Raw genomic sequence first — 144,179 nt, 5'->3', positions numbered from 1 at the left:
GTGCCCTTGCAATCCAAGTATAAGGCTTCTCTGCGTAAAGAGTTCCATCCTTCTAGAGTACTTTGAGAAAGAGGGAGCTTACCCAATGTTTTCTACTGAGCTATCTGCTGGGCAGATGTTCCTTCACATTATGTGTTCTTTATTGCCACTCTTCTGACCACGATTCATATTACATATTTGATGGTCACAGCCTCAAACACCTGGACTCAAGCCTCCCTTAATAGAAAGCTGCTTTCCACATGTGGTCAGTAATAAAGGGATAAATGTGGAAGTTAGCCACACTTCCCTTTACTGTCCTTACTTCTAGGGTCCAAAATGCTACTATATGGGAGGGGTGGCATCATTATACAAAATGTTCCTTAAGAGTTGTGTATAACTAAAAGGACGTTGTGCTGGGGGACAGGGATTTTTATTTTGCCTACATGTTTTTCAGGGAAGAGAATGTTCTATGAATATCTTACATTTCTTCAAAGTCAGGTCCTCTGAACAAAGATATTTACAGCCAAATTGAGAACACTTGTATGAGGAGATATTCCAAGATAGTAAACCTTAGAGATGTTTCCCTCTCTGGAGATGTTTCAAGGTAGTATAGATAAAAGCCTACATGTCCTTCACCCAAAGAAGGGCAGCTTAAATTTCAGAGTAAAGATAATACTTTTGTTTCTCTGGATAGTATGATGTGTAGGTCACTTGCGGCTCTATATAAGACCAGAGTTTCCTATTTGTGGGGTTTCTTTCCAATAATGTACCCCACTGTGCATATAGGTGCCATTTGGCCTTCACTGCATAGCTCTGTGGCGGATATTACTCTAACCTGCTGATTTTGCTAAGAGTAATAAAAGATTTTTGCCTCTGACCCAGAGATCTCATATTTTATGTATGTGTGTGTATACATATATATCTATGTATTTATATATATGTTTATTTATCTGTGGGTATGCATATCAATCTGTTAAATTTATATATTGTGTATATATGTGTTTGGACATCACAGATTTGGGGTACATTTGTCACATCCAAATGAGGATGTCTGATAGGTCAGAAGAGAAGCTGAATTGGAGATGCATATTTGAGAATTATCCAGGCGTGTGCAGTAGTTGAAGTCAAGGGCATCCAATGAGTCTAGCTGACTTAGGCAACTGATGTGAGGTCACATTGCCTCCTTAGGCAAAAAAAAGCATTAGGTGAAAACTGTGGCCAGCTAACTTGCTGGCTTGGAAGTAAGACAAAATCTCTGACTGTTCACCAATTCTCAGTTAACAATTTTGTATGTAGATCCCCTCCAAGCAAATCTACTCCCCAGCTAGAAGGAGTATCCTGGCCTAGAATCCATCCCATCCTTCCCTCAGGAAACAGTGGGGATAGGGACTTTTAGGATACTTCAGAAAGCTTTTTTTGCACTCGAAGTCCAGGACTATTTGTGGTGTTTCCTATAGGATGAAATACAGACTGTCTCCTCACTATGCAAGGTCATCCAATAGGTTGTCACTGAATCAAGTGCATCATATTCTTGCAGGTAGATAAGGTCCTAGGACAATCATTAATTATCAGAGACAGAAATTTCTGAATCTTACTGAGGAGGAGACACTCTTTCTAATGGCAGCACTAATTTTGCACAACTGACTCTTCCTCTAGCAACCTTAGCACTCGACATCTACCTGCAGAGCAGACTTCAGCAGCCCTTTGTTCCTTTTCCAGTTCCAGACCATGCCTCAGGGCCTGCAGATGCCAAAGAAAGGACCACTCCTCAGGCGCCACCACATCATGGCAACATCTCAGCAGCTCAAAGACCTGGCAGCTGTGTGTGTGCTTATACAGAGAAGCTTCAGCAGCTTTGAAATTAGTGTGTGCTTGTACAGAAATGGTTTCTAATTACAGCCCGGCTTCCCCTCCCCACCTAGAACATTCTGCAACTCCCAACAATTCTCACTACTCAGAGGTTCAAGCAGTTGAGGGACTTTAAGCTCTATTAACTTTATAGAAAATCTACGTCTGTTTGTGTCTCTTCCTTTTGCTGAGGCTGCTTCACTGAAGTCCCCCCACACTTTCAAAATTTAAAAGGAAGCAATGCTAACAGGAAGGAATGCTTTGTAAGTAGGTCATCGTATTTCTGATCAGGGCACACTTAAAAAAATTTATTTTGTAGAGGCAGGGTCTTGCTGTGTTGCCCAGGCTGATCTCAAACTCCTTGCCTCAAGCGATCCTCCTGCCTTGGCCTCCGAAAATGCTGGGCATGAGCCACTGCCTGGCATCAGGGTCCACTTTTTTTTTTTTTTTTTTTGAGACGGAGTCTCACTCTGTCGCCCAGGCTGGAGTACAGTGGCGTGACCTCAGCTCACTGCAAGCTCAGCCTCCCGGGTTCACGCCATTCTCCTGCCTCAGCCTCTCTGAGTAGCTGGGACTACAGGCGCCCGCCACCACGCCTGGCTAATTTTTTTGTATTTTTAGTAGAGACGGGGTTTCACCGTGGTCTCGATCTCCTGACCTCGTGATCCGCCTGCCTCGGCCTCCCAAAGTGCTGGGATTACAAGCGTGAGCCACCGCGCCCGGGCCAGGGTCCACTTTTGATGCACTCAGATTATTACCTCTCCAATCCCTACCCCCTCACCGCCTCACATCCCCACATATACATAGTTGCTTATCTCCATCTAACAAAGCCAGCCTGCACCGTGCATGAGATAGTGATCTGTATGGAAGATTCCAGGCTTGCCTTTATGGAGACAGCAAGACTGTTCTGATGACCACCTCCATATTTATTTTTCCTCCAGGATGAAATTTACTCTAACCTCCCAGTTGTCTGCCCTGTCATCCACTAATAGAAAAGATTTTGTGTTAATCCTACCTCTTCCGTCCAGGAAGGAAAAAAAGAGCTCATCCCGGCCTGTTGTGCAGTACCACCTGCCCGTTTATCCATGGCCAAGCAATGATGGATCTGTGCTAGGGGGATGAATGGGAATTGTGTTTATTTTATGAGCTGCAGAAAGTTGGCTAGGGAACCCAGCAGGAGGCTTAACTGGAAAAAAATGATTTTATCTTATGCTGTGTATCTGCTGTCAAGAAAAATATATGGCATGATCCTGGCTTGAAATTGGGAAAGAAAATAAAGGAGGATGGACTTTTTTTTTTTTCCAAATACTGGATTTGAGGGATTAACTTCAGATAGGTCTTTTTCTGTTTTGGGGGATGGCCTGCTCAAACCGAGGGCCCTCTGCTCAAACTGGGTGGTGGCAGGAAGGGAGTGTGAGCCATGCAGGGACAGGGGCCTGGCAGAGGGTCCCCAGGTGCTCTGTGACCTGGAGAGAGTCCCACACTATTTGCAACTTTTTGGATGAGGGGAGGGTGCAGCTGTCCTCAAGAATTGAGAGTTTTTCTCATGGCAATATTATGATTTGTTTTCTCTTGGAAGTCACCACACTTATCTTAATGAGAATTTAGCTAAACAATTTAATATGGAACTGCTTAAGAGGATGTTACAAAGAAAAGCTCATTGTTGAAGTCTGTACTTTTAATTTTGATAGATTGATTGATCCATTGATTGGTCACAGTGTCTGAGTTGCTTTCTTGCTAAAGCAATTCCCCTAAGTTTTACTTTGCACAAGGTCCAGATTGACTCAGGTTGTGAGAAGAGGGTTTTGGTGTGGACATTTGAAAAATATCTCACTTGCAATTCCTGGCTGGAAAACTACTGGGAAGGGGGACATAGTGAGAAAAGGATCTTCTTGATGAAAAGAAACAGTGCCAATAGAGTCAAGGCCAGATGGGATTTCGTTCTTAATGTAGTAACTGTATGTCTTGTTTCTCACTCTCTTTACGCCATATGAGAGGAGACAGATACGGCAGAAAAATACAGAGGGCAATGGCAATAGCGTGGGAACACTAGAAAGACAAGTAAAAATCATGCCTTTAAGTTGCTCTTGCAGCCCAAGCAGTGGTCCTTGACCATGACGGAAGAGCTGAGGACCCCTGATAACCCTGGTAGCACCTTTATACAAATTAGAAAATGTCCCCTTTCCTCCAGGAGGTCAGGCAGGGTGAGAGAGGAAGGGCTGAATTTCAGCCTCTCTGCAGCCCCTTGGGAAAACGCCCTTGTGCAGTAAACAGCCTGTAGTCCTGGGAGAGAAGCCCCCAGTGGCTGAGGAAAGACTCATGAACTTGAATGTCTTCCCTGGGATCAGTCTTCCTGGGAGTCCCAGCCCTCCTGGCTGGAACACAGCTCCAGGACTTCTGGGCAACCCAATTAGATGAGGGCAAATATCACAGCCACAGAATATCTTTTTATTTTTTTCTTCAGTAGGAAGCCCTTTCCCCTCAGAGGGAAATTAACTCAAGAGAGAATAAGCCATCCTTCCAGCCCAACAAGCAGCTGCCATCACGGTTTGACATATTTAAACTGAAAATCTGTTTTCAGGGCTCACCCAATGTATATGTCCTTCCATGTGAAAACCTTACAGTTGGTGTTTAAAAAAGAAAGAAAGAAAAGAAAAGCCACATTTGTAGTCCATCTGCCTTTATCCCCTTCCTCCTAGATCCACACCAAGTCTAACTATACAATAATCTATATGAGGGAGTTTCTCTGCTCATTAAGGAATCAGACAATGATAATATCCTATTGCCTGTGCCAGGGTGGGCGCCGGCTGCAAGCTCCTTTGTCTAAATGCCACAAATTGTTACAGTTTTGCTCTGCACTTTGGGTGTTGGCGTCATCACCTTTTAATTGGCCAGACGACTCTGCTGTAACATTCAAAAGGAATAACAACAGTCTCAGCCCCTGTCCAGTTTTCAACATAATTATTTGTCAGAATCATATCAACCTGATGTATGACAAACACATAAAATAGATTCATTGAGGTCTCCAGGAGTCCTCCCTCATTAACTTTGATATTTATAGCCATGGCTTCAATGCTACAATTCCTCCTCCTGTAAAACACTGAGCAAGGATGTCAGATTTCTCTGGCGCTATTAGAGGAGTTGTTTGTTTTCCATGTTGCGAAGAAGAACAGAAGAAACCTAGCCATGGATCCAGGCCCCCGTGAACCCTGATCGGCTCTTCTGCCCATTCCTCTCTTTTTAGGGAAGGGGAAGAGAGCTAAAACTAGATGCTTGCACACAAATCCTACACATTTAATAACTTGCCCAAGGTAACGAGGCAGAACTAATTAGACTGAATTATTCAGAAAGCTGGTTCTGAAATGCAACTTCCTGGGATCAAAGTCTGGCTTTACCACTTCCTAGCTTGGGTAAATTGCTATATTTCCTTTGACTTTGGCTTCTTCATCTTAAGAGAGGGGTAATAATAGTTCCTAACTCATGGGGTTGTTGTGGGGGGTTCAATAAATTAATGTTAAGTTATTAGAATAATCTGTGGCACATAGTAAGTGAAAAATAAGTATAACTTAAAAGTGTGGCTATGATTAATAACATTACCGTGGACCACAGCTAAGCCAAGTTTTCACCTGCAGGTGTATGCCCTAGGCCAGCTGGCTTCACATTGTGTGTTAGGGATCCCTGGGATTGGGTAGAGATGGCTCAGGCTCCCCAGAGATAGAGGTCTCTTAGCTGTGGACAGCGTGGTGGGTAAAAACTCATCAGAAAAGATACCCCCATCCTCTAGCCAGAGCCTTGGCACTTTTATCCATTCAATGTGTTGGAATTCTAGATAAGTTCTCATTTAAAGAACGGGTTCTAAGCTCACAACAAATGGAAAACTGTGGCTCCAGATATTTGTGACCTGTGCAAGTTCCCCAGCTCATTTAAGTGGCCCTGTGAGCACCTGTCCCTGCTGCTTGCCAGGAGTTCCTCATGGAACTGTGACCACGAGGCCCACGGAAGTTGCTTTTACTTCTAAATCTTGGGGACTCGCATGGCTGCAACTTTGATTTCCTGGCATGGCCAAAGGCTAAGCGTGCTTCTAAGGGGTGTAAATGGTTGTGTTGGAAATGTTGTCCAGGACAACCATGAAAACGTGAGCTTTTGTTCCATCAGGATTGACAAAGATGGGCTATTAATAATTACGGGGTCCGATTTCATCGAGGTATTTCTCATGTTGCATTCTTCATGGCTGAGCTTGTTCCAGGAATCCAGGGACCATTGTGTTCTCAGATTGTCCACCTGTCTCCTGGAAACCAAGCGTAAGGCATTTGCAATCAGCTCACATTCCTGGCGAGGGCCTTGTTTGACTCCCACAAAGCCCTTCAGGATTGATTCATTAATTCTGAACAATAATGAGAATGCAATGAAGCTCTGTCCACCGATACCAAACAATCTAAGTAAAACACCAATTTCATCCTGTCATTCATTTCCTCAGAATTTTAGTTTCTCCTCCATACGTGTGTTGGATAAAGCCCAAACCTTCAGCCTGGCTTTCAGGCTGACCTAACCAACTTTCTTTCTCCCTGATCCCCCAAAACAAACTTTCTGATAGGCAAATTGGTTTCATCCCCACCATCCAAATCATCTTTTCGCCATCTTTCCAGAACAGATGCATTTTCTTAAAACCCATCCCTGGCCCCTTTTCGTTTCTGAGACTCCCTTCACTATTGACAACAAAATAATTAGTTCCGTCTTTGATCTACAACTGTGCATCTTACCTGCTTTGCTTATTTGGGCCCTTATTCTGTGATGCCAGTTGCAGCAGTAAATGGATGATGAACTGGACTAAGGGTCTGACAGGGTCTGATTTCATCGAGGTATTTCAAGGAAGATTGGTTGCAGTTACCAAGACAGGATCCCAAAGAGTGGCAGCTGATCCAGGGACATGGAGGGAGGCTAACCCAATAATCCAGACACCAAAATGTAAATCAGAATGCTCAATATGAAGATACACAGACCATTCATATCAGCAGAGTGCCGGGTCCCCTGTCCAGGCTCCTTTCTCCCTGCATCAAAATGTCAGGGAAGCTTAATTGGTCATTAGGAGGTTGAGTAGATGTTTTAGCAAAGAAGGCAAATAGTCCTGTAAACTATGATAAGGGTTACAGTGAGAGCTAGTTACATACTTCTGCTCCCTAGTAGCAATGGAGACCCTAATGACCAAATGCTCCAGTCTCCCAAATTCAGCGTCTCTCTCCAGTGAATAGTCTCATATCAACAATAAAAGTATCTGTCTCTCTGTTTTGACATTTTTCTAAGCCCCCAAGACTTTTTCCCTCCTATGACTCATTAATTTTATTCTTTTATTCAAGAAATATTTGTTGAACATCATCTACTATGCGCCAAGTGCTGGGAATATAAAGGTGAACAATACCCAAGATGCTTTCAAGCCACTGGTTTTACTACGGCTGAGTTTTGCTGTAGATCTAAAAGCCATTCTTTCTAAGGTGATTTTGGTGTATCTGATCTGATCCATTTAGGCCTCAATATTGATATCCAGCATAGCACTATTACCTAACTTTCCTGAGTGAAAATCTTATTGCTTCAACAATATTTTAAGCTCCTAGAAGGCAGAGAACAACACTCTTTCTCATGGATCCCTTGTGGTATCTAGGATAATGTTGTGTACATAATAGCAACTAAATATGTGCCTCTTTATAAGAGACATCATGTTTCTTACCAGCCATAAAAAAGGGAGGCAGTCTTATACGAATTTATTTTGGATTCCCAAACCAGTGGTACATAGGTTAAATCCAGCCAGCAGATATGTTATATTTGGTCTACACAGTGTTTTTGTAATTGAGCCAACATTTTAAACAGCTAGATTTCTTATACACACACGTGAGTGTGTGCACATGCAATAATTCCAAGCTTCTCTGGATTTTCAGCTTTCCTTAAGAAACTGGAAGACCTGCAACTCTTGGCCTTATACCTGATAAGCAAAAGTGCTGGCATGAAACTATGCCTGACCGCTTCAGGGAGCAAGCCTTCCCAGTACACTGCAGTCCCTGTCACTCCGTGTCTCATCACACTTAGCCTGCCTCACTTACATAACAGCCTCATCCTGAGGCACTTGAATCTGTGATCTCTGTTGTACACAAAGCCAGGGATATAGGGAAAGGGGAGAGGAAATATCTTCCTCAACACACTGCAGAAGAACAATTCTGCACTGCTGCTGTGTTTCCTGGCACACTGGAGATGAGGACAGGCTCACAAGCTGTGCAGTGCACCTTGGCCAGGGGCAATGCTTACAGTGAGCCTTCTCTGGAATGTTGGTTATTCCTGCCGGGCAACCTACTGGGGCTCCAAATGGCCTGTCTCCTCTTATCCAAATGATTCCAACCTGCCTCCCAGACCTTTTGCCAACTGCCTCGAACGCCGTCTCAGCAGCTTCTGGCTCATTGCTCGCTGACATGGCCACCTCTGCTCCTGCCAAGGAAATCTGCTGGCCTTTGCTTCCCCTCCCCACCTCCATCTCACTCAGTTCCTCCTCAGGCCACCGGCATGCCTGAGTGGAAAATGGCAGCAAAGAGGAAGGTGAAAAAGGGAGGAAGAACAGGAAGAAGGGAGCCTGAGAGAAAACATTCAGAGGGGGTAGTTTATGTACATTATCCAATTGGATGTCAAGTTCCTGTCGACAAAGATTTTAATTGTGTGTGGGTATGTCTGTGTGTTGTGTGGGTATGTAGGGTGTGTGTGGTAGTTTATGGGGAGAGGGAATAAAAGGAATAGTACAAATATATTCACAACTATTATTCAAACTAGAGGGAAAAACCTATAAAGATAATGAGCTTGTGACACAGGAGGCAACCATGATATACAGGTGGAGCTGTTTCCCTGTCAAGACACCAAATACATATATGTGTGTGTGCATGCCTGTGTATGTAGAAATAAACACACACACGTATGCGTTTCTTTTTTTAGATTATAAGTTATTTGCTTATTATAGAAACTTGAGAAACAGAATATTTAAAAAAGTAAACAAAATGGAATAAAAATCAGAGACCCTCATCACTCAGATATAATTTTTAATCTATTTCTCATTTCTATGTATACTGCATATTATTTTACATGGCTGAGAATTTATATTGAATATTACATTTTACTAGCTTGTTTTTTTCCTTTTAAAATTATATCATACCTCAATGATATTAAAAAATGATATTAATAGTTCCATTACATCCATAGTGTGGATTTTCATAATTTACTTAATCTCCAATGTTTGAGCATTTAGATTGACAGCACTTTTCGACTTTTATAAGTATCGTGCTAGTGAACTATGATCAAGTCATTGCACTCCAGCCTGGGCGAAGGAGTGAGACCCTGTCTCTTAATAAAAGGAAAATAACACACTAATAATAAACACCTTTATGCATCGATCTTTGCATTTAGCATTCTTTCTTTGGGATAGGTTTCTAAAAATGGAATTACTGGACAAAGAGTAAAAGTGCCTTTAAAATTCATGGGGTATGTATTGGTAAATTGCTTTCCTAAAGGTGATACTACTTTATCTTCCCAACATCCTTATATAAAGGTGGACACTAGAAGGATCGCTGAAATTTTCTAGTGGATACACCTAGCTAAGACATCTAACCATCTACAAGAAGGGGTTATTTTATTAAATAATTTATACGTGACAACAGAATATGTCATTTAAGAATAATCAGTCACTAGCTGGAGTTTGCCTATTCCACACCTGCAAATCAGTCTTTCTAAGAGATATATAAGAAACTCCTGGGTTTGTTCTCAGATATAGCTCTAGGGTCTTCACCACTCCCTAATTCCATCTTTGGTTCCAGCACAAACCCATAGCATGCCACACAATTGCTTGTGGAAGAAGTAGCACCCTCTCTGCCACTGCCAAAGATGGCTGCCTGCCCACCATCCTAGTGGCCAGAGCAGGAAGTCCATCACTACCACAGAAGTGCCTTGCAGAGCCTGTGGGGCCCCATTTTATTTCTACTGCCAGTTTCATTACCGAGTCTCTCCCAATCTTCTTCCAATGCGTAATCATTGTTTCCCCTCCTTTCCATACCAAACATCTCTCTCTGAAATGGAAGAGAAGAAATATCCCTTCAAGTATACCATAAGTAAAGCAGTGCTGTCTTGTGCCTTCAGATTTTTTTGTTTGTATTTTTCTTTATTACTGCTGTTATTATATTTTGCTCTGTATCATATAGCCCTTTCTCCTTATAACTTACGGAACTGGTCCAAATGAGGCTGGCTTGGTAGCCAATCTGGCATCCGCTATTGAACCTGCATACCTAAGGAAGTTACTGCTTACCTCAACTCTCCTGCTCCTGCCTGGAGGGAACACTGCCTATCCTGTACACTGCCGGAGGCTGAGTGAGGGGAGGGTGTTTAGAGGTAAACTTCGTTTTCCTCTGGCTTAGGGATTTTAGAGCCAGGGTTCAGTGGTCATCCTCAAAATGCCCAGTCAATTTTCCATGCCGTGAGGCCCCTTGGTATCTGAATGACAGTTTGAAGTTTGCCCACAGGCCCTGTAGACATCCCTGAAGTTTCAACTTGTATAGACTGTAAACCCTTCCTGGAGACTCAGTTATGGACCATTCAATATAAAATATGTAGTGTGGTTTTGAAGTTTAAACCCAATCCCTTCCTCCTAAGAAATAGTAAAACATCTCTTTTCCTGTCTTTTCTTAGGGATTGTCATCCTGATTCTCTATCTTTTGCTAATCCTTTTGTATTTTCATTCAGTTTGTTTCAAATTGGTCATTTCCATTTGTCAATTCCAGGAATTTGTATTATATATAAAATAAATATGTTTATATATATATATATTTTACGTTTACCGTTTTACTATAAAGGATGCTACGAAGATACACATGAAGAGATGCATAGGGCAAGGTACAGGGAAGGGGTGTGGAGCTTCCATGCCTTCCCTGGGTCCGCCACCTGCCAGGAACCTCCACATATTCAGCTATCCAGAAGCTCTAGGAATTTTTATATTAATTGCAAAAAGTTCTCCGTCTCTCTGTCTCCGAGCTTCAGCTATCTGAATTTGGCAACACGTGAAAGGTTTTGATACTTCCTCCTTCACTGGCCAGAAGAGAGCAACTTGAAGGCCGAACACAGTCTGAAAAGAATTCCCTATTGTTTAAAAATCATGGCCCTATGATGAACTCTGAGTCATAACATCAGTCATTTCTCTAGGATGCAGCTCCCTAAAGATTTTACTGTCTAACTGAGCGAATTGTCAGGGAGATGTTCCCTACACTCCAGTCTTAGAAATTCTGGGTCTGGAGTGATGACAGTTCAGCTGATAAGACAAATTGCTGTGATGTCCCTTTTGGGTTTTCAGTTTTCTTTCTTTCTTTTTTTTTTTTAAAGCCCATCCATGAAGGTAACCCATGTAGGTCTCTTTCTTGTTAACTTAAAGACCCTACCTAATAGACTTGAGGATTAAATTAAGTTTATCTGTTTTTAATTTTTTCCTCATGTTATAAGTGTAATTCAGATCTATTACAGGAAATTTTTAAAAATCAGTTAGCAAAAAATAAAATCAATAAAAAATTGCCTGCAATTTACCAAGATAACTTTTTGCATATATTCTGCCAGACATGATATATATATGTGTGTATATATGTATATATGTGTGTATATATATGTGTATATATGTGTGTAGATATGTGTGTGTGTGTATATATATATATTTAAATGAAAATAGGATCCTACAGTTTGGTAATCCTTTTTCTTTTGTGTAAAGAGTAATGTCTGCTTTGGATTGACATTAAACCTGACAATTCTCCAATTTTCCCCATAGTGAATAGATTTTTCTGAAAGTCAGGTAAGAACAAACCAAAAATAAATGCAATAGCTTATAGCATCTCCAGGTTGTGTGCATGTTGCACTTCTCCTCCTCATTTTTCTAGTACTGGTAAATGTAGAGATGAGATGACAGGGAAGAAAGGAAACTATACACTGTCAGGTCATCATGCTACCTTTCTCTACACTGGGTCTTGGCTTATTTATTTTTGACCAAGAAAGGAGCCTCCTCTGGGTAGCCTGACAGGCCTTTTGTAGCTTTGGGATCTTAGGCAGGCACCTGTTAATTATCACATAATAACAGGAAGTGGGTCCTACGGCTGCCTCATATTGGAGTGTCTTGTTTTCACTCAACTGGGTGTGGTTACGACATGGAAGTGATGACCAGAAGCTCCCACCAGAGTGAGGGGTCCACCTTCTTGATCCCCTGACACAAATACTTCACCCACTTTCTCTGTATGTTGGAGTCCAAGGCTTGACAGACTGTTTTTATTAAATATTTCAGTTATTTTACTGAGTGTCCTCTACCATCATTTTAGGTGGTTTATAGAGGTGACCTTGCTACAACCTCCTACTTCGTAATCATCAGAATCCATATTAAAAAATATTTCCGCAGCTGTATTGCATGAGACATAGCTTACACATACTTTAAACACTAATATTTTGGGGTAGTTTAAATTGTGACACTCAGACAAATATAAAACGAATAAATGTTATTCATTTATTCGTTTTATATTTATAAATAAGATTTTATTTATTTAACTCTAGCTAATGAGGAAGCAGTAAGATGTTACAACTGGTTCCAAGAAGAAGCACATATATATATATGCAGGAATGCTGAAATGAATAGGTGAAAAACTGATGAATATCCTCAAGGCAATAATCAATTGCATTTCAGCAGACACAATTCACTGCTTTCCTTTCTATGGATAAGAATATTTTACATGATCCGTTTTCTACAACTTACAGAATTGTAAAATAGCTCAAAGACAATGAAAGTTAGACACGACCCCAGACAAGACACCCAGTCATCCTTTTTACCCATTTAAAAATCTTTCACATTTCTAATTGGAGTTTGTGCGCCCCTGCCTTAGCTGCAAGATTCTTTTCAGTGTAGCTATTTGCCATTAAGCAATATGGACGCTAGCAAGGGAGTAAATAGTACCCAATGGGGAATCTACTGTCATGCAAAAGTTTATGGCTACACCCTCTGGATCACCAACTGATTCCTAAGAGATTGGGAAGAAAGAACAGTAAGCGGCTGGCTTCTTGAGTGAATTCCTTTAATGCCAGTGAAATATCTGAGTAACCAATGGGGTTCCAGATAACACAGAAAATAGAAGTGAAAGTTGTCCTGTCAGATCACCCTGTTCCAAGCACCTCATTTTCATCAGGGTCAGAATCACTTTCAATGGAGTGAAGCTGTGAGGTCAGGTTGCCCTATTAGACTGAGCCAGAGGGTGACTACAGAGTGAAATCAACCAAATTCACACATTTTTTTAAATACACATTTTCTTACAACCTAAACAATTTAAATATTTAAATCATTCCCATCAGCATCAGCTTCACTGGGATTGTTATTAAGACATCTTCCAATTCTACTACTGCCATTAAAATGCATTAAAATAACCTTCAAACAGGACTGCCAATGCTCAATTTAAATCATCTCTTTAAAACTGTGTTTACAGAACTACCCAGAGTAATGCGTGGCCTCTGGAAACCAACGGGGGAAGTGTTATGAAATTTTCTATTGTAAGCAGCAGACCAGCGCTCCAGGGGATTTCCCAGACTGCCTGATAAAATGAGGTCTCCCGGAGAGGAGGTGAAGCCCTCACAAAGTACAGTAGATACTTGTTTTGGCGACAGTCCGGATACTCACCGTTAATAGTTTCTTCTAAGTCAGTTTGATTCTAGCTTGATTGGGAGAAAACACCCTCCCTGTCTACTTTGCCTAAATGAAAGGCATGAAAGAGGTGGGGTAGATGAGAGGCCTTCTATCATTCTCTAAGACCTAGAAATCTAATTTCACCGGAAGACACAGACTTCACAGAAGAGTTGAGCAAGAGCCAGCATGGAAATATTGGACAGCTTCCCGGCAACTCTTGAGTCAGGTCATTATTGTGCAGTTTCATCACTTTGTTTGAAGGGAATTCCCAGGACTTCAGGCGTATTCAGGTTCATATGTTATGCAGAAATGCATTCCAAAATCAAAAATACAGTTACTGTGATTTGGGACTTTCTACCCCTCTACTTCCTGCTATTCACTAATATAATTATGCATGTTTTATAATTAGAGTATGTTAGGATACACATTTGCATCTTGTATGTGGTTGGGAATACATTCTCAAATCTATTTGTGGGCCCAATAAGCCATGTGACCATGGCAAGTTTCCTCATGGCTCTGTATGTCAATGTACTCATCTGTGAGCTAGAGGCAGGGGTACCAGATGGTCTTTCAACTCCCTTTGACTCTACACATACATTTCCATCTCCAAACTAAGTCTGAGTTCCTTTAGAAAAGGTGTCAAGAGATTTGTGCCTGGCCAAGACCTTGGAGGATGATGGTGTTGCACTTCGTCTAGTTATTCAGGTAAAAGTAACGACTACTTATACATTTTTTTAGGGTCTCTCTGCTAGGGTTAAGCTTCATGAAGACAGACATGACATCTTTCTTGCTCAGCACTGTCTCCCCAGTACCTAACACAGTGCCTGGCACACACAAAGCCCTTGGTAATTATATGTTGAATGAATGAAGGTCACCAGGGGCCTGGACTCTTATCTGCTCAACCTAGGTGGTGAAGAAGCCTGGTGAGACTAGGATTGGGAAAGCTTCCCCAGCCGCTCTGACCTTAAAGGCAGCAGAAGACTCCAAATAATGGTGACCACCTTCTGGGCCTTCTTCTGACAGCTGAGGCTGCAGGATCTGCAATGCTCAATCCCTAAACCTTCCTAGCCATGTCCTCACACTCCAGGACTGACAATATCAACACATCCCCTGCAGCTCTATGCTTGCCTGGGCTCTACCTGCAGAGATGCTGGGTGGGACCACGTATAATTGCTTAGGGGATTCCTACATGATTTTGATGCTGCCTCTCACCTCTGCACTTTGAACCAGGCCTGCCAGACCAACTCTGGTTCCATTCACAGTGCTCCACATGCATCGCTGCAGCCCTGGGCACTCTCCTGCCAATCCTGATGCAACTCTGGCAAGTCCAAGTCACTGTAAGGATCACTGCAAGGACGCTCAAGACAAGGGAACAAGTGGGGCCTGGAACCCTGCCCAAATTCCCCTCACTAGCAGTGAGCCCTGCCTGGCATAAAGTTTTGCTCAGCAAAAGGAAAGGCAAACACGGAAGGGTGGGGTTAGAAAAAGCCATAATCCAGATGAGTCACTTGTAATACTTTGCATAAAGGCAGCCCTGCCAGAAGCATCTTTTTTTGGTTTTTCTTTTTTAAAAAATTCTAAATAGTTAAGTGTCTAATATATGCTGATCAGTCAATACATTTTATATAAAAGTGCAGATTTGAGCATTTATGTAAAGTGCAGAGCTTACTCTGTTTACCACTACCATGTGTAAGCAGGGCTGGCCCATTCCCCTTTAGTTACGCTTCAAATTTCCTCTTCCAGGCTCAACTCAGAGAAGGAGAAGCTGCGAGAAAGCTCTGCTTTCCCCTGCATCTTGGGGCAGCCCTGTTTGCCTCGCAGACAGAGAAGAACCGAGCCCTATATGATATTTTCACCTAATATGAAGCTGAACTTTGCTAACAGTATTAAGCTTTCCAGTGTTCCTTATGGTCTCCACTTTTGTTTCACTCTTTTGAAATCTGTGATCTCCACTAGAGATCTCTAAATATAATATTCAGAATTTGGAATATCAGCAATTGGAGGTCACACTAGCATTGCGATTCAATTGGGGCTGGGTGGCAGAGAGAGAGTTCAGTTGTACTTGGGCAGGCTCTCTGCTTGTCTATAGGGCTTTAAAGTTTCCCAGGACTAAACCACTTGATTAGTATATGATTTTTCCATAAACATTGTCCATAGATTATGATCGAAAGTAGTGTGCACTTAAACAAAGACGTGTGAGAATGAACACATTTTCTTTCTTTCCTTTGCTGAGTCTTTCCTTAGGCTCACAATCCTAAGTCTTGGGGAATGTTTGACAATGTCAACATCCATTTTCAAATGTCCAGCAACTTCTACACGTCATCCAGATGGGATGAAAATTAACAAAATGCATCTGTTTTGCAAACTGCTGAATGGAAGATTTGTAATTATGAGATATCTGAAGTTCATGGTTTTTTTTTTTTTAATTTACTAAAAGTCTACAGGGAAAGGAAAACATTGAATTTTAAGTGTGTGTGCATGTTGTCTGTGTATGTGTATGTAAATTGTGCAAAGGATGGGGGAGGGCGAGAGAACCAGTGATGGCAGAAAGTGCTTCCCTTTTAATAATAAGAAACAAATGGAGATGATTTGGTCTGGGAAGCCTCACTGTACTTCTGCAAAGTCATTTGTATATTGGCTAAGTGATTTGCATACTGCTGGGGCTACAGGCTCCCGGAACTGCATTCCCCCAGGCCTGTCTTTTTGCTCCTGCTCCTGCCTTCTTCTTTCCACTAGGACTACGGTAATAATTAAGCTAGCAAGGAAACACAAGAACAAAAGACTCAGTGGCAGGCGCTCAAAGTCACCTCTTACTTTTAACTCCGTAAAGATCTGGGGACAGATCTGCCCTGTCAGCTTCTCAGGAGAAGAGTCAGACATTAATTTCTCTCTTCTAGAAAGGAAACCCATTCCAGGGATTATGAATATTACTCTGTGTCTGGGTCTGAAGTTTAAATCTTTTCAAGCATGCAGTTATTAAGATGCCAAGTTGCCTCACTTAATTACAACCTTTATTATAGTATTGAATACTTTAAATGCACTATTTATCACACCTGAAGAGAAGAGCAGGTCTGCTTTAATGGACCACACTCAGTGGGCCATCTATTGATTATCTTCTCTACTGAATTAATTCCTAGTAATCGCCTAGTGAGCAGTCATTAAAGGAACGTCTTCCTGGGCATACAGGGTTGGGGTGGATGGGGTCTGATGGGCCATTCAGACGGCAGCAGCTTTTGTCCCCCCTTACTGCAATTTCAGCCATGTCCTTATTGAACTCAGTTCTTGAGACCAACATGGTGTCTTCACTGTAGAAAGGCTTTGTTTATAGGGAGCCACCAGACAGAGCAGGACGAACCAATTCCTTCCCTATGAGCGGCTTTTAATCAAGCGAACTGCACTTCCCTTGCTCCCCACTGAAGATCCCTTCTGATGTAAAAACAAGAGACTATTCTGTTGAAGAAAAGTCCAGTTCCAGCAGAAGGATAGTGCTTCGGGAGTTTTCATCATGGAATGGGTGTTACATGACATACACGCTCTCATTTCACTGAATTTAATTCAATCATTGAATGAATTTCTTGGTCAGAATGTAAACTTCCAAGTATGTATGATGAGTCCAGTTTTTAGCTGAGCTACCTGAGGTCCAGAGAGGTTATATATGTTGTCCAAACAAAGTAGGTGGTAGGTGGCAGCCCTGTCCAATTTCAAGGAGGAAACAGATTTAGAAAAGCAGCATGCCGAGTTTCAAGACGGACAAGGAAACGAAATCCAGAGCTGTGATTTTGCCTTTCCCTTGGGGAGGAAAGAGGTTCCTATAGACCCATCATCTCCCAGGTGACCTCGGTTCTCTTGTCCTTTTATAAATCCCATTCAAGAGTCACTTTATAGCACTCAGCAGAGCCTGCTTGTCACAGGCACTTCAGCCTTTTACAAACGAACTGTCTCCTGTAATTTAATTCCACTACAGTGCCCAGCGGCCAGTGTAGAGGTAGATTTACAAAGCCAAATAATGAATAGTCTGGTTGGCTTTCTCTTTTCAGACTTCCCATCCCTGTGCTGGACCCTAGGCCACCTGCTCCCCTCCCTGACCTCCTCTTCCTGAGCCAGGCCACAGAGGGTGGCAGAACAGGGACTGAGATGATTTTAGGCAAACCACCAAGTCAGGGACTCTGGGGTCCCACAGGCGCCACACTCAGCCTAACACAGAAGTTGGTGGAGTCAGATTTGGGCACCCTAGAATGACTCTAAGTTTGTGTTCATGACCTCCAATCTACTTCCATGCATCCTTTTGTTTCCTTGTGATATCTTACAATAGCAACAATAATGATAATTTTTCAAAATACCATTATTAAATGCTTATTGAGAACCAAGCACTATGCTTAATGCCTTACATATATGACTTCATTTAATTCTGACAACAACCTAATGAGTTAGACATGGTTGTCTCATTATTAATGAGGGTCTATGAGTGTCAGCCCTTGCTGTACGTTATAATCACCCAAGGAGTTTTTTAAAATGTGGACTCCCAGGCCTACCCCATAGAGGCTGTTTTAGCTGCACGAGGGTAGAGTCTAAGAATAAATGCAGCTCCCAACAGGGGCTGCATATTGGAAACACCTGGAGAGCTTTAGCAACATACTGATCCCTGATCCCACTCCCACATATTCTGATTTGATTGAGCTGAGATGAGGTTCAGGCACTGGGATTTTTAAAGTTTCCCCAGGTGTGTTTCATGTACGGTCAAGGTGGAGCTCCACTGTACTGGGTTGAATAATTGGCCTAAGATCTACAGACTTCAGGGAGTGAAGCTGGGATTAAGACTGGCCAGCCCCAATTTGTGTGTGATACCTGTCCCTTTCACTCATCATTCCAATACCTATTATTACACCTCTACACCGACGAGTTCTGGTACCATCTGAAACCCCTACACCCCTTTCCTATTTGTAGAAGGGAACCACTATACTCCATGGAAATTATTTAAGGATCCTGGAAGCTGGTGGAAGCATTTTGGAGGTTAGAGGGAGCAGGAGCCTTGCCCACTAAGTTTCCACACCTGCCTTTATGCGTTAACACCAACGCCGTGCATCCTAAGGGTCACTGTGCTCAGTGGCTGCTAGGACCAGAGCAGAGACTATGTGTGCTGCAAGTCCAGGCAAAAACGTCCTCTGAGACCACCCTCCTACTCCTCTCCTCCTGACATGATAGTTGCTCTCACTTTGCAACTTAATTCTCACTCAAGGGGTAAACAATTTTTAAAAAATTCTAATAGAGTGGGCCAGGCGCGGTGGCCCATTTTCGGAGGCCGCAGCAGGCGGATCTTGAGGTCAGGAGATTAAGACCATCCTGGCCAACATGGTGAACCCCGTCTCCACTAAAAATACAAAAAATTAGCCAGGCGTGGTGGCACGCACCTGTAGTCCCAGCTACTCGGGAGGCTGAGGCAGGAGAATTGCTTGAACCTGGGAGGTGAAGGGTGCAGTGAGCCGAGATCGTGCCATTGCACTGCAGCCTGGTGACACAGCGAGACTCCATTAAAAAAAAAAAAAAATTGAATAGCAGTAAACTTAAAAAAAAGTTGAAAAACTCTCATCTCAATGTTTTAACCCTTTGAAGTCTCCCACCCTTAATGTGGATCTCCACTATTGTTTTTGTCCCAAATTTAGCATATAGCACTTGTCACCCTGGCCGTCCTTGGGGCTCTCCCAGCTGGGCATGGGCTGCCAATCCTATTCCAAGGTCTGATGGGATGACAGGTTCTCCGGAAGCCACTGTTTAATGGGAGACCTACACAGTCCCTGCTGCAGGCGGGGTTTCTACCAGGCATTTCTGGGAGTTTCCAGCAACTGTCCTGCATTTCCTTACAAAGGAACTCTGTCCAACCTGTTTTTCTTCTCCCCAGCCCTGTCCTTCTCCGTGCACACCCAGAAGCCCCCAGTAGGGTGGTGGGGGAGGATGAGGTACAGGCACTGGGACTCCCACGCAGTGCCATGGCTAGGTTCTGCTCAGGGCGGGGGCCCTACAGAGATTTTAACGAACACTGCTCTCTTTCAGGTGTTATTCACATCATTCTTTCTCCCTGGGACCCAGAGAGAAGTCAGTGGAGCTCTGGGCTGGGAACAAACCCAGGAGCCAGGAGCTGCCTGTGCCGACTCAGCAAGTTCCCCACCCCTTCTGTTACTAATGACTAAGTAGTCATCAGTCTGGTGACTCTTACTCTCTTTTCCCTTGGGGAAAGTTCTCTTCTGGGAAATGCTTCAGTTCCTCAGACAGACTCATAGGGCCCCACGCCCCAGCCTTTGCCCCCCTCACCCTGTGCCTTGGGTGCACCAATTTGCCCAGGCTCATATTGAATGCAGCTTAGATGTGCCCAGGGCCAGACCCCAGGGACACTTTTTTTTTAATACTTTAAGTTCTGGGGTACATGTGCAGAATGTGCAGGTTTGTTACATAGGTATACACGTGCCATGGCACACTTTTGAAATTGTCCTGTGACTGAGAAAGACCCTGCCTGCATATTGGTTCACTGAGGCTGTATCTTCATGACTCCCAGAAAACTAATAGCTGAGAAGTTTACTGAAAGAAGAAATTAGATAAAACTCAGCACATCAGCTGCATTCTTCCAGTTGCTCATGATGAAAAACCTTGGCATTACCCTTCACTCCTCTCCCCCCCTACATTCCACAGGCCAGCAAAACCTCAGAGTTCACCCTTCAAATCACATCCAGAGTCTGACCATTTCTCACCACCTCCACTGCTTCCAACCTGGTCCAAAACACTGTCTTCTCTTTCAACAGCTTCCAACATCTCCCTTCTTGCTCCACATTTGCTGTGGTCTAATCAATGCGGTAAATTGATGCTGCCAAAATTAGATCGGATCATGTCACTCCTCTGTTTAAAACCCTCCCATCAATGGCTTTCCAACTTGGTGGAGTAAAGTCAAAGTCTTTACAATGAACAATGGCTACAAGGCCCTGTAAGATCTGGCCCTCTGGAACCTCTTTGAACTCCTCTTCTGCTACTCTTCTCTAGCTCATTACATTTCAACCACAGGGCCTCTGCACTGTTCGCCCTGCCCGCAAGGATCCTCCCCAAAGTACATACATGACTCACTGCCTACTGGGCTTTATTCAAATAATTGATCATTGCATTGCATTGAATTCTAAATCCAGGTATTTGACTTTAAGTTTTGTTTCTCATTAATCAGTTAAACCTGTGTAAAAGACAGAGGAAAACCGCCCATAAATCTGCACAGGTAACTCCTCTCCTCCCCCACACTCCTTTATAAGATGTTGTATTTGGGGGCCGGGAGCGGTGGCTCACGCTTGTAATCCCAGCACTTTGAGAGGCCGAGGCGGGCGGATCATGAGGTCAGGAGATCGAGACCACAGTGAAACCCCGTCTCTACTAAAAATACAAAAAAATTAGCTGGGCGTGGTGGCGGGCGCCTGTAGTCCCAGCTACTCCTAGAGGCTGAGGCAGGAGAATGGCGTGAACCCGGGAGGCGGAGCTTGCAGTGAGCCGTGATTGCGCCACTGCACTCCAGCCTGGGCAACAGAGCGAGACTCCATCTCAAAAAAAAAAAAAAAGAAAAAAAAAAGATGTTGTATTTGGCCACATGTAGTTTATATATTATGGCACATAGAAGAAATAAGTCCACTTGATAATAAGAATATCTCAAGGGAATATCTAGATGAACCCTGGGCAAGTTCTGACAACCATTTATGACCAACAAGAACTAACTGAAGTGTGAATTTATTTTGAAAAATGGCTATTAGTAATGAAAATGTCAAGCAAATTCTGACTTTCTATAACTGGAGTAGATGGATTCACCTTTTTACAAAGCTTCAGCATGCAAAACAGGTTCTGATCTTTCACAAGGATAAAAACCTACTCAAGGCTATGGCTGGAAGCCCATGGCAGCAGCAGGAATTTAATGGTTTTTAAATTATGGTTTTGGATGCCTCTAAATTATTCTTAGAACCTGGGTAAGGCCAGCCTGACCACTTGAATGTATTCATTTTCAAGTTAGAATATTTCACAGATTGGCTGCAACATGGAGATACAAAATTCACACACATATGCGAAGTAAAGAATTCTGTGCCATCTCAATTTGTAACTGTCTATATTATATATGGTTAATCTATGATTAAGCAAGTGGAAATTTAGAAAATGCTGGCTCAATGCCAGTTTGAATTATAGACTCCAAGTTAAGACAGAGTTTAAAACTCAAAGTGTCTTGGACCCATCATCCCCACTCATTAGTTGAGTATTTCTGCATATTTCCTCAAAATCTATACTCTAAGTCTTCAGAATCTGGCACCAGAATTTGAATCTATGATGGTTTCCTTTTATGTACCAGCTGAAATTCTTAAAACTAACAGTCTCAATTATAACCTGAGGCAATGAATAAACACTTGACTTCATTTATATTTACATAATGGTACCCTATAGTTAGCCATGTAATTAATCAGTCTTACAGAACTGTACATTCAAAAGGAAGAAAATGGAACAGTTTTCCACATTTGTTTCATACCCTACCTACCACACAGACAATGTCCTCCTTTGATACAGCAGTCATGCTGCCAACAGAGTAGTTTGAGGAGGAAGGCATGCCGTGCTCTTTAGGATAAACTATGTCGAATGAAAGGACCAGCTGCTTGCCTCTGGCTGGGCTGAAGAGAGGGGAAGTTTAAATTGTAAGTATTTTTCTAGCTTCATCTATCTCTCACCTCTTCTTTTTGTTCTTTATTTTTACCTTTTCCCTCTTCCAAATGGGCATAAAAACTGGAAAGACTTGAAATTAGCTGGAAAATCAAAGGTCTTGAAAAGCTGAAACATCAAAAGAAAGGAGATTCTACATGTCAATACTGCCTTTGAGGTTATTTCTAAATTATCTCTATGTCCATCTACTTGCTTTTCTTTCAGATTCAATTAGTACCATCATTTCTATCACCTACCATGTGCTAGGCCCAATGCCAGTCACTGGAGATGTTCCAAAAACTGAGACAGGACCAAGAGACGTATCTTGATGTAGGGATACGCGTGTGAGCAATCATGACATCGTGGTAAATCACCGAAGACACACAAAACTCAAAATCAAATTCCCATAGTTTTAAAAACATTATATAGTAAGAGATAAAGTGGGCATTTCAACCCTCTACTGAGCATTAAACATCCTCAACGGTTCCAGACGTTTTCTTGTGCATATGTATAAATAAAGCCATGTGTTCATGTGTTGGGGGTCCCCAAGATCACTGCCAGATTATCCGATTTGCTAGAAGGACTCAAGGACTCAGCATATAGTTTTACTCCTGGTAAGATTTATTACAGTGAAAGGATATACAGTGAGATCAACAAAGGGAAAAGGTGCGTGGGGCAAAGGCTGGGAGAAACCAGGCACAAGCTTCCAAGAGTCCTTATCCAGTGGATTCGCATGGAACATGTTTAATTCCCCAGGCAAGGAGTCGTGACATGTGTGAAATGTCTACTAGGGAAGCTCCTTAGAAACTCAATATCCAGCATTTTACTGGGGGCTGGTCACACAGGCCGCCTCTAACTGGTATATATCAAAGTTTCAGACTCTGCCACAGGAAAGCAGATGTTCAGCACAAACCACGTGGTTCTATAAACAGTTTGGGTGCAGTGAGCCGCTCTTACCAGTTGGTAATGGCAAGAACTCTCCTAACTTCCAAGTTCCCAGATGCCAGCCAAGAACCTTTCAAAGGATAGCAGTCAGGCCTCCTGTGTTAAATCTTTCTTGCACAATTTATCCGTACATTTTATACGAAATGCCATTTTGCTCTGTCTGCAAATTTTCTTTTAAAGATGACACCGATATCTTTCCATGTTAGTTCATATAGACCTACCTAATTCTTTGCCATAGTTACATAATATTCCATTCATAGGCAATTTAATCATTCTCTCATAGGTAGACATTTGGTTTGTTTCCAATTCTGAAGCTACAAATTATGATACAATGAGCATCATTAGACATATATTCTTCATGTAGTCATGCTTATTGTTTCTGTTACATAGGCTTCTAGAAATGATATTCTTGATGTCATTCAATTTGTAAAGGAAGGCCACTGTATTGAAATTTTAGCTTGTGTAGGCCAGGAACAGTGGCTCATGCCTGTAATTCCAGAACTTTGGGAGGCCAAGGTGGGTGGATTATTTGAAGTCAGGAGTTTGAGACCAGCCCGGCCAACATGGTGAAACCCCATCTTTACTAAAAATACAAAAATTAGCCGGGCATGGTGGTGCGTGCCTGTAATCCCAACTACTCGGGAGGCTGAGGCAGGAGAATCACTTGAGCCGAGGAGGTGGAGGTTGCGGTGAGCCAAGATTGTGCCACTGCACTCCAGTCTGGACAATAGAGTGAGATCCTGTCTTAAAATAAATAAAATAAAATAAAATAAAATAAAAATAAAAAACAAAAATAGAAATTTTAGCATATGTATTAGGTGTAGAGAGAATGTCAGAAAAGAAGGCAGTGAGGAGGCCATTGAAATAATTCGGTGACAGTTGATCAGGGCCAACAGAAAGCTATGGCAACGAGCATGGTGAGAAGCAGAAATAGTGTAGACTTAGAAGGCAATATAATAGCCCCTGATAATGGATGGGAAGAGGAGAGTGAACAAGGAGGAATTAAGGGTGACTCCTAGTTATATCGTCTGGTGGACAGCAGCTAGGTGGAATGCAAGGAGAGCAATTATGAAGCAATTGTAATAATTTAGAGAAGAAATGGCGGGGGCTAAGATTAATTCCTCTTTGCTCACTCTCCTCTTCCTGTCCATCATCAGGGGCTGTTGTATTGCCTCCTAACTAAGTCGACAGCATTTCTGCTTCTCCCCATGGTCCTTGCCACAGCTTAGTTCAGGCTCTGATCAACTGTCACCCAGATTATTTCAATTGTTCATTCATTCACCCATCCATTCATAATATGGAACATCTGTTATGTGTCAGCCACTCTGTTAGCTGCTTATCATTGGTGCAATTTTTTTTTCTTTTTTCTATTCTTCTTGCCAAAAACATAGAAATTTGATGCAATATAGATTCCAAATAACTTCCAACTAATTTGGCCATTAATTAACTTCACTGCTATTCTGTTGTGAATGGCACAAAGTTTAATAAAAGCTGCAGTGAGTGATGGTGCATTAGGTCCCAGATGCTTGAATAATTTGCACACATTTTGGAGTAAAAATATGAGAAGGGAGAGAAAAGAAATCATGAAAGCAAATAAAATCTCTTGTGTCTAGGTTTGAAGACAGACTCCCTCCCACACACCCATTCAAGCAAATGCCCTTAGCAAATGTGAGCAGGTGATCCTCCTCCTTACTTCCACCAAAGAGTCTTCTCTCCTACACAGTTCCAAGTATCACTTGTGTGGGCCTTCAGTGTGATGTGAAAGAGAGAAGCCAGGAAGCAGTTCTCTTTATTTTTATTTTTTTTTAACTGACTTGCTGTGCCCATCACATTTGCCCTCCTTCTTATCCCATGAGCCTGAACTGCAACTTCCCATCATTTGAAGCCCAGAGGCATAAAATTGCAATTTGAATGATAAGGACAGTTTTATTTTTATAGGGTTTTATGTAGTGTTTAATAGAAATTCACGTGCTTTAATGCATTTTATTTCACAACTTGTTTGAGTTTATATTGGAATCTGCCTTCTGATTAAGTTTATTCGACTAGGCAGAGAAGTCCCAATCTGCATTCGTTCCTACCCAATTTATGTAAGGAATGTGATCTCACACATTCTTTACAAATTTCTTTTTCATAATTTCTGAGGCCCCAATGGAATCACTTTTTTCCCCTTCCTACAGACTTAAATTTCTTTATTCTTTTTTTAATTCATGTAAAAAGTCAGGTTACATTCTCCCAAGAAGATATATAAATGGCCAATAAGCACATAAAAGGATGTTCAACATCACTAATCATTAGGGAAATGCAAATCAAAATGACAGTGAGATACCACTTCACACCCATTAGAATAGCTATTATTTAAAAAGCAGAAAATAACACGTGTTGATGAGGATGTGGAGAAATCGGAATCCTTGTGCTTTGCTGGCGGGAATGTAAAATAGCACAGGTGCTATGGAAAGCAGTATGATAGTTTCTCAACAATTAAACCTAGAATTACCATGTGATTCAGCAATTCCACTTTCAGGTAGAATTTTTCTACCCAAAAGAATTGAAATCAGAGACTTGAAAATATAATTGTACATTAATGATCATAGTGTTACCAAACAGAACCTGGATCTGCCTGCCTGGTGCAGTAGAGCCAAACATCCACATGGAGGTTTGCAGCGAGAGGAAGGAGGGCATTCATTTGCAGGGCACCATGCTGGGAGAATTGGGGATGTTTAAGACCTGATCTCCCTCATAGCTTACAAGCAAGGGTTTTTAAAGACAGGGATACATTTCAGAAAAGCAAAAGTCACAGGCAGAATTGTAAATCAATACATGATGGTTCTGTGTTGGTTTGGCCCAGGAAAGCAGGCTATCTTGATGTGAGGGCTTACAGGTCATAGGTAGATTCAGAGATTATTTGATTTTCAATTGGTTAAGCAAACAAACCCTTGTCTAAAACTTTGGGTCAGCAGAAAGGAATGTTGAGGTTTGGCGTGTGGGTGTGACTCTCCAGGCCTGTTCTCTCCAAGGAGAAATTTAGAACAAAAAAATGGCACTCAGAGTTCAGTCCTCAGTGCCCTCTTACCTGAGGTCTATGTGACCGTGCTCGGCGTTTTCCATCTGATGGTCGGGCTTTCTGAAAAACAACTCGGGGACACATGTCAAGATATTATAGTTAGTTTCTATAAGGAACCAAACAGCTTGTGGCTCTCACCTTTTTGGGTGGCTATTGTTTTATTATTAACCTTCGTGCACATCAAGTTTCTCATTCTCTTCACAAGGCTAGCTAGGTCCTTGGAATTTCTCTTGAAGAAACTCAAGATTTTCCTTTATTTCCATCCTTGGGGTTGAGGATGCGGTGGCTGGCAGGGCCCAAAGAGAGGTCCCTGCTCCATCTCAATAGTGGCATTATTCACAATAACCCAAAAGAGGGAAGCAATTATACTGTCCATCGATGAAAGAATAGAGAGACAAAATATGGTATAAATATACAATGGAGTATTATGCAGCCTTAAAAAGGAATGAAATTCTGACACACGCTACAATATGGATGAATCTGGAGGACATTATGCTAAGTGAAATAAGCCAGACACAAAAGGACAAATATTGTATGATGCCACTAAAAGCATGTTCCTAGACTAATTAAATTCATAGAGACAGACAGTGGAATGGTGGTTGTCAGGGGCTAGGGGGAAGGGAAAATGAGGAGTTACTGTATAAATGATGAAGAATTTCAGTTTGGAAATATGTTAAAGTTTTGGGGATGGATGGTGGTGACGGTTGTACAATATGAATGTGCATAACGCTACTGAACTATATACTTAAAATGGTGAAAATAACAAATTCTATGTTATGTATATTTAACAAAAATTTAAAACATAAAGAAAAGTTAAATTATAGTTAGGGCTGCCTGGGCAGGCCTGCACTTTTCTCTACTGATACTTTTTCCTCAAGCTGAGGGCTTTTCTGTCTTTACTGTTTCTCATTACAGCTTCCTCCTCCTGCCCTGTTGCTTTTAGCACCCTGTCTCCTCTTCCCCCTTGACACAGAAAACCTTCTCTAAGGACAAGACTCTGATACAATCAAATGATCCCCTGTAAGTATCTGAGCAAATATGATGGCTATCCCCGGCACATTTTCATTTTAAGGCTTATCTCTAATTGAGAATGTAAGATTGTATTTTCTGGTGAAGATGACCTTCTAGAGCCCCTAAAATCTCTATGCCATGGCCTCTGTGCTTTGCAGAGGACTGATGTATTGGCTATGGATTCATTCAAGAAAATAAAAGTCTCTCTAGGTATTTCAAGCAAGGAGGGATTGAATATAGGGAGTGAAGTTCCCAAGTTGTTATAAGGAAAGGAGGAACACAAATAGGAGTGAGGGTGGTATTGCTGCCTGGAGATCAGGCCTGCAATTTACCTGTTTGATCCCTGTGTGAAGTCACTTGCCCCTGAGCTCATGGGACTCTGCATCCCTGCTGCCTGCTTAGCTGCTTCAGAAGCCAGCCGTCATCAGCCACAGCCTGGAGAATCACGCTGCTGCCACCACCCCCTCTGCAGCAGCTGGCATTAGACCGTCACTGCCCAGGCTGCAGCTGGAATGAGAATCCCTCTACCTGCCTCCTGCTTTCATGCCGTAGGCAGAATCTAAACTGAAACCCTCTAGCAGAGAAGTCTGAGAAATGTAGTTTGCGGGTTTCTAGCCCTTGTGACTGGAGGAGAGTGCAGAAAAATAGGGGTTTATACATGGCAGTTAATTTCCTGTACAAACCTGTGTTGTGTGGCAGTGGAAATGAGCACCTTCTCAGAGATAGTCTGAGCCCTGCATGATGAGTCAGCCTCAGGCTCTAGAAGGATCATAGTTCCCAAGGCAGACAGGCTTGTCTTACCGGCCCTGTAATCTTGGGCAATAACAGCAATAGCCATTTCTCAAGCCCTGCTAGGGAGCCAAGTGCTCTGTGAAGTGCTGTGAACTTTATGCCAACAAGCTTGTGATGTAGGTTTTACGATTTCCATTTTACAGACAAGGAAACTGGAATCAGAGAGAAGAGGTCACATAGCAACTAAGTGGTGGAACTAGGGTTTGAACCAGGGTCTCATCAACTCCTCTGCCATTTAACTCTCTGATATTCAATTTCCAACTCACAAGGGGTGCGATGAGACCCTGGATATCCATCTACAGTTTTATGTTTCTGCTTCCTTATCCCTAAGAGTGTTACACTTACCTCTTTCCACTGGCTTCTGATTTCAGCAAGCACCTCCAACCAGAGCATGCACTGTGTGGTCTCCTTCTCCTCTGTGACTCGGCACTGTCCTCTGCACAGCTCAAGCACCAGACAATACCATCGCCTTCCTGGTCTGATAAATGAACCCAGTCCTGGACTTAAGAAAAGTCATAAGATTCAGAGTTGCTTCTGCCACTGGGCAACTTCCTCGCATGACCACATGTATTCGTTTCCAGTGGCTTCTGTAATAAATTACCATAAACTTAGTGGCTTTAAACAAAGTCAGTGTGATTCTCTCCCAGTTCTGGAGGCCAAAGGTCCAGAATCCACGTGTGAGCAGGGCCACGTTCCCTCCAGAGGCTCTCGGGGAGAATCCTGCCTTGTCTCTTCCAACTTCTGGTGACTCCAGCATTCCTTGGAGGTTCTGCCTCCATCTTCACATCACTGGCTCCTGCTTTGTGTCTGTCTAATATCCCCACACCTTACTCTTCAAAGGCTACCACTGATGGCTCTTAGACCCTTTCCCCAAATAAGATACCATTCACAGCTTTCAGGGATTAGGAGGTGGTCGTGTCTGTGAGGATCCCATTCAGCCCACGCCACCTTCTTGGGACCTAGAAGAAAAGAAAAGTTTTGTGTTTCCTCCCCCTCCAGGAGCACCTCTTTAGATCTGGGTCTTTCCCCTTCATTCTGTAGCTTCTTTCCTTCAGTATCTTCTGGGCAGTGCCCCTGCAAAAATTAGAAACTGAGGCACACACTAAAAAGGTGGTTATTTACCAACGCAGGTGTGTTGTCCTCTTTAGTTGGGCGAAGTTAATGAACTCAGTACAGCATTGTTTCCAATTCAGGCCAGACAACACTTCCAGAAGCTCCCTGATCCCATCTCAGAAATCCCTACATGGTTCTCATCTCGGAGAAACTACCCAAATTAATCTTTCTTCTTTCTGGCACTCTGCTCTGGACAAAAATGCTAGAGAAGCATCTCCAACTAACTTATTTCCCTCTGGCTTCTTCATTCTAGACTCTATTTCACTAAAAAGTGTTTCAGTGTTTTCTCGTCAGTTTCTGAACTGTGTGACGGTCAGCCTGCATGGACCCCCATGTTCAGACTTCCTGTTTCCTTCCTCCCACATCTCCATCCCCAGCTCCCAGTAGCAGGAAGCATTCACCACATTTTCACTTCTTGCTCTTTTCCTAGGCTGTCATTAATAAATGTGTGAAACACAAGCTTTGGGCAACTCAGTGATATTTTCTTGGCCCAGGAAGAACAGGGTGATTACTTTGGTTTCTCATGCAGGATTTGAGAGAAGGGGTTTCCAGTCTGAAACCTCAGTGGCAAAATGACCAGCAGGTTCATCTCTCTGCTGTCTCTGCCCAGAAAAACTAGCCAGAACCACGAGGGTCACCTTTCCCTATACGGGGTCAATTCTATAAGAAATGAGATTTGCAGGCTCTCATACAATGTGGCTCCCAGTCTGAGGCAGGGTTCCTCTGGGCTCCCTTTACCACTTGGTAGATGTTCCCATTCGCTGTGACCTGGAGGCCAGGGCTTTTGATTCTCATCTATCCACATAACTTATATAGACACAGCTCCTGTAAACACCGTTGAAGGCCGAGTGTGGTGGCTCACACCTGTAATCCCAGCACTCTGGGAGGCTGAGGCAGGCAGATCATTTGAGCTCAGGAGTTCAAGACCAGCCTGGACAACATGGTGAAACCTCATCCCTACTAAAAATACAAAAATTAGCCAGGCGTGCTGGTGCACACCTGTAGTCCCAGCTACTTGGGAAGCTGAGGTGAGAGACTCACCTGAGCCCAGAGAGGTTGAAGCCCAAAGAGCTGTAATCACGCCACTGCACTCCAGCCTAAGCAACAGAGCAAGAGCCTGTCTCAAAAAAAAAAATTAAATTATTTTTTAAAACACCGCTGAATAATAGCTTCCATTTGCAGACATTTTCACATATATTTTTATTTGATCCTGGAAACAAACCAGTGAAGCAGTTGGCTGGATCTCACTGATACAGGAGCGGGGCGGTCAGGGAAGAGAAAGGCGGGTCCCTGGCTAGGGCTCCACCCTTGGGCCTGTGCCCGTGGACCTAGGTGAAGACAGGCACTCCTGCTTTCGTGCCCAAATGTTGCATTTTCCAAGACCACCCTGGCCCGCTACACCCCCATTACGTGCCTATAAAAACCCTGAGACCCCAGCGGGCAGACGCACAAGCAGCTGGATGTGGAGAGAAACGCAGCTGCGGAAGAAGGCACAAGTGGCTGGAGGTCAAGAGGAGCGCGGCTGCGTAAGAGCACACAGACAGACACAGACAGACACAGACAGACGCAGGCGGGCCGGCAGGCCATCCACTGGCAGAATGAGCCAGAATTTGGACGGTGCGGTCAGAGAAGACCCCAGGCCGCTGAGCAGCGTGACTCCAGGGGAAAACCACCTTTCTACTCCATCTCCTTTCTGGCTCCCCCGTCTGCTGAGAGCTACTTCCACTCAGTAAAACCTTGTACTCATTCTCCAAGCCCCCGTGTAAGCCGATTCTTCCCATACACCACGGCAAGAAAGCCTGGGATACAGAAAGCCTTCTGTCCTTGTGATAAGGCAGGGGGTCTAATTGAGTTGATAAACATAAGCGGCCTATGGACAGCTAAGCTAAAAGAGCGCCCTGTAACACATGCCCACTGGGGCCTCAGGAGCTGTGAGCATTCAGCCCCAGACCCTGCTGTGGGATCGGAGGCCCACAACTTGCCCGACTGTCTGCTTCCCCTAGGGGTTTTGAGCAGCGGAGCACCAAAGAAGCAACCGCACCCCCATCACATGCCCTGCGAGGGGGATAAGGGAACTCTTCCCATTTCACTACTAACCTCAGTTTACAGATTAAGAAACTGTGGTTGTATGATTTGTACCAAGTCACCAGCCTGTGTGTGGCAGAGCTGAGGCCCCAGTGCAGGAATTCCGGTTACACGGGCAGCTTGCTTTCCGCTCCTGGACTTGTCTTCTTGTTCCCTGTTTTTCTTTCTCTTTTCATTTTCTCTTTACCCCCCAGACTCATTTTCCTACCATGCAATCTTCCTCTCTATTCTAATTCTTTCTGCTATTATCCTATACTGGCTTCATTACTTACTAACTGTGTGATCTTGGGCACATTTCGTTTCTTCTTCTTCTTTTTTTTGAGACGGAGTCTCACTCTGTCCCCCAGGCTGCGGTGCAGTGGCGCGATCTCCGCTCACTGCAAGCTCCACCTCCCGCGTTCATGCCATTCTCCTGCCTCAGCCTCCCGAGTAGCTGGGACTATGGGCGCCCACCACCACGCCCGGCTAATTTTTCGTATTTTTAGTAGAGATGGGGTTTCACCGTGTTAGCCCGGATGGTCTCGATCTCCTGACTTCGTGATCCACCCGTCTCGGCCTCCCAAAGTGCTGGGATTACAGGCGTGAGCCACCGCGCCCGGGATCTTGGGCACATTTCTTAACCTCACTGAGCTTCAGTCTCCTCATCTTAAAACAGGAATAATGCTGGCTTCTTCATAGGGTTGTGGTGGAGGTTTAATAAGATTATATACAGAAGGCCTGGTGCAGTGGCTCATGCCTCTAATCTCAGCACTTTGGCAGGCTGAGGGGAGCAGATCGCTTGAGCTCAACAGTTTGAGACCAGCCTCAGCAACATGGCAAAGCCCCGTTTCTACAAAAAATACAAAAATCAGTGAGGTACGGTGACGCACACCTGTAGTCCCAGCTATTTAAAAGGCTGAGATGGGAGGATAGCTTGAGTCCAGGAGGTAGAGGCTGCAGTGAGCTGAGATTGTGCCACTGCACTCCAGCCTGGGCAATAGAGCCAGACCTTGTCTCAAATATATATATATATATTTTTTAAAGTATATAGAGAGATAAAAAGAATAAGATAGAAATGAGAGAGAGAAAGAGACAGAGTAATTAATAGTCTCTGGTACTTGGTTAACAGTCCGCAGAAATTTTCTTCCTCCAGTTTTTTAGTAGCATGGACTCATGACGATGACTATGCTTTTGTCCTTCATTCACCTGTGTCATCCTTATCATAGAACTGTTGGATTTGATTTATCAGGAGACCCTGGTTGTGCCTCTGTGACTATGAGCCGTGGCCAAATGAGAGAAGCCTGATAGATGTGGTCGGAGTGATTAATAGCAGCCTGTCTCCAGAGCTAAAAGAGTGGCGAGTGAGACGCATTGCCCTGACTCCACTTCTAATTCTGTGTTGTTATATGCGGCTGTTCGGCCAAGCGGAGGCCCCACACCCACAGCACGGTATCTGGCTGCAAACCCTGGATTTCCTGGGTCACCAAGATAGATTCTTTCAGTGGAAAAGAAAATGATCTGGTGCAGTGGTATTTACCCAGAGCAGGGTGTGAGCACAGGGTGCATGTGCAGCTGCGCTTCCATCCCTGACTGATTTAATCACTGGACAAAGTGTAAGCTGGAGAAGGCACAGCAAAGGCGTGTTGGTGCAGGTTTCACCCCTATTCCTGCAATGCCATTATCTGGTGCTCTCCCAGTGAGAAATTCATCAGTAGGACAGGATGCCCAGGAATGTGAGAGTTGAGTCCAGGGAAGTGGTGTCTGTTTTTAGACACTGTAGTTGCTAAGCTTCACCATCTTCTGCAAATAAAATAGCATTACTTTGCAAAGCCAGGTACTTTCCTATTTCTGTTCTGCAGATATCTAAATGCCCTAGCATAAGAAGGATTAGACAGAAAAAAATCTCCGGATATATCACTGTGACTTACTAATGTTAGGATTTTCTTCCCCCAGCAACATGTCTTCAACATTGTCAGAGCATTTACTGATTGCATTCAAGGGAAAAAGCAATGGTGACTATGTCTTCTTTCTCAAGCCAGTTACTAAATTCTTAAACAGAGCTTCCGGGACTGTCATCTGTCAGGAAAGGAGAAATCGAGGTCCTGGTCTGCTGGGCCGCTGGCCCTGATCTCAGCCTAGCAGTGGAATTGGAGAAAACACCACAGTTCCTATTTGAAATTATACAGTTGGATGATGTTTTTCTTGGCTTCAACTATAAAAACTGGTGCCCAGAGCCAATTTTTGGCAAAACTGAGAAGTATGAAGGTTTTTTTCCTTCAAACATTCCCAGCATCCTTCTTTAGCACTTTTTGTCTTGATCCTCCTCCAACTTCCCCAAGACTTCTTTCTTCCTTTACCTCAACCACATGTGAACAGCGAAGGCTCAGAAACATATTGTCTCTATCTGTAAGTGGTTGATAAAATCTGGAGCAGTGCTTCACAACTGGAATGTAGGTATAAGCCTCCTACTTTTTTTGTTTGTTTTTGTTATTTGTTTTTTTGAGATGGAGTCTTGCTCTGTCACCCAGGCTGGAGTGCAGTGGCGTGATCTTGGCTCACTGCAAGCTCTGTCTCCCAGGTTCAAGCTATTCTCCAGCCTCAGCCTCCCAAGTAGCTGGGACTACAGGCACATGCCACCATGCCAAGCTAATGTTTTTTTGTTTTGTATTTTTCATAGAGACGGGGTTTCACCATATTGGTCAGGTTGGTCTTGAACTGGTGACCTCAAGTGATCCACCCACCTCGGCCTCCCAATGTGCTGGGATTACAGGCATGAGTCACCGTGTCTAGCCCCTACATTTTTAAGATGCAAGTTCGGATCCAGGGGTTCTGGAGTGGGGTCTGACTGAAGGTCTGCCTTTCTAACCAGCTCCCAAGTGATGCTGATGTTGCTGGTTTGTGGACCACACTTTGAGTAGCAAAGCTTTAAACCAATCCTAAGGGGAAAAAATGGGAATGGGGAAAGGTCCCTCTGTGGTTTAGGGAAGTGGTGTGTGTGTGTGTGTGTGTGTGTGTGGTGTGACTTTTTATCCTAGTGACTAGTTATATCCTTGTTCTGTCTCTAGATCACACAGTACAATTGGTTTGCTTGATCAAAATTTTAAATTAATTGCTTAGGTTTCAGTTCTCATTGCTGTGATAAATACAAGCGATCACTTTTTAGAAATGTATTTTCCCTTGAAGAGAGACAAATCAAGAGATCTCAGACTTTAAAAGTTTCTTACAAACCTTGTTTTCCTACTCTGTGTTTGGGGGCAGAGGTGAGTAGAGAGGGGTCCCTGGCTAAGGGTGAAAGGAGATGGCCCAGTTGATGACTGAGCTTATGGACTGCTGCCATTCAATGCATCTAGTGAATTGCCAGAAGAAATAATTTGCCTGAGACACTGAAGAGCCTTCAGATGGAACTCATTTTGGAAAGCAGAAAGAATCCAGCCCACAAACCTGATCTAGGACCAAAGCCACAGTCTTCAGTGACACAGATTGGTCCTCATCCCAGCCTGACTGACTCAATTATGCTGTTGCAGGGAGAGAAAAGCTTGTGAGCCAATACAAAAAGTTTATTTTCATGATGATTCTGGCTTTAGTGCCCTTTTAACAGGACGGAATGCATAAAAGAAGGAGGTCAACCTTAGACAGAGCCTCCCCATCTCCACGGCCGTAGCAGGGATACTCACTGCAGAGGGTGGCAGCAGACGTGCCCAGCAAAACAGTAGCAATGCCTGTTGGATTTAGGAGCATAGACTCCACCCTGCATGGGGTCGAGAGGGCAACAAAGGCAGGGAGATGGTGCTGTGTGGGGAGCTGGCCAATTTCATTCATGATTATAGGTGAGAAATTCTCTGGAGCCTTCCAAGAAGATTCGGAAAGAGGTGGCAGTGAAGGGGGATTTCACAGGGACAGAGACCCCATATTCACTACTAGGAATTAAAGCCTAGGGCTATGAATCCAACGTATTCAAAATCCCAGGTGATGTATAAAACCAGAACATAGGCTGAAATCAGTGGTTTGAAGTCTACATATATGCTTCAGTCAGAGCAGCTCCGTTCTTTCTTATGGGACTTCTGCGTATGATTCATTTGCGGAAAGCATTCCTAGGCTAAATATCCTGAGCAGGATGCTCTCAAAAGGTCCGTCCACCGCTAGGACTCTATGACTCTCTTCCTCTGTAAGTAAGGAAGCAATGGGCTTGTCAGAGCCTGGAACCAGGCCAGGAGAGATTGTAGTTAAAGAGGGGATTCTCAGGGTCTGTGTTCAAAGAAGAATTCTGTGGTCAAAGAGGAGATTCCAGAAGTCTGAGCCCTTCATAGATCAGCAGCTCTAAGTGCTGATGAAGTCCAATCCCCAGTAGACACAGAAGCACCCAGGACCATTGTGGCACCATTTCAGACAGGGAGAGAATCTTCAGGACAAGGGCCAAAATCCCTGGAAACAATGGTGATGGGCAAGGCCCCAGACCTTGCAGGCTATTTTAAGCCAGGAATTAAGAAGCTGTGGCTCATACTCCTAGCTTCCCAGTATTCAAATTCAGGCCCCATCACTAGCTGGCTTCAGCAGCTCTGAATGTCCCCAGGGAGAGAGGCCATTTCTAAATTAACCAGGACCCAGATCACAGACCTCGTTCTACTGTGATTGAAATGTTCCAAGTAATGAGATTTTTAATAAATTAGTTGTTCATCATGGAAGAGGTATTATAGATAAATACCATACCTTATTGCTATTCCAATCTGTCTACCAGCCATCTCTTTTAAGGAGAAAAATAGAAGAATTAATGTGGTTCTGAACAGTGATCTGCTTAATGATTTCAAGGTTTTTATCTGGAGAGGATTTCAATAAACTACTTTAAAAGAAGTGGAATGCAAAAAAAAAAAAAAACGTGTGAAGGAATTGTATAATTGCTGAAAGGTTGGTTCTCTAGGGCTAGAAATCAACAAAATGGGTGAATGTTATGGAAAGATTTTTAAGTACTTATTCAGGAGAAACTAAATAGAAAATCAATCAGGAAAATAAAAAATTCATAAATCCAATTGCTTTTAATTGGCTCAGAACATAGTACAGAATTCAAAATGTTTGGCTGTGAACAGCTCAGTCTCTTGAAATTATGGCTCTTATCATAGCAGAGTACATTTGGGTTACACTTTTTTTTCAGTCAAAGAAAACTCATCAAGGCAAGAGCAATCCTACAAATGGCTCAAGCTGAAAAACTCTTCATCTTGACTATTTATGGAGAAATTTCTGCTAAAGATTTACTCAAACCAGGGGAGAACATATTTTCATTTCAAGTCTTTAAACATTGATGAAGCCCCTATCATGTACATAGCACTAGGCTGGGCCCTGTGGAAGGTACACAAACTAATGAGGTATGATTCCCGAGATTTCACAATTTAGAAGGGAAAATGAATGGGCAAGTGCCTAATTAGCCTTAGGTAGGACGAGAAGTAATGCAATCAGCCTTAATAATAGACATATCACCATATAACATGAGAAGAGAGAGGGGACACAGACTATTTCTGACTAAGGGGATCTGAGACGTTTTCTTGGAGGAGGTAAAATCTATTTCAAGGGGTAAGAAGATATTCCACATGGAGAAAAAACTTTGAGCAAATGTTCAGTGGAAACGTGAACTAGGCTTAGGGAATTCAGAATATTTTATAATAACTTAAAATAGTTGGTACAAGGTGAAATGTGACATTTATATTTAGCACTGTAATCTCTGCCTCTCCATCTCCAACTTTTGTGGGCATTTATAATTTGTGTACTACATTTATTTCTCTTGCTGGGATGAAAATATCCCAGTAAACATATACACCCTTAAGTGTTACTGACTCAATAGGTCACCTCTCCCAAGTAGTATTTGCTTTTTACAATCAAAAACATTTTTAAATGTATTAGTTTAAGGTAAAGAAGATTCAAGATATAAAAGTATTCATAATTTAAACAGTAAGGACATCTTTAAGAAGCTGCTGGTCTCCTTTTCTTTATTGTAAGCATTTTCAGCATTTCGAAGCTTGCCCAGTGTTTGTTTTGATAATTACAACAGGGGCATGGGAAAAGAACCACGTTATTTTCTTCTTCTTTTTTCTTTTTCTTTTTAGTTTAAGTTCTGGGATACGTGTGCAGAATGTGCAGGTTCATTACACAGGTATACATGTGCCATGGTGGTTTGCTGCACCTATCAACCCGTCATCTAGGTTTTAAGCCCCGCACGCAATAGGTGTTTGTCCTAATGCCCTCCCTCTCCTTGCCCCCAACCCCTGACAGGCCCCGGTGTGTGATGTTCACCTCCCTGTGTCCATGTGTTCTCATTGTTCAACTCCCACTTATGAGTGAGAACATGTGGTGTTTGGTTTTCTGTTCCTGTGTTAGCTTGCTGAGAATGATGACTTCCAGCTTTATCCATGTCCCTACAAAGGACAGGAACTCATTCTTTGTTATGGCTGCATAGTATTCCATGGCATATATGTGCCACATTTTCTTTATCCAGTCTATCACTGATAGGCATTTGGGTTGGTTCCAAGTCTTTGCTGTTTTAAATAGTGCTGCAATAAACATATGCGTGTATGTGTCTTTATAGTAGAATGATTTATAATTCTTTGGGTATATACCTAGTAATGGGATTGCTGGGTCAAATGGTTTTCCTAAACTATGTTATTTTCTAAGACCTAACCTTTCTCTGGTGGAAGGGTTGCAGTCACCTGTGTAAAGATGATATTTTCAGCCAGGAAGGTTTGCCTAAGAAAACCTCTAGGAGTTACCTTAGTCTTGTGGAAAAAGCACACGTTTTAGAGACAGACAATCCTGGGTTCTAATTCCAGCTCTGCCTCTCAGAGTGTTGAGTCTGGGGCAAGTTGCTTTGCTTCTCAGAGACTAGACCTCCACGTGTGCAGACTGGAAGTGGTCACAGATGACCAAGCCCAGAGTGTGGCACAAAATCCTCTCAACTCACAGCAGGACATGGCAGCTGATATCATCTCTAAGCAAAGCCACCCCCAGCACAGATGTGGTAGAAGAGATTTTCCAGAAGTGCCCACGGCCATAGGCATCCCCCAGAGCAGTTGCAGGTTGAGGCCAGGAGCATGTTCTGCTGCTTGAGTGCAAAAGAGCTCCCATACCCTTCTCCCACTGCCCCTGCTGGCCCCCATGCTCCCTCTTCCTAGCCTGTTTCTCCCAGCTGAACTGCTCATTTTTCAGATCTCCAGGGATAATTACTTCTTCCAGGGGAACTTCTCTCATCCTGCAGAAGTGGGTTCGGTCTTATCTCTTCTTACTCCCATGGCAACTTTTAATTTACTAACATTCAATGTCTGTGTTCCTAGCTAGATTGTAAGATTCACAGGAGTAAGTACCAACTCAATATGGTTTACTGCCTGGCCTGTAGTAGACGGCTTTAAATATCCTTGAGTGAATTAATAAAGGAAAACAGAAATGAAGAAAGAAAGAGAGAGAAAGAGTAAAGGAGGGAAGGAGGGAAGAGGAGAGGAAGGAGGAAGGACTGTGTTAAAATTCATTCCATCATAACCAAATAGACCATCCAAAGAACTGAAGGATGGTGTGTTCACAGTGATGTGGCAGCCGCCAAGGAAGAATCAGAAGTCATTCCCATTAGTATGCTATGATCTTTCTGAAAGAACAAAAAGGCAGCACCAGGGCCCACTCATTCTTATATATGTCAGCTTTGCTTTCAGCGCTATTCTTGCTAAGGTTTAAATGCCAACATCACGACCCCGAGGCCCTAGGAACTCCATACAATAAATTCCTACGAACTGACACTCTTCTACTGTTCAAGAGTGAGCCTCAAAATATCGTTCACCTGCTTTGCAAATCGACCCTCTTTTACTAATTAGGGTAGATGAATATTTTAAAATAGTCTTTCAGGAAAATATAGCAGAGTATTCCATCAGAAAACATTCTGCTTCTGTTTGCAATTCAAAATATTTGATGGGATCTGGGAATACAGAATTTGGATTGTTCTTTTCATTCTTATCTTGACTCCAGATAAGAAGTTCTAGCAAGGGGGAGAGTGAGGTTAGAGAAAGGTGAGGATGAGGTGATAGGAGATTAGCAATGGGATTTAGCATTCAATTCAATGCAAGGAACATCTATTAAGTGCTTATTGGGCTGAGTGGATTAAAATAATTCCATGTGTCAGACACAATGTTAATAATAAAAATGTTTTATGCAATTATGGTGCCAGGTAATAAATGATCTCATTTAATCCTATCAGCTCTGTAGTTGGTATGGCACTACTGTTATCCCAACTTCCAGATGGGAAACCAGACACAGAGATTAATTTCAAAAGCGCAGAAAAAGCCCACAAAACTTCAGAACAATCTAACAAACAAAAAACACCATTTCCAGGGACTCTTACTTATTAAATGGTGAAGGTGAGAATCCAGTGTGGGCATCTGACCCAGCCTGTGTTCTTGGCCACTGCGGGGAGGGGCAGGGCAGATGGAATGGGAGGGCAAGGAGTATGGGTGTGAAAGGAAAGACAGACAGACAGAGAAAGAAGAAGGAGTGAGCAAGGCTAGACAGAAACACGTTGTCTAGTGCTGCAGTCTGATGGTTTGGCACCCTTTAAAACTTTGTTCTTTAAATATTTATCCAACATTTGTTTAAATGAGAGGCTGAGCTCTGCCTGGGAAAAGGGCAGAAGACAAGCTGCACTCATTTGTGCCACTGTTCTAATTTAGCTCCGACCTCAACCATGATGGCCAACTCAGCAAAGCAGAAGGTCTATGGGAAATAGGATCTACCACCTCCAAGTTGTCCCTCTTAACCTACCTCATGCCTCATTCCAGCCACCATCTATTGTTCCTCCAGCATACCCCTTGAGAGTCTCATCCCCTCACCCATCCCCAAGTGTCTTAAGCTTTCCAAAAACATGCAGTAATCTCTGAGAGGAGATATTTCTCTGCTAACAATTTGATGCCAGGGTTACATTTGGTGTTTCTCAGAGAAGCTGCTCCGATGGAATGGCTCCAAGCCTGTTCTTGACCTACTTCTGAGATGAGGACAGGTGAATTGCAGAGGGTCAGGTTCAAAATCACACAGGTCATTGGTAGCCATTGAAGGATTTAAATGGAAGTGATCTGGAGACAGTTCACAGAATCCTGTATGGGGCATGATTGGTAGGTCTGGAGACCTGAGGGCAAGAGAAATGGAAAGAACTGTAGGGAGACCCCCCAGAAACTATTGCTACGGAATAAAAGATGAAATGCTCCTGATTATTGTAAATACAAAATTGCATGCAGGATTGTGTAAAGACAATGCCAGGTTGGACTGCCAGAATGAGCCAACAGTGCATGATGTGCTTCCCCCAGCAGAGAGCCTATGAATGGACGTGCAGTCAAGGAGGTTTCACATCACCAAGATTCCTATCCCAGAAAAGCAGACGTTCATAGCTCTGGGAATGGAATGCGACCCTTGTAGGGAGCCTATAAACAGACGCATCGGGGGGCACCTGTCCATATGGATAAGATAGGGCTATAAACGCCCTCATCTCGCCGCGGCTCTTCTGGGCCTCTTTAGGGTTAAGGCATACTCCCTTCTGAGAATTTCTTGTCTAATCGGTTGTCTAGCTTCACGTCCTGTTTCCATGGATTGTTTGTAACCAGCTTTTGTTGCAATTGTTACTGCTGATTAATATCTTGCTAATCATAGGTTATGGAAAGACTGTGTTTCTCTTCTAAGGCTCTGTTAGAAATTACTGACCCACACACTATATTGTAAATTCTTATCTCTGTATACTGTACTTCTACATACAAATGTACTGTACTTCTACATACAAATGTTATGTTAAAAAATTACTTCATCCCCATGTGACCATCTCACCTCATAATCAAATGGCCCTAAATCCCTCACTAACCTACCCCCACCCTCACTAAACTTAATAATAAATGCTGGTATATCCAGTGCATTGTTGGCACCATGGGACCAGAAGGCGGTGACCCCCCGGACCAGCTTTCACTATCTTGTGTGTGTCTATTATTTCTCAACCTGCCGATCTGCCTAGGAACAAAGAGAGAGCCCCATTGCATTGCAGGCTGCTGGCCAGATCCCACAATAAAGAACAATAGTAGTATCTCCCAATCTCAAGTCTGCATAAGTGCCTGACTCCTTTTTTAAAATAGTAATCATTTTTGTCATGGTCACCACCATCATCATAATTTTCAGGGCTCAGTACAAAATGAAAATGCAGGCCCCCTAAGAATTTCAAGCCAGCAACATCAAGTGGGGGCATTTCTCAGCCCAGGTCACATGCTCATGAAGCCAGTCCTTCTAGGAGTCATATTTTCTCTGTCCTAGAATTTTCTTTCTTTCTTTTTTTGAGACTGAGTCTCACTCTGCCACCCAGGCTGGAGGGCAATGGTGCGATCTCGGCTTACTACAACCTCCAGCTCCCGGGTTCAAGTCCTGCCTCAGCCTCCTGAGTAGCTGGGATTACAGGCATGCACAACCATGCCCAGCTAATTTTTGTATTTTTAGTAGAGACGGGGTTTCACCATGTTGGCCAGGCTGGTCTCGAACTCCTGACCTCAAGTGATCCACCCACCTTGGCCTCCCAAACTGCTGGGATTATAGGCATGAGCCACCGCACCCGGCCAGAATTTTCTATAGTAACTCAGCCACTCTCTGTTTCAATTTCTTGTTTCACTGTTTGTCGACTTTACTCTGCTTTTTTCTGCTTTACAGTTTCTGCTCACTGCCTTCTTTCTGTATGTCACCTGGCCTCTGGCCTTGCTATTGACTGATGATTGTCTCCGAATATCTCATTTTCAGACTCCATATAAAAAAAGAGTCTGATACATTGAAATAGATACTCTAATCTAGTGGAGATCATTTTTCTTGGCAAGAGCTCTAGCAATACTTAATCTCAAGGTCATCACAGACTGACCTTGACGAAGGTGTCCACTCGGCGAGACTGGCGAGGCACCTGGGAAGATGGAGGTCCTGGTAGGGCAGGCGCAATTGTAGGAGCCTCTTCTCCAGTGAAAAATATAGGAGTGAGTCCTCTTCCAGGCTCTAGAGCCATAAAGAACAACAAGAAACGTGCGGGCTGGGTGTGGTGGCTCAGACCTGTCATCCTAAAACTGAGTACCCTATTTTGAAGATTTCTTCTTTCCTTTTCCTTCTGCAGCTCTTTGTATTAACCTTTAAGTAATGCATATGTAATCTCTACCCTCCTTTCTTTCCACCAGGTACTCCCCTGCAAGGACTGCTAGCTTACCTAATTATATGTTTGCTTAGAAGTTCCAGGGACCGAATCTTAAGACAAATGAGGTACATTCAAAATTATCCCCCACCAGGAGACTGCCTCAAGACAATGATTAATTCACAACCTGGTCATGCCCACAATGGTGCCAGCCAGACCACCAGATGGCCTATTGCTCAAGATAAGTCCTCAGAGCAAGTCTTCTAGGTGTCACACCTCCACGCCCCTCCTGCATGCCCTGCGCACCAAAATTTCCCTTCTTAAGACCCTGCTTTCTGCCCAGAAATCTGAAGTGGTTTCTTTAGAGGTGAGTCTGGTCACCTCCCCATTGCTAAGCTCTGGAATAAAATAACTTTCTTTTTATTGAATCTCATCCTTGTCATTTGCTTGCAAAGCTGCAAGCGGCGAGCAGCCAAGCCTGCCCTGCGTAACAATCCTAGCGCTTTGGGAAGCTGAGGAGGGAGGACTGCTTGAGGCCAGGAGTTCAACAGTATTGCTCACCAGACAACAGACAACAGATAACAGAGTGAGACCCTGTCTCTACAAAATATAGAAAAAAAAAATTAGCTGGGCATGGTGGCTCATACCTGTAGTTCTAGCTACCCAGGAGGCTGAGGTGGGAGGATCGCTTGAGTCTGGGAGTAAGAGGCTGTAGTGAGCTATGATCGCACCACTGCACTCCACAAGCCTGGGTGACAGAGAGAGACCCAGTCAAAAAAAAAAAAAAAAAAAAAAGAAAGGAAGGAAGGAAGGAAAAGAAAAAGAAAAGAAACATGGTCTTTCTTCCTGCACTCACAGGGCTTATGCCATTATAGGGGAGAAAGGACGTAACCTAAATCATGCTAGGAGGCATCAGGCAGGACTGAAATAAGAAATAAGAAATGCCGCTCTCTGGTTATCCCCGCCCATGAGGCCATCCCCTCTCCTCCCGTGCTAGATTAGGAAGTCGGACAGCCCGTGCCGCTGCATTCCTGCCCCACCACTTGATTGTGCTGTGCCTTGGGCATGTTCTTTCACTTTTCCGTGCCTCAGTGTTCTCATTTATGCAATATAAAATTTGGATATTAAGACTACAGTCCTGATCTCACAGAGTTTTGTGAGGTTAAATGAGATAATCAGTTCCTAACTCGGTAAATGATTAGACCTAGTGTTTTCTACCATAAGCCATTCTCTCTTCCTTTATTCCTTTCTCCCACTCCTCTTGAATGGGCATATCTTACCTTTTTCCATCCAGAAGGTCAATGCGCCTTCCTGCTCCTGGGATTCTGCTCAGGGTGTTTCTACCACCTAGCATGTCCTCCCTTCTCTCAGCCCCCTGTTTAAGCATGATCTGTCTTCGCAGCTCAATTTAAGTCTCAAGACTTTCATGAAACTTCCCTTGATTGTTTCAACCCACATACAGAGACTCATGGAGCAGGACGGGGTGTTGAAAGCACTGAGATCTCAGGGCATAGCCCCCCCTTTATAGCTCAGGAAATGGAGGCTGACAGCCTCACCTCTCTCTCTCTCCTAATCTCCTGCTTCCATCACTCATCTGTATCACCCATCGTGGCATTTAATCATCCGTTGCCTTGCTTCCTCCTTCTTCCTGTCATAAAAGCTTCTCATCTTAGGCATCAGGCCTCAACTCAAATGACTCTCAACGAAGTCTCCCTCTCCCCAGAATAGATCAATATTACCAGTTATTCTTTCTCATCACTACCTATTTTTCCCCTCAGCAGACTTCATTAAAGGTGATTTAGGAATTACTGCTCTAATTAGTTGCCTAAGCTTTTGTCGTTGTTGTTTAAAAAATCAAACATTTACCAGATGCCTAGGTGCCCATTATGTGTGTGGCAGTGTGCCAACTGTGGGAATTTGATGGTGAACTGGACAGATCTGCTCCCTGCATTCATGGATTTTACATATAGCTATGAAATTAAGAAGTGAGAATGAGCTCTTAAACCTTTTGGGAACTCTCATGGACTAGAAAGAGCTTTAAAAAAAAAAGGCCAGGCACCATGGCTCACACCTGTAATCCCAGCACTTTGGGGGGGCTGAGGCGGGTGGATCATGAGGTCTGGAGATCGAGACCATCCTGGCTAACACGGTGAAACCCCGTCTGTACTAAAAATATAAAAAATTAGCCGGGCGTGGTGGTGAGCGCCTGTAGTCCCAGCTACTTGGGAGGCTGAGGCAGGGGAATGGCATGAGCCCGGGAGGCGGAGCTTGCAGTGAGCAGAGATCATGCCACTGTGCTCCAGCCTGGGTGGCAGAGCTAGACTCTGTCTCAAAAAAAAAAAAAAAAAAAAATAGTACTGGGAATTTCCTCCACAGTAAATTGAAGTAAAGTAGTAAAGTGATTTCTACAGTCAAACATAAGCTGATAGAAATATCAAGTGTTCCATGTAGCATAATAAAGAAAATGAAATACTGTCTTCCTTAGTCTAGGGTCCTTTTTCAAAGGGCAAGAGTTAACATTTGTTTTAGTCTTACTTGTCTACACTGATGTAACACTTTGTTTTTTCCAGTTATTTGTTTCACAAGAAACAACCTAGGTCTTCATTATGAAGGTGGCATGACTGCTGAACACCCAAGCAGTTGTCTTCCTTTGTTAACTAATCTGAGTGCAAACAAAGCCCTTCATTTGAAGGTCAAGAGTTTCTTTTGCCCTTTATTTAAAGGAAGCAACTTCTTGTGAAATGGCACTAAATTATAAGCACCCGGTCCACTTAGTGTGAGACTAGTAATTTTATAGGCTCCAAATTGTCCACTTATGGCGACCTCCACCTTCTGCTAGCCTGTTTGAAAATACCCTCCTTAGAGATTACAATGCATCCTTCAAATGTTATGAGGTTCCAATTGCCTAAAGGGCATTTCTGCTTAGCAATCTCCACAGGCAATTCAATAACATGTCTCAAATAAATTATGATCTTGTTACTCTCTTTTTATTCTTAATATCTGTTAATGAAACCTCCCAACTAGCAATCCGAGACGCACTCTTGAGTCCTTATTCAAATACAAAATCCTGCTGTTTTTACCTAAACATCTCTCACTTCCCAGCCCCTAAACTTCTCAGCCCCTTCCTTGCATCACTCTTTCCCCTCCTGCCATCCCTCCTTCCCCTGCCCTGGCTGAGACTGTATTATTTCCATTACCCTTGAAAGTACTTGAACTGTGGCTTCCTAGTTTTTCTCAAGCCTTCACTCCTGTCTCTCCAATCTCACACTGCCATTGCACCTGAATGATCTGTTCGCAATTCCTATCTTGTCACTTCTCTCTTTAAACCCCTTCAGTGGTTCCAATCGTCACCCAGCAGTTTTTCTCAAGGGAATGGAGCTCTTTTATAATTTGGGGAGGGACAAGAACATCTTGCTTGTGCTGGGCTGTCCATCACACTGAAAGACAGTAAGCTTCCCTGGCTGCAAGGCCACTAAATGCCAACACACAAATTTCCAAAGATGCCCTACGCCGCCTCAGCTGATAATAATCTCTAAAAGTACGTACTTCCTAATATAGCCTGCAAAGCCTTCCAACACCTGGCCCTTATCTCAACTTCCAGCCTTCCTCACTGTTGCCTCACACTGATTCTCTGTGAACAGTGGACTGCTGTGCTGTTCTCCCTGCCTGATGCCTCGTCCAGCCTCCTCCCCCAGATGATGTCTTCTCACGCTTCAAGACTCAGTTCTTGGTCTCCTTGAACAGGCCCCATTTCCTTGTCTCCATGACTGCCCTTCCTCCCCCTACCTGATCACCGATTAGACAAGTGTGTCTCCCAGCTCACGCTAACTTCTAAATGCTTCTAAAGGTTCATGTTAGCTAAACTCATAAGGCATTAATAAATATAAATCTGCATCACTGTTTGTTAATTTTCATGAGAAATTAACATGAGAAACACCCCTCATGTCAAGTGACAATGCCTTGTTTATGGCTGATAGGTCCATGGGTATTTCTGAGGAAAGTGTGGCAGAGGCAGATGCATCTTTCAGGCACGGCATCAAGGAGGCACTTCCTGTCTATATTAGCTTCCTAGGGCTTCCATAACAAATTAAAACAACTCTAATGTATTCTGTACAGTTCCGGAGGCCAGAAGTTTGAAATCAGTGTTCAGCAGGGCTGCGTTTCCTTTAAAGGCTCTAAGGGAGCATCCTCCCTTGCCTCTCCCAGCTTCGCTGGCTCCAGGCGTTCCTTGGTTTGTAGCTCTACAAATCCAGTCTCTGTCTCCATATGACCTTCTTGCCTTCTCTGTGTCTTTTTTTCTTCTGTTTCTTATAAAGACACGTGTCACTGGATTTAGGGCCCACCCTGATGATGATCTCAACTCCAGATCCTTAATTATATCCGAAAGGACCTTTTTTCCAAATAAGGTCACCACCACAGGTTCTGGGGGTTAGGAGGTGGATCTGTCTTTTTTAGGGGGCACTATCCAATCCACTACAATCTCCAAGACATTTGTGGGATCCTCTTCATAGCAGAGCTCTGTTAGACCAGGTGACCTGAATATTGGCTTGAATATTGGGATGGGTAACTGAGAATTAGGCTACCTTGTCACCTGGCAATGATTGGAAATACCTGTGGCCAAGCTCTTTGTCTTTTACTTTAATTTCCCTATACTGGCACAGCTCACTTTCTCTCTGAGTATCCTTCAATGTTAATTTATGGAGAGTCTTTTAAGCCTCTCACTGAATTGAGATGTTGAGGTTGCTACAGAGGAAGCCTAATGGATTTCCTCATCTTCCTGGGGCCAATCTCCCTCATAAGAAAGATGATGATTACTCGTTATAATGAATGGTAAAGAAAAGTGGTGGCTTCAGAAAGGGAGCAAGGTTAGGCTCTGTCAGGCTCAATTTCCTGAGCTGTAAAGGGAGGCCGCACCCTGAGGTCTACATGTTTTCAACACTGGGTACTTCTCTGCAAGTCTCTCTGTGTGAATTGAAACAATCAAGAAAAAATTTCATGAAAGCCTTGGGTCTTAAGCTAAGCCATAGAGTTAGATCAGGCTTCAACAGGGAAGAAAGACAAGGAAAGACAGTCCATCCAGCCTGAACAAACATATGGGGGCAGGAGGGGGAGGGGTATCTAGAGGGAAAGGAATAGAATTCATCTGCTCTAGAAAAGGAGGCAGAACTGGTTTGGGAACAGAGGAGCAGGGTTAGGGTATGAAACAGTAGGAGATAAGGGTGGAAAAAACCACAGATGCGCAGGGCTTAGAGGCCAGTCTGCTGCAAATGTGGAGTCACAGAGCCATTGAAAGAGTTTCCAAATAGGAGAAGAAATAGGAGTTGAGGTTATTAAAGTGGTATTTGTTTCTTCAAAAAAATATTTAAGGCACAAAGAAAAGGTGAGACCAGGAACGAGAAGCCAACTCAAGATACTGTGACAGTTGCCCAGGTGTATGACAGGGTGGGACTTGGAATAAGGTAGTGATAAGGCTAGAAACCTTTATGAGTTGTTGGTTTATTAATTGGTCTCTTTAAAGAGAGAGAAATCTCAACTCGCGAGTTAGGAGGCTGAGGGACACCTAGAAATCGGGACATTTGGGAGTTGAGATTGAATGTGTTGAGCTGTGGTAATGTCAGGACATTCAAATAGAAATGTCCAGCTGTTTGTTAGAGACGGCTCATTGCTGCCCTGTCACTGCCACAGCAGGGTCCTGTCACAGTCTGTCCTGATGGGCTGTCTCTCCATTGTTCCTGGGAAGACAGCCTCCTGTTAACTCCACGAAGGCATTCTCTGTCTTATCTTGAATGTGACCTTTCCCTTAATTTATAATAGTGGCTCCTGAATCTTTTGTTGTGTTAGCATCCATTCTCCACTCTCTAGTCGTTGAAAAAGAGGTACAAGGGGAGGTCAGGGCAGCGTCCATTTATCTATTTGTTCAGCAGATTTTATTGAGTACTTACTTTGTCCCACGCACTATGATAATCATTGGGTATCTAAGAGTCAGTAAAACCAACTTGGCCCCCTTCAAGGTGGGGCAGATAGATGACAAACGAAGGTGAAAAGTGCAAGAAAGGAAAGTGCAGGATACTTAGAGCATAAAGCAAGGAAGCCAAATAACTCTGTTGGGGGGGCTCTTCACTCTGCAGGTGCCTGCATAGGAAGCAGAATTTAAGTGGAGCCCTATGGAGTTATTCAGGGCAGGGCTGCAGGGTGGCAAAACTCCAGGGGGCGCCTCTTACATCATACTCTGTCAATGTGCCCCTGGAGATGTGCAAGAAAATGGCCCAGAATGAGGGCTGGGAAATAAGGTGGGGCATGGCGCAGGGTTGGACTTTTTTGGCCAGAGGAGAATCTTGGAGAACTCATTGCAGCTCAGGTCTTACAGAGACTTCTAAGCTGATCAGAGTTGATACCAACTCATGCTAACTAGACTCGTAAGGCATTAATAAATATAAATCTGCATAGCTGTTTGTGAATTTTCATAAGAAATTAGAGTATATCTGTCATGCAGACCAGAGATTGACAGCTTTGAGGTGCTAAGTCATACTAACTAAACTCCCAACACATGAATATATGCAAGCCAGCATGCTGGCTTGTTAATTTTCTATGAGAAACAGATTCTATCTGTCAAGTAGACCAGAGATTGACAGCCCATCCTCTCCCTGTGTGAGGGTCTCCCTGGGAAGCCCAATTATCCCAGGGTTTCGTGGTGAGCCTGAAATCAGAGGAAAGAGCAGTTATTACACGACCTGAAGATTTACAGACCTCAGGTTCTGCGTCTGATGCATCCGCCGCCTGCTGGGGACAGGCTCAGGGGGCTTGTCAGGGGAAAGGGGCAATGTGGGATCTCTGCCCAAGGGAACCTCTTTGTGCCTCTCTGTGCCAAAGCTTGTTCACTCTCCTGATTCTCATACTCTTGAGACAGAGTAGGAACAAGGCTTGCCTTTGTTACTGGTGGTGAATCTGACTGCTCTGCAGCAAACTTGATCCTTGCCTCCTCAGAGAAAAGAATTTGGCCAAGGGGCAGAAGTAGGTTTAAGGCAGAGGGAGAGACTGAGGCAAGTTTTATAGTAGGAGTGCAAGTTTATTAAAGAGTTTAAGAGCAGGAACCAAAGGAAGTAAAGTACACTTGGAAGAGGGCCAAGTGGGTAACTTGAGGGGTCCAAGTTCCATGTTTGGCCCTGACTGGGGGTTTCATACATTGACATGGTTCCAGGGTTTTCATTTCTCCTCCCTTGATTTTTCCCTTGGGGCGGGCTGTCTGCCTATGCAGAGGCCTGCCAGCACTTGGGAGGTGCCGCACCTGCAGTGTGTTTACTGACATGCCCACTCGAAGTGTTTTTCCCTTAGCAGCTGAGCATTCCTAGAGGAAGGTCATAGACTAGTTAAATTCTGCCATTGTGCCTCTTAGTGCACATGCTTGAGCCCACTTGACCAACTCGTGAGATCTTAGCAGGAAGCTGCTGATTGTGAGCATCAGGTATTTTCTATTGGGAGACTTGTCTTTTCCTGGCACCAACTGCCTGACCATCACCTGATGATCACCTGACATTCCTTGGGGTGGGGGTCTCTCCTGCTCTGCTCATGTCTGCCTACCTACCTAGTCTAACAGCTTCAGGTCATTTCCACTAGAGCATTCTTTCATGCATTCCCACTGATCACAAACCCTACACCATTACCTCACTGACATCATTAGGTTTAACCCTACCTTTTACTTAAAGATTTCTAGGAACTGGCCTTAGGAAATCCAGATATACAAACCAAGGTTGTGTAATGTTTCACCTCAGAAAGGAATGCTGAACAACTTATTTACAGCCTTGTTGCTACTGGTCAGACCATTGGGAGGCCCATTACTCAAGATAACCGTTGAAACCAAATATGCTGACCTGCATACCCTACCCCTCAGTGCTTTGCCCGTCCAAGTCCAGCCTGCATACTCTACTCCTGATGTCAACTCCTGTGTTTTGCCTAATAAAAAAGCCCAATCATCTCTTTTTGGAGAGCCAGAGAATTTTCTCTCTCCTGTGCTGCCACCCTTATGTCCAGACATAAACTCCAGTGAAGTCTTGTCTGAGAAAACTCTTTTGGCTTCATGTCAATTAGTGCACTGAGAGCCCAAGAACCCTCAGTAACACTCTTCTTCTCAATGTGTGAATGCTAACTGGAGCCTGGGATTAAACTATTGACCACACAACTTTATAAAATCAATGTTTGTGTTGATTTTAAGAATCTAAAATTAACAGGGGCACCTCATTGTTCAGGTTCTTGGTGGCACCTTCCTGCTGTCCTCAGTCCTACCCATACTTACAAGCTAATTTGGTATCATGGATTGTCAGCAACAGCTTTATGGTTTTAGGGAATGCTGAATGCAAATCAGTCTGTAACCAGGTAAAACACAGGGTAGCTTTGGCCATTGTGTAAGTCATTTTGCTAGGATTAGAAGTCACACCTACAGACTTCCTGCCCTGCTCTGCTGGTGCTGTGAAGGCCTGACTAAACACTACCCTACTACTGTGGGGGCAGGTGCTAGGCTCTGGCCTGGGCCCTCCTCAATCTGGATACTCAATGTGGTGGCAGAATAACAGCCCCCTAAAGACCTCCACATCTTAATATGAACCTTACATGGCAAAAGGACCTTGCAGATGTCATTAGATTAATCAAGTCTTGAGATGGGGAGATGATTGTGGATTATCTGGACCCAATGTAATCTCAAGCATTTTCATAAGGGAAAGAAGGAGTTAGAAGAATGAAAGAATGAGATGTGAGGGTGGACGTAGAGGTCAGAGGTTTGAAGATGCTATTCTGCTGGCTCTGAGGATGGAAGAAGGGGCCGTGAGCCAAGGAACATGGCAGCCTCCAGAAGCTGGAAAAGGCAAGGATACAGATTTTCCTCTAGAGCCTCCAGAAGAGACACAGCCCTTCTGATGTCTTGATTTTAGGACTTCTGACATACAGAACTGCCAGATAATGAATTTGTGTTGTTTTACCCCCCTCTCAACAATCGGAAATGGATACAGTTGGCTTCTCCTGTCTTGAGGACTTACCTGGCAATGTTCACCTTGCTCTTGAGAGCCCCGTCCCTCCATACACATGATAGTCTGTTGGTGGGAGACAAGTCACCAGAGTTTGTGCAGGGTGGAGAGTTATATTTCTCACAAGCTGTGCAGTGTTAAATGCCCCAGATCATTGCTCCTCATGCATAAGTGGTGGTTCCATGCCCTGGGCCAAAAATACAGTTCCGTTGTCACCGCCTGTGTCTGACACAGCTCTCCTGGGGTGCTGATGAAGATGTAGGCTTCCTTTGAATCTAGTCATTCAGATCAGCTCTACGGGAGTCATATGCAAGATGAGAAATAGATCCAAGATCTTCATCATAATGCAGGTTTTGTATCAAAATGCACAATGAACTGACTGGAACAGGAAACAATTAATCAGGACATTACAGAGCAGTTAAGTATAATTAATTTATACAAAAGAATGTGAGTGTGCGGTTTTAGCTGCTAGAGTGATTTTATTTCCCTGCGAATTTAGTTCAAGATAAACAAACATCAGAATAGTCTTTTCAGGTTTTTCATGACTCATGGGTTATTTCCTCCTTTCTAGTTACCAAAAATATTATTAAACTTATACACTAGCACCACCAAGTTGATCATATTTTAGAAAAAAGCTCCCTGCTCATAGTAAATGGGAAATTAACTCTATCATAGAAGTCACTTTCCACATATGTTAATATCCATGTGAGTGTGTGTGCGTGAGGCAGAAACCTAGCACTTAGTGCAGAATAAAAACTGGAGGGAAATTTTGATTTCTGCCCAAATATCTTAAAATCTAAGCAGAATGCATAAAAAATTATGTTGTGAAAACACCATCTGAGAATGTGACTTAATCTCAAGGGTAAACATTATTGATATTGTGGGGGTTTTCCTTTCCTCTTATCTTTTTTTTCTCTTCTTGGAGCTGGGAGCTCTTTATAAGAAAAGAGGTGAAAAATGTCAGGCAATATGGGTTGGTGATAGTAGCAGCATTATTGGTCTTCTACCAGTTCTCCTGTCATAGTCGGGACACTCAAAAAGCCTAAAAGACATGCCTTGTGAGCAGAGCTTAATGTAGAGGTGGAAAAATTCATCATGTAGGAGTGTTGGAGGGAATATTTTCTTCTCTTTGTGGCTCCAGAGAGCACAGTGTGTTCTGTCAAGCTAGAAAAATAGAATTGGGCTGGTGTGATGGATGATGAGTGTTTGGAAGTGCCAATCCATCAAGGCCACAATAGAAAAGGCAGGGCTCCTGGATGGCGTTCATCAGGCCAGTGTGCTTCTCTCCTCCAATGGATCGCTGTAGGATATTGATTCACTTCCAAGATTAACCTGATCACACATTACAACCAAAGGGCTGTTTGACTACCTATGCCACATAATGTTTTATTATGTAACAAATATAGACATGCTCCAATTTCCGATCTAATTCACAGTGTAATGATTCACAGTTTCTTAAGCCATAATTCTTGTATTTGCAATCAGTCTAGTTTCCAAGAACTTCAGTTTGACGCTCTTCAAGTTCTACCTTCACTATAGGATGTGGTTTTCAAGATGAAAGTTACGACCCACCAATGGGTTTTGAAATAAATTTAGTAGGCCACAAACAGTATTTTTTTTAACAAAGGAATAGAATAGAAAAGAAAGTATTAGGATATATAACACATGGCAAGGATGATAATATGTAAAACTTTGGTTTCAAAGATCATATGTGTGTCTATTTATATATCTATTTCACACCATACATGCTGACCTACGCACCTACATGTTTGTGTGTACTTGGTTGTGATAAAAATTTATTAAATGATGCTAAAAAAAAAGTTTGAAAAAAACAATTCAATCTAAAAATGAGAAAGGAATCTCAATAGACATTTCTCAAAAGAAGACCTACAAATGGTCAACAAGAATATGAAAACATGTTCAACATCTCTATTAGGGAAATGTAAATTAAAATCACATGAAATATCATCCAACTCCCATTAGAATAGCTGCCATCAGAAAGACAAAATAACAACAGCAGCAACAACAAAAAACAATGTTGGTAAGAATATGGAGAAAAGGAAATTCTTATATTCCATTCTTGGTGAGAATGTAAATTAGTACAGCCATTATCGAAAAAAATATGGAGGTTTCTCAAAAACCTAAAAATGTAACTACCATATGATTCAGCAATCCCACTACTTCCCCAAAGGGGAGGAAATCAATATATGGAAAAGACATCTGCACTCCCATGTTTATTCCAGCACTGTTCACAATAGCCAAGGTATGGAGTCAACCTAAATGTCCATCAACAGAAGAATGAATAAAGAAAATGTGGCATGTATACACAATGGAGTACTATTCAGCCATATAAAAGGAATGAAACTGGGTGGGGGCATGGTGGCTCACACCTGTAATACCAGCACTTTGGGAGGCCAAGGTGGGAGGATCACCTGAGGCCAGGAGTTCAAGACCAGCCTGACCAACATGGAGAAACCCCATCTCTACTAAAAATGCATAATTAGCCAGGCGTGGTGGTGCATGCCTGTAATCCCAGCTACTCGGGAGGCTGAGGCTGGAGAATAGCTTGAACCTGGGAGGCAGAGGTTGCGGTGAGCCGAGATCACACCATTGCACTCCAGCCTGGGCGACAAGAGCAAAACTCCATCAAAGAAAAAAAAAAAAGGAATGAAATCCTGAATCCCGTCATTTGTGAAAACATGGATGAGCTTGGAGGACATTATGTTAAGTGAAATAAACCAGGAACAGAAAATAAATACTGCATGTTCTCTCTCATACATTAGAGCTAAAAAAAAGTTGGTGTCTTAGAAACAGAGAGTAGACTAGTGGTTATTAGAGGCTGGGAAGCATAGTGGGGAGAGGTTGGTTAACAGACTTAACAGACACAAAATTACAGATAGATAGGGGAATAAGTTCTAAGTGTTCTATAGAACTGTAGAGTGAATATAGTTAACAATAATTTATTGTATATTGTTAAAAATTTAGAAGAGAGGATTTTGAATGTTCCCAACACAAAGATGAATGTTTGAGGTAATAGATACGTCAATTACCCTGATTTGGTTATTACACATTATATACATGTATTCAAATAGTGCTCTGTATCCCATAATATGTACAGTTATTATATGTCAACTAAAAATAAAAGAAAAAAGTTTGAAGGCTTGCACTGTATGTTTTGAGCCATTCTAATGCCTGAATCACTTACAGAGAGATGCAGAGCGTGATGAAGCTAGTCTGTACTGGGAAAAGAAATGGCTAGAGCCAAAAAAAGAAAGGGACTTATAGAAGCAAACTCACAGTGGCTACTCTGCTCCCTACCATTGCCTCTGACGAGTTGAGGTCCCCAGGAGGTCTCCTCATACACATTGTTCTTCCCTGATTGCCTGTGAGATACGTCTTTCCTTTCTTTCCTATCTGTATACACAGCATGAGTTTCCATAAGCTAGATGGGACATAACATGATTGATTAACTAGGGGACATGTGTAGACCCTCTTATGACCCATACAGAAGTAGAGTGTGTGTGCAGAGAGAAAGGCCTGTTGCGTAAGTGCCACAGCCTCTTTGTTGTGCTAAAAGCAATGGAAATGTCTAAGAAGTATTGTGATGGCCTAAGACATCATTCTTGAGCAAGAGCTAGACGGAATCACATGCCACATTTTTAAGTTTACAATTTCAGTGTTCTAGCTATATACTTAAAACTACAAACAATGCTTTTGTTATAGAGATTTCTGCAGTCCCCATGCCGCTCTTTTTTTTGTTAACTGAAACAAAAGTATGTATAATGCTGTTTTTGTTTAAGGTAAGGTTGCCTGGGAACACCACCCTCACATCACTGCAGAACGCACTGAAATAGAGCCTGCCATCATTTGGGCCAGCCCAATGGAATTGCTCTCTCTTGTAATCATAAGGACCTAAAACTGAACAGGTAACATACCCAACATCTCAGATTCATTATTTTTAATGTATTTTTTTTTGGTAGCTTTAGTATGGGACAGTCACATCAAAGGTGCTTGTTATGACCTAAGCAATCATCATCAATAGCTGATAACATCCAAAGAGAGAGAGAACCAGACATTACACACCTCCTGATTATAGTACAAAAGAATGCAAACTAAGTATGCACAACCTCCAGCTCTAAGTACCAATGCCAAGGAAACACAGGAGAAAAGGAAACATACTAAACAATGTTATTATGGGAATGCCATTAACCAAAGCCAACATGTGGGAGACTACCAGACAAGAAGATTTAGTTCCTTTAACAGCATCAACAACACAGCAAACGGGAAAAAGAGGATGGAGTTTTCATGCCTCAGGGATACTGAGGCAAATAAACTGTCAGTAAAGAAAAGAGAGCAAGGTAGAAAGAGGCTATTTATAGGATAATCAGGAAAATGTAAATACTAAATGAATATCTGATAATATTACGGAATTATTAATATTGGTTTTTAGGGAGCTGTGATGATTCTTAGGGAGGTGTCATGATGCTGTCATAGTTGCTTTTAAAAAGGGCATTCTTTGTCTTTCACAGATCCACACTGAAACGTTTACTGATGAAATGCTCTCTAACATCTGGGATTTCCTTCAAAATTATCCGGGGCAGACAGGGAGTGGGTAGGGGCAGAGGAAATAACACAGGACATAAGTTGAAAATACTGAAGCTGAGTGAAGGGAGTTCATTGTAATACACTCCACACTTCGGTATATGTTTGAAATTTTGCCTAATAAAAAAAATTCAGTGTCTATTTTACAGATGTATTTGTCATTTCAACAAACATATATTGAAATCATGTTGCACATTAGGGATTGGAGACATATACACAAATTAGCATTCCGGCCAGACTGCTTATCATTACTTCTTATTTCCTGTTTGTAAGATGCCATTTGTCTGGGCAAGGTAGCACATGCCTGTAATCCCAGCTCTTTGGGAGGCTGCAGTGGGACCATCACTAGAGGTCAGCACTTGGAGACCAGCCTGGGCAACATAGTGAGACATTATCGCTACAAAAAATAAAAATAAAAAAATTAGCCAGGTGTGGTATCACGTGCCTATAGACCCAGCTACTCAGGAGGCTGAGGTGGGAGGATCTCTTGAGCCCAGGAGTTCAAGGCTGCAGTGAGCTAAGAAGATGCCACTGCACTCCTCCCTGGGTGACAGAGCAAGACCCTGTCTCTATGAAATAATAAAATAAAATAAAATAAAATAAAATGTCATTTAAGACACACAATTATATTAATTGCAGCTTTTGAAGTCTCCCGAAGGTCAACGCTCACTTGGAGTGGGAGAGGGGAAAAAAAGACCACCATATTAAAATTAAACATTGATTTTAAGACACATTCTAATTTCAGACTATCCAAACTATATATCTTGAGATCAAGGAAGAATGGTCATTCTTACTTTCTTTTGGATCTATAGTAAATATCTGGTTGTAAAGTCTGAGGGCATCAAAATATTGTGTTCAGTGTAACTGTGGTTTTGATCCTATAGTTTTTTCTTTTTTTTTTTTTCTTCAGTGTGTCACAATCTAGCTATCAAGTTGAAATAGGTTAATCTGATCTTATCACCAGCAGACGCATCTCAGTCATCTGGAAGAAAGTGCTGTTACAAGAAGTAACTCTGGGTATGCGCTTCAGGAATGCAGTTCTGGAAACCATGTTTGCAGCTGCTTTTTTAAACTGTTTCCCAAGAGTCAAGGAAAATTCAACAATCTGAGACCAAAAAGGTATCTTCGGCACAGTCTTCCTTGGCACAGCCATGGAGAACAGAGCCAGGGCTTTGAGTCAGAGGAAGTGGTTTGAAACCTGCCTGTATTGGTTGCCAACCTGGTGACCTTGGATATCCTTTTTATTCTCTGAGCCTTATATTCCCCCTGGATAAAATATATCTGATGAAACCTGCTGTTGCGTGTTCTGGGATTTAAATGAATAACACCATACCTAAAGCATCTGGTGCAGTGTTAGGACGTGTAGAAGCTTAAGTTGTTATTCTTCTTCTTAACATTTTCCTGGAAACCGGGTGAGGCTCCCTGAGCGTGTGACTTTTTAGCTCCGTCTGACGACTGGTCCCTGCAGTTAACTGATCATTCTACAAAGCAACCATTTGCTGAATTCATTGCCAAAGAATCGATACAGGTGATATCTCAGCCCAAGCTGCTATATCAAAATACTATCGACTGAGTGGCTTAAACCACAGACATTTATTTCTTACAGTTGTGGAGGCTGGGAAGCCCAAGATGAAAGTGCTGGCAGATCCTGTGTCTAGTGAGGGCTGTCTTCCTGGTTGGCAGATAGCCGTCTTCTTGCTGTATCCTCACAAGGTGGAGAGAGAGATCTCATGTTTCTTCATTTCTTTAATGAGGGCATTCATCCCATCATGAGGGCCCCACCCTCACCCTCGTGACTTAATCTAACCCAGCCCCTACCTCCAAGTACCATGAGGGTTAGGGTTTCAGCATATGAATTGAGGGGAGGAAGACACAAACATTTAGTCTATAGCAGGTGAATTGGCTGCTTCCATCCTGGCTTGGAACTTCAGACATAGAAGCCTTGGGACTTTCTCAGGACTTTCTCCAGATCTGACTCATGCTCAGCAAACAAGCATCTCTGTGGATCATGTGACCTTAGCCAGGGATGTTGGTGAAACTGTGTGTTGGTCTAGGTACTTAGCCCATGCTAGGTGCTCATAGAATAGCTTTAGTGAGTGACTGTGACTGAAGAGGCATCCTGGGCTGTGCTTTTGCACCACCAGTGCCAATGCTATGCATTTGCTCTTTTTCTAGGATTTTTTTTTTATTTTTTTTGAGATGGAATCTTGCTCTGTCTCCCAGGCTGGAGTGCAGTGGCATGATCTCGGCTCACTGCAACCTCTGCCTCCCAGGTTCAAGCAATTCTCCTGCCTCAGCCTCCCAAGTAGCTGGGATTACAGATGTGCACTATCATGCCCTGCTAATTTTTATATTTTTAGTACAGACGGGGTTTCACCTTGTTGGCCAGGCTGGTCTTGAACTCCCGACCTTAGGTGATCCACCCACCTCGGCCTCCCAAAGTGCTGGGATTACAGGCATGAGCCACCGCGCCTGGCCTTTAGGATGTTTATATGCTCTCTATGCATCATGATATTTGCACCCTGGCGGAGCAGTCTCAGTTCCACTTCTGAGCTGGGATGAGTATTTAGCTCCTTCCCCATCCCCTCCCTGATGGGAACTAGGCAACACTACAGAGCCAGAGGCAGAAAACGGGAGGGGTTCTCACCTGTCCTTGTCCATGAATAGCCAGTGCTCTGCTGAGGACTCCAGGAACCCACTCTTCATGATCAGCCTCAATTGGCAGTGGCCATCTCCTCTGGCAGCAAGCACAAGTGGACTTCTCTTCCTGCCCACATCTGCTAGATGAGGCTGACCCTCTGGAGAGAGGCTGGGAGAAGCTAGCCAGCCTGTAACCAGTGGGCTAGTGTGTGTGCATATTGTATGCATGCTGGGGGACAGAAGAGGGTGTGGGGAAGGGCACCTTGCTTTCCCCAGGTGAAGGAGCAAGGAAATGTTTCCTTCCCAACCTTCTTTCTAGACCAGCTAATACTCCAGTTTCACCCTTTGGGCAAGTCATTTATCTGTCTGAGTCTGAATTTCCTCATGTATATGAAAGATGGAGAAGAACATTGTAGAAATTCATGTTATTAGTATTCCAAGCAAAAGAGCTAAATGTTGGTCTCTCAAATTCCTACCCCTTTGAAGACTGATGGATAAGATTCTTTAAGTTTGCTGCAGGTGATTAAGCATGCCAGGGCTAAAGACAGCAGAACTCTTGCCAAAGTAGCGTGCCACGGTAATTCCGCCATGACTTACGTAAGCGGAAATGGGTGGATAAATAGTTGCAGAGTATCTATAGATTTCCATCCTCCAAGTCTTCCAGGCAGAGGCTACAGAATAAAATACCCTTAAGAGCCAGGAAGGTAATGAGAATGAGTGGTGCATGCCGGGGGTTTGCATAGTAAATATTAGCACTATTCCTTGCTTCCACAAAGTCACTTTCTGCACTTGCTGGTAAAACACACAGTCCTCTGGGTATATGTTTTGTTTTCTCACATTTTGTAGATTCATGAGCACAGAGAAATATTTCTCCACTACAAGCAAAACACTAAAATATAGGCTGAAGTAGCAACAGTGGAAGGAGCCCTGGAGAATTGGGAAGCGTGTACTCTACCCAAACAGCACCGAAGCTGTGCAACTCCAGCTCACCGTTCAGGGAGGGGAGTAATGTGGGCCCAGTGTAGCCAGATCCTCTACTTCTTTATTTAAAAGAAGCTGGAAATCCAGATTTTTAAAAATGTAGAGTCTCCTGCTTTTGCTGTTTTTCTTTTTCTTCTTTTTCCCTTTTAATGGTGCACATGTATTTTTTAAAACTTTGTGCACACCAAATAAAACTCACCTGCTGGTGGCCTGTCTGCCTCTTACCTTCCACAGAGCACACTGAATTTTGAAGGGTTCTCGCTGAATCGCTCCAAATCTGACATTCTTCGTAACCCTCCTCATGCAGCTGGGAGCTTTTGGAATCTTCACAAGCAAGAGGGCCATGTCTTTGACCTTGATTTAGGCCTTATGTCTTTAGGGCATGCCAAGGGGCCGGTGCAGGCTACACAGAGGTGTGATCTCCTTTTCTCAGCATAATTTCCTTCCTGGGGTCTTCATATCGCCCTGAGGCAGGAGCTGGGGAGCTGCCTCCTTCCGAAGGTCACTTTCTGGCCTTTGCCTGGGTGGAGATTAGAGAAGAAAGGTGATCCTGGAAACCTGACCAGCTTCCCGGGAGAGATGATAGGAGAGTAGCGCTGGGTGAGCCATTGAGACATCTGGGCCAAGTCCTTCATTTTACAGACAAACAAGCTGAGATGCAGGAAGCCACAGCATCTTATCTGGGTCCCCAGTTCATCAGCAACAGCTAAGGGGTGAGATCCCATGTTTCCCGCCCCACCACCCGAGGCTTCATCCACTGTGCTTTTTGGCCTCTGCCTCCACCAAGCACACTCAGCCCCTCCCAGCCACCTCTGGAGTTTAATTGGGATTTGAACTGACTGAATGATGGGACTTTACTACTAAGCCTGGGGACCTAGGTAAGGCCAGAGGAAAAGCTGAGGAAGGGAGAGGAAGCATCAGAAACACTCATTTTCCTCTGGCTGTGAGCAGAATTCACCTGAGATCCACCCGGAAAAGGGTCTGTTGCTTATTTTGTCCCTAGGGTCTGGGGTCACCCATGTCCACAGAGCCTATCAGATCATGAGGGACAGATCTGGCAGTGGCATTTCCATGGCTCTCTACCAATTTTCACTGGCCTGTTGCTTGATATTCAAATGAGCACCTTTCTCACTGCCAGTGAAGGGGCTGCTCAGCTGTGGAAGGTATCCTGACAGGGAAAGCTTGGCTTAAAGAATTGCTTGTCCTGTGATTTCTGACCTATGATTTGCTATTTAATCCTAAGTAGCTATTTTTTTAATCAAAAGTTTCAAGTTTCTCCCAACACCATCCTTAAAAAAAAAACTGTTAAGAAATGGGGAAATGTATGGATTTAATTTTTTTTTGTTTTCCTGCTTATGATTGGGGGGGGAAATGTATAACATTTGTTGAGCTTCTAGTTATATTCCGCTAGGTCCTTTTATATACATTATTTTATGTAGTCCTCAAAACATTTCCAGAGCTAGGCATGGTGGCTCACACCTGTAATGCCAGCAGTTTGGGAGGCCAAGGCAGGAGGATTGCTAGAGCCCAGGAGTTTGAGGCCAGCATGGGCTACATAGTAAAACCCAGTCTTTATGTCTCTGCCGAAAGTTTTTAAAAAAATTAGCCAGTGTGCAGGTGCAAGCCTGTAGTCCCAGCTACTTGGGAGGCTGAGGCAAGAGGATTGCTTGAGCCCAGGAGATCAAGGCTGCAGTGAGTCATGATCATGCTATTGCCCTCCAGCCTTGGTGACAGAGCACTACCCTGTTTTAGGAAAAAAAAAAAATTCAGAATGTATGTACTACTATTTTAAAAAATGTCCTATGTAATAAATGAGGGGATCAAGGTTCAGAGAAAGTAAGAAATTTACTAAATTTATATACCCCATCTTGGAGGGACTGTGTCTGATCCTGATTGTATTCTTAGGCCTTGCATAGTGCCCAGCACAGAAGAAATGCTCAACAAATAGCTTCTGATAATGTTATTTCCAGGGTAAGAGAGCTAGTAAATGATGAGCCTTTCATGAAAGATTTAAAAAAAAAAACCACAAAAAAAAAACCTTGTGAGATGAAGAAAAGAAAGACATTTGTATCATTAATAGTGAAATAAGAAATTACTTTGATTTGTAGGCCATCGCATCTTTCTTTCAAGGATTTGGCTTTATTTGGCGTGGTATCTCACTTGTCTTTTCACCAATCCTGGCAATATTCCCGACAAGTGAGAGGAAGTGAGACAAGAAATGATACAGTAAGTGCCAAGTATGCAACTTCAGGGTCCAGGGCCAGGCATAGTCATTGCCTGCTTGGGCCCCACCTCCTTCCTGCACCCCCAGGGTCATCAAAGCACACTCTCTCTTCAGATTCTTCTGGAGACAGGGGTTTCTGCCTCTTACCTCATCCCCTTCACCTAGGAGAGAACTGTCACTAAACTCAGCAAAGAAGATTATCTCACCTTGGGTTTTTAGTTAATGGGGGTAAACACAAAACAACTAAGGACATCAACTGCGGTAAGGTATTTAGACAAAGCAGGTAGAAACAACCCCTGCCCCCCAATCTATCTTCCCCACATCTGACCTTTAATGTGTACTCAACAAATATAGTTGAAAAGAAGCAAAACCTTAAGTAAATGTTTTGCTGCACATTTATGTATTGCTTTTATTGTCAGAAAAAAAAATAACACCACACTGATACTTTTAGCTATAGCTCTAGATACAAGAGCTTATATTAACCCGACATGGCATCTTTTCATCAGAATCACAGAGTAAGAGTTATAGAAGTGGCTTTACAGTCACAATTCTTCTAGAAGATTTCTATACTCCAACTGGAGATCTATAGACCTGTCCACTGCAGGGCAATGGGAAGTTTGCATGAGACTCCTACACACACCCCTACCGCTACCCATCTTAAAAGCTTGTGTGAGACACGGAAGTCTTGATTAAATGCAGATGACAGTGTCCTGAGTTGATTTTTCTCATTTAACATTAGACTGTCTCGATTTAAGTAGCTCGGTAAGAAGTGAGACATAATTGGGTCTTGCTTTTAATTAAACATAGACATATATTTATTTATTTACTAGTACCACCGAGATACTGCTTAACTTTCATTAATGCTGTTGACTTTTTATCTCCTTAGAACAACATTCTTGTTAATCGTGCGGCTGCAATTGTCCTGTGTTTATCTTTCCGGCTCCACAGCTAATTCCAGTGTAGAACCAATTTATTTATAGTTTTCACTGCTCAGAACATCCTAACCACTGAAAATTCATTGATAATGCCATAACTCGCAGTGTCCTTTTATTTCTGGGAGGAAGGAAGCAAGGGATTGGTTTGGAGGCAGAAGCGAGAGGGAGGTGTCAATAAGATCCTCTTCATTTGGTAGCATAGAACGGCAATGTTCCTAAGGAAGGGCACAAGCATACGCGTTCTGATAGAATTACAGTGCTGAGATTGGCCCTCTGAATCACTTTCAGTTCCCTCAGAGGCAGACGACAGCCTAAGAAAGAACTCTAGTATAGTTATTACATTTCTAAACACCAAACAAACATAAACAGGGAAGCATCTTTTAATGGAATGTGACATATTGATTCACCACACATCTCTGGCCAAGTTGGGAGTCAGGAGCGAAAATGCCCACATATTAGGACAGTTTAGGTTCCCTCTCTATGGAAAATATATACTTCTGTAAGCATTAAAGTCTTAATAGAAAACCATGCCTTAAAATGGACTTGGGGCCTTTAATCAGGCTCTCTTAAAGCAAGTTTCTGCGCTCCACTCGAAGGACTTAGGCCAGTTAGCCCTGCGTGGTGTTTTATTCCGCCTTGAACTGGGCACCATCCGCGGCCATATGAGTAGGTGGAGAAGAGGTAAATAGAAGCCACTTCCAATTCACAGCATGTCACCAGCTGCCTTTTCTGCGTTCCACAGCCACTCAGGAGGACTGATGGAACAAGGACTCTAATCATTTTAGAGAAGAGAGCAGGCTGATTACAGTATAAACCTAAGCCTTATCAAAACCCCCGACTGAAATACTTCCATTTGCTAAATAATATTCACTAGGCCTCAATATTTTCAACACCCATCTTCACTCCCAAACACTTGGATTTACTTTCTGCTGGTTATTAGCCTAAAGACAGCTCTAAGTTCTTCATCATATTCTTTCTGGTGTGATTGGAGAGCCTGCTCTTAACATATTTTCAGAGGTCTTGAGAATCTGTCACTGACATGAATAAATAAATGAATGAGCTGAGTGATGTTGGCAGGACGTGCGGGGTCCCAAAGCCTCTTCATGTGCTACAGGAGTGGGCTCCTTTCCTTCCACCTTCTTTGCATTCCAGGAAAGGGCAAATAGGATTACCCAATGCCAAATGTCACCTTCTGTCCTCTGCTTTCACTAAGGGAACCAGAGGGTGGCCTAACATGAATATTGTGCTTGGAAGGAACATGTCTGCAACTTAGCTGCACTTGTTTTATTATTTGATATTCTTAGTCATTTTGTGTCCTGTTTGCTTTTTGCCAATAACCTAGCATAGGAAAATACATATTCCGGCATATGTTATGTTCATCGCTAGACTGTGTCATGGTAAGCTTTTTCCACCTAGGCCAAAGTATAATAAGAGGAAAAAGATAAACAGTTTACACGTGTTGAGAGCTTACATTGAGCCAGGCACCATGCTACCCACCTGACGCGCTTTCTCTCATTTGATCTCCATTTTACACATGAAGACATTGAGGCACAGAGAAGTCAGGTTACAATGCACAAGGTCACACAGGTGGGGAAGTGCAGGCTGGGGCACTTGGCTCTGTGCACATTGCCTCTCTTCTAAGTGCCTGCACTGACAGCCAATGCTTTTCATCAGGTGCTCAGAAGAGATGAAACCTAGGAGCACAGGAAGCACCTCTACTCCATGGAAAAAGAAGCAATTATCAGAAAACATCGAAGCTTCTGTGGCTGTCTTTCAAGGGCAAGAATAAATGCGCTGAACTATCCTTGAAGGCACTAATAACTGGGCTGCTGAACACCACCACGGCGATTATTGTTTTCCGGGCTGACACTTGGCCGGTTTTTTCTCCTTTTTACTTTCAGGCTAATAATTAGATTTAAATCCCTGACAGAACTCTAACCATCACCTCAGGGGGTTCTAGATTTCTTTATTATTGCTTGCAAAGATTTCATTTTAAAAAAGCCCTTTGAAACTATAAGTAAGTTACACTAGCAACAGCTTTTAAAAAAATCTATTATCTTATTGAGTCTTTTGAAGAACACATGCTGTTCTCTCCCTCCTAACCTTGAGAGACCAACCCTTATTTTTATCTCCAATTTGAAGAATAAAAAATGCCCAGGAGGACGAGTGAAGGCAGACTCATAAAATGTGGTTTTCACCAGCACTGGTGTCACTGCCGGGTTGATTTGGACAGCCCTCGGAATGTGTTGAATCAGGAATTTCGTTTTGGTTTTTGATTACAAAAATTTTTTTCCTATATATAGTGAAAATTATTATGGTGGCTTTGCTTCTCAGGGGTGGGGGAGAAAGAACTGTTCTTTATATGAGTAAATGACGCTCTCGACCTCTGTGGCGGGTTGCTTTGAGCAAGGCAGTTAGAGGCGAGGTTTTGCAGAGCGCATTTTACCAACCACGGCCCTGCCCTCCTCGGATGCCCATGCCGATGTGCGAGTGCACTCACCTGGCTGTGACCCTGGAACGCCGCTTTTCTCAGTGTGAAGACACCTGGCCCAAACAGGGCACTTTAAACCCTTTGAGGAACAAGATGGAGTCATATAAATAAGTAACTCGCTCAGGTGAGGACCCCCTGGCAACCTGGCCTCATTAGCACTGTTAAAACCATGGAGTCGTCTCCCTGGAGGCTCTGTCACACACGAAACAGCTGTTCTGGGGCCTTTCTGTCACCTTATGACTGCTCTGGAGAATCCCAGTTGCTTCTGAGGAGAAGGCAGAGAGCCTGTTGGTCTCTGTACTGAGTCTGATCTATCCACACAATAAAGAAAAACGATTCTACCCAGAGGCCCTAGGATCAGCTGTGGGAAACTAGTCCAGCCAAGCCCTACAGTGAAGGTTTTTCTGGAAGAATGTATTTAATACTTTTCCAGAGACATAAAAATAATACAAGAATATTTAATTTTACTTGGCTGGGCACGGTGGCTTACGCCTGTAATCCCAGCACTTGGGAGGCCCAGGCAGGTGGATCACCTGAGGTCAGGAGTTCAAGACCAGCCTGGCCAACATGGTGGAACTCTGTCTCTACTAAAAATGCAAAAATTAGCCGGGTGTGGTGGCAGGCGACTGTAATCCCAGCTACTTGGGAGGCTGAGGCAGGAGAATCACTTGAACCTGGGAGGCAGAGGTTGCAGTGAGCTGAGATCCTGCTATTGCACTCCAGCCTGGGGGACAAGAGCGAGACTTCGTCTCAAAAAAAAAAATTTAATTTTACTGTAATGTTTTTGAAAAAACTTAAAAAAAAAATTTTCAGTATAACTTCAAGGATAATTCTTTTAGGCAATTAATAAATGCCCCATCTTCTATCATCATCAACTTAAAGCACAAAACTTCCATAATTTTCTGACAACTTTCCTTGAGCAGAAATGAGAAAAACTGATTTTTGTGGATGCTTTCAAACATATTCCCACATGGGAATCCATGGCAATCTTTTCTGTTCCATGGAATAATAGTTGTTAGCAGACAATTCCCACTGATAGCTAGGCATATATAGCTAAAGACAGGAAGAGACACGGGCTCTACTGAATCCATGATAATCAAATTAAAAAACCTAAGATATGTACCTAACCAATTCAATTGTGAGAAGTGAATACTTGATAGTATTGCAATAAAGAAAGGTTTACTCGGGTTACCAAATATATGCAACTTGCACAAGTGACACTTATAAACATCACATTCCAAAAACGTTTGGTTGAGCTGTGGATGGAAACTCCCCAGAGAATAAGGAGCATTCTTAGAATGAGCTGCCTGGGAGGCAGGGGCTGGAGGCAGCCGCCACAGGGCTCTCATCCCATGTGGTAGGGCCGCTAGTCCTGCAACTGCTGGAGGAGGAGGCTGCAATGGTAGGGAGAGCAAAGGTTCCAGTTGTTTCCAGTTAGCATGCCAGAGACATATTTCCCCACAGAATCTGTGACATATATGATGATTGGTAGAGACACAGTGGTCCCCTCTGCCCACAGTGCAGCTTAACTACAACACCCTCCACAAACAGTATTTTTAATAAAAATGAGTAAAACTTAAGAGAGCTCCACGAAAGACATATTCCATGCTTTGTTATTTTAATTATTATTTTTTGAGACAGGGTCTCGCTCTGTCTCCCAGGCTGGAGTGCAGTGCTGTGATCATGGCTTCCTGCAGCCTATATCCAGGGCTCAAGCGATCCCTCCACCTCAGCCTCTCAAGCAACTGAGACTATGGGTGCCCACAAGCACCTCCAGCTACTTTTTGTATTTTTTGTAAAGGCAGGGTTTTGCCACATTGCCCAGGCTGGTCTCAAATTCCTGGTTCAAGCAATCCTCAGCCTCCCTAAGTGCTGGGATTATAGGTGTGAGGAAGTGTCTGGCTGGTGTTATAAACAATACATTTAAATTTTTCAAATAATCCATTTGTTTAGAAAGTCAAACCACTTACAGGCTGTTAGTTTAATCTTGAAGAATTTTTTAGGCAACCCAGAGAAAATTAGGAAGCAACATTATAGTTTTGTTTTTTATTAAGGGAGGCCTACGATCAGATAAGATTATTTTCAGTAGAGGCTTCCAGAAAGCCTGTCCATTAAGTGAGCAATGGTAGCAATCTTGCAGTCTGGCTTCAAAACTGACATAAGATTGCCGTCTTTAGACTTACAAATCACTTCTCTCCAAACTGGACTTCTTACCAAGCATTTCTCATCATCCAGATTTGGAAAATATGCCTAGTCTTTCACAACTGGCTATCATCAGAGCTGAAAAGTTGCTGCCTGCTATTCAGGTGATTAAATAAATACTTGCTAAGTCCATAGAGTTCTAATCATTAAGTCCATTACTCTATATAGTCACAGATAAACAAAATAGCCAGGCCAAGTATCCATAACTTAGGGGTAAATGCCTCATTTCCCTCTGATTTGGTGAATGGGTACTTAGTATGAAGCTTACAAAAAATAAAGATTACTTCTAACATCAAACACTGCCAACTGTGCTTAAATCTCTGAGCCACTGGTAAAAACCATGTCTTACCTGCATAGTGTTACCATACCCATTATTTTCTAAAGCTATCAAAGCTAAGGCCTTGAGGCAGAAAGGTGCTGCACCAAAATGAAATTCAGTTGCGTTTGGAAGCCTACCCCTCCGTGGGAGTTCAATCAGGTTGAGTACAGTTCTGTGCTGCACAGAGCAGCTTCCAGTGCGGGAGGCAGGCCATTAAATGCTTTCTGAACTCCATTAGTTACCCCTGCTGAGAGTGAAAAGTTCTCATAAGTGCATAAAATTTAAATTGCCTATGAGGTAAGGAACGAGATGGTATTTTGCTGCCAAATATTATTTTCCGTTCAAATGGTCTACGATCACACATATAATGCAGAATCATAGAGTACAGACCTGAAGGAATGAAGCGTTGACTAGGAATACTGTGCCCCAAATCAAATGACATCTCATCATCTGGAAAGACCCCCAGAGTTTGCTTCAGGTGAACTTCCCCTCCGCCTGGCACCTCCAGCCAGGTACATGTGCTCAGATGGAGCCCAGCACCTCCACTCCAGTCTAGACTCGGGACTCAGCGCCAGAGACGCTTGGCCTCAGTGACTGAAGGAGGCATGGCACGTGACCCAGTCAGAGCACCGAGGGGAGGTGCAACCCAGCGTGGACAGGAATATTAAGAGGGAGACATGTGCTCTTTTTCACCCCTCTACTCTCCCTGAACCTGGAAGAAAATGGGTTTGGGATTGCAGCTTGCCATTTGCCATCACAGGAACCTGGGAGGGTAAAGCCACACGAAGGACAGTAAAGCTGAGAGCTGGCAAGACACTGTGGCCTTATCACACTTTTTGGAGGCCCAGGATCCAGCTGTGTGTCTGAATTTTCAGGTTACGTTAGCCAATAGATCCCATTTTTCTTAGATTTAAGTTTTCTTTCACTTGTAATCAATAGTCCTAACTGATAATTAAAATGGAGAGCCATACATTTCAGTCTTGAAGAGACTTATCTCATTCTACAGGCAGAGACGGACACTGAGATCCAGGGAAGCAGCTTTCCCAGGTCCTCTGCTAGCTGGTAGTGTAGCCAGGACTAGCACCCAGGTCTCCTGCTTTCTCATGTGACGTTTTCACTGCACCATGGAGAAAATTAAAAAATAATTATGAAACACATTGGACTGGTTTAAAACTTTTAATTAAAACTCTGCTCTAATTAAAAGCTTATTGGGTATTATACTCAAAAAATTCATAATTAATATTTTAAATCATTCTTTACATTGTTACCTAGAATATAAGCAACTTAAAAATACATTAACAAATTAAATTTTTCAGAAATGTGCTTGTGGTCTGCTGTAGCAGCAATAGAAATAGCCCAACAAAATAGCTTAAAATGTTTTATTAAGTATATATAATATTACAGGGTAATATTTACAAAGTTATGTTTTTTTTTAAATAAAAAAGTACCTTGGCAAAGATTGCAGATATTCAAAGCTTCAAACAGTGATAAATTGATTTAATACATATATATAAAAAAAAAAACCTTTAACGGTAACACAGCTGTAAAACAACTTTGGTCTTCAAATCACTGCAAAAAAATGGCTACTGACAAATAGCACACCTTTAATTGCTATGCAAAAAAGCTCTCAAGAGAGGATCTTGCACATAGCAACACTGGAGTTCTCTTCATTTAGAATGGTTAATAGATATTTATACGATGTGGGATCTAATTCTCAACAATGGCTTTTTGTAAATAACGCTCCATTTAATAAAAACAAAATGTTTTCTTCTCTCACCAGCCATGATAACAACACTTTTAAGACTTAAGATGTTGTCTTACAGAGGAGCTTAGTACAAATGCTTTCTTTTTTTCCAAAAAGAGAAATTTATGAGAAAGCTGGTCTTCCACGATCATAATTAAGAACTGTCAAAGCTAAAGGCAGAAAAACTTTCTGGTCACTCACTGCTCATCTCTTCAAAGTTACCTGGATTATCCCTATTAGTCACTGAAAATGACCTAACAAAGGACCCCAGCAGGTGATGGCAGTTAGTAATTTTAAAATATGACACAAGTAAAACTGTTTATAAAAAAATCCCTCAACCAAATAAAATACAATAAAAGATAAACAGTTGCCCGACAATCATTTCTCCAGTTTCCAACAACAGGTAAATTAAGGAGTATGTGTTTCCATACATACACCACAGATCCCCCTTTTTGAATATCCATTTTAAGACAAGAGAAACCTAGAAGGTTGATTACAGCTTAATTTTTATTACTGAGATGGAGGAGTAAACTTATCGTGTTTTGAGCTTTGTTAGTGCAAATAACAATTTGGTGGTCACTTACTAAATTGACTATAGCATCCTGAAAAAAGAAATATTTCCAATTACGGGATAGCCCTGTTATTTTAATTCTGACATTCTTAGGGATTTAAACAGAATGGACCTGGAGTTTCCAGGAGAAAAATAATCACCTTTGAAGGTTTTTAGAGCATGTGAAATTTGTCAAAAAAAAAAAAAAAAAAAAGAAAGAAAGAAAACTCTTAAGCTCACCCTATTAAAAAGTGATAAATCTAAATACAGCCAACTCTCAATCATTTAACTTATGTACCTAGCTTCTGATGTATGCAAAACACTGCAGGAAGAGAGCGGAAGAAAGAAAAGCTCTAGCTATAGAAGGAATTTTAAAATCAAGGGAGAAGAGCAAGACCAAAAAACTAATAGAACTAAGCAGAGATGCATAAAGTACTATAGGAATGGTAAGTTAAGAGATAAAAGAGCAGCTACACAGATGAAGAGGAACTGCAAAGGAGAATGTTTTGAAGGAGAAGACAAATAGAATTTGGCAAAAGTAGCTGGAAAGGTTGTTGCAGAAAAGAACAAATGGTGTCACTGTGAGAACAGACAACAAATAAAACTGAATGGAAGAGTCAACAGCAGAAACTGGGATCAGGGAGTAAAAAGCATATTATGGGACAAAACAGATACATGATGTGCAAAACACTGTCTGCAATTTAAATGTGATGTGATGGAATTTGGGAGCCACTACAAATCCGATTTAAAGAGAAGGAACTGGCCCAATGGTGCCCAAGCAGGAGGACTCCTGCTGCTGTGGTCCCTTATCCAGAGAAGCTGACAAGTAGTGAGAGCAAGAGTTGGTTTCATCTGGCATTTCCCCCACTACCTCTGGTGGCATTGTCTAGGGCAGTGAATGCCTCAAAAGGCAGGCAGCATTAAAGAGAACACGATGGATGGATGAGATCCAAGAGTGAACCCCAAATAAATGAGAGTTTACTACATATTAAAAGGTAAAACTTTAGTTTATAAAAAATTTTACTATAAAGATTTTCATACCTTTCCTAATAGGAGCTTGGATCTTTTTCAAGTCCATCTGCTTTTCCCTCCTTTCATCAAAACTGATTTTTAAAGTAACAAACTAGGTTAGCAAAATGTAAATATTTTCAGAAGGAAAAAGTGCTGCAGGAGCCATCAGATTTGTATAAAGGAATACAGCTCCCTCTGTATATGTTATTATTTCGGACAGCTACACAATCAAGGAAGAATATACATGTGTGTATATATATATACACGTATATATAGATATACGTATATATAGATATACGTATATATTTGTGTATACATATTTTTTTTTCAAGAAGAGCTGTCTTGCTAGCATGTTCAGTTTTCTGAGAGGCCTCAGCAGGTCATAGATTTAGGTTTGCCATGGGCAAACTACTTGGTCCCAACATGAAATATGACAATTAATTTGGCATAAAAGAGGCACACGGGAACATCTGATGGACTAAGAAATAACTATTATTAATGCAACTACAAATATGAATATCTTATTACACAAACAGGAAGAATTACGTATTTTTACAGGGTATTGGTGAGCAGTCAAAAAGCGTGGCGAATTACCTAGAAGTTTTAAAAGTTTTAAGTGATCAAATATTTGCATCAAATATAATTCCACCCAATAAAGAACTTTGTATTTAAATGTTTTTACTAAAAGCACAAAATTAACCTTTGCTCTCCTGTAGGTACCCCACCTTTGTCCATACAGAAGATGCATGTGCCTATCTCATACGTTTGCACATACAAACACACATCCACAAACAGGTAAAAAACGAGTGCTAAAAGTCTAAAAGTACTCCAGGCGATCACAACTGTCAGAACGTTAATTTTCTTCTAACCAGGATAGGAAATGTGGGTTTTGTTTACTTTTCAATCATAGGGGAAGGGGAGTACGAGGCAGGACTACAGGAGGAAGGTGATGAATGTTTATCATGCAACATAGATACAACAGTAATAAACCCCGATTCAAGGGCTGGCCTGTTGGCCTGATGGTGACACACATTTTGTTGCCATGCAGGAGACTCATAGTTCAAATTTCAATCTTGCTTTTTCATGCCCCAGATCAGAAAAGAAGTGAAGAAACACTGTAGATTTTTGCCTTCAAATCAGAGGAAGGGAATACATATGTTACAACCATAGCTATTTTTGCTGAAAAGTGTGAACACAGTGCTCTGAGAACAAGTCTGGCTCCTTCCTGCAACTGGTGCTACCGTGTCACTAGACCATGTTCAAAGAGGAGAAAAGGTGCTACATCTTGTACAGCAGAAGCAAGTAACAGGAGGACAAGACAGGGTTTCAAGGGGTTATGTGAATAAAAGGAAAACATATCCATCAATAAAAGTACCCTAAATCTGGGAAGGACCTGTTACACTGTTTGTTGAAGGGGGAATGTGGGAATGGCAACCCCCAAGAATGAGGACCACTATCTCCATCAATATCACATCATACGGAGATCATACAAGATGCTCCCAACCAAATTCCTGCCTGTACTTAATTTATTATTCCCTTGACCCAGAAGTGGCAGACACATCTCAGCTAATGCCATACTGCCATAACTGCCCAAAGCTGCTGTGAACCTGAGTTGGCAAAGGTTTGATGGAAGCCACTGGTTTTCATAGATATCTCTGGGTAATCACCAGGGCAGTGCTAAGTAGTTATCACCCTGAACCAATTTAAACTGGTTACCTAGAGGCCAGAGGCCCTAGGACCTGAAAGGCATCATTCTTGGAAATTGTCCATTCTACTATTGCCCCTAATTGATTAAAAATAACAACAAAAAACTGGATCTCAATTGGGCAAACAACATAGATCATAATTATTTTATTAACTAAATTACAGCTGCTTTGAATAAAAACTTAACTAACAATCACGTAAGGGTCTCATAGGTGACAACCAGTTACTTTTCTTGTTTCTTCTCCCCAACAGTGAATCATCAAGGCCATGGTGCTTAAACACAAGTGTATTCCTTTCACGTCTTACTACTCTCCAAATCGGAGTCCATCACTTCACTTCAGTTATTCTGGAAAATTGAAAAATGAACACATAATCACTATTCGTGTCTATTTTCTATCCATTAAAAAGTTGACGCATTAAAAAAAGTTTCAGATATATAGTATCTGAAAATTAAGAAAACAGATCTGCAAAGGTCAGAGACAGAAACCAGGCAAATCATTAGCCTTTTTAATTTCAGTAAGAAAAAGGCCAATGCCAAATTAAAGTAAAAAATCAACAGAGTCTGATAATCTCTGTTTGCTGGGTTGGCTGAGGAAAAGCCAAGAGATGTTGATTTTTCAAAGCAAAAGACGTTGATCCTAGAATAATATTCTATAATATTCACTTTGGATCTCCACCATTCATTTAATGTAAGTAAAATAAACATCTGATCAGCTGTAGATGAAAGAGAAAAATGGTACTGACTCTGATCCCTAGGAAGCACCCTGAACCTCATTCATTGACAAGGCAGACATACTGTGAGCAATAAGCAGTTGTCAGTGGGAAGTACCCACCAGACAGACATTTTAAAAACAAATTCTGATCAGCTGAATATTAGCAAAATTAAGAGAATCTTGAAGATCATCGTAGATTTCATCACAAATATTCAAGGCAAAACTGTTTTACAATATTTCCTGATGCAGTAGTTTAAAAAAGTCACATCTTAAGAGAAATTAACAAAGGAAGAGGCACTCAAGATTCTTAGATTGCTTTCCTGAAAATGGAGAAAAGTTTAGTTTCTTCATACAACTACAGAACAATGACACCACCAAAGAAAAGGAAAGGACATAGAAATTAAAAAAAAAATAGGACGTCAGAATGTAAACATGAACAAACCATGCCACAATTCCTGGAACAAGCCATGCCATGCCACAGTTACTGGAACAAACCATGGCCACAATTCCTGGTACCAGTTCTTTTACGTTTTGTTATGTCTTTTAATTTATTCCTGTGAACTATAGTCTTTTTTAGGAGGGTAATGGCTTATATAACAAAACATACTTTTAAAGGCTGTGACACAAACATACAAAAGTAGGATCATTCTGTGACTCCATGTTGAATACACGTTGTTTTAAACTTTGTTCACCAATGCATGATTGGAATGTTTTTAATCTTATGCAAATATAGCTTCCTGAGTTAAATGCTGCACTTTGCTACAGAAGTGGGCAGGTAAGGTCACAGACTTTAAAGCAGTAAAATATGAAGCAAACTATTTACATGACCCAGGAGTGATAATAAATATCAAAGGTAAGAAGATATTTTTGATAAGATAAAAACATAAACATAGTTACTAAATGCCAACAAAACTGAGGAATCATAATATGTTAAGGTAAAACCAAAATAAATGCTTGTAGCACTCAATATCTCAAACCTATGTATCTTTAAGAACAAATATATGTCTTTGAAATATTCTATAAAGATTAGAAGTTATTAGCCCAGAGTTCTTTAAAAAAAAAAATAGAAGCAAAAGCTGAGGACGAAACATCTCTCTCTCTCTCAACCTCTATCTTTAATCATCTCCCAGAAGGTTAGAATCAAGCTCCTGATTGGAAAAGCAGAGATGTTAAGTCCCCATGGGTTAAATGCAACAAAATCACCAACACAAGCATAAAAGAAACTCTGTCAAAATGATAAAGATTTGTGCCAGATTATTTATGTGCCTTATAAAAGGCATTTTAAAGTTACAGTCACCAGACACTGAATTTGAAAAACGTTTTACAAAAAGTGGTAATTTCTCTTTGCTGGGAGCCATATGACTGGAGTCTGATTCGTGACACTCTACAGTTTTTACAGTAGTAGTTTTGCAATTTTTAGCAAAGTAGATTTAAGTTGTATACATCAAGAAATGTGAACCTTTATCATCTGACAGTGTCCCTTTTACTAAAAAAGAGCCACATTTTCAAGAAGCTTTTTTGTTTTCCAATGTCCATGTTTTAATTGATCTATAATTATTAAGTGCATTTTATACTTACCATCATTCATCATTCCTTTTGATTCTTTGAATGCTAGGATTAGTAACAAGCCAAGCAGGCAGTTAGTGAGGTTCCACAATTGGAAATCATTTCTAAATAAATAAATATGCAATGATATGCTAACTAGTCTACAACTCTACAGCCAAATTAATTGTAAAGCTATCATTTTATTATGTAGCCTTTCTGTGGATCATACCCACAGCATTCACAAAGGAAACAGACTTAGTTGGGAAATCAGATCTAGGTTTACAAAGAAAGAAAATGAGATGTTTTGGTCTCACTCTGTGGCAATAGCCTGTATCTTTCTAAAATGTGTACATCAGAAACTGGAAGTAATTGGGCTCCTTCTCTACTAGGGGGTGCCATGCTTCGTCTCAGCCAGTACCAAAAGGCAACAATCCCCTTGCCCAAATATCACTTGGTTAAGGTAAGCAGGTACTTAAAGACACAGTATAGTGCATTTTTCCCAGAGGTGAGAATATTATAAAAGTAATATTCATAATTTTTTTTTTGTTTTTGAGACGGAGTCTCTCTCTGTCACCAGGCTGGAGTGCAGTGGCATGATCTCAACTCACTGCAACCTCCGCCTTCGAGGTTCAAGCAATTCTCCTGCCTCAGCCTCTTGAGTAGCTGAGACTGCAGGTACACACCACCACGCCCAGCTAATTTTTGTATTTTCAGTAGAGACAGGGTTTCAACATGTTGGCCAGGATGGTCTTGATCTCTTGACCTCGTGATCCACCCGCCTCGGCCTCCCAAGGTGCTGGGATTACAGGCGTGAGCCACCGCGCCCAGCCCATAATTCTTGATGAATAATCAAGAGTAGAGATGCCAAGGAAAGAGAAAAAGAGGAAAAAAACCTAGATTCTTCCTAAGGCATAGACAGGGCATTCTAACTGTTTTGTGGGCCAGTTCAAATTATGATCTGGTAAGGTATTAAGAGTGAAATAACCACATACCATTAAGGGGTTCCTCTACGGCTTTCTGAAAAATATTTAAAGTATATTTACAAAATGTCATGTTATTTTATAGTAAAACTTATATATGCTAATATTTAAATTACGTAGTAAGCAGTAAATCCTACAGTCAAAAAAAAAAAAAAATGAAATAAGGCTGTAAATGTTAAAGCAAAGCTTTCCAAGTGTGGTTAATAGTTTAATAATAACTGTATTATTCTCTTAATATTATTTTTCTAAACAGAATTTCCCACTTCACCACTCTCAGCTCAAGAAATTCTAACTTCTAAAAATATGAAAGTACAAGCATAAATGGCAACAACAGAATAAATAATACAGTGAAGAGGTGGAAGCAAAACAGAATCATCTTTAAGTATCGCAAATTGAACTCAGTAACCGGGAAAGAAAACATGTTAGGATTTACAGGTCCAGTTAAGTTGCTGGCCTCTTGTGACCAACATAGCTATGGCACCAATCTTTCTAGAATATACCCCTGTGGTAGACACACATACCTGCCCCGCCTGCCCTTTAGGCACACTGAGGCTTATCAGACTTAGAAGCATATGTGACCTATACCTCCGGCCACAGACAGAAGACTCTCTTTGGCATTCCAGATAAATCTATCATCACTCCGTTACAGGAAGCTAAGTACAATATAATCCTTTCCAGAGCTTATCTCCACAAAATAGCTCTTGGGCCTGTCACTGTGATAAGTCTATGTTTATAAACATGCTTTTCTCTTCATTTATGCCCTCCTAAAATTACTCCTTTCTTGGAATTTTCTCAGATGGCTTAATAAAGTATCTAAGGTACAATGAAACCTTAAGCACAGTTTTAAGGAAAAAAATGTTTATAAAACATTTGTATGGCAGAGGGTCGAATCATAACTCCGAATAGATGTTTTCAGCAATATTTACATTTATTTTATAGATAATTTTTAATGATGTCAACTTAGTATAGATTTCTCCTCATTTTTAAGCCTGAAATTGTCATTCAGTGTATGCACATCCAATGAATCCAACAGGTCGAGGTGATATATTGGAATCAGCTTCCTTCTGATTGCAGAGATAATATAGCCATTATTCCTACTTTCCATTCTGGGTGTGAGAAGTCAGTACAATCTTAATAAATCATTTATTCCATCCCATTAATATTAAAATGACCAAACACAGGTTTTAAAATAGAACTGGACCCATTCATGCAAAGGTCATGCAATGACTTCAACATTCTCTTAATCTGACGTGACACTAAACAGATAGCAAAATATCTCAATCACCAATTTCCTCAGTCTAATCCCTCAAATGATCATTCACAATTCACTTAATAAACTTTAACTTACCCTAGGAGGTTGTATAGTCTTCTGATTGGAAGCTGATATAAATAACAAATAAGAATATAAATTTAATAAATGAAATAAACTAAGGCATTTGGTAATGTTTAATTTTAAGATAAAATGTTCAGGGCTAAAACTAAAGGTGCCAGAGATGTTAATGAAAGAGTTCCAGCTCTGACAGTCTATTCAAACATGCTGAATATTCTTGATTATATATACTGATTTGAAAAATGAAGCAAATAACCCACCTACATCAAATAGTAAACACATTCTCTCATTTGTTCATGCCATCTTTCCCCCAAATCAGCCACTTGTTACACTGGCTGGTGGGAAAATGCTGTCACCAACATACCCCCACCATGGGCGCTCCATCCTCCCTCCTCTATCTACACAGAGTGCAGACAGAATGTGCCAGAATTTGTCCCCACTACTCCATCTCCCTCCTCTATCTACACAGAGTGTAGACAGAATGTGCCAGAATTTGTCCCCACTACTCCATCTCCCTTAGCTCACTGCTCCTGTTTCTTACAGCTCAGTCTCTTTCTCCACACCACTCCCTGGGTCTTTCCAGCTTCAAAGCTCCAAAGAGCTAACAAACTAAAGAAAATACTCAGATTGCTCTGAGTATTCCTCTATGTATTTCTTCTTAGCTTTCTGACTTGCCTTTTTCACTGCTTCCAAATGGATTCATTAATGAAGCTGAAGGAATACAGGACATGAGCAAAGTGATGAAAGGGAAAAGAATACCCTAGTTGGGTAGGGAAGGAGAACGCTTCCTTATAAAAAAACAAATGAGAAGGCTGGTGGTGGTGGCTCACGCCTGTAATCCCAGCACTTTGGGAGGCAATCAATAGATTGCTTGAGCTCAGGCATTCAAGACCAGCCTGGGCAACATGATGAAACCCTGTCTCTACCAAAAATACAAAAATTAGCTGGCGTGGTGGTGCATGCCTGTGGTGCATGTAGTCCCAGCTAGGTGGGAGGCTGAGGTGGGAGGATCTCCCTTGGCCTGGGAGGCAGAGGCTGCAGTGAGCTGGGGTTGTGCCACTGCACTCCAGCCTGGGCGACAGAGTGAGACTCCGTCTCAAAAAATAAAAAAAACCTGGGCCGGGCGCAGTGGCTCACGCTTGTAATCCCAGCACTTTGGGAGGCCGAGGCGGGCGGATCACGAGGTCAGGAGATCGAGACCACGGTGAAACCCCGTCTCTACTACAAATACAAAAAAATTAGCTGGGCGTGGTGGCGGGTGCCTGTAGTCCCAGCTACTCGGAGAGGCTGAGGCAGGAGAATGGCGTGAACCCGGGAGGCGGAGCTTGCAGTGAGCCGAGACTGCGCCACTGCACTCCAGCCTGGGCGACAGAGCAAGACTCCGTCTCAAAAAAAAAAAAAAAAAAATACATAAAAATAAAATAAAATAAAAATAAAAAAAATTTAAAAACCCAAAAAACCAAATAAACACAGAATAAGAATTCTACAGACGGAAAAGCGTTGAACAGAAACATGCCATGAACCACTCAGCAGGAGGGGAATCCTGCTGAACAGAGAGGTCCATTCGGCTGGGACCTGGGCTGGATGACAGCACTGGATTTTCTCATCAGCAGATGGAGGCACGCCTCCAGGACTGCTCTGTGCTCCTTACTATTTATTTACCACCACTGCACACTCGCACTCTGTCAAGCTTCCGAAGCTGGCAGGGAAAAGGGTGGGTCCTGACCCAAGGAAAGCCAATCTGTGAGCCAGCCAAAAGCTGGTGAGTCTTTCTCAAACAGGAAAAATGGCAACAGACTGGACTGACAAGTTTCTCTCTGCCACTGGACTCTAAGGAGAAACAGAAAAAAGACCAGAAAGTTGGTGATGGGAAGGGAAAGTGAAAAAGAAACAGAAAGGAGACAAGGACGAGCTCAAAGCTGTAGGTAAGAAAAGCTGTCTGTGAGAAGGCATGAATAGGATAAAAAACAGGGGCATAAAGAAGAGGCTGAGCTAGCTGGCTAATAGGCAAAGAATCAAAGACAGAGGAACTCAGGAACTATAACTGACAGGGGCATCACCTTACTCTTGCTGCTGAGAGGGTAACACGATGCTTCAGTTCTTTGATATGGAACGGATCCTTCCAATTCCTAGACTACATACGGTCCCACCCCTGTGAGGCCCAGTTATGTATCTGAGCTCATAGGAGTCCAGTTTCTGTTATTGCCATGGGCGGCTTTAAATAGGCCTCCCTCACTGTGGAGGAACCTGGCGGAGTGATTTGGTCCTTGTATCCAAACAAGAAGCCAACCTCTTTTTAAAGTAGAACAGGGTAAAATGGGTTGGGATGCACTACATTTAGCAGCCTCCCCAATAAACCAAGCAGAAATACAGAGCTTTATTTGGGAACATCAAGATAGTTACATGTATATGCGACTGACTTCAATGAAACTATGCCTTATATCTATGTTCTACAAAGAAAAAGAACTAAACAGCTATCTAAATTTCTGATGGTAATATGAAAGGTCAGAGATAAGGTTTTAGAGTTACATTTTTGAGCTCATAAATTTATTTATCAGAATAAACACTGCCAGGTGTAGTGGCACATGCCTGTAGTCCCACTACTTGGGAGGCTGAGGTGGGAGCATTGCTTGAGCCCAGGAGCTTGAGGCCAGCCTGGTCAACATAATGAGACCCTGTCTCTAAAAATAAAACAAAACAAAATAGAATATTGCTAACTGCCAAGTAACTCCTTTTCTTCCCTAATAATGTATAAATAATAGTTTCTAGTTCTAAATCTCAGATCCAAGGGATGTCACATTTGGCTGGCCCATTCTGAAAAAAGAGATTTATGAAGAATGGTACTTCAAAGGGACTTCAGTCAGTTGTGATCCCTCTAAATATTATAAAACCAAACAGTGTACAAGTTAATTTCACCTGAGTTAATTCTCTCCAATATGGATATAACCCATGTGACAAAAGAATTATTACGATTTCTGCTGCTACCATGAGCCTAAGACATTGACAGCCATATATATATATTTTTTAACCATATGAGCTTACTTGTAATGCTTCTTGATTTGTTCTTCTCTCCCTGAAACATCTGACTCCATGCCATAAATATATTTCCAGGGTTTAAATTTTTCAGAAACATTTTTTCTATTGATACTAAATTTACCTCTCCTTAAATTGAACAAGAAAATATCTGAATTTATACCTATACATAGCTATAAATTCTACGTATATATTCTGCATCTGCATCATTCTAAAATATCTGGGATGTTCTGGTAAATATGGTTCTTACTGCTACCAGATTGATTTGTATCAAAACACTATATGCCCTTATATCGAACTAACTGGTAATGGCTTTAAAAATGAGAAAGTATCGACCCTTATAATTATATAAATGTTCTCTACAAACAACAAGCCCAACTTTAGTGAGTTTGGTTAGTTTCTTGTAATCTTTTCTATGCTTTCACATTAAGTTATTGTGCCCAGTCCTTTGTCTCATCTTATAAAATTAAAATGCTTCCAATAAAAGAAAACAAAATACAACACAGTTTAAAAAGTTAAAAAATAGAAAGTCACTTTCACAGAAAGTTGTAGAAAGTGAAAGTGAAAGGCCTACTCTTTAAAATAGCAAATTAAGGCTACAAAGTTAAAGTTGGAAATAATAAAAATTATAAAAGTTAAAAATCTCATGGCGACATTAACTTCTTCTTGAAGAGAAAGCTTGGATTTTTAACTATCTGAGGATTTTATTGCATTTAAATCAAAACACAATCATTAGGCTTTTCTGAAACAGAACACGTGCAATGAGTAAAAATTATTTGGGAGACACTTAAAATTTTAACTTCCTAATATAAACACTCAAATTTGCAACCTTAATGTTACACAGATTCAGATTTACACAGTCAGATTATATAAGCAAACCATATTAATGTTCCTCCTAGTCTACTACGTTATCTAAAGAGCAACTTTCCTGTACCTTGTCTCTTCTTGCCTTTCAACTGACCGTAGGTGTCCCTCTGAACCCTGGCATCAGACATGTTGATTTAAAAAGTTAATTTAGGATACTATCAATAAAATTAGGACAATATCAATAAAATTGCACTAAATGTTAAACATATAGCATAAATTTTAGCATATAGTATATTTATATGCTAACCTATGACAAAGAAAAAATAATTTGGGGTACTTGTCAGGATTTAAGTCATTTTAATTTTAATGTCAGAACAGTGACAGGTACAGTACAGTGGTTTCACAGGCTTGGAGGAATGTAAGTGATAGAGAAGGCAGGACAGTGAGGTTAAGGAGGTGGCAGATAGACAATGCTTAGTTCCACTTGAGGCATTGTCACCAGACCTGCTGGCAACTGTACTGAAGATCATTCTATGCTAGATATGGAAGGCATGGGGTGGCATGGGAGTAAAAGGGAGGACAACCCAGAGAGTGAGGAAAAAATAAGAGCGTGCTGCCCATCAGCCAAAATTATCTAATACTACTTCACCAGAGTTGTATGGATACTGCAAATCACACACTATTCTCAGGCATTTGTGGGGAGCAACAAAACCAGGAGTGTCATCTTCCAGAACCAGACACATGGTGATTGGAAGATGTAACAAAAATAGAATATGCACCAACATTCAAGATGTTCACTGTAGCTACCACATGAATTCCATTCTGCTTTAGATATCTCCATTGTATTTTATGGCATTATGTGGTATAAAATTAGAAAATTTCATTGAGCAATGTACTAAGACTTATGAACTCATATGCTAAGGATAGGTAGATTTTGGTTAAGTATTTTAATTATTTATCTAATAAGCATTAATTAAAGAAAGACACAGCATATATGACAGAATTGAATTCAATTAACAATCACCAAGAGCCAAAGTTCAGAAATAAAGGTAAAAGTTTTTTGAAACTATTATGTGAGTCATATGAGAAATTATTTGACTATAACAATTCAAGTTTTGTATTAAGTTTTAGAAACACATACAGCAAAGTTTACCTAAAGCAAAGCAGAAACACTATTTTTTTACTCCATTAATTTATAACTTTTGATCATTTTGATAGGTGGTTAAGAGTATGTTTTATTGCATAAAAAATATAGATTTTTTTAAAAAACGGAAACTAATATAAATTACATTATTGGGAACATCTTGAGCTTAGGTAAGATAACATTAGTTTCAGGCACAATTGAAAATATCTCCCTGTGTGCATATATCCCAATAAAAAATAAGAATTTATGCAGAAGTGTTACTTGAAAATTGGCAGATTAAATATACAAGTTAGAAACAATGAAGTAAATTCCATACTTATTAATAATTGATTTTAAAAGGAGTAAAAGCCTAAATTTTGAAACTCAATGTTTTCATTATATTGGTTTTAACTAGAACTGTTTTAAAGTCATGCATTAGAGGTAACTGCTCTTTAAATGAACAAAATTGATAGATTGTGAATTTTAATTCCTCTCTAGGGGTGTCTACGTCTGCAAGAAAAAGAGCAAGTGACAAATAACAGGCCTCTGCAGGAGACCTCTATCACAGAAACACTGGAACAATTAAAAATCCTATTCTATTACTTAAAATGGATCCTCAAAGATCTCTCCCCTTTTACTTAGTATAAAAAGATACACATTCTAATAGATAAAGCCATTTTCTTTTAAACTACTTTGAAAACCAAACTTTTCATTAATCCTATACGTCTTCTACCCTCTTTAATTACCCTCAAATCATTCCAGTTGTATTTTCTGACTTTTGGTCCTAAACTGGAAGAACCAACTAAAAATCCTATATGTCTTCTACCCTCTTTAATTATCCTCAAATCACTCCAATTGTATTTTCTCATTTTTGGTCCTAAACTGGAAGAACAAACTAAAAAGCATTTTCTAAGTGATATATCTGAAATTATTGGCATAGGTTAATGAAAATAAGATTGACTTACCCACAAATTTCATATAAACTAGTCCAAGTAATTGTGCTAGAGCTAAGATACTCAAACCTGAAATCAGAAGAGGGCCATGCATTGGTATACACGCTGTAAAAACAAATAAAATTCTGTATTAGAAAAGCATATGAAATAACTTATTAAAAAACAGTAATAATCCCAAGTTTTAAGAGAGTTATTCTAATGATAAAAAAACAAAAATTATTCATATATGTTTATTAACCAGTAAACTGACTCAAAATTATAAGAACAAAGCCCTCCTTTGCATAACACATACCTTATCATATCAAGAAGTGGGAACTGGTGTTTCAAGTCTAAGGCTCCAACCAATTTGAGCCCAGTTATTTTAAAAGCTCTTCCACAAATACAGGCATATCAGTTTGGGTGCTAGAACAATCAGCCACCAAGCCATATACACAGCTAATATCTTTGTAGCAAGGAGGAAAGCACTATTACCACTGGGGTAAATTGGAAGTTTAAAAAGAAAAGCTCAGAATGCTAAATGCTGTCAAGTATATGAATAAACAAAAACTCTTATTTATTGGTGGTGATAATACAAAATGGTGCAGCTGTTTTGATACAGAGAGTTTGGCAGTTTATTACAACATACTCTTTACAGTCCCGTAATTGCACTCCTTGGTATTTGCCCAAATGGAATTGAAAACTTATGTCCACATAAAAATATGTATGTGAATGTACTTTCCACACAATTTTGCCATGAACCAAAAACTGCACTAAAAAAAAAAATCAAGTCTATATATTTTTAAAAAGAGAGAAAGAAAAAGAAAAAGGAAGAAGAGCTCTGTCCAAGAGTAACCCGAATTAGGTCTACAGAAAGATGACTCTTACCCGCAATACAGAGACTCAGTCCAACAACAGCGAGGATATAGGCTATCACCTGAATAACCAATATGGCAATGACGAAGGAGGTTAATCCAATCGCTGGAGGAAGGAAAAGGATGTAACAGAAGCATGTCAAGAGTATTTAAAAAGCAATCACTTCCACTTGCATTTGGTATAATCAGGGATTTCCTAAGACCAAAGACTGACTCTGGAGTTCATTGTTTGATGGTAGATGTTAACTCAGTGATCTAACCCTTCTACACAAGTAGTCAGCTCCAAATTCACACATTCAGCAGCCTTTAATTTTCACAGTCAGCTAAGCTGGACTGGAAGTTTTTACCCTAAATCTTAGAACAATGCTGCTTTTACCACACTTGTGCATTTTACAATATGAACGGCTATTATGAATGGCTTCCCCACATGCACACAGAATTGCTCTTGCTGAGGGAACCATTATGCAAATATGTGACTGTAAACATCATGCTCTCTATCTCTAGATCTGTCATTTTATAACAAACTAATACCTTTCCAATGTACAATGAGCCAGAGATAGGCTCTAAGACCAAGTGTTAAATGTGACTCTTTAATAGCAATAAATAAATATGGTAGTGATCTACTTTCAAAATGCAGTGAAAATGATACTGATTATAGTTTGGATATCCATACCATCTTTTAGAACTACAGTATTAAGGTTTGCTAATAATTAAAACAAATACGTTTCTACTATCTGTGATTCCTAATTCCATTTTATAGAACCAGTCTTCTTAATGCAGAAGCAGAAGCTTAGCAAAAGAAGAGAAAGACTATGTTTAACATCCGCTTATAACTTCAAAAAACTGAAATTAGAATATGAAAATAATCATTAAGAAATTATATGGCATAATTTAAAATTATGCTGATTGGCATCAAATACATATGAAAATCACTTTTTACAAAATAGCTAACCTAGTATAACCTTAAAATTAATATGAATGGGAAAATGTCACTAAGAATAGCATGAAAAATCTTTTAATAAACCTACTCTTATTGAGTTGTAAAAAAATTATATGAGTATTTTCACCAAAACTGCTGTTTTGTAAATGAAAAAGGTAGGCAAAATCATACTGTAACAACAAAAACTCACCTGTACTAAACACGTAGTAGTGAAGTAATATTAATATCCCTGTAGAAGTCACAATTAAACCAAGGCCAGTAGCATTCTTTAATGAATATTCACCTGTCAATAAATAAAAACATTTAAAATATTGTCCTACATACTTTTTAAATGTACTAATCTAAATTCTGTGCTTGACAACTGTGAAAATTTAAAAAATATACGTTTCCCTGAAAACCTCGCACAAAATTAGTGACTATTTTTTTATTAAGACCAAACTTAAGACATCTAAATCTCAACATTTAAGTTTTAACATGCTGAAACCTTGAATTGGTTCTGCCTCCTTCTTAACTAGCTTACGGAATTCCAGATGAGAAACTGTGTATTCATCTTTTACCATTCCCTTCATCTGCTGTATTCAGTATGTCCCAAAGTCAAATCAATTGTTCTTTCAAGTTGTCTTCTGAATTCACCTCCTTCTTCCCGCTGTCTTCACTAACTTCAGATACCAATAGAGCTGCCAAGCCCATGTTCCTAAATATTACACCTGTACTGCATTCTTCTCCAGAAACGATGGTGTGCTGTAGTTATTAGGTGGAGTCCCAGCCTTCCTTTGCTTTTCTTTACATGTGCTACACATCCTCATTTCCCACTCACATTCCCATCCTCCAAATGCAACTGCCAATTTCCACAGACTTGGTTCCCACATTCATTCCACTTTCATGTCTTGGCCAATGAAGTTTTCCTCTGTAGTGAGTTGAATGATGGCCCTAAAGTTATTTCTACCTCCTAATCCCTAAAACCTGTGAATATTACCTAATACAGCAAAAAAGTGAATACTGCATTATATGGCAAAAGATATGATGAAGTTAAGGATCTGAAAGGAGGAGCTTACCCTGGATTATATGAGTGGGCTCTAATTCCAATGACAAATGTGCTCATAAGAGAGAGGCTGAGGGAGATTTAACAAAACACAGAGGCAAAGACATAGAGGAAGGAGGAGGCAATGTGACCAGAGAGGCAGAGGGTGGAGTTATGCTGCCGCAAACTAAGGAATGATAAACACTGTCATTCTTCAGCAAATTCCAGAAGCTAGAAGAGGCAAGAAATGGATTCTTCCATAGAGCCTTGAGAGGGAGTGTGGCCCTGATGACATCCTGATTTCAGACTTATGGCCTCCAGCGTGGAGAGGGAATTGCTATTGTTTAAGCCACCTGGTTTGTGGTCATCTGTTCCAACAGCCCTAGGAAACTAATGCAGGCCTCCTCACCTTGGAATGCACTCATCTACCTCCTGCGTTCCTGCCTAGGAACTGCACATCTTACCTGGGACGAAAAGAATGGCTCCAACAATGACAATGACAGTGATCATTAGTCCAGCAACAAGTAAAGCAATCGTTTTCTCATCCATACCACCGGATCTATATTTAAGTGCTTAAAAAAAGAAAAACAAAGAATTATATGAACTCAATCACAAGTGAAGCCATTTTAATAACTTATAAGGTACAGAGACAAACTCACAGAAGTACTATAATGTAATAACTTCTGAGGAACAACTCCTTCATATCATCAAGTCACCTCACATCTCTTTCATAAGCAAATGGATAATGTCACGGCAGTATAAATATGGATGGTGAATTTATAGGTGACACCTTATTTTCCTACACTAACAAATGAGGTTCTATACATCAGTCTTTCTCGGTTGATGTATTAGTAATAAATTGAGCTAGATAAGTTTTTTGGGGGGAGGGGGGACACTGCTCTGCATAATATAGAATGTTTAGGAGCATCCTTGGCCCCTACATATTAGATGCTAGTAACTAGATGCCAGTTATGTCAATCAAACTGTTTTCAGACATTGTCAATGCCCCTGATGAGCAAAATCACTCCAACTGACAACACAACACTGATGTACATAATACTAATGGGAAATAACGGGTTAATTAACAATATTGAAAAAAAGAGAATTTTGTTCCACCTTATATAAAATTAGTAAACCATCTGGAAATCTAGTTATTTTGTTTCGAAAAAACTGACAGAATAAAACCGGGCAAATTACACCCTTGTGAAATCCTGCTGAAGAAAAAAAGCTTAAATTGTTCAATTAAAATATTTTAATAAAAATAAACTGCAGACTCAACAGGATTCATCATACATGTTATTGTTTCTGCTGCTAGCTCTACCGTCGAGTATCTCTTATCTCCTCTGAAAGAAGAATGGAATGGATCAATCTGCAAATATTAGTTCTTTTACTATATATGAATCTTTTAAATTTTGGTTAATATTGAAGTTGATTTTTTCACCAAGGAAGTTGTTTACGGCAACCTAAAAGCAAACTGCGTAGCAGAAAGAAACAGCGTGTGATTGAAATGCTGCTGTGTGTCATCCACATAGAGATATTCTCCATGACAGTAATCAATGGGTGACTGTCATGAAGGGGAAAATATTTTAAATGTTATATTTACCATTTAGTTTTTTTCTTCTACAGTGACAAACATTAAATAAAGGCAATAAATAAGCCCCTAAATGCTTGTGATAAAAATCTATGTTTAAGGTATATGACAGGTACCTAAATATTTTTGGAATTTCTATCTACCCATACTTTATAACCTCAATTTTAGTCTCTTTATGGGGAGATAAGTCCTAAGCAATAAATACCCAATTTATTAATGTGGATTTCAGTTACTCAGCTTCAACTGAGTAACTGAAATCCATATTAATCAGAGAAAAGAAACTCATATTAATCAGAAAACATCCTATGGCAAGTTCCCCAAGTTTTTATTTGATTTCATTACTTCCGCCCAGCCCTGGGACTTATGTGCCTAATACTCAGTCATAGCCCTGCCTTCTTATAAGGCACAGAGTTCTCATAACTTCCCTATTTTCTAGGCTCAAATGCTGGCTAGAATGAAACTGAGTGTATAAGTCACAAAAGGCACATACACAGAAAAAGGAACTTTCTCTAGACATATGTCACATTTTCCATTTTAATCCCATATATATTGTTATCTAAATAGAGCTTGAAAGTTCTGCAAAGGGTTATAAAATAGAAGCTGTTTCAAATGCACCTCACAATCAATCAAACATTCATAAGAAACTCTTCCAGGTTTAAGTCAATGCACAAAAAAGCTACTAAGATCAAGCAACAAGAATTTGCCTTAGAGTACAGTATAATTTCATGGAAAAAGGTTGACTTATGTTCTTCTTCTATATTTTTTCTTTTTCTTTTTTTTGAGACAGAGTCTCTTGCTCCGTTACCCAGGCTGGAGTGCAGTGGCACAATCTCGGCTCACTGCACCCTCTGCCTCCCAGGTTCAAGTGATTCTCCTGCCTCAGCCTCCCGAGTAGCTGGGACTACAGGCATGTGCCACCAGGCCTGGCTAATTTTTGAATTCTTTTTTTTTTTTAGTAGAGACAGGGTTTCACCATGTTGGCCAGGCTGATCTCGAGCTCCTGACCTCATGATCCGCCTGCCTCGGCCTCCCAAAGTGCTGGGATTACAGGTGTGAGCCACCATGCCTGGCGACTTACATCCTTCTTAACAAAAATAAGAGTTTGAATCTCATAAAAAATTTATCCTCTTTAGGCTTAGAAGAGCTGTTATAGGAGAAAACAGTGCAAACAATAGCAACAAAAATAAAACACCACAAAATACTACCACAGACAGGGTTCCACCATAAAATGGTCTGTCTCCCTTTGAGTGTAAGTACACTATATATTGAAAGTAGTTTTGGTTCCTGTTGATTAGTTCAACTACTACTTATTTTCCAGGCCACTTTAAACTTTTCCTTAAATTAAGTAGCCATTTCCAACAAATACACACGTTGAGGATCCCAAGTGTGAAAAAATCTGAAATCCAAAACACTTCTGGTCCCAGGCATTTTGGATAACGGACACTCCACCTGTCTCTGTGGGGTCTGGGTCTACCAATGAAAGAGTATCTCCAGGTTTTCTTCAGTGAATCTTCAGAAAGAGTTTCTTTTGGCTCGTTTTCTTTGCTCACATGGCCACATTTCAGCAGGTACCACAGCAAATGTGGGGTAGGTATCTTGTTGCTAGCCCAGTCGTCAAATTTCTCAGTATAGCAAAAGGGCAAGGAATTTGATATAATAGACGCCATAGAACCCAATAACCTCAAGGATCTCTTATTGATCTTTTCTTGTCCTTCAGTAAGTGGATTTATCCTTATTTATTGAATGTATCAAAACATTAAATGCAACAAAAAATAAATTCAAGTAATTCTCCACTTAGCATTAAAATAAAAATAACTTGTGTTCTTAACAGCAGGCTCTTATCAAATTTTCTAGTATGATTTTCAGAATGCTTGGCAAGGCAATCGATGTAATTTTTGAAATCTGTGTACTCTTAAGGATTCCCCTCATCTACAACTACTGAAATCAATACACAAAATAAAGTACAGGAGAAATAATAGTAATTACATGCTTAACAAAAAATTTATAACCTTAGTGCTCAGCCTGACACAGGAATACCAAGTATCAGGGGAGACAATATAACATTTTTGTGAACAAATTAGGCATTCTAAAATTTTATTTTATATGTTCTATAAAATAATTAGTAACCAAAAGCAGGCTGCTTCTCAGAAATCTGTTGGGTTGGTTCATTCATTTGTTCTACAAATATTTACTGTGTACCTACAATGTACCAGCCCCTTTTGCTAGTCTAAATCAAGGAACAAGTAGAAGATTACTTTATTTGACAATAATTGATTGAGCACTATCAATCTATATGGCTATCACTATTCTAAATGCTGACAGTGAACACAAAAAGCAAACACAAGGCCTGCCTCAAGGCCCTTACATTCCAATGGGTGAGCGTGTGTGTTTGAGGGGAGGGGGGTGTGAGTGATGAGTATGTCACTCCCAAAACTTCTTTCCCAGTTAAAGAGATGGTGAAGGCCTACTCTAGTCTAAGAAAATTCCTTTATGCATTTAATCTTTTGAATTCATGCAGATGAAGCAATGACATGTCCCTCTAGCCACCTGAAAAAACAGCTAATGTTATGAATGGACAAGAAGGTTTTCTGATTTTGTGACTGATAGACAGCACATACAAGATAAAATGCAGGTTGTGACTGATGAAATCTAATGAAATTACCAAGTCAACTTGGAGATAAAATCAAGTCTATCATATTAAGTTTCCATGACACCCCAAAGACTGGATTTGACACACCCACATAGGCTCACACAGACTGCAGTCCATCGAACAAAACCCAAAACCCAAGAATTTAATGCCTGCCCAAAGACATGACATTTGGAGTGATTGGTAAGTTAAGTAGAGAGACAGGAAGGCTTACCAGGCTGATGCGTATCAGACTAAGAATAAATCATAAAGAAAGACGGGTTTGATTTCATTCTTATAGTGCTGTTTTCTGATAACTCTAGGAAAGTAACTTTAGAATATTTTTGGTATCTGTTGAGCTGTAAATGAATATTGTTTTCAGTGCAGAATAAAGCACATCTGACACCTTTACACATAAAATTACAATTTCATTTTTTAAATTGTTTAAATTTAAATTACTATTCTTCAAATATCTAATACACTTATTTAACACACACATGCATACACGAATGAAAGCTTCTGAAACTGGTAGTGGAAAAAAATGAACATTAATACCAATTATAAACTGGTTACTTACAGAAGGCAAGTTAAATAATTTTATAATAAACTCCATACACTATCCAACTTGCTCTGATGAAACAATTTTGTCACAATGAATACTGACTAGACATCAGTCTATAGGACAGAGATAAAAGAGCCCAGGCTTTGTGCATCAAGTACTTTGAACATAAAAGATGAAAGAAGAGGATTTCCAACAGACCAAACTTCCTTTTTTTCATTATCAACTTTCCCTGCCTTGTGGATTTCACAATTTTAGAGTATATGGAGAAAGTTGTGATGTCTGGATTTGGAAAGGCTCAAGGGATTTCTACAAAAGAGTAAAATGCTGAGCTATAGATTTGTTCAATTCCTCCTGCAATAAAATCAGCACATAATCACATTATTTAATAACAGAATGTGATCATTATATGGACAGGACCAAGGGAAAGCACTGGGAGTTCAAGATTATTGAATAGAATTCACAGTAAGGGGCCAGGCACGGTGGCTCATGCCTGTAATCCCAGCACTTTGAGAGGCCGAGGCAGACGGATCACAAGGTCAGGAGTTCGAGACCAGCCTGGCCAATATGGTGAAACCCCGTCTCTACTAAAAATACAAAAATTACCCACGCATGGTGGTGTGCACCAGTAGCCTGTAGCTACTCAGGAGGCTGAGACAGAAGAATCGCTTGAACCCGGGAGGCGGAGGTTGCAGTGAGCTGAGATCATGCCACTGCACTCCAGCCTGGGCGAGAGAGCGAGACTCCATCTCACAAAAAAAAAAAGAATTCACAGTAAACTTAATAACAAAGTCTTATTATCAGGGGCCATCAACCAGGTCACAGAATGATTCTTTGTGATAATATTTATTGTATATTTTACTTTCTTGGATGGAAATTTCCTAGTCCAAGACAGGATATGTCTTCACTTTTTCAGAATAATTTTTCTAATCTATGAAGAAATTTCCTGTTCCATTACTTATTTTAAATATGCTTTCATGGCCAAATTACTTTCATTATTAAGCTGTCCTCAAGTCAAAACTCAAGGACGTAGTAGGATCTCAAGGTAGTGTAATGAGAACTTTTTTCCTTGAATTTTCTAACAATGATTTCTACAGGAACATCTACTCAAAGACATCTGAGCCGTAACCAAAATCTCTGGAGTAATTTTGAGCAGGGAGGGGAAAGTTGAAAAAAAAAATTAAAGATGCCTAGAATACACCGTTTTGAGTTTGGAATCAATTACAGCAGTCCTCACTTTGCACTATTCTGATATGAATTCCAGTTACCATGGTTTAATCAAATAAATCCCTCACAAACAGTCCAAATTTCAATTACCACAATATATTAACCGAGTAACTGCATAAAGTACAACTATACTGCTATTTCTTCAGTTCAAAAATAACTATGTAAATAGCAGATGCCCCATCATGATCAGTGATCAATCATGTCACTTCTTTTGAAGACTGTTGGTGACTAGTCACTGTACATCTGATATTTAGGTCACGCACAGACAGCAAAGTATGGAGTTTTGTTACCTCCTTGTTACCCAGTGATAAACCCATGTGACATTTTATAATGGATAAATCAAAAGAGGAAACTAGGCAAGAAAGATGAAAGAGTAAAGAAATAAAAACTGACAAATGCTAGGAGTGAAATTTGAATAGACCATAAATGGAGTAAGAGAAGAAATAGCTGATTGTGGGAATGTTGACATTACTGCAATGCAAGAAACTCTAGAGATGAAGCCAGAAGAACTCAGCGAAGGTGGACTTACTGATATAAATGAGGAAAGTGAGGAGGATGTAACAAAAAGAATAAAGATGTCCCAGAGGAAGTGACTGGCAATAAAATAAACTTTAAACATTCGAAAACATTAAAGGAATTCTTTCATGACATTGAGAGTGCAAAGGATAAAACGGTAGAAACTGATCCAAACTTAGAAAGGGGTATGACAATTCACCAAGCCATAGAGAAGATGCTTGCCCTGTATCCAAAGTCATGCAAGAAGAACACACAAGTGTTGTTCAAACTACTCTTGATAACACACTTTCATTCTCGATGTTTCTAATGATTTAATTTACCACATACTAAATACTAGCTTTACTATTTTTCATTTCCCAATGCCGTTGTTATTGATAATAACAGAGTTTTTAAGGTTTTAACAAAAAAAAATTTTAAAGGTCATGGAACAATACAATAATAGTTTTTCCCATTCATCATGAAGATTGTTTTACAGAGTTTCAGCTTACATGGTCATGTTTATGGTCTTGCAGTTTTGTGCGAAGCCAGTATTGCCTGTATAAGACAAAGTTACAAAGGCAAAGAAAGAACAGATAGGCCTATCTCAAAGAATTTCAAAATGTTAGCCAGTTCTTTACATACAGTTGGACCTTAATCCTGCAGGAACTGGAGGACTAGGTGGACAGCACTTAAAATGATATCAAAGAGTGAGAAAGAAGGATCCTGAAAATCAGCCAGGAACTTAATTGTCAGTAGAGTGGCAAACTGAGTTGGTGCAGTTTTCAGAACACAAACAAAGCGTCTGAAATGCAATACTATCAGTTAAGTCTTAGTGTTTGATTCTAGCGATCTCTGAGCTGTTTGCTAAGCATAGAGATTCTGCTTAAAAGTTCCTAAGTTACAGCTAAGCTAAAGATGACGGTATTTAGGAACATTTCCCTGTAAGAGGCCTTTATCTTTGAAACATGGTCCAAGGCTCACCAAGTCCCGGGTGAGCTCTGGGAGTTTAAGAGTCTTCTCGGGCTTCTTCCTCAGTAGGACCAATGGCATCCTGAGACATCTTTTAAGACACAGCTCTGGTATAAAGAAACTCTTTCTCCTCAGAGTGAGCAAATGAGGGCACAACCTGCTGTCTTTACTGAAAGTTTAGCCTGGTAAAGGTCCAGGTTTGTCTTGGACCACAAAGACTCACATGCAGAGCTGGAAAAACCACTGAGAGAAATCCCCTGTAGCCAAGTACAGACCGTAAATGGTAATCAGGAAAAGTTAAGCAGAACTAGAAATCTATAAAATAAAAGTCATGGGTCTGAGTTATTATGAGTGCTTTAGGAGATTTGCCATAGGGGATTCTAAAAATTATACATCTAAGCAGGTGGAAAATAGAGGTGCTTTCTATTTCTATTTGGTGGAATGCTCAGGCCATCAACAGAGGCACTAACAGAACAGTTAGATTTGGATCCATGACTATCTCAAAGATGTGACAAGGCACAGGATGCACATACATTCATGTCTCCCTGGCTGCAGTGACTTAAATGTGGGTGCTACAAAGCCAGGGCAATATGCACATCACACCCACATTTCAGGCATGTAGCTCGGTGCCCAGCAATCGGTAGGCACCCTGTCACTAGGTATTTGCAGAATAAGTAAACAAATTAGGTCAACATTCTGCTCTCCTAATAAGTTTTAGCTACTCAGTATTATGTGCTTAGATATAGGTTCACCCTTCATGGAAATAAAATCCTCAAAATAAATGCAAAACAGGGAGGCAGTACAGTGCCGTGGTAAACAGCACTAGTTCAAATCCCAGTGCTACCAGGAAACGGCTGGGTGATTGAGGGCAAATTGCCTAATCTATCTGTGCCTGTTTCTTATCTACAAAATGGGAATAACAACAGTATCTATGCCCATAGAGTTCCTGGGAGAAATAAATGTCCTTTCAGATATAGAGTACTTTGCACAGAACCTGTCATGCAGAGCAAGAGCTCCACAAATGGTTAGCTACTATTATCACCAACACCTTTAAATGTGAGCACAGGCTGGGTGAATCATGTATAGACATACCTCTTCCATGCACATACACACACATCTACCTGTTTCAAGATGAGCCAAAACAAAAAATTCCCACCAAAATATTTCTTTAGGTTTATAAGCACGTTCCTTAAAATAAGACCAGTACAAAAAATACACAGAAGAACATTCCACCTTACTAACACAAAAATTACAATTACAATAAGATACTTTTTCACCCATCAAATTTGCAGAGATTTTAGAGTTATAATATCAGAATTATAACGGAGGTGAAAGACAGGTATTCTCATCTGCAATAGTAGTTGATACAAACGTTTCTGGAAAACATTTTGGCAGTATGTATCTAGAGTCTTAAAATATCTCTGCCATTTCCAGGCTTCATATCTTTAGCAGAGTTATTTTCATAGTATCAAAAAAAATTGGAAACATCCTTAAAATCCATCAAGATGAGAGTTAAGTAAATTATAGTGCATCCACGAAAGTAGAACACAGGCAGCTATAACAAGATTTCTGAAGACACGGGGGAAAATCAGAATGTACAAGCATATAAGCTGTACAAGTCCATTTATGGTTACCTTTTTTAAAAAAAAGATAACAAAAATGAATAGAAAAAGACAGAAAGGGAAATAGGAAATTCACTAGAATACACTAATAATTTATTTCTAGGTTTGGGGACTACAGATGAGTTTTTTTTTTTCCAATAACTCCCTACTTTGTACGAGGTGTTCTAAAGTGATATGTATTACTTTTTTTAAGTCAGAAAAAATATTGTAAAGCTCATTTTGTAAAAATACAGCCAACAGTGAACAAACTCACTCCTGGTTCATTTCACTAAAAATAATGTCACCAATGATAACGTCTGGATCAGCAAACATCCATCAAGCCAAACTCAAAAAATCGCACTATGTGAAATAATTTCATGGTCTTTAAAAAAGGCTGTTCCCTGCCCAAGTCATACGACTTAGCCCTTAAAGTCTGGCTCTGCCAATATGGTTAAAAGCTTTCCCTAATATCATTGATGCCAGAATAGGTCTTAATGCTACACCAGTCCTTTTCTTGATATAAAAAACTAAGAAATTCTAAGAAAATTTCCAAAAGAAGTCTAGACACTATCTTGAAAGCAAAAGTTATAAAATGTCTTGACAATTGCCACTGCCACCCCTTTCTTCCCCCTTTTTTCCTTTCAGACAAAAGTTGAGAACATTTCTGAAATCACTAAGCATTTCCAGAATGCCATACATTGAGAAAAGCGCTTAAAACATATAATCAATCAGTCATCTCCCTTCCATGTTTATACATCACCATAGATATAGACAGCTTAAATTGCTGAGTAAAAGTAAAATTCATAAAATATACAACAGGGCAATCCACTGCAATAGTTTACTAGCTTTTGTGTGTTTAAAGGCTGCAGAATAAATTAAATAAGCAGTATTTATTCCTTGCCTATATAAATGTTTACTGGTCTTCAGGGTGCTACAAGGAAAGAAGGAATAAATCTTGTATTTAAAAAGCTTAAAAGTTTAGACTGTCACCTCAGAACTTCATTTTGTAAATTTTCTTTACCAAAATATGAAAATATGGTTGATTAAACATTAACCATAACGCATATTACCTATTTGCCTAGTAATGACAATTCTATATTGTTGAAGCTAAATCTAATGCAGCATCAAGATCTGCCCTCAGAAGTCTGGTTATGTTACTATTATAGGAAAGCAAGATCAAAGAACATAACTCTCTGGTGGCTGCTTCTTTAGAGGCTGCAGAACTGCACGGAGAGGATGACAAAACATGGTTCCGACTGGACTTTTCCAAGGGTGCACACATGTACACAGAGAAAATCAAACTGGGAAAATAAAAAGAGGGGAATCTAAATGCTCTAAAGTATAACATCCTATCTTAAAACTAACGCAGGCTGTCACCACCTGTTTACCTAATAACATAATGTGTGTGTAGATGTTCTGTGAATATTAAAATGTGACATGAGTTTTAAGGTGTTGGTACTAATATTCCTACTATTCATTCTTAAGAGATTAAAAAAACACCAAGTAAAAACAACCTGCTTAGGAATTAAAAGTGAACTGCAGCAAAATGTGGGCGATAACATATACTTCAAGGAGACTAGTAGTATTCAAATTACATACTCATATTTATCATAATAGCACTTTTCCTAGTACAACTTTAAATATTTCACTGATAATGTCTCATAGAAATAACTATATCATCACTGAAACATAAATGAAAAGTAGAAATAATACTTACTTTTAATACCAAACTGTCCCCAGAACAGGAGTATAGCAAAAATTGGGAAAATAACAATGAGAATATTTTCATTTGGAGAAAACCATGAAACTGGGGAAGAAGAAAACAAAAGTCACAATTAATATTTACTATGACACTTTAAATTCTGCTAATGGTCTATAATACATGCTTTATTATGGAGATGGAAAAAAATTAAAACTGTGGCCTTATTTTTACATGTATTTATTTATATATACACACATATACATAAAACAAATTACACATAATGTACTTATGTAAATTTTATTTGTGAATATAAACTACACTTACTTAAGCATTTCTCAAATTTTTCTTATGTTTCATGGGAGGGGGTAGTGCAGTGCAGTGGCTGAGAACAAGGCTCTGTGGCCACACTGCCAGGGTTTGAACCCAACTCTAACTTAACACTCTATGGAACCGTGACCACGTGTCAACACCTCTTTGTTCTTTGGTGTCCTCAACTGTTACACCAGTATAACACAGTACCTGTATCTTGAAGGACTGTTGTAACTATTAACAAAGTTAATAAAATACATGCAAAGGGCTTAAAACAAAGCTTAGCACTCACCAAGTACTCAGTTAACTAAAATAAGTATGTATTCATGTGTTGAGTGGCTGGGTGTGTAAAGTCCCAAGAATGTACCTTCAAGTAACAATGAAGTATTCCTGTAAAGACAGACTCAGGGAACCTAAGCGAAGAAGATGCACCACTAGGTACTCTCTTTAAAATGGTTAAAATGGAGAGAGATGTGCCCGGTTGGTCTTTTCTGAAACTCAGTCTGCAATGATCCACGCATAATTAGACTTCAGAAGGACTGTTTATACGTAAAGTAGGATGAGTGGCTTTAGGATATTAATGAAGCTGTTATTAAGTGGGACACATGTTACTTTTATCATAAAAATATATCCACATATCCTATATAAAGGAAATTAAGATATTAAGACTTCAAATAAGATTTGTGAGAACTTTTAAAAATTAAGTTTAATTGCATCTTATAAACCCCTAAGACCATAATTTTAGCTGTGAAATTTCTGCTCTAACAATAAAGCCAAGTAAATGTACTGAAAGTATTCCTGAGTTTGCCTGTACAAGGGGCTGTGTGGTTGGAAGAGTTCTTCTGAATACTGCCCTAAGCAAGCACTGGCATTCCTCTGAAATCAACACTTCTTTCGAATTCTACCATGCACTATCCCTCGGGTCAGCAGGTGAGGAATTTTCCAGCCTTTCACTCCATAATGATAGCCACATATTTCTTGTGTTAAGCTTATAATGCTATAATAAGTCCTGGTAAAATGCTTACATCAATCCCCAGAATGTAACAACATTATAAACTCTATTTTACAGATATTAGCTTTTCAGAATCTAGCATTTTGCTCTATATGTAATAGAGACTCCATATGTTTGCTGTTGAAGGTTGCAATGGTCATAAGACAGTTTCGAGAGTGAACGGAAGACATTTTTTTTTATGCTTCTTTGGTTGTGGATCTCTACTGAGAGATGTTTTTGGATACTCTGAATCAATACCTTAATTTCCAACTGTATAACTGAATATCTTCTTATACCAAAGAAAAGTCACTTCAGTATAGCCTAAAACCCTACCAGGAAAAAATTTTGGAGATCATGCTTGGATTTTTGTATCTAATCCCCAATGGATTTGGTAAAGCTGTATGGTCTAATAGCCATGCTTAATCGATGTATTTTTCCTTATTTCCTCTGTGCTTTTGTTTTTAATTGTGTACCTCAACTCCTCAAATCCTCACAATTATCATGTGAGAAATTATTCATCCCTCCTTATAGTTGTAGAAACTGAGGAACGGTGAATTCAGGCTCTTCAGTTACCTTAACTGTTCATATTCCACAATGAATCCTGATATTTTCATCACCCCGTCCCCCACTAAACTCCCCCTCTCATTTTCCTCATTTCAGTCATGGTGACCCCATAAACTTCAGTTGCTTGAGGCTAAAAACCTTGGAGTTATACCTGACTCCTTGATTTCTCCCACATCCCACTCTAGTTAAACAGCAAATCCTGCTGACTCTACCTTCAAAATATAGCCAATATCTGATCTCATAGTCAAGATGAGCTGACAATGAAATGTTCTTTCATTGGTCTCTGCCCCTATACACAAAAAAATTTTAGGATATATTAATAGAATATTAATATATTAATATTAATTTGAATATATTAACAAAAGTAAGAGGTGCATTCGACCCTGGTGTGACCACTCATTTTTCACTTATTCCACAAACATTTATTGAAAGCCCACCATGGGGAGGAACTCCTTTAGGCTCTTGAAGGCCAGCAGTGAACAACGCAGAGGACCCTGAGTGTGCAGAGTGCGAGAAGCTGAGGCAGTAAGGAAAGGCCTCTAGGGAGAGGAACGAAACTAAGCCTAGGATGGGAAGGAGCCTACATTGTGAAGACAGGGAGGAAGAGATGCCAAAGGAATGGCAACTTTGAGAAACCAAAGGATGGCCACAGTGACTGGAATTCAGTTACGAGATCAGATGGGAAGAGTTTGCTGGGGCAAGACCATGTAGAGTCTTAAAAGCTTGTTGGGAGAGTTTGGATTTTATTCTAAGAGCAATGACAAGCAGCTAGAAGGCTTTAGATAGGGAAGAAAAACAACCTGACTTATTTCAAATCTTCTTTGGCAGCCACATGGAGAATGGATTACAGGGAAGCAGGACCTGTCAGAAAGTTACAGCAGCAGTAATTTGGAAGGGAGAAGGGTGTGACCAACAAATGCAGTCCTGAGCTCAGTTTTACTCATCACATTTGAAGATCTAACAGGGAATTGCTCCAAAGGAAGATGACTAGAATGGGGATCCTGAAACCATGAGCAATGGCTAAAAGAACAGAGATTTTCATCACAGACAGGAATCAACTTGAGAGAAATACTATAGCCCTCCCAGTGAGTGAGAATAGTAGCAAGTTTTAGCTTGATTTAAGGAAGAACTGAAATTACCTGATAACAGACCAAGATCCTCGGGGAAGTAATAATGTCTCATCATGTCAAGCTTTCAGTAAAAAATCTGAATCGCCAGCTACTTAGGGTGTGATAGAAATAATTCGTAAATTAGATGATGAGATAGACTAGATGACTACTTGATGACTCCCAGATTCTACGTGAAACAAGAAGTATGAGACATTTCAATGACAGAAAGAGAGGAAGATTACAGAACAAAAAAATACTGTCTAAGTGATTCTTTTTTTTTTTTTTTTTTTGAGATGGAGTCTCATTCTGTTGCCCAGGCTAGAGTGCAGTGGTGTGGTCTCAGCTCACTGCAACCTCCACCTCCCGGGTTCAAGCAATTCTCCTGTCTCAGCCTCCCAAGTAGCTGGGATCATAGGCAGGCGCCACAATGCCCAGCTAATTTTTGTAATTTTGGTAGAGACAGGGTTTTATCATGTTGGCCAGGCTGGTCTCAGTCTCCTGACCTCAGGTGATCCACCTGCCTCAGCCTCCCAAAGTGCTGGTATTACAGGCGTGGGCTGCCACACCTGGCCTAAGTGATTCTTAACTGGAACTTATCAGTTTGTCACTCTCCCTTCTCATTATTGTGCCAGGATTTTAAATTGTTCCCTGGTGTTGGGGGGGGGCGGGGCACGCAATGGAGAAGGGCATCCAGGATTCTCTCAGTTTGAAATCACTGCTGCACATTTCTGCTGGATTTGAACTACAGTCACTGATGAACGTGTCCCTCCTCTCTCTAATTTGTTACAGTGGGAAAAGTTTGAGGATCATGGAATTAGATATTTAAGAACCAATTGAGATGCTGGGGGAAAAAAACAATGTTTTATATAAAGCCACTTATATGCCTATTAAGCTATTGATTTGTTATGGTGGTATTGTCAGATGACGTCAACTCTTGTTCCTCCAAGGGAGAGTGAGACATGATACTTCTTTCAGCTCTGAATTTCTATGCCACTAAGAACATAAATTAAGCTTAAAATGGACTAACAAAAATGTCAGATATTTTTCCACCACAAGATTAATAAAGATAAGCCAAGGACATTCACATCCTTATTCTACCCAAGCTGTGGCTGACAAATGTGTCTATCACTCTCCTCCAATTCCTGGACAGGCAGAATGGCTTCCACGAAAACGAACTTCTTGCTAGTGGAAAGGCAAAGAAGTGATATTACAAGGGTGTAGTCTATGAATGAGTGTTTAATTTTTGCTTCCAAGCTTAAGTGTTATTAAAACCCAAGACCTCATTTGTCTTATCACTGTACAAAAATGAGACAACCTAAAAAAGTGAAGACACCATTCCTATCAACAAAGTGTCTCCTTCAAACCCCCACAAACACAGGGAACACCAGGTTACACACACACACACACACACACCCCACAGTAACATTTACGATACTAAAATGCAAACCAAATTTTTACTTGATGTTTCAGGATTGTGATGGCTTTTTTGATGTGTCAACTTGCCAGGCTACAGTCCCATTATTTATTTAATCAAACCCAGAATTCTAAAATGGTCCCAAGACCCCTGCCCTAGCCATGCATCTTTTATAATTCCCTCCCCTTGTGTGTGGGAGACTGGGACTGTGAATGTATTGGATTTCATTTCCATGATTATATCACCCAGCAAAAGGGAGTTTGCTGAGGTAATTAAGAGCCCAAATCAGCTGACTTTAAGAAAGAGAGATTATTTTTGAGGGAGAGAGAGCTGACCTAATCAAGTGGTCTCTTAAAAGGGTCTGGGTTCTTCCTGGCAAAATAAACTCAATATGTGAGAGGGATTCAACAAAAGGAAGATTCTCCTTTGCTGGCTTTAAATACGCAAGGGGCCATGGGGCAAGAAATGAGGGCAATCTCTAGGAGCTGCTAGAATTCCTTGGCAGATACTTAGCAAAGAAACAGGGACCCCAGTCTTACAATCACAAGGAATTGAATTCTCACAATTATGTGAGCCTAGAACAAGACCCCAAACTCCAAATGAAAGTATGCCCTGGGCAACACCTTGATTTTAGTCTTTTAAGACCTTGATCAGAGAACCCAGTCATGCCATGACCAGGCTTGCCACCTACAAAACTTTGAGCTAAAAAATGGGTATTGTTTTAAGCTGCTGTATTTGTAGTTGTCATGCAGCACTAGAAAACTAATACAAAGATCTTGCAATGCCTTCATGTCTTCATTATGAACAGATCATATATCCTGTTGATAATAATGGAATTGGCAACTCTGCGGAACTTGAACTGACCTTTCTAAACAAAATTCTAATAGCTTAGAGAAAAATAAACTTTAAGTTTTCAAGATTTTGCATTGCTAATAGAATAATTAATGACACATTTTATGATTACTATTATTTGCATTCAGTTATCTAGTTATTTACAAGGTGTTTTCACATGAACCACATACTATGGTGGTAAAAGTACTGGGTTTTGATGCCAAAGAGATCTAGGTTTAATTCCTGGCTATTACTCTGACCTTGAACAATACCTTGAATCTCTTTTGCTTCCCTATTTGTTAAATGGTAAGACCTCCATCTATCTCCTAGAGTTCTTGAGAGGATAACAGGACACGACTTACATAAAGTATGTGGCACATGTGCAAATAAATGTTAGGTCACTTCACTCTTCATATTTGTACTGCAACCACTTCCTTGAAATCAGCAATAATGTCTTATTCATCACGGAATCCGTGACGCCTAGCACGGTGCCTGACACATGGTAGGCACTTAGTAAAATTTTGTTAAGTAAGAGAGGTATTATTTATATCTCAAACATTTCCATGATGGTGATGGCATCTTTATTGTACTAAGAAAAATTTGAGGGCCAGATAGGTTGAGTTTCTTACCCAACTTTTCTTAAGCTATTAAACAGTGAAGTCTAGAAAACAGCTTTCTAAATTCAAGTCCAGCGCTCCTTCTAATGGACTATATATCATACATAGGCACAGAGGTATATAAAACTATATCTTACAATGTTTCCATGTATTCAGTCCTAGTCCTCCAAAAAATTAAAAAAGGCACAAAGAATGGTCACTATTATCTGCATTCTATTAAGTAGAATTCACTTCTCTATTGAGCAAATTCTGTTTTTCATTTATGCCTGTATTTGCAAAAATCACAACATAGTAAAAATGGTTTCTAATGCCTAAATCCTCAAAGTCCGTAACAAGTAAGTATTCTTATTAGAAATAAGCTTATACTCCATAGTAAGAGTCCTGCCCCATTTAACCTTTTTGTGCAGATAAGTTTTTAACTGGTTTTTGTTTGTTTGTTTGTTGTTTTTTTCAGTTAAAAATGGTTACAACATAGTGGCACCAGATACTGGTGAGGATGTGGAGAAACCAGATCACTCTTACACTGTTGATGGAAATGTAAAATGAAATAGCCACTCCGGAAAAGTCTGGCAGTTTCTTTAAAAACTAAGCATATACTTACCATACAGCCCAGTAACCATACTTCTGAGCATTTATCCCAGAGAAATGAAAACTGTCTACACAAGAACCTGTACACAATTGTTCATAACAGTTTCATTTGTAACAGCCCAAACTTGGAAACAACCAAAATGTCCTACTATAGGTAAGTGGTTAAACAAACTGTGATATATTCATACTATGGACTACTACTCAGCAAAAAAAAAAAAAAAGGAAAAAAAGGACTATTGATAGATGCAACAACTTGGATAGATCTCAAGGGCATTGTGCTGAGTTTTTTAAGCCCTTCTCAAAAGGTCACATCCTGTATCATTCCATTTATATAGCATTGTTGAAATGACAAAATTATAGATATGGAGGATAAATGGGTGCTTGCCAGGTTAGGGACAGTGGGAGGTGGCGGTATGACTAGTAAGAATAAGCATGAGGGACATGTTTGTGATGATGGATAGGTCTATGTCCTGATTGTGTAGGTAGTTATGCAAATATACACGTGATAAAATGAGAGAGAACCATTAACACACACTGCACTATTGTGAACTTCCTGATTTTCATATTTTGTCACATAAGAGGAAACCATTGGGGGGACTGGGTGAAGGGCACATGGAAGCTCTCTATCTTTGAATCGTCCTGTAAATCAATAATTATTTCAAAAAATTAAAATGGATGCAAAGCCAAATGTCTCAAACCTCTGGTAGAATTTTCTACATTCTCTACAATAAAACAATACTTTCTCCTTTTAATGGCCCCCAAAATAAGTCTAGTTCTTATTTTTATAGGGTATTTTGAAAACAAAGATAAAACAATCTTTCAATCACATGAAAAATAATAAACTGTTTTTATCTCAGATCCTGGCATTCCTTTCTCTTCCATCTTCATTTTATCTTCTGGCCTTTCAAATCTCATATCTTGAGTTTTCCAGTTTACCTCTCAGTGACCTACATTACCCCCCAAAAGTTACTGTTCCCCCATATCTTATTCTTTAATTTCCACAAAATTGTACATTAGCTTAGAAAAATTTCAACTAGGTATTAGATGATCTAACACCAGTTAGTTGCAGTGGATATGACTGACTGGTTACACCCTTCCTGAAAGGTATACTTAACAACAACAAAAGCCTCCTTTGCCCAAATTAATATCAATAGTAAAAGCTACAATGTAAGAGAGATTTCTGAGCAGAAAGACCTTTCAAATTCTCCTTGCCTACTCGGAGCCATCCCCTGCCCATTCCTCACTGCACACAAATCCCTCTCACAATGCTCCAGGCTAACTTCAACAACTTGATACCTTACTTCATAAAATAAACATCCCAGGAAAACAACTAACATTTACAACACACTTTGGTTTACAAAAAAAAAAATTCACCTGGGATCTCATGTAATGCTCATTAGACTGTAGAATACATAAAAGCAAGTACAGGTGAATAGTAAGTTGCTGAACAGGGTATAGCCGCTATAACTCAGACCTCCTGATTCTCAATCCTAAGTAACGTCCAAACATTTCATCAAACCAAACACCCCATTCCTAATCTGGTAGCAGATTATTTTATAAAAGCTAGGCAAATAGTTGATCCAACTGAACAGAACTGAACCTATCTGGAGTTAAGGTTCTCAAAATGTGGTTAAGCCATGATCCGTAATATGACAGGTAATTCTAAATAAAGATTTCACAACAGGAAGAACGTACTCATATGGGGTTGAAGAACTCAGCTAGCACAGCAGGAAATAGCAAAGAGAGCAGACTACTTACTTCAGCTAATTTTACTACCTTCTACACCTCAGCAACCCAAGTTTGTGACAAAAAGGGCAGAATCATGGTGCTATAATCAAGTCTGAATTTGAATAAATTAATTTGAATCTCTAGTTCTGTCATGTTTTGGCCAACAAAAAGAAGACCAAAGTAAGGCTAAGCACAGAAAATCTGAAGAAATCATCCATGATGACGTGATTTACCTCCTGATTCTCCTCTATTCTCTCCAGAGGGAGCATGGCTGGGACTTGCCATCTCTTGGTCAAAGTGTAAGGTTAAAAAACAAAAACAAAAAAAACCAGAAGGCTGAATAATTGGAAAGAGACTTGAAAATTAGTCACAGGAAAGCAAGCACTTGGATGGCAGCAAACAGAAATGAAGAGTACATTACTCCAGGACCAATCACCCAAATAAAATAGTCCTTAGACCAAAAGTTTGAGAACCACACAATATACAAATTAACAAGTAATACAAATTAAATAGTAAATGTGTTTTATTGTGAAGAGTAGATTAACAAATAGGATAGAAATCACAATCTTAAACATGCTAAACATTACATCAACATTTATTATTAACAGCCTGCTTTTTGATTCAAAGGAGTACCTATCCCCATTTGGCCTCCTCTCGAAAGAGGATCAGGTTGTACCAGGACAAATAAAAAAAGGAGCTTTCATAGAAGTCTTACCAACACGATATTTTAGCTCGATGATCGTTTCACCTTCTCTGGTTAATTCTGTTACTTCGCAAGTGTAGTTTCCTGTGTGTGAGACAGCATCACTCTTATCCATCTTCAAAGAGGCATCTCCTTTTAGTAATTGTGAGACTTCAATTTTTGCACTACTAAAGTCAGTGGGAACAGTGGACTTGTTTAGAGCTCCATCGAAGGTGTAAATATCTCTTCCTTTAAATTTCCACTTTACGTATACTTCGGTAGTGTTTTGTGCCTCCATATTAGTAACAAAGCATGGAATGACGACAGTGTCATTACAAAACGTGAATTCTACAGATTTTGTTTTATTAAATAGTAGCTGAGCTGATCCTGGAAAGGAAAAAGAAAAATGTTTCATTAATTATAGAAGTCTGTACTGTAAGATCTTGGGCATGTTACAAATCCTTAAGATCAACAGCAACATTTCCATTGTTCACTTAAGTAAACAGGATAGCAATAAAGAAGACCTATTAGGTGAAATATGGAAACAAATTATATTTTAATGTTAACTTGCACAGCTGGAAGGCATCATTATGACTTTTCTTTATTCATTCTCAATAATACAAAGTATACATTACATGCATCTTGGGAATAAATTCAGCAACTATGTTGGAACATGCAGGTGTAGTATCTGGCTTTGGAAGCTTTGAAGTAATCATTACTGCCTACTGATATATGTAGAAAAATATTGTCCTTATCAAGGTAAAATTTTGAACAGAAAACCAAACCAAATATTTTATTCAGTCTCAACTTCCATACACTGCTAAATAGAACTTGCTGAACTGATATGAAATTTATCTTTATCCTTATGCCGCATTTCCAAAAAAAGTGGCAGGTTCTACTGTACTTTAATATACAAAGTAAATAGGATGAATCAAATCACATCTTTCCACTAGGATGGAAAATCTCAAAACACTAATGAGGAAAAAAAAAACCATTATCTGTGGCTACTTTCCCATTGCAAAACATAAGCGGCAATAGACATTTTGTATGGGAATCTTGAATGACATTTTCCCACCCCCACATTTCATTGACACTACAGAACAACAGCCTCCAAATGTATATTACAGGTATTCTTCCTCCAAGAAACCACACAACAGTGAAAAAGCTAAGTAAGATGCAAGTTGAAACCAAGAGCAGTTACTGCTAATAAGCATCCTATCTACGCTTCTCAATAGGATAAACTACCAGTTGTTGCCTTATAGAAGAGGCACTGGGTAAATAAATGTAATCACTCGTTGTTCAACTAAAATGTACAAGAATGTGTAGGAATTGTAGTTGTCTTCCATATTCTTCAGCCACTCAGCAACTCTTTTATCTAAGTAGCTACTTGGCCTTCCCCTCAAAACATAAACAAAAACAAAACACAAATTACTAACAAATATAAATAAAATATCAACTTTGTTAATAGTTCACACTTAAGATTTACTTCTACATAAACTGGAATAAAAATCAGAGGCATAGAATGTTTCTATTGTAAGAACACTATGTTTACTCAACAAATACCCCACAAATTGAATGCAAGGATGCATAGTGGAATATATACTGGACAATGTTCAAAACACCTGAGTAAAAATCCTATTTCTGCCCCTTTTTAATATGTTGCCTTAAGCAACTCACTTTCCTATGCCTTGGTTTACTCTCTAAAATAGGAGGATCTCTTAAACAGGAGGATCAAAAACAAACACTGGGCTACTTCACAGAACTGTGTTGGGCATTAACATGGAAAACATAGCGGCAGGTGCTCTCTGAACAATACTATGCTGTAAAAACGTAGGGTGATACTATAAAAACTAGATAATCTGGCATTTTAATGTAATGATATGGGCCTTCTTTGACTAGTCCAAATTGTTATATTTCTGGGAAATTGCAGTCTGAACCTACACTGTGGGCATCCACAGCTCACCTCTTCCCAGTTTTCTACGTTTCTAGCCACCCAAATATTAGGAAGCCCAAGGCAAAACCTGGACTTCTGTTGCATTCTTTAAAACTTTGGAATTGTGAATTATTTCCCCTGAGAGAGAAACACTGAGGGAGAGAAGACATAGTATACAAGAGAAGAATAAAGGGGTGAAGATGTTCAAATTATAAAGGAAGGAAAGTATCAGAAAATATGGTGAAGATTTTGAAAGGGATACAAAGATTACTGGGTATCCTTTCAGTGAAGTGCTGGGCAATGTCTAGCAGACCCTTTGGAATTATCTTACTCTATAGAAGCCTGTGCCTTTCACTGACTTTGACTGGGCTGTTTTACAGTTTCATAAGCTGTAGAAAACTGATGGTAATTCAAATGGATTGGTGTCCATAGAGATAAAAATAAATCTTGTTCCGCAATCGATTTCCACCTGGTGGAAGAGAGGATTCCAAAAGACTACATTTTACTGCCCTGAGGATATTGACCAATTTTGCATTTATTAGCAAATTCATTTAGGCATTCTTGATTGCCTATAAATGTGTCTGTTTTTCCAATTTTCTTTTAAAAGGGTTTTGCCTCCTTGCTGGTTTGCTTGTTAATTAATTAGTGAAATAAAATCTTTGACACATGTTCATTTTATATTTGTATGAATCACGGTTTGACTTTTAAGAGATTATTCTTAAAAAAAAGAGGTACGAATGAAGAACTCAGTCATCCTATGAAACTTTTTGCAAAGGCCTTAATTAAGTAAGTAAGAAGTAGTTGGTGAACAATCCACAATTTCATAACATATGTTTAGAGAATGAATTTTCAAAGGAATACAGAAAGCAATAATTATACTGCATTATTTGTTATAATAAAAACATTTTATAGCTGAAGCAATTTAAGTAGAATAAATGCTATTAGTAAAAATAACAGTAAAATTGACCTGGATAAACCACAATTTGAATAACCTTTGCACTAATAATTAATAAATAAGGGCAGGCCAAAAATATCACTCTAGCTGTTAACTACAACTTCGATCTCTATAAAGATGCATTAAAAAACTATTAAGTAGTAAAATTGTCTGATTTGGGGTTTTTTTCCTTTTGCCTACTCCCTTCTCATAAAACAGCAAAGTGAAGAAACTATTTAAAATGTAGAGAGCAAATAAAGAAACACAGATGATTAACATGAATAAGAAAACTCTGAATAAACAAGATATGCTTATAGCAGTCTAAATCAGATAGCAGCAGACAAATGTAACCAAGAGTAATGCCAGAGTTATAGATAAATTAGCAAATAAAATGAGAAAATGATTTTATATCAAATGCCAAAAGTATTAGACTTGAAACCTTCACTGGAACCGTACAAGTATTGGTGAATATAGACTATCAGCCCAAAGCATCTCATATCATAGTCTAGAAAAGAGCTTGGTAGTGGCAGAGAAGACTCAATCCATGGTGGTCACAGCACACAAGTTCAGGTTAGAAATTTTAAAAATGCAAGCAACATTTGTCGAGAATTACCTGTGATGAAATACTGTGATAGGATATGGGGATATAGTGATGAAAAAATATAGTTATTATCTTTTAGGAGCTTACAATTCTCATATGGGCGATGATAAGTACTTTATATAATACAAGGTTACAAGTGTTATCTTTTCTGCATGGACAACGTCCTTATGGATGGGCAGAAGAGTAATTGGTCTTACAGATTTCTAAGAAAATTCGTGTTGCTAATAGGCAAAAACAGAGGAATGTCATAGTCCCTGCTCCTCCAGGCCTTCAATCTTTATCCTTTTACATGTTTCACGTAAATGTTCTCTTCTTTTTAACAACTCTTAAATTACTCCCTTTTGCCCTTTATCCCATACTCTCCAACAGTCCTCTCTCCCTATTTCTTAATACAAACTGAAACCTTCAGAGGAGAATCCTGAAGCTTCCAATACTCCTTCCCTATGAACTTACTTGTAACCCCAACTATCCACACCTTTTTTTTTTTTTGCTTCCTTTTCAGAAATGAATTCCATCACCTGAGAGCTAGTTTCCATTTCTGCCTCCATACCCATCAGTCTCCTCAAGGACTTTCCTTACTTAGTTGATTATCAGCCTCCCACATCCCCCACTCCATTTACAAGGTGTTGTTTTTGTGTGTCTTTAAAAATTGCTTGAATATTTGCCAACTTAAAAAAAAAATCCCTCATACTTGTCTCTCTGTTCCCTAGCATCCCAAATTAACAATCTATAAGCATTTCCTCACTTCCAATTCACTCCTTATATCTGTTACCTGGCCTCCACCCATTCACCCCTATTTCTTCCAAAGTCACCACCAATCCCTTGTGAAAAATCAAATATGCATGGTTCACTTTCTGTCTTGACTTTTCCACAGTTCTTGAGCCAGTGGGCGGTTTCTTTCTTGCTCTTCTCTCTTGGCCTCCATGGTATCTCCTGATTATGAATTTCCTCCTGCTTTGTCCACCCCATCCTAGTTTGCTTTCTTTGTTGAAATCTACTTCTTGACTCACACTAAATGTTAGTGTCCCTCAGGGCTTCAGATTCAGCACCCTCTGCCCCCTAGTATTTTCCCTGACTCCCATGGTTTTCTTCACCTGCAAACTTTTAAATAAAAAACTTAATCATGCACTGCCTTTCTTCTAAACTGCAGATGTTGGACAGCCAACTGTCTGCTGTGTACTTCCACTTGGATGTAATACAGTTACTTCAAAGTCAGTATGCCCAAAAACTTACGTACCCCCACTTCTTACCCTCAGCCTAAATCACTTTGCTAAAGTATTTTCTATCATCTACCAGTGAACCAGAACTGGACCTAAGAATCACATTAGATTACTCCCTCTCCTTAGCCATGGAGAATTCTTAGTAGGTTCAACCTAATTAACAGTTCCTAAATCCAATGTCTGTTGAATGAATGAATGAATTAGACACTCATCCTCTCCCTCGAACTACTGCCATACCCTCCTAACCAGCTCCCTGCCTCCATCCTCAAGGTTTCTCCATCCTGGCCCTGATGTATTTTCTAGAGTTCCCAAAATAACTGTTCTAAATGCAAATGTGCACTCCTTTGCCTAAGATACTTTAACAACACCCTCAACCCTTTTCAGGCTAAATTCTAAGTACATTAGCATGGAATACAAACGAGGTCCTTCAAGATCCTTTCCAGCCCCACCTCCTGTACTCCCTCATTTCCACACTAAGCTCCAATCATAATGACGTTATTGCAATTCCATGACTATGCAAATGCACTCTCATCCCCATGCCTTAGCACATACTGTTCCTCAAACCTAAATAGCCTCTTAACTGTTATACACTATTACCCCACTGAGTACATATGGTGTATAATAGTTAAGAGCACACATTTAGGGGTCAGACCCTGGTTTAAGACTCAGCTCATGCACTTAGCTGTATAACCTTAGGCAAGTTACTTACGTCTGCTCCTCAGTTTCCTCATCGATAAAATGTTAATAGTGATGGTATATACCTCATAGAGATAGTGTTAAGATTTAATAAGATAATGAACATGTTCTTATACCACCTTTCACATATACAGCAAGTACTCAATAAATGGCAGCTACAGTTTGCTAACTTTTGCTCTTCCTACGAAAGCACAGTTGAGTTGTTCAGTCTTGCTCCCCTTCCCTACCATTACTCAACTGTATTCTTCCCCTCCTCATTGCTCCCATTGCCTTGTGTTCAAATGTTGTCACTGTACCTACTACTGTATAATTACTATTTTACTTAACTGATCTCTCCAGGCTCAGAAAGTAAGACACTGTCTTCATTTGGTATCCTAAGAATCTAACACAGGGTCCAGAAAGTAGGATTCAATACATTCCTTGTGAATGTAAAAAGTTTAAAGTACAAATTCCATAGAAGAAAAATCTAAAAATCATGTGGGAGAAGATACACTTTTCTTCCATATTTCAAGAGAACCTGCCACTGCTTCTCACTTGTGTAGACTTGATTATGAAATCATGAAGCTGCACATTTTCACGGAAAATCTCAAGTCACTTGTATGGTTGGATAGAAAAGCTCCTTAAAAATCACAAGAATGTGTCTATGAATGATCTTCCTAGAGGGTGATGTTTAAACTGGGTCTTAAAGGATGAGTAAGAATGTTATGGGAAAGAAGGGGCTTTCTAGGCAGAGTAACGTGTACAGCCAGATAAATAAAGTGAAGAACTGAAAGCAGAGAATTATTTAGGTGAGCTCCAGGAAATGAGGTTGGAAACGATGATTAAGAAAAATTCTAAAGGGCTTCCTTGAATGTCATGCTGAGTTTAGACTTGATAACATAAACAATCATAAACCACTCAGATTTAATTTCATTAAAAATATAACATTGACAGCAGTGTAAAGGAAGGACTGAGGGCAGCAAGGGAAAAGAGAAAGGGAGATCCATTAAGAGACTACTGCAATAGTCCAGGTAAAGAACAACTGGAGAGAAGACCTAAAACTTACGGTAATCAACAGAAGTTAGTTGTGGAAAGCAGGGGAGATAAAGAGGGGAAAATTAAAATTGTGAATGAAAATAGTATGTGTAGCTAGTTAGATGGTAGGTTAATTATAGAGAAAATAGGCTAAAATATTTGGGGAGAATATCTTTCCATCTGTCAATGGACTAGTGAGATCTGATGCACACGATGTTTGAGAAATGAAAGAGAAAGAAGATGGCTTTATCAAGCACTTAAAATATATTAAGTGGCAGTGATTCTTTTACAATAAATTTGGCAGTGTAAGAAAGCAGAGAAGGCAAGAACTGACAATGTGCAGGCAGGGACAAGGGCAAGGACATTTTGGTTCTTGAGGTTTTGTTTTATTTTTTAATATGGGTTAAATTTGATCATGTGTGCAAGCTAAGGGGAAGGAGTCAATGGAGAGGGAAAGATCTAAGATGCAAGACTGAAGAATTAAGCTGACTGAGCAGGTCTCCAAGATGGTAGAAGTGAAAAGGTGGTAGACAGGTTGTCCTTTCCTTGGAAAAGTGAGTAGGTTTTCTTCTGAAGCTGGATGAGGGAAGAGAATGAGATGAAGGTTATCTAAGATGTTATAGATCAGTTTAGTAATGGTGGGAGGGAAGCAGAGGGAGTCCAAACCACACACCACTATTTTTTGCAGTAGAGTAGGAAGTTAATTATCTGCTGGAAATGGATGTTCAGGAATGGAGTAAGAAGTCTCAGCAGCCTCTTAGGTAAAGAAGCAAAGATCATCAGTAAAGATACATGCCAGAAAGGAATCCTACCTACTTTTGCCCTTAGAACTAGTGTCTGGCTTGAAGAACTGGAGTCTCTAGCTACATTGGGTTATGTACAAAAAGGATGAAGTCAGATCTCTCCTCAATGGATGCTAAAATAAAGGTCTGGGGTAGAGTGGGGTGTCCACAAGTTGTATTTAGTTCTGACCCAAAGCAATCCCCATAATGAATTTAAAAGTGGCCTTATAAGAATGGAAGAGGCCAACTTAGAATTAAAAGGGGCAGGGCAGTTTAAAATCAGTAACATCCAGAATTATGGCCTTAACAAGCACCTAAGTACCATGAGGGGATAAAAACAAGATATCCCTACTGTCTATATACTACATCTTAAGTCATTAAGAGACATACTGAAATACTGTCTGAAATTTGTCTATATGCCAAAGAGGGCTTTGCAAACTGCTTGGTGCGTTGTATAGGCTCATACTTGCTTGAAATGGAAAAAAGTAGTTTTGACAGACCTTGAACTTGCCAAACCCCTTGCTTTACCTTTTAACCTACAAGTGTGATATATATTCAAATATGCACATTAATTCTCCTAATCTGAATCTCAAACCACGAGATTGACCAGATTCTGAGTCTTATGCAACTGCTCCATCGATTTGGAATGAAATATTCAGGGGTGGGTGTAGCTTGATTTCTGTTTCAACACTGTATAATCACAAAGAGGAAAAATCCAGATTCTATGGTCTTAGTCTAGGTATATCAGAATCAAATTTCCTGGGTGCTCTGTATTTTCTACTTTAGTACTACAATGAGTTTAACAAAACTGATCCTACACTATTATTCTTGTTCTTTTTATCACAGAAGAAATATCTACACTAGTATACAAAGTGAAAGTAACTTTATGATAACCCAAGACAATATTATTAAAATCAGACTGAGAGATAAGATATGAAAACAGAAATGTTTATCTTGTATAAAAAGATAGGCAGAAACCTAAGACAGGGAAAGTGATTGAAAATTATGTCACAAAAAGAACATTACTATATTAAAAGCAATTCCTATATACTAGCTATAGCTGAATTCATATTATGAAATGCAAATCTAGTTTTGCTAATATGCGTGATTATTCTGGATTTAGAATATGTATCAATTTGGGGGGAAAGTCATCTATCTCTCGTCTTTAGAACTTGGCCTTTCAAATCTCCATGAACAACTCAGTGGCAAAGATAAAACATCTGCCAAAACACAGATGACAGCATGAGCAAGTGTCCTAATGGTAGACATTTAGTGTAATGCTTTAAAAAACACTGCCTCTAGACTGCTGGGGCGGCCCCATAAATACGTACTTTTAAATAGGCATTTACTTCCTTAAAATGGCAACTTGTATTCAAAAATAATATATTCTTTAAGAGAAAACATTTTTATTTAAACAAGCCAAATTACTACTAGACTTAGACAATGGAAAAAAATTTTATTTAATCATATGTACCCTGATTTAAAAAAAAAACTCATTTTGAACAAAGACGAATCATTCAACCACTAAAAAGACAGTTCACAACACCATCATTATTTATTTAAGGTTTTATTTGCTAGCTAATAAATACCACTGAAACTATGCACTTTTAAACAAAGTATAATTGTATATGAGTGGGGGCAGAGTGGAATGCAACATAGTAATTCATTTCATATCTTGCAAACCATTAAGGTGCCTTGCAGTTTGCCTGTAATTGCATGAAATGAGTATCTGAGATAACTTCTTTTACCACAAAGGCCACTAACACTGTAGAGGGTGCCAGGAAAGGTCCCTGATTCCCGAGGCTTAATTAATGAAACTGAAAGCAAAATCAAACTTCAATACAAATGAATGTACAGATGCATGACTTTCTTACTCATTCTAGATTCTAAAGTCAGTCTCTCAAATCCTTGGTTTATAACTACCTATGGGGTGAGACATCTTTCTTCATATATGTCCTTTTGAAGCTATATATTAAACACATACAAAAACATATTTTATAACAAATACTATCACTTCCTGTTTTGCAGTCCACACTTAACACAACTCAATTGCATAATGCCTGTATTTTGCTTTTTTTTTCAGGTTAATATTAACCAAGTACAATAAAATACTATAAATTCTGAATTCTATGACTCTAGGGATTCGAACACATTAAGATTGTGTGTAAACGAATGCTAATTATATGATATTAACTATTACTAAAGAAGGCCTCACATAAATCCTATCACTCAAAGTACCATTCCAAGAGTTCTAATCTACGTGATTTAAATCTAATCTACCTGTTTTAAAAATAGTATATGGTTTATACTTTTCACTTTTTAGGCAGTTTGAATAAGTGATATTGTATCACTTCATATCTGGTTCAATATGAAGGCGTTCTGAAATTATTATGCGATTATACAACACATCTCTGAAAGCGGTATTATTTTAGCTATAATGATAGTAAAGGCAACAAGCATACTAAACGTGATGACAGGAAACACTAACATCAACCATTTAGATAACGGAGATCTGGATTCACAGTCCCAACATCCAGGATGCTTGGGGAGGGAGGAAAGTGGTAACCAGAGCCTTAAGGGCATCTTGAAAATACCTAAAGTCACAAGCCTTTAGGAACTGCACACTGTGGCTAATAATCAGTTTAAAATCCAATTAATTTAGCATTCTAGAATAAATGTAACAATTGCTGTTACTGGTATTCAAGCTGAATTCTGAATCTTACAAAAGTTCACAAAAGGCTCTATAGATGTGAAGTGTGACAGGCACTCACTGTAGAGCTACGAATGTTTCTATTCCTTGCTCAGTTTTTACAGACGAAGCACACGTTTTACAAAAGCGAAATGGATTCCAAAAGCTTGGGGTGGGGGTGGGGGGGTGGAGGTTCTTTGGCGTCTAAAGACACCAAATCCCATTCTGTTGCACATGTTTTGACTGGAGGTTACTGTCTTCGTATTTCAGACGAAAACCAGATTACTTTTAAAACGGTTCCCCCAAATAAAGTGGGAAAAACTTCAACGTACAATTTAGAATGTATGCAAGTGGCTGATGGGGCGTGAGGGTCACGAGAAAGAAAGAGTTTCCAGCAAGCTTATTTTTAGGATTAAAAACGACAGCAAAAATTACACGGCCGTAAGATTCTTCTGATTGAATGCTGAGTTGAAAATGAAACTTAATTGTGTCCTTTACGTCCTCTTCGCTCCTATGTTCGTGTGGGAGGCAAACGGCAGAAACCCCTTCTCACCGACTTCGCCAAAATGCGCACTTCCATCGCAAGAGGCCCGGGCCCTCCCACTCTCCTTCCCTCAAACCCAAATGCGTCTAGGCACTGAGAAGGGAGAGGGGTGCGAAAGAAGGGGATCCCTGGCAGCTGCAGCCCCTCGCCTCCGATCGCGCCCTTTCTTGCTAGTTAATTTTTGCGCGAGGTGCGCGGTTTGGAGTCTTCCTCTGTGTGTGCATTTGGAGATGGAGAACCGGGTGGAGGAGATGAGCCCCGCTTTCACCCAGGGGGAAGAAGACGACCAGGGAAAGGAAGGGAGGAAGAAGGGGGGCGCCCGATTCCCCGTGGGGCCCTCCCACGTCTGCACTTCGGGCGCTCAGGGCCCGAGCGTTCTGGCCCCGGCCACCCTCTTCAGGGCGCCGCCGGGCTGGCTGGGGCGCAGCCCACACGCCCGCGGGGGCGAAGCGACAGCAGCCGCAGGGCTGGGAGCGAGGAGCCACTCACCGCAGCACGCCGAGCCCAGCAACAGCGCCGCTACCAGGGGCCACATCTCCGCGCCCGCCGCGGGGTCGCCGCCGCCGCCGCCGCAGGTGTCTGGAGCAGCAGCCGCCGCCGCCGTTACAGGCAGGACCGACCGCCGCCACCCGTCACAGGCAGGACCCACTGTCCAGGCTGCGCGGCCGCGCGCACGCGCGCTCCCACTGCTTCCCGCCCGCTCCCCCGCCTGCTCCCCGCCCGCGAGAGCCGCGCACGCGCACTCGGCCCCGCCCCGCAACCGCTGCTGTTGACGCGGCGCCCTCCCCAGTCGCAGGCTCCAGACCCGGGGCCCGCCTGCCCGCTCCACGGAGGCCGGATGCCTGCTCCAGGGCGGTGGCACGCGCCGGGCTTCCAGGTCACGTCCTGTCGCACCCGCCCGCCCCTGGGGTCCGCGTGCTCGCCCGCCGCAGGAGGCTGAACCCTGTGTTCCCACGCTCGCCCGGGACCTCATTGCACCCGTCCCTCTCCGCGGGTCGGTTCCTGCCTTTCGCGCGGCCCTGGGTCCCAGTGTCCTCTCTCTCTCCTTTTTCCCTCTTTGCTTTCACTCCCACCCTCGCGCTTCTGGGGCCGGGTCCCGCCCCGCCCCAAGCCGCGTTTCTCCCTGGACCCGACGTCCGGCTGCGCGCCGTGGACCCGGACACCCAGGCTTTCACCAGCTCCCATTTCCCCTGAACGCGGCCCTCTAGCCCCGAAGCGCACCCCGCGTAGGGGCGTCTCGCAGCTTCCAGCGCGTCCCTGAGCCCGAGGCCGCCACGCCCAGGGCAGAGCGGTGGCCGGGTCCCTACCCGCAGGGAGCTTCCACTCGCCCCTCGCGGGCTCTGCGTTCGGCTCGTCCACTCGCTCTGCTGTTTCCTATGCGGTTCTCTTCCCTCTTGCTCACTTGGTTCTTTAGTGTTTTCATCCTCTGATCAGGGTTAATCAAACAAGTTCCATTCACGGTGGTAAACATTGTTACCTGTGAACACCGCCACCACCGGGACTAGCGAGCATTGTCGCAAACAGGCATTAGCAGCGTATCCAACACATCCCCACCAGCAAGGTTGCTGAGCTTGGTTTGTGACTGCCCCATGTGCAGCCTTCTGCGCTGCGCTTGGATTTAACATGCTTGAAAAATGGGTTCGAAATGTGGCCGCAAGCCACAATAGGGACAAGGCTGTTGAATTTATCGCTGAATCACACAGGCCACATCATTCATCCTGAAGCAAAAGTCTTTTAAAGATACTTTTAACCGTTATCCTAACTGATGTACTCTCTTATCAAAAAGTCAGGCTCTGGTGGCTGCTCTAATGGAGCGCACATCCTGTCCACCTCCTCGATTGTTTTCCTCCTACCTGCTGGGAAAGAGAGCAATTTCCCACTACAATACCCCACTTCTCCAAATCCTCTACACAGTGCGGCTCCTCCCAAGCCACAGAAATAAAATCCAGCATATGAAAGTGGCACTGTCTATGACACTCTGTACCAGTGTATTGTATACTATTGAGCTTCTTCCTGTAATTGCTTTTTTGTGTGAACCTCTTCCCCACAGCATTATCAATTCTTTTAAATCCGAGAGTATTTTAAGTATTCCCTCCTCCAAGACTTTCCATTGAGCTCGGCAAACAGAAGGGGTTTAATAAATGTGTTGATGCGGCGTGAGGCAGGCATTGCTCTAGTGAAATTTGATTGCTTTTTTAATGATTGAAAAATAAAGAAAAACAATTGTCTGGCAGACATCTCACTAAAACAATGGTTAATAATTATGGTGGTAATGATTTGAATGGCAGCCTTGACACCCCGAGGCAACCAAAGGGACTCATCGATTCTCCTCCAACTGCTGCTTATGTGGATACAAAAGAATCATCCACCAGACTTTGAGCATTAGGGACACTGTGTATCACAGAGCAGCTGGTTGGCTAAATAAGGCTGTCAGCTGTCCCTGATACCAACCAACCCCCCTAAAGCTGAAGAGTGACTAGAAAGGACTGTCCCCAACCTTCAGAGGTAGAGATCGGGTGATGTTCTGTTTTACACTGGGAGCTACTGAGCTATATGCTTAATGTCTTTTTGTGCAGAAAATGGACTGAGAGGCCACCTGGGTGACCACTGCTGCTCTTGGGAATCTAGCTGGTGTATGTTTTGGTGGTGGGGCAAAAGCAGGCCTATCCCAGGAGAGACAGTCCAAAGCAGCCTGCCTAGGTTTGATAATCCTCTCTCTGAGATAACCTTAAGCTCTTTTCAGTATTTAATCATTTTAAAGGTTTGCCTTTTAACTTTTCAAAGCATTTTAATTTGGATGTTGAGCTCATCTTATCTGTATGTAAGGAGTTTCTTGGGTGGAGAGGGAGGGGATAATACATATTAGAATGGTTTGAACACAGGAGGTACACATTAGCTATATCACCTAAGTTAATCTTCATAACAACCTCAGAAAGGATAAATGTTATGATCTCCCTTTTTGAGATGAGGAAACAAAGGGAAAGAGGAATGGTGCCCACAGTTATATGTGACACTGCTTTCTGTCTTGTCTCTCTGCCTTGTTCTTGTTTTCATCCTTTTTTCTTTTTACCCTATAATATCAAAGTTGTTACAGTTTCCCCTTTACAGATAAATAAACTTACAAAAATCACTCTTGTCACTTTTATAGATAAGGAAAGTGAGGCTTGGTCACAAGCTCAGGGAGGGACTGTGGTTGACCTGAAGTCTCCCTGACTCCATGGCCAGCGAAAAAATTCACAAACTTCCTCTCTCAATGCATAAAAAATTTCCCTTGCCCCCACTTCTGTCTCAACGATACATCTACTTTTATCTTCCTCCCCACACAACATCAAGATCCTACCACATAGTAGGTATTGATATGATAGTATCTTTAAACGTTTATGTAGATACAATTGTATCCTTATTGTAACTTCATTCAGCAAATGTTTTGCCCCATGGTGGTGTGTCATGCAACGACATGAGACAGTGCTGTCTCCTGGTACCCCCAGGGGTTGGCTTAGAACTATATGTGCCTACCTACTCATAGTCTGTGCTTTGTGTAGGGCCAGATGCATCTTTCAACATAAGGGAACATAACAGCAAAGGATCCCACAGTAAATCAAGACCCATGATAATGCCAGTTTAAGTTAAGTGCACTTCTCTGTGTTTTAGTCTTACTTTGGTGCGTATCAGTTACCATCTTTTATTGAAATTATCTGTTTATATAGCTGTCTTCCTGTTCAGTAATAACTCTTTTCTATACTGTAAGCTCAATGAGGGGAGGGACCATATGAGTCTTCTTTACTGCTAGTCCCTTTGCCTGACACATAGTATGTACTCAACAAATGGTTATTAAAAGAATAAATAGAATGAGTGAATAAATGAATGACAGAATGAGTAAATAAACCTCTCAGGGTCAGGAACCGTATCTTCCATCAGTGTCTGACAAAGCATCCAGCATAAAAGGGTGTTGTGTAAACATATGTGGATTTTTTTGTTTTTATTTTTTGTTTGTTTGTTTTGAGGCGGAGTCTCGCTCTGTCGCCCAGCCTGGAGTGCAGTGGCGTGATCTCCGCTCACTGCAAGCTCCGCCTTCCGGGTTCACGCCATTCTCCTGCCTCAGCCTCCCGAGTAGCTGGGAATACAGGCACCCGCCACTACGCACGGCTAATTTTTTGTATTTTTAGTAGAGATGGGGTTTCACCGTGTTAGACAGGATGGTCTCGATCTCCTGACCTCGTGATCCACCTGCCTCGGCCTCCCAAAGTGCTGGGATTACAGGCGTGAGCCACCGCGCCTGGCCAACATATGTGAATAAAACTACTGAACTAACCTTGGAGCTGACCTGACATATTAGAGGTTCTTAGCGTCATTAAGTTCCTAATTTTGACTTATCAGTCATCAGCTGGTTGTAGTTTCGGAGTATTATCTCTTTCTTCTTAGTGTCTCTGAATATGTGCTTTTTTTGTAATTAAGATTTTTCACTTGTTAATACTTCTGGCCAATGGAATGCAAACTAACATCTGTTGCATGGTCAGGCAACACTAGCAACACTGGATTATTCCATGCCTGGACTATGCTACTTTCAGGCTTTTGTGCTTCAATTACGCTGTTTGCTCTGCTTCTCATAATTCTCCCTCATGTTTTCTTCTTTGCTCCTCAACTCAAAGAATTCCAGCTCATTCTTCAAGGCCAAGATTAAATATCACTTCCTCCAAGAAGCCTTTCTCAACCCTACTTTTCCTCTTTGCCATGATTCTCCATCATTTCATAGGTTTAGTTATCTCTCCCATGATGCTTTGTTCATACTGCTAACAAAATGTGTCAGTAGATACTTGTTTCTACATAATAGTTTCCTCTTCTATCACATTAGCTTGGAGAAAATGAAATTTGTCCTGAGTATATTTGCATGTCTGTATTAGGGTTCTCTAGAGAGACAGAACTAATAGGATAGAGAGACAGGTGGATTGGCTCATGTGATTAAAGAGGCTGAGACGTTCCTCGATAGACCATCTGTAAGCCTGGAGACCCAGGGATGCCAGTAGCATGGTTGTCCAAACTGGAGGGCCTCAGAACCAGGGAAGCCCTTGGTGCACCTCTCACTCTGAGGCTGAAGACCTAAGAAGCCAGGAGGCCACTGGTGCAAGTCTCAGAGTTCAAAGGCTGGAGAACCTAGAGTTCTGATGGCCAAGGACAGGACGAGAAGGGTGTCTCAGCTGCAGGAGAGAGAGCAAGAGAGCCTTTCCTCTGCCTTTTTACTCTATCCAGACCCCCAGCTGGTTAGATGGTGCCCACCCACATTGAAGGAGGATCTCCCCAACTCAGTCCACTAACTCACATGCCAATATCCTCTGGAAATACCCTTATAGACACACCCAGAAACAATGATTTAGCACCTATCTCTTAATCCAGTCAAGTTAATACCTAAAATTAACCATCACAATCTCCAAAGTCAAACATAGTGCCTGGTGGAGACCTACGTGTGTCCAATCAATCAAGAAAACTTACAGTGTGGTATGTAATATAGAGTCACTTTAGCCTAGGTCTGAGTTATAGCTCAAGCCACTTACTCCCTGTTAACCTTGGACACATTATTTAAACTTTTTGAGCCCTTGTTTTCTCATTTGTAAAGCGAGGATGTTAAAAATAATATAAACTAACTTTTGAACATGGCTTGAGAATGTAATAAGTTAACACCTTTACAGTTATGTAGAGCAGTGCCTGAGGCACAGTAGGCACACAATAAATATTAGCCCTTATTATAATCATCATCTTATATAGTGAGATTGGTCTCCTAGAAGGGCAGTGAAAATATTATCAAAAGAATCACCAGTTGCTGCTCAGGAGTGTTGAAGGAGCACCTTGAGTTGGAGAAGTGTCAACAATTTTGATTGAAGCTAGATGCGCACGTCTGTGCCTAGTGGGTAGGCGTTAATTTGCTTGTTCTTCACATTTCATTGGCGATTAAATGCTGAGGGACCCATGTCTCTGATACCTGGCTCAGAGCCCAGTCTCCTAGGATGCTGTTTCAACACAACCCAGCTATAAAAGCATAGGAGCCCCAGTCATCAAATAAAGCAGTAGAGCAACGAAGGTCTGTTCTGTCTGGTCAGGGGTTAGATTTGGATGGTTGGGGAGCTGGAAGATATTGGTATGGGATTGTGGGGCTGGAGAGATGGAGTTGGCTTAGAAGAACAGAAGGAAGCCTCCAGCAGCAGGAAATCATTTTCTTGTTAGCCTGTGTTCCAATTAGGGGCAAATATTAGAAGCAAGAACTGCCTCAAGGTAGGAGGATAATAGGACTGAGGGCTTTAGGTAAGGGATATCCTGCCACAGAGATGACAATGTGATCTGGTATGCGTTTTCCTCTGCATGTCAAATGAATAACAAGGATTCATTTGCTTCCACCACAGGATGCACAACATTCTCTACTCCCCCCTCTGCTGTTGCTGCTGGAGACCACTCATGCAGGCCACCCATATTCATGACAGCTTGAAAGCACTAGAGAAAGCCAGCCTCTATATTGCATTGCAAAATCGCAGTAGGCTTATTTCTGTGAGAGCACATACTGTTTTGAGTCCTGAGAAGACCCTTTTGTATCTTGCCTACCTCTCCTCTTTGAGAGCCTGTAACATACGTGCAGTGGGCATAAACCATGCACCAAGACCTCGCTGTGCTAGTGGATTTACTTTCGATTGCTACTACTACAAATTACTACAGATTTAGGGGCTTAAAACAACACCCATTTATTATCTCACAGTTCTGTAGGTCAGAAGTCCAGTAGGCTCAGCAGGTTTCTCTGTTTCAAGTCTCACAAGACTGAAATCAAGGCATTCGCTGAGCTGCTTTCCCTTCCGGAGGCTCTAGGGGAGAGTCTATTTCCAGGTTAATCCAGGTAGTCGGCAGAAATCAATGTCTGTAGGACTGAGGTCTGTTTCCTTGCTGGCTACCATCTGGGCATCTCCCTTGGTATTTAGAGGCCTCTTTTGAGTCATGGTAGGTTGTCTCTGCACACCCAGAACTAGGAATGTCATATTAAATTCTTCTGACCCTGGTTCTCTTCTGTCTCTGCTTCTTGTACTGCAGCTCTATGACCAACTCTTCTGCCTTCTACTTCTGCTTTTAAGTGATTAAATGGGCCCCCTTGGTAATCCAAGATAATCTTCCTATTTTAAGGTCTGTAATCTCAATCACATCCACACTGTCTCTTTTGCCATGTAAAGTAACATATTCACAAGTTCCCAGAGATTAGGGCTTGGAAATCTTTGGGGGACATTATTCTGCCTACCACAGCTAGGTTATTTTCGTATTTTTCTCCCTTAATCCACACAACAGCCTCGTAAAGGAAGCATTGTTATACTCATCATACACGAATAGTAACTGAGGTTCAGAGAGGTTCCTATTACAGCTGATAAACGGGGGAGCTGGGGTTTGAATCTTGCTTCAGAGCTCACACTCCTTCCTCTGCCAGAGATGGAGGGGTGGAAGCAAAGCCATCATGTGACCTGCCACTCTCATTGCATTTCCCACCATTGTTTCACTAGGGCTGCTTCTCAATTTAGCAAGGTCGTCACTGTGTCCACCAAAGATTTCTAACTGGCCTCCTGGGTATATGGTATGTGTGTCTGCCGGGTCTCAGCAGAACACAGATGGAACGCTCAAATGAAGTTATTGAGAAGAGATTAATAAAAGGACCGTTTACAAGGTTGTGAGTGGGGCAGCGCGAAACCAACAAGGAATGACAGAGCACGTTGGCTAACAACAGCTATTGCACCCCACGCCCAGAGGAGTATGGGGAAGAAACAGTTACTAGAACCCCGAGAGAAAGGAGAAACTGAAGGAGGGGCTGCCTGGCTGGAGCTGTGGCCTTCAATAGTGGAACACTGCTACAACCAGCCTGGCAGGGAGGTAGGTGGCAAACTAGATGACTTCACTCTCCTCCCTCCCTCTGAACTCCCACTATTGGCAAATCTTAACCAGGAGCCAGAGGAAAGGGGAGTCTGTTTATGCAGTTCTTGAATTTTAACTTTCCAGGCTCAGAGCAGAGTATAGAAAGGTAGAGGGTGGATCTGAGAGAGACTATCCAGTACTGTGAGACTGTCCTTCCCTGTGTCGTTGAAATCGGGTATGGCAGTGGGATTCGCTTGGGCCAGTGTGTTAGTTTCCTAGGACGACCACAGCAAATTACCATAAACAGGAGGCTTAAAACAAGAGAAGCTTATTCTCTCACTATTCTGAGGGCCACGCCCTCTCTGAAGGCTCCTGAGAAGAATCCTTCCTTCCTAGCCTGGCAGCCTTTGGCATTCCTTAACTTGAGCTGCATCACTTCAGGCTCTGCTGCTGTCTTCACAGGGTCTTCTCTGTCTCTTGTGTGCGCTCATTTTCGTATAAGGACATCCATCATTAGATTTAGGGACCAACCTAGGTATCATCTTGAGATCCTTAACTAAATATACCTGCAAAGACCCTATTTCCAAATAAAGATCACATTCTGAAGTTTGGGGTGGACATGAATTTGTGGAGGGAGGCGATGTGGATAATATTCAGCTCATGAGGCTGGGCACGGTGGCTCACGCCTGTAATCCCAGCACTTTGGGAGGCTGAGGCAGGCAGATCACGAGGTCAAGAGATCGAGACCATCCTGGCCAACATGGTGAAACCCCGTCTCTACTAAAAATACACAAATTAGCTGGGCATGGTGGTGCACACCTGTAGTCCCAGCTACCCGAGAAGTACTGTAGTACTCAGCTACTGAGGCAGGAGAATCGCTTGAACCCAGGAGGCAGAGGTTGCAGTGAGCCGAGATGGCGCCACTGCACTCCAGCCCGGCGATAGAGCGAGAGATTCCGTCTCAAAAAAAAAAAAAAAAAAAAAAAATTCTACTTACGATAACCATGTACATCTGGACCAAAGTTTCTAGGCCTAGCATGCAATTTTTTCTTTTTTCTTTCCTTCTGCCATGGCAATCAGCAACGCTCAGACAGCAGCTGCCCCCTCAGCCTGGGTCCTGGAGTGAGATGAGGCAGAGCAGAGCCCTAGCTGACCTACAAAGGAAACATAACATAAATAGAAATAAATGTGTCATCTCTTCTGAAGTATGCGGTGTACGGTAGTTAATGACCACAGCCCATCCCTTCAGAGATACTGCCAGCAGCCATAGTAACTCCCTAGTTCCTTCCTTTCACACAAACACCCTTGAATTGACCGAAACCATCCTACAGACTCATTGTTTCTTTTAATCCCAACCCCATTGGCAACATTTTACTGCACCGTAATTCCTCTCTGGGGCCAAGGTGTAGAAAGAAATAGATCTCCAAAGACTGCCTTTTGTATCCTTAGAGGGACAAGTTTTGTAGGAAAAAGAAAATGAAGGCTAGAGCACATGGGTGTTCTCTGAAATGAGCTGCAGAGTAGCTGTCTGCATTTCAGACTGACAACTTCAAATGAATCCTCCACCAGAAGCAGCCAGGAATGTCTGCTGAGAAAACTGTTTTCTGCCTACACAGGGCTCTCTACGTGCACCCTTCCCTGCCCTGCTAAGACCACTTGTGAAAAACCACTTGAGAAACTGCGCCTCATGAAGTTTGTTTATTGATGCTACTACATGAGCTCTCTGAATCCATCTGCCAATCTTCTTTTCTCTAATACTGATCTCATTGCTATGGGTGTGGGCCAATGGACTCAAACTATCTTTAGGGGGGCCTTAAAAGTGAAATGGATAAACTAGGTTCGAACTGTCAGACAAGACAGACAGACTTGTTTGGAATCACGAGAAAGATTGCCCGATTCCAGGCCCCGCCCACCTTGCTGATCCATCTTGAACAGTCCCTGGGTTTGACTGCTCCCACATACTAACTGCTGCTGCAGAAGCTGCAACTTCCCTCACCTAGTCCCCAACCACAAGCCCTGGGAACCACAACGGTAGCAAGAAAGAAAAACGTTATACCAACACTGAACTTAGAGGGGTAGTTCTCAAAGGATGCTACTGAGGTTTACAGCATCTGCAGCACCGGGAAACTTGGAAATGCAAATTCTTGGGCCCAGCCCTAAACCTACTAAAGGAGACACACTGGAGTGGGGCCCAGCAATCTGTGTTTTATCGAGTGTTCCAGGTGATTCTGGGGCATGCTAAAGTTTGTGAGCCACTGACTTAGTGTCTGACCTCAGAAGACAAGTGGCCTGCCTGTTACATGATTTGTCTTGGTAAAAGTCTCACCAGTTCCTCTGTCACCTTTGCTTGGTCAGGAGGGATCCACCTGTAGTAGAGTGGAGAATCCCTGTGAACCCAAGTTGTATCCGGCCTCCTGGGTGTTTTGTATTAGCTTCAGGTCACAAGTGCCAGTCCGGGTTGTGCAGCACCCAGGAGACAGAAGCAAGTCAGCTACAAGTGAAGCCTCTCATGTGGACAGCAGGGTCTCTAACATCTCCTGTTAAAGCAGCACGTGTTCTACCTTTGTTCTGATAGAAACCAATGTGTACTTCAAAGCAGCTTGAGGATCTCTTTAGTTCTATATTTTTGGTGAGTTTAGAAATACTTTAAGAAACTGGTTTCACTGTAGTTTACAAAATGCCCTTTTTGTGTGTCCATCAAAGTACTTTGTATCTGACATCTGTGCTAATCTCTTGTGAGTTTCCATTTACAAGATGCCATTTTGATAAAATGCAGAAAGTGTCCATATGGTTACACAATTATGTCTCTTTGTCTGGAGAATGAAGGAAATGAAACTGGGGGATCCCCTGGAGGAATGACAGATCAATAACCATTTCACCAGGTAGCAAATTCAGTGGGTCCTATGAAGCAGTGTGTGCAGTAGGGGAGAAATGAGTCATACTCTCTCATAATTCAAAAGAAAATGATATGTTCATTTGTGACAGCCACCTGGGCTAGACCACCTGGAGCTGTTTCTGGCACACTAAAGTAAAGAGCTCATCCTAACCTGCCCTGTCCTCAAAAGTAGCATTCTCTACATAGGGCTTGCGTAAGTGCGGCATTGGGCTCCTGATAGACAAATCAGTCAGACCTAACCGATGAACTCCGCTTCTTCAGTGGTTTGGATAATTATCTTAATTTTGTCTGATAGTACTGAATTGCCTGAGAAAACCCACTGGTTTCTTGCACAGTACAGTCTGTGAATCAGGATTATTTTTTTGTCGTTTTTATGTGAAAAAGTTGTACTTTTTAATCTTTTCCTCCTCTCCACCTTCAGAGCTCTCAGTGTGTTTTGGAGTGTGGTATGGCCCCAGAAGGCCAATAGAATCCTGTGATTTGTGCTTTAATAATCTGTATCCTGCCTTCCTTTTTGGGGTCTATTAGTCCATTTTCACACTGCTATAAAGACATACCCAAGACTGGGTAATTTGTAAAGAAAAGAGGTTTAATTAACTCGCAGTTCTGCATGGCTGGGGATGCCTCAGGAAACTTACAATCGTGGCAGAAAGGTAAGAGGCACATCTAACATGGCGGCAGGCGAGAGAGACAAAAGTGAATAGTGAAGAGGGAAGAGTCTCTTATAAAACCATCAAATTTTGTGAGAACTGACTCATTATCATGAGAAATCATGGAGAAACCACTCCCATGATCCAATCACCTCCCACCAGGTCTCTCCCTAGACATGTGGGGATTATGGGGATTACAAGATGAGATCTGGGTGGGACACAGCCAAACCATATCAGGGTCCGAGCCTTATGCTTATCTGGCTTCATTTTTCTTCCAAGAAATGCTTTGTGCTAGTGGGACTGTAAGCTAGACAAAAAGGTATAAGGTGCTAAGGGAAAGAATATATGTAAGTGGCATGCATATCACAAGTGACTGCTTTTTTTCCATGGAAGTTAAGATGGTCTCAGTGTCCCTAATTGGCACCTGCATATCTGTGTGCATGCACACTCTGAGGGTGTCATATATGGCTGAACCCACCCTGCAGAGACAGAGTGGACAGCTGTCCATGGGCTGTGACTGGATTTTGCTTCAGGGACCTCTTGACAACTACCCCAGCTGGTCCAGGGCAACTGCCTGCTGGAAATTCTCACAATCACTTATCTCTTTGGACTTAGGCATTGAAAGTTGTTTAAATGCAAATTATTTTCCACGAGGTACAGATATTATTATTCATTAATATTTGGGCTTTAATGAGTCTATCAACTTAGAAGAGAATGTGCCAGGATCCTCTTTTGGTAATGGAAGCCAAAAAGCCAAAGAGATGTGTTTTAATAATGACAGGTTGAAGAGGAAAGAGTAAGTTCTGAAATGTTATAGAAACTAAAGCCACAGACTTAAGGAATAGCCTGATGACACCGGTGATGTGGTAAGACATGAAATGAAAAAAGGGAAATGGGAAAGTGGAAGATAAAATGCCTTCATAAGTCCACATGTCATTTCTGCCTACGGCTCCTAGTGACTGTCCTAAGCACAACTGTTTGTGGAGACCCTTGCTGAGACACTGACACATTTTACCTCTGCTGTAGCATTATTGCTTCAAAGGATGTATTCATTTCTTAAGCACCTGGAGCATGCCTATACACTGTGGGCATATCAGGAAAACAAAACAGGCAAAACCCTCTGCCCTCATGGAGCTTGCATTTTAGTGGTGAGATGGGGAGAGACAACAGACACAATAAATAAGGAAAATGTGGTATTAAATGGTGTTAGATGCTATGGAGAAAAGTAAAGCAGTGAGGGGGTGCTGTTTGAAATAAGGTGGTCAGAGAAAGCTCACTAGAAGATAGCATTTGAGTATAAAGTGAGTAAAGGGTGAGCAAGCCAGGCAGATGTCAATGTAGAGATCATTTCAGGCAGAGGGGAATGCCCACTCAAGGCCCTGCGACAGGAGCATACCTGGCTTATACAGGAAGATCAGGGGATCGGGGAGTGGTCAGTGTGGCCAGCCCAAAGTGAGAAAGAGGAGAACAGCAGCAGATGAGATCAGAGAGATCGTGGGGCAGGGACGGGAAGGGAGGCGGGGATGGGGAAGTTCAGTTCACACAGGGCCTTAGAAGACTTTAACGCTGAGTGAGTTTTGAGCAGGACAATAATATTATTCAACTTGCAATTTAAATAGGCTATCACAGGGGTTAGCAAACTTTTTCTGTAAAAGGGAAGAGATGGTAAATATTTTTTCAGGCCATGAGGTCTCTTGCAACTCCCTGACTCTGCCATTATAGCATGAAAGAGCCACAGACAAGGTAAACTAATGAGTAGGGCTGTGTTCCAGTACAACTTTATTTACCAAAGCAGTTCATAGGACAGATTTTGCCCATGTTGACCCTTAGGCTATTGCAGTAATCTGGAGGAAAGATGAAGGTGTTTTGGATCAGAATTGTAATAGTAGTGGAAGTAAGAAGGGGTCAGGTACTGGCTATATTTTGAAGGTAGAGCCAGCAGGATTTGCTCTCAGACCAAATATTCCAAGATTTTTGGTCTGAGCAACTAGACTCACACTATTGAAATGGGGAAAACCAAAAGGGGAGGTAGGTAGGAGGAGAGGTATAAGGAATCCATCTGGGACATGAAAATTTGAGATTCCTTTAGGATAAAGGAATTGGATTCAATGTTCCCTAACTCCCCTTCTAGCTCTAATATTCTATGACTCTGCAACTGTGAGAGAATGATGTCTACCCCAGTGGCTTCTGCTGTGATCGTGTTCTTCAGGGAGACCTTCCACACTGCATTACTCCATCCTTCCCAAATGCAATTGGTGATTATGTTGGCTAGAGATAAGTTGCTGGAAGGAAGAAATGCTGAAAGGGAGGCAACTGCCAGCTGAAACTAGCAGGGGGACTTGGAAGAGTGTCATAAACAGTATATGTGCCGGAGGAGGCTTTGAGGGCTGGAGGCAAGTTCCTGTGTATATTAGTTTCTGGGAGGTTACTAGTAATGGAGTGTTGTCAGTGGAGCAGGCTAATTTTTAACATATTTTCAGAGAAGAGCAATGCAACTTCTTAAACTTCACATTTACTCCATGGTCAAAATGGCCACACTTCCATTGTGCTCACCCTGTGTAGAGATGCCCTGGAGCCCCACATGGATTCCAATGGCCTCTATATGCCTGCAGGACACAGCTGTGGTCTTTGTCACTAGCTTCCACAGGCAATTTCCTCTGTCTTCTCTCTCATCTCTCATCACTGGGAGATATGTCTTCTGTCTGCCCAAATTCTTTCTACCCAAAATGTGGCTGTGTGCCAGTGGGATTGTTTGCTCTATGGAGAGCCGGCAAACCACTTTGGGAGTGAGCTGATAGCAATATATTTAAAATATGAGCATTTATCAGAAGCAGCAGATGGAGGCAGCAGAGTGGAGCTCCCAGAACTGAGGGCAGGGAGTGTTTCATTCAAGTGTAAAGGCGCACCATCTAGACTCAGCTGGCACCAGCTCATGAAACCAGTGAAGAGAAGGAGGGAAAAAAAAGGCCACCTTTGTGCTAGGTTCGGAAGGTCACAGCGTTCCCTGACCTTGAGTCCTCAGTGCCTCAAAGACAGCATTCACTCTATGACTGGAAAAAACAAAAACCTTCCCGGTTGCTCTCTTTGATATTTTTTACTTCCTTAAAGCCTAGTAAATAGAATAAAAATTCTGAAGCTCAGAACAAATGGAAATATAGCCCATTTCATTTATGTATGCATGCATTAATTCCTTCTACAAATGTTTGTTACATGGCTCAGACATGGCAGAATGTATGGAATACTTTGGGGCAGAGAACAGCGAGGCAGAGAGATATGTTGTAATTATTAAAGATTAAACATGTTGAAAGTATTTTAATTTTAATTTTTTATCACTATCTCCTAACCCACCCCTAAAAATAAAAAATATATTCACAGCCTCTTTTACTATTTGAACTAAAAGAAGTATATGTTTTAGTGGTAAATTTCCTCAGGGTACAAGTAACAAACTCAATGCATTAGTGGGAAAATGACAACAATATTAATTTCAAATCACCAGTTTGAGAAGAGTACCATGATGGTAGCATCCATTTGGAAAGGTCAGTTTTAACAGCTGATGGGTGTCCAGTATGACGGGTGTCCTTATAAGAAGAGGACAGACAGAGATGAGGAAAAAATGTCATGTGAAGACAGAGGAATAGAGTGATGCATCTACAATCCAAGGAATACCTGAGATCACCAAAAGCTGAGAGAGGCATAGAACCACACCTTCTTCCCTAGAGCCTTCAGAGGGAACGTGGCCCTGCCAGTACCTTGATTTCAGACTTCTGGCCTCCACAACTGCGAGACAACAAATTTCTCTCTTTTCAAGCCAGAGAGAGGGAGACTCTTGCTCTGCTAACAGCTGAGTACACTAAAAAGGACTGGGTTAGAACTACATTTAGGGGAGCTGAGAGAGCACCACGGAAGGAAAGAACCAGGAAATCACCAGGGATGGAGAGGGAAACGGTGTCACTCTCAGTTGACTTCTTTCCTTCCACCGAGGCTTGAAGGAAGCTTTAGAGTGTATCACGCTGTCTTAGTTCATTTGTGTTGCTATAAAGGAATACCCAAGGCTGGGTAAATTTTAAAGAAAGGAATTTTATTTGGTTCATGGTTCTGCAGGCTGCATAAGAAGCATGGTGCCAGCATCTGCTTCTGGTGAAGGCTTCAAGCCACTTGCACTCATGGCGGAAGGTAAAGGGGAGCTGATGTGTGCAGAGACCACATGGCAAAAGGGAGGAAGCAAGAGGGAGGATGCAAGAGAGAGGGGAGGGAGATACCAGGCTCTTTTTAACAACCAGCTCTCTCAGGAACTAATAGCAAGAGCTCATTTACCCCTCCTCCCCTCGGAAGGCCATTCATCTATTCATCAGGAATGAGCCCCCATGACCCAAGTAATTACCAGTAGGCCCCACGTCCAACATTGGGGATAAGATTTCAACATGAGGTTTAGAGGGTCGAATATCCAAACTATAGTACAGGCAGACCAATATTCTTAGTAGGAAAGGCATTGGCCTCCCGGGGAGTTGGAAATTTTAGTGGTCATTACTGGTGATGCCATCACTGATGGCAGGACAACTCTGGCATTTGGTGGATGAAGGCCAGATATGCTAGATGTCCTGCTGTGCTATGGTTTAATCTTATACAACAGAGAATCATCCTGCATCCAGCATGATGTTAGAATGTCTCGCAAGATATCCATGTAGGTGAAAATGTGGTTATAATTACCTGAACCTAAAACCTAACTCATGTCACATATACACACAAAGCATACTTTACACAATTTTAATGAAAGCTGCATTTTCCAGAAATATGAATGCCTTATGAATCAAAGGAATATTTTGTTTGGCTATCTTTGGAACTTTGCCAAAAGCGGTTCACCATCTTGGAAAATCACATCACTGACTATCTCATTGCTCATGTATTTGTGTGCCCAATGTAATACACCTGAATCAGTCTTGTATCTGTCAATCCCCAGTGATCCTAAGCAAACATCTCATTACTTTGTTATGTCTTTGAGTATAGTTGTACCAACACATTTAAATAGAGAAGTAGGGAGGGAGAGCAGTAGGACAAATACCTAATGCGTGTGGGGCTTAAAACCTAGATGACACGTTGATGGGTGCAGCAAACCACCATGGCACATATATACCTATGTAACAAACCTGCACGTTCTGCACATGTATCCCAGAACTTATAGTTAAAACTAAATAGAGAAATAGATATTTTATTTCATATTACTTGTCTTTTTAAATATTATAGTGAAAGCATGATATTGAATTTTTTAAATTATGAGTATAGATAGTGCATGTTTTCCATAACATTTTTTCCAAGATTGTAAAGGGCAGGTTAATGTTATTTAATATATGCCAAGGGGAACAATGGGTCTATAAGGATGAGAACCAGTGAGATGGGCAAAGTAGGAAGGAAGAACATTTTAGGCAGCACTTTAAAACCTTAACATGTACATGAATCACCAGGGGATCTTGTTCAAATGTGGCTACTGCTTCAGTGGTTCTGGGGTGAGGCCTGAGAGTCTGCATTTTCAACAAGCCCCCAGGTGACGTTGATGCTGCTGGCCCATGGGTCACATTTTCAGCAGCAAAGTTCTAGACAGAGGGGATTGAAGGTGCAAAGGTTTGAAGGTTTGGAAGAGTTTTTCTGGGAAACGGTCAGTGACTTGGTATAATCAGAGCACAAAATGCAAAGCATTACATGATGGTTGATGAGACAGTCAAGGGAGGCAGGGTCAGAGCACGCAGGACCTGATTCCTGTGTTTGGGCTTCATTTTGTAGACAATGGAGGACCCTGAAATGATTATAAGCAGAGTTCTATAATTTAGATCTCTCTGCCACCATGTGGGATGGCTCTGCTGGACACACGGAGTCCAGTGAAGATGCTTTTCCCATTATGTTGCCAAGAAGTAATAAGGACCTGAACTGAGGAAGCCACAGTAAGAAAGGAAGGAAGAAGACAAGCTTGTTTTTCTAGAGTCAGATTTCCTGAGCATTGGTGATTGATTGAGTGTGAACTGTGAAGAGGAGGAAGGTCAAGGATGACTTGTAAGATCGTGACTTGTGCTCTGGGTGTATAATGATGCCATTGGCCAGCACAGGGAGCACAGAAGGAGATGCAAGCTGGGGAGACAAAGTTCGGGGAGACTGGCTTTCAGACACATGACTTTGAGATCCTGTCTTATCAAAAACCAGAAAGATATCTGTTTGAACTTTGATGTTAAGACTTTTATTAAAAGTGTATTGATTTCATTATAACAGGCATCACTCATATAGGTGTGTTCATTTGCCAGGCTTCTGTGGATTTCTGAGAGAGTGGAGGGGGAGCATGTACAATCACCACAAGCTCCATGGCTGACCAGCACAGGCATTAGGGTGAGAAGAAAAGGGGCAGTACTAACTTTTATGTACGTTAAGTATTTACTTGGGGAAGCCGAGGCGGGCGGATCACCTGAGGTCAGGAATTCCAAACTAGCTTGGCCAACATGGTGAAACCGTGTGTCTACTAAAAATACAAAAATTAGCTGAGTGTGGTGGCTCACGCCTGTAATCCCAGCTACTTGGACGGCTGAGGCAGGAGAATTCCTTGAACCTGGAAGGTGGAGTTTGCAGTGAGCTGAGATTGCGCCACTGCACTCCAGCCTGGGCGACAGAGCAAGACTCCGTCTCAAAAAAAAGAAAGAAAGAAAAATACATTAAGTACATAATCACATAATCAGCTGGTGTCAGAAAGTAGGAGACACAGTTGGAATAAATTTCCTGCTTCCCAGGGTTGGTCTGTCTTTCTATCTCTGTCTTTTTATCTGTCTTACTCACACAACACACACCCCACCTACACTGCTATCTTTACTATACCACTGATTCACAGATGTTTGCAGGGTGGTGAGTTTGAGGTGGTCCTATGAGACGATAGGCCTGGTGTCCCCATTTCATGTACTTAACCATGTCAAACTCCACCAACACCATGCTGCTAGTCTTCAGTGAGTGCTAGGGGCCAGGTCTTTGTCCATAATCATAAACAACATAGCTCTAGGAAGACATTTTATAAATAAGGAAATGGAAGCTTATAGAGACCAGATAATTCTCTCTCAGGTCACAGAGAGAGAAGAAAAGGTGAATCTAGCCTGATCCCATTTCTTTTCTCACTGAGGCTACAATTCATTTCCTCTAACCTCTCCCAGTCCTACCGAAGTAAAGCTGTCTCTCAAACACAGCATGCCGGTTCACATCTCTGCACCTCAGAGTACTTCTGCTTGGAATCCTCCTCTCTGATATTTAACTGTCAAAGTTCTACCTACTAATCTGTCAAAATCCTACCCAGTGATCACCACATCTGTGAAGACTCTTCTAAGCCTCCTGACTTGATGCCCAGTACATATTTCCCATCTTGCACGTATCATGCTGCATTGTAACTGTGTGTTTACAAGTCCCTTTCTCTCTCAAGGCTGTGGGCTCCATCGTTGTGTCTGGTCCAATAAAGACTTTTGAAGTGAACTGGTGTGCATAGTCATTAGCGGGTTCTCTGTAAATTTCATAGATTGTAATAATGCCTGGAAAGTATAAGCCAGTTTCTAAAGAAAGTAGATGTTAGCAATGGACAAAAAAAGTGGCTTGGAAAATCATAATCTTTTAACACATTATTTTTACATACACAACTTTTTATTAAAAATGGGTTTCACAATGGATTCTCTTCTTCCTCCCTCCTGTCATCCCTCACCAGTAACATTAGGCTTAATTATTTAAATTAATTTATTGGGAGTCAATATTTAAAGTCTAATTCTTATTAGGATTTTAATAAATAACATTTAATAACTACGAATGACACTTCAGCATATAAGAACGCTTAATCCTTAACATTATTAATTTTTAAATAGAATCTAATGGAAACAATTACTCCACATGGAAGTGTACACCTTGACCAAGTTTGAATTCTAGGTCTTAGCCTTGGTTCTCTTTGTATTGCTCATGCCTGCTGCTTTCTCTCTCTCGTTTCCTATTCTTGAGTGGGTTTTATGTGAAAGAAGATGGACTTCCTTCAGGCCTACAATAAAGTGAAGTGACACTGACTTAAGAAAAACAAAATATCATTTATTCTCACACACAAGAAGATATAAAATTTCTACAAATGAGCAGATTTGGGTTTGAACATTAAACTCCATCATTCACATGCTGCATTGTTCTGTAGCGTGTGTTTAATTTTATCATAAATTATCAAGTACTTTAAAAAACATGTAAAATCCTGTTTTCTGACTTTTATAATTCAGATAACATTCTGGAATGGGACACACACACACACATCCACTTATATCTCCCTAAAACCACTGCATTAGTTAGGATCTTCAGGGAACAGTCACCCAGATAACCTAAAGTAATATAAGTTTATTGTAAGATCGTATGTCTCAAACCGAGGTAGCCATATCTCAAAGGATTACATGGCATTAGTCAAAAATTATGGGAAGTAAATGAAACAAAAAATATGCCATATCTCTCTAAATTATCCATTTTAAATGATTACAACATTTTTAATAAAAGATAATACCAACCTCTCAAGGAGGAAAATGTAGATGGAATTTTGAAGATGAAAACAACATAAGACGGCAAAGAAATGCTAAGGTCGTGATAAGCCTCTCGGGCTATGCCCCAGACTGCTAGTAGTACTAGCACCTTCTTTTCTTTCGTTTAGCAGAAAAGTCAGAAAAGTGTTGTATAAGATTCACATAGAAATAAGGACAATAACAAGAACTACACAAGAGTTGATATTGGAGACTGGAATGCTACTCAAAGAACAGAATTCCCCCAAACATCCAAGATGACCCCTAGCAACTAAATTATCTTGACATCACCTCAGCAGTAGAGTGAGTGCCGTTAGGTAACTCTGGCAAGGGTATACATATAGTCTGCTTCAACAGTCCTTATTCGCACCAACCAACTATTCCTGCTCTTTATTTATCTTTTGGTTACAGCTTCCTTATAGCTTTTGCCCACTTCTAATTTCAATATACCCAGTGGCTTTTCACAACATCTACAGTTGACTTTCTCTCTGGGTATCTTCTGCTCCTGCTCCATCTTCCAAATGCTCAAACTAATTTGTGCATTAAATGTAAAAAAAAAAAAAAAATCACCCAAAGAGGGCATATCATTCCTTCAATTAATCACCATCATCCCCATTTTGACACAGATTTTGTGCCATGCTGTCCATATCACACCGGCCAGTCTACATGTTGCTTGCCTTTGAGTTCACTTCCCACTTTTGGTAAGGCTGGCTGTTGTTCTGTAGCAGGGTAATACAGGCTAAGAATTGAGATATATCAACTTAAGGATTCACTGTGGTCAGGTTTCCTCTGCAGAAGACCATGGAAGTGTGTCATGGGCATTCTGACTCTTGCCTTCTTCAAAATAGCCCCACTAACAGATGTCAGCAACTGATTCCTTTGGAAGGATAAACAAATGGTATAACCAGATAAGGCTTTGAAGGCTTTGCAATGAACCCCAAATTATAACTAGTTACACAGAAATTTAAAGAATGGAATCTCTGTTTGGATAGATGTCCTGTATAATGCAGGTATCCTTTCTTATTTATTTTCCTTTCCTTTTTTTTAAGTTTTGTATTTCAGCTACAATGGTTTCAGCTAAACATGCTTCTTAGTTCCTATTCCACCATTACTACTGGTTCATCACCTCCTTTGTCCTTTACTGCTACTGTAACAAAATATCAGTGGCTAGGTAATTTATAAAGAACAGAATTTTATTTCTCTCAGTTCTGGAGGCTGGGAGTCCAGGATACAGATGCCAGCAGGTTTGGTATCTGGTAAGAACCTTGACTCTGTTTCCAAGATGGTGCCTGTTGCTTTATCCTCTGGAGGGGGGTAATACAGTGTCCTCACATGGTGGAAGGGATGGGAGGGCAAAAGGGTGCTTCCTCCAACCTTGAGGTCTAAAGGGCCTAATGCTAATACCATTTTTTAGGATGAAGCCCTCGTGACTTAACTACCTCTTAAAGGCTACACTTCTTAATACTGTTGCATTGGTGGGGGGAGGGGGCGAAAACATTTAAGCCCTAGCACCTCTGTTGATTGGTTGATTGATTGGAATCCTTTTCACAATCTCTGATAGAGATTTTAACCTACTGCTGGAACTTACTAACTCATAAAGGTGACAGCCTATTTCATATATTGAACTTGCTAATTCTTAGGTAATTTTTTCATACATTAAACCAAAAATAACTTTCCCTTAACTTTGCCCTAATGTCCTCAGTTCTTTCTTACAGAACCATATAGAAAATGTCTATTTCTTCCCCCAACACAATAGCCTTTCAACCCTATAAGGTTGGCTATTAATATAGCTGAGTTTTCACTTTTCTATGTGAAACAGTCTGTTCTTTCATTAATTCTCCATATGATGTGGGTTTAAGGCACTTTACTACCTAGTCACTTTCCTTTGGACACACTCTAGTTTGATAATGTGTTTTTAAAAAATATATATATATTTAAATATTTAAAAATAGATATGCTCTGCCATTGCAGAACATGATGGGTACAACCTTGCCCCTCCTTTCTCTAGTTTTGGTTTTTATTAATGCATCCTAAAATTTGTATCAGTCTTTTTTGGAAATAATATCACATTTTTGACTCTCATTGAACTTTAAATCTTTTTCAAGTGAACTGCTGTCAAGTCAAAGCTTTCCTACCTTGTATTTAAGTAGTTGATTCTTTGAACTTAGATGCAGAACTTAACATTTAACCCTATTAAATTGTATATTGTTAATTTCATTCCATCCTTCTCCTTTTCCAAGGTCTTTTTCAAATTTGATTCTTTAATATTGTCTATCAGCTTTACCTCCAACTTTCAGCCATCTACAAACTTGATAGGCAAAGTTTTTATTGAAATTCACCCAATTCACTGATTAAAATGTTTACAATTTCAGAATAGAAGACAAAGAATCACTTTTAGTAGTGGTTCTAAAATTTTAGTGTGCAAAATAATAACCTAGGATATTTGCTAAACATGCAGATCCCCAAGTCCCATTTCCAGAAATTTTGATTTAATAAGTCTGGGATGTGATTCCAGGAATGTGCATTTTTAACTAGTACCACATTTGATTCTGATGCTTTTTGTCCTAGGCCATGCCTTTAGACATATCTTAAAAATTTTCCTTTTGGTCTAAATTGACATTAACATGTTCATTAATTTTAATAGGGTGCTGTTTTTTTAGTACAGTGTTGGACACATGATTAATACTGAATGAATCACTGAACAAAATAAAGAATGAAGGGTGGAAGCAGTGCTCAGCTAATAATTCAGCTATATTTCTTCATTTTAGTCACAAAGCCAATGTGATCAGCTTTTTCAAATGCTTTGTTGTAATTGAATTATATTATGTCTTTGATGTTCCCCACCCAGGGGAAAAAGAAAGATGTATTTTGCATTACCTTTTCTTAATGAACATATGTTGTCTCTTAGTGATCATTGCTTTCCTTTCTAAGTGCTCACAAATCATGTATTTAACTCTTCTGTCTAGAATTTCACTGAAAATTAAAAGGTGTGTTATATTTAAACCTGGAAATCTCCCGTTACCAGTTCTTGCTTTACTTTTAAGAAATTAGGGCATAGGTGTAGTGTTTTACTTATTTGCTATGCTTTAGGCCATGTTGGTTGTCTTTTATGTCTTAATATGTTTGCAGATAAATAAGAACTCAAGTACTGGACACTTTGACAAAAAGAAATGTCTTACTTTTTCCTAGAATTCATATTTACAAAAACTTTCAAAATCTACAGGAAGACTCAAATAATATTACAATGTTCTTAATCTAGAGCAACAATTGTTAGCATTTTGCTATATTTTTTTTTTATATCTAGCAAGATATATAGCTAGCTAGATTTTCCCTTCCCCGCCTCCTGAACCAATTGTCTGCCATGTTATTTAGTTTCCTTCAGTCTAGAACAATTTCTCTGCACTGCTTTCTGCCTTTCAGAATGGATGCCTGAATTATCTGATTATACTTCTTGGTTTTCTCTGTTTATTTAGTTGAGTTTTGGCTTTTGAGCCATGTAAAGTTTTATATGTTCAAAAAATAAAATTAGAGAGGATTAAAAATAGCAGATTTAAAAATTGTTCCTAAAGGGGAACTGGAGTGGCACATCACAGTGTTCATCATCAATTTTAGGGAAGCCAGAGAAGGCTGATCCCAAGTACAGAAGAAAGGGAAGGAAGGCTGGGCGGAAGAATGCTAGACCGCTGTGAAGGTTCAGGAACATTCAGCAAGGTCATCGGGGATTTCTCCAGATAAAAAGCAGCTATCAGATCAGTCCCCTGCTCCCAGCGAGGGGCCTGCCTCAGTATCCCCGCTGGCTCTGTTATCAGCTGGGAGCATCCAGGGCAAGGCGCGGCCTACGCGGTGCAATGCGCATGGATTTGAGATCTCGGCCCCGGGGGCTGTGGGAGTTAACTTGAGGTGACTGTCAGGGTTGCCAAGTCAAAGCCCAGCCCCTTTCGCGGGGTGGCTGGGTGATTGACTGCAGGGGTATCAAGGACCCATCTCTAGCTCCAAGTCAGGAAAGATGTGGTGGTCCCCACTGAGGTTCTGTAAGATTTCATCGCAGCTCGACCTTTTGCTCTGCTCTGCTCAATCCTGCTTCCTTCCCTTTGCTGCCCCTGGGGCTGATTTTAAGTGCACCCCCTTACCAGCCGCCTGCGTGCCCATCGGCAAGCACTGCTCCCAGCTCTTATTACCCTGTTAACACATATGCAATCCTCACAACGCTGAGGTGGGTGCTGTTAGAATCTTCATTTTATGCATGAGGAAACTAAGGAACAGAGACTGGCTAAGTGGCTGCCCAAAGGAATTCATGCGCCTGGGAGGTAGCGAAGGCTTGCCTCAAACATAGACATGCTGACTCCCTGCCGCCCCCTTATCTGCCACTCACTGCTCTTCTCTGTGACATAGAGATTGCTGTTAGCATACCCAGTATCGTAGTCCTATTATATTTCCCAGATGCTTTCCTAAGCAGAAATGTAGAAAAACTTCCTGGAGATTTAGCGTAGGAGGAGATTTGCCCTGATTGTGTGAAGGCAGTTCCAACCTGAATCTATTCATCCACAGGGCTTTAGCTCCAACCTGGAGAACTAGCTTCACCCGGTAAGCTGCATTCCCTAGCACTCAGTTTTCCTCTGGCAACGTGATACACGTGCCACTCCCATTCTGCAAAAGGAAAGACTATGTACAGCACAAATACCGACATGGGAGATAAATACTCTCCTCTTCCCTAAGACAAGAGCTAGTTCTTGTTTCCTGACCTATTTGACTGCACGTTCAGAGCTTGCATAACGCAGCTAAACTAGCCTATTTAGCATTTATGCAATCTGCTCTGTTTTCTACAAGCTCTTTAAGATATGGCTTTAAAAAATCTTCATGACGGCAAGGTCACGGTAGCCATTTCTATAGGGAGACTGAGGAATGATCAAGACTATGGTTGCAGTTTAGGATGGAGCAATGTTTCCACTCCGATGAGCTTCTCAGGAGTTGGAAGGATGATCAATTGTCCCAGTTTTCCTTGGGGCTGATAGGTTTCCCAGGACATGGGACTCTTCCTGCCTGAAACCGGGAGTCACAGGTAAACTGCGACAATTAGTCATCCTACAATGGACACTTTATGGCCTAGCATTGGTATGTTACAGAAATATCTGCCCCTCTACTGTAACTAGTTTGCATTATTTCAAAATAATACTGATTTTTTAAATTAATCTAAGAAATTCCCTATAGAAACTATGGAGATAAAGAAAAAACTGAAAACCATAAACCATTCAGTAGCTCATTATGCAGAGGTCACTGTTTAAATCTTTCAACATCTTCTGTGTTTTTCTTTGCGTGTGTGTGTGTACATATATATTTTATACATCTAAAATTGTGCAGTAAGAACAATTCTGTATGCTGATTTTCACTTAGTATAAACATTTTCCCATGTCAATAACTATTTTTTGAAAACACCATTGCTATTGATTGCATAATTTCCATCGAGGATGTACTACACTTTATTTCACCATTCTCTTATTGTTCAGCATTTAAGCTAATTTTTGCTGTTAACGATAATTTTACTGTGAACATCTTTGGGTTTCTAATGGTTTCTTTTGGAGTGGCTTCTAGGACCTTACTGGATGAAAAGTTATGGGCTTAGTTAAAGCTGCTGAATCCTATTTCTAAAATGCTTCTGGAAAAGGTGGTAAGTCAGCAGTGTTAATGCCCCCTCCACTGAACTGCCAACACTGAGAATTTTTTCAATCTTCACTAATCTTACAGATTTTCTTAAAAAAAGTTATACTAGACAATCTTCATTTCTTTGTTTACTAATGAAGTCCAAACCTCTTTCATATCTTTCTCATTTGAATCTTCCTGGGAAATTGTTTGTGCGTATATTTTTCCAGATTATTTATTGAGCTTTAATATCTTCCTTCTCAATTTATATTAACTCTTTACAAACTAACTACAATGAATCTTTTTAGGTCATAATTGTTTCAAATACTTTTTTGACTCACTGTTTGACAGATGTCTTAAAATACCCTAAAAACATTTAGATGTTTATGATCTTTAAGCAGTATTTTAAGCCCTGCACTCATATACACACGCACTTGGTGAAGGTTTATGCTTTCCTTTAAAAGTCTCTTTTTTTTTTTTCATTTTTAGCCCATCTGTGGTGACTTAAAATTATTTGGTAATATTTGAAAAGAATATGTGTAACGCATATGTAATCATAAAGAGAAAAGGTAAAACAAAATTACATGAATCCACTACCCGACTTAAGGACTAGAACATACCTAGTTCATACACTAGAACATATACCCTGTGATCCTCCCCAATCTCAGATCCCTAACTTTCCCAATATGGAATTATCATCCTGCTTTTGCCTTTGTTATTTGATTGCTTTTAAAAAACTAGTTTTATTATATGTATGTTTGTGCCCCTAAGCATATGTTTAGTTTTAATATTTTTGAGCTTTACAAAACTAGATTCTTCTTTTATCTCTTCATCTCAGTCTTGCTTTTTTACAGTAAGTACTATGTATGTTTATCCATATTTTATGAGAAGATGTAGTTCATTCATTTTCAGCACTGGATAATATTTTATTTCTTTTTTTTTTTTTTTTTTTTTTTTGAGACGGAGTCTCACTGTCTTCCAGGCTGGAGTGCAGTGGCGCGATCTCTGCTCACTGCAAGCTCCACCTCCTGGGTTCACGCCATTCTCCTGCCTCAGCCTCCCGAGTAGCTGGGACTACAGGCGCCCGCCAACACGCCCGGCTAATTTTTTGTATTTTTAGTAGAGACAGGGTTTCACCGTGTTAGCCAGGATGGTCTCGATCTCCTGACCTCGTGATCCACCTGCCTTGGCCTCCCAAAGTGCTGGGATTACAGGCGTGAGCCACCGTGCCCAGCCTGATAATATTTTATTTCATTTCTCATCTATATGTAGGTATGTATTCATGGTGCATATATACAAGTATTTCTTCTGGAGAAATAATATATTATATTGTATTCTTATTACATATATTATGTGGGAGTGGGATTGCTGGGTTGAAGTGGATGTACATGTTCAATTTTACAAGCCATTGCTAAACTGCTTTCCTGAATGGCTGTACTAATTACATTCCCAACTGTAGAATATAAGATTCCTGTTGCTTGACTTGCTTGCCAATACTTTGATATTTTCAAGTATTGAAATCTGGTAGCCATTTTTTACCCAGTAGAGTTGCACTCACTTTTAAGGCTTATTGGTGCAAGTTCTTAAAGACTGAAAAGGAGTTCTCAGAAACAAATCAAACCCATTTTTATTTGGGCTTCTCGTTTCTCCTCGGGGTCAGACACTTAACAAGCTGTTCATAATATGTCATGCTGGGCCTAATGTTCAGCCCTTAGAAGAAAAGGCCATATCAGCTGGGACAAGTGAACAGCAGACAAGTTAGGAATTAGGAAGCTTGGGCCCTAACCTGTTTCTGTCACTGAAGCTTTGCAGGGCCCACGTATGAGTCGTGTCCCTGCTCCGCATCCTATCTGCTCACTAGCCATAACAGAACTGACCTTCCTCCCAGCCCCGTTGTGAGGGTGAAATCCTGTGTGGAGCACTTTGAAATCTTTGGATGAAAAGCACGACAGAAGTGCCAAGTATGATTGTTACCCGTGCCAGCCACACTAGAAGACAGCATAAAAATAGGAAGCAAAGAAAATTTCATTTTACAAAAGCTTCAGTGAGAAAATAGGCTGGTCAGAATGTCATTCCCTGGTTTTGGTTCACATACACGTTGTCTTTTATAAAATTAAAAGAAAAAATAATTGTACACATTTTTGTCTCTGCTGGGAAGATGCCCTTTGATCATCACCATCCCTGCGACGCCAGGTGAGTCCCTGATGCAGAAGGAAGATCGATACATGAGGAGACCATGTGGAATCAGTTATTTGTAGTTGCTCCCTGATTTCTGTTTTTCACTGCAAGGAATCGAAGCTATAAAGTTTGAGGGGATGTTACAGGTTGAGGATTAGGGAGTGTCTAAACCTTGACATCATCACAACATAGGATCCGGGACACCTCCAGCTAAAACAGAGACTGTGCTTTCAGAACTGGCCCCGCACCCAGCCTCTACTCCAGTGCTCTCAGGTCCTGTCCTTAATAGGAGAACATGA

The 144,179-nt window shown here is 41.1% G+C and overlaps 1 protein-coding gene across 2 annotated transcripts; it reads right to left on the bottom strand.

Annotated features, from left to right (window-relative positions):
- Positions 1 to 69,148: 69,148 nt before the first annotated feature.
- Positions 69,149 to 116,850, bottom strand: CD47 (CD47 molecule). Of its 2 annotated transcripts, XM_003261771.3 has the most exons (11): positions 116,594 to 116,850; positions 105,725 to 106,078; positions 96,874 to 96,963; positions 86,553 to 86,660; positions 85,258 to 85,350; positions 84,141 to 84,233; positions 83,289 to 83,381; positions 77,379 to 77,410; positions 76,043 to 76,067; positions 75,084 to 75,116; positions 72,910 to 73,138 (listed from the first exon to the last, which is right to left on the bottom strand). In XM_003261771.3, the coding sequence occupies exons 1-11, from the start codon at positions 116,637 to 116,639 to the stop codon at positions 73,134 to 73,136; spliced, it is 972 nt and encodes a 323-aa protein (XP_003261819.1). In that variant the 5' UTR covers positions 116,640 to 116,850; the 3' UTR covers positions 72,910 to 73,133. The 2 variants fall into 2 exon arrangements, with proteins under 2 accessions (XP_003261818.1, XP_003261819.1); XM_003261770.4 differs by lacking the exons at positions 75,084 to 75,116; positions 76,043 to 76,067 and having other exon boundaries at positions 69,149 to 73,138.
- Between the last annotated feature and the right edge of the window lie 27,329 nt (positions 116,851 to 144,179).

The sequence above is a fragment of the Nomascus leucogenys genome, chromosome 21, assembly GCF_006542625.1.
Source record: "Nomascus leucogenys isolate Asia chromosome 21, Asia_NLE_v1, whole genome shotgun sequence".
NCBI classification, from domain to species: domain Eukaryota; kingdom Metazoa; phylum Chordata; class Mammalia; order Primates; family Hylobatidae; genus Nomascus; species Nomascus leucogenys.
This window is presented reverse-complemented; position numbering and strand designations above follow the sequence as displayed.

Coding starts and splice junctions, on each gene's coding strand:
- CD47 (XM_003261771.3), bottom strand. CDS start 116,639: ATGTGGCCCCTGGTAGCGGCGCTGTTGCTGGGCTCGGCGTGCTGCG. Junction 86,661..96,873: donor GGGACAGTTTGGTATTAAAA/GTAAGTATTATT, acceptor TCTTTTTTTAAG/CACTTAAATATAGATCCGGT. Junction 85,351..86,552: donor AGCCATTCTTTTCGTCCCAG/GTAAGATGTGCA, acceptor ATTTATTGACAG/GTGAATATTCATTAAAGAAT.